The following is a 138450-nucleotide window of genomic DNA, read 5'->3' on the forward strand; positions in this document are numbered from 1 at the left end:
GAGTAGGGCGTATTCAGGCTCTGGAAGTGATTTTCTCGGTCCGCAGCCCGGGTCGCCGTTTTTGTCTTCAAAAGTCAATTTCGGCCATCGCAGCATGAGGAGGACGTTTTTGGGCTCCGGAGGTGAATTTCTGGCTCCACAGCCCGGGTCTCCGATTCCGGCTTCAAAAGTCGATTTTGGCCATCGCGGCCCGAGTAGGGCGTATTCAGGCTCTGGAAGTGATTTTCTCGGTCCGCAGCCCGGGTCGCCGTTTTCGCCTTCAAAAGTCGATTTCGGCCATCACGGCCCGAAGAGGGTGTTTTCGGGCACCGGACGTGGATTTAGGCCTACGCAGCTCGTTTCGACGTTTTCAACTACAGAAGTCAATTTTGTCCATCGCGGGTTGAGGAGGGCGTTTTCAGCCTCCGAACGTGCATTTTGGCCTCCGAAGCCCGTGTCTCCATTTTTGGCCTCAAAAGTCGATTTCGGTCATCGTGGCGCGAGGAGGACGTTTTCACGCTCTGGATGTGTATTTCTGGCTCCGCAGCCCGGGTCGCCATTTTCACCTTCAAAAGTCGATTTCGGCCATCGCGGCCCGAGAAGGGCTTTTTCGGGCTCCGGACGTGATTTTTCGCTCCGCGGCCCGGGTCGCCATTTTGACCTTCAAAAGTCAATTTTGGCCATCGCGGCCCGAATAGGGCGTTTTCGGGCTCCGCAGGTGATTTTCTCTCTCCGCCGCCCGGGGTCACCGTTTTCACCTTCAGAAGTGGATTTCGGCCATCATGGCCCGAGGAGGATGTTTTCAGGCTCCGGACATGAATTTCTGGCGCCGCGGCCCGGGTCGCCGTTTTCGGCTTCAAAACTCGATTTTGGCCATCGCGGCCCGAGTAGGGCGTATTCAGGCTCTGGAAGTGATTTTCTCGGTCCGCAGCCCAGGTCGCCGTTTTTGTCTTCAAAAGTCAATTTCGGCCATCGCAGCATGAGGAGGACGTTTTTGGGCTCCGGAGGTGAATTTCTGGCTCCACAGCCCGGGTCTCCGATTCCGGCTTCAAAAGTCGATTTTGGCCATCGCGGCCCGAGTAGGGCGTATTCAGGCTCTGGAAGTGATTTTCTCGGTCCGCAGCCCGGGTCGCCGTTTTCGGCTTCAAAAGTCGATTTCGGCCATCGCGGCCCGAGTAGGTCGTATTCAGGCTCTGGAAGTGATTTTCTCGGTCCGCAGCCCGGGTCGCCGTTTTTGTCTTCAAAGTCAATTTCGGCCATCGCAGCAAAAGGAGGACGTTTTTGGGCTCCGGAGGTGAATTTCTGGCTCCACAGCCCGGGTCTCCGAATCAGGCTTCAAAAGTCGATTTTGGCCATCGCGGCCCGAGTAGGGCGTATTCAGGCTCTGGAAGTGATTTTCTCGGTCCGCAGCCCGGGTCGCCATTTTCGGCTTCAAAAGTCGATTTCGGCCATCGCGGCCCGAATAGGGTGTTTTCGGGCTCCGCAGGTGATTTTCTCACTCCGCTGCCCGGGTCACCGTTTTCACCTTCAGAAGTGGATTTCGGCCATCATGGCCCGAGGAGGATGTTTTCAGGCTCCGGACATGAATTTCTGGCGCCGCGGCCCGGGTCGCCGTTTTCGGCTTCAAAACTCGATTTTGGCCATCGCGGCCCGAGTAGGGCGTATTCAGGCTCTGGAAGTGATTTTCTCGGTCTGCAGCCCGGGTCGCCGTTTTTGTCTTCAAAAGTCAATTTCGGCCATCGCAGCATGAGGAGGACGTTTTTGGGCTCCGGAGGTGAATTTCTGGCTCCACAGCCCGGGTCTCCGATTCCGGCTTCAAAAGTCGATTTTGGCCATCGCGGCCCGAGTAGGGCGTATTCAGGCTCTGGAAGTGATTTTCTCGGTCCGCAGCCCGGGTCGCCGTTTTCGCCTTCAAAAGTCGATTTCGGCCATCACGGCCCGAAGAGGGTGTTTTCGGGCACCGGACGTGGATTTAGGCCTACGCAGCTCGTTTCGACGTTTTCAACTACAGAAGTCAATTTTGTCCATCGCGGGTTGAGGAGGGCGTTTTCAGCCTCCGAACGTGCATTTTGGCCTCCGAAGCCCGTGTCTCCATTTTGGGCCTCAAAAGTCGATTTCGGTCATCGTGGCGCGAGGAGGACGTTTTCACGCTCTGGATGTGTATTTCTGGCTCCGCAGCCGGGTCGCCATTTTCACCTTCAAAAGTCGATTTCGGCCATCGCGGCCCGAGAAGGGCTTTTTCGGGCTCCGCACGTGATTTTTTCGCTCCGCGGCCCGGGTCGCCATTTTGACCATAAAAAGTCTATTTGGTCTAATAGGGCGTTTTCGGGCTCCGCAGGTGATTTCTCTCTCCGCCGCCCGGGGTCACCGTTTTCACCTTCAGAAGTGGATTTCGGCCATCATGGCCCGAGGAGGATGTTTTCAGGCTCCGGACATGAATTTCTGGCGCCGCGGCCCGGGTCGCCGTTTTCGGCTTCAAAACTCGATTTTGGCCATCGCGGCCCGAGTAGGGCGTATTCAGGCTCTGGAAGTGATTTTCTCGGTCCGCAGCCCGGGTCGCCATTTTCGGCTTCAAAGTCGATTTCGGCCATCGCGGCCCGAATAGGGTGTTTTCGGGCTCCGCAGGTGATTTTCTCACTCCGCTGCCCGGGTCACCGTTTTCACCTTCAGAAGTGGATTTCGGCCATCATGGCCCGAGGAGGATGTTTTCAGGCTCCGGACATGAATTTCTGGCGCCGCGGCCCGGGTCGCCGTTTTCGGCTTCAAAACTCGATTTTGGCCATCGCGGCCCGAGTAGGGCGTATTCAGGCTCTGGAAGTGATTTTCTCGGTCCGCAGCCCGGGTCGCCGTTTTTGTCTTCAAAAGTCAATTTCGGCCATCGCAGCATGAGGAGGACGTTTTTGGGCTCCGGAGGTGAATTTCTGGCTCCACAGCCCGGGTCTCCGATTCCGGCTTCAAAAGTCGATTTTGGCCATCGCGGCCCGAGTAGGGCGTATTCAGGCTCTGGAAGTGATTTTCTCGGTCCGCAGCCCGGGTCGCCGTTTTCGCCTTCAAAAGTCGATTTCGGCCATCACGGCCCGAAGAGGGTGTTTTCGGGCACCGGACGTGGATTTAGGCCTACGCAGCTCGTTTCGACGTTTTCAACTACAGAAGTCAATTTTGTCCATCGCGGGTTGAGGAGGGCGTTTTCAGCCTCCGAACGTGCATTTTGGCCTCCGAAGCCCGTGTCTCCATTTTTGGCCTCAAAAGTCGATTTCGGTCATCGTGGCGTGAGGAGGACGTTTTCACGCTCTGGATGTGTATTTCTGGCTCCGCAGCCCGGGTCGCCATTTTCACCTTCAAAAGTCGATTTCGGCCATCGCGGCCCGAGAAGGGCTTTTTCGGGCTCCGGACGTGATTTTTTCGCTCCGCGGCCCGGGTCGCCATTTTGACCTTCAAAAGTCTATTTTGGCCATCGCGGCCCGAATAGGGCGTTTTCGGGCTCCGCAGGTGATTTTCTCTCTCCGCCGCCCGGGGTCACCGTTTTCACCTTCAGAAGTGGATTTCGGCCATCATGGCCCGAGGAGGATGTTTTCAGGCTCCGGACATGAATTTCTGGCGCCGCGGCCCGGGTCGCCGTTTTCGGCTTCAAAACTCGATTTTGGCCATCGCGGCCCGAGTAGGGCGTATTCAGGCTCTGGAAGTGATTTTCTCGGTCCGCAGCCCGGGTCGCCGTTTTTGTCTTCAAAAGTCAATTTCGGCCATCGCAGCATGAGGAGGACGTTTTGGGCTCCGGAGGTGAATTTCTGGCTCCACAGCCCGGGTCTCCGATTCCGGCTTCAAAGTCGATTTTGGCCATCGCGGCCCGAGTAGGGCGTATTCAGGCTCTGGAAGTGATTTTCTCGGTCCGCAGCCCGGGTCGCCGTTTTCGCCTTCAAAAGTCGATTTCGGCCATCACGGCCCGAAGAGGGTGTTTTCGGGCACCGGACGTGGATTTAGGCCTACGCAGCTCGTTTCGACGTTTTCAACTACAGAAGTCAATTTTGTCCATCGCGGGTTGAGGAGGGCGTTTTCAGCCTCCGAACGTGCATTTTGGCCTCCGAAGCCCGTGTCTCCATTTTGGGCCTCAAAAGTCGATTTCGGTCATCGTGGCGCGAGGAGGACGTTTTCACGCTCTGGATGTGTATTTCTGGCTCCGCAGCCCGGGTCGCCATTTTCACCTTCAAAAGTCGATTTCGGCCATCGCGGCCCGAGAAGGGCTTTTTCGGGCTCCGCACGTGATTTTTTCGCTCCGCGGCCCGGGTCGCCATTTTGACCTTCAAAAGTCGATTTCGGCCATCGCGGCCCGAATAGGGCGTTTCGGGCTCCGCAGGTGATTTTCTCACTCCGCTGCCCGGGTCACCGTTTTCACCTTCAGAAGTGGATTTCGGCCATCATGGCCCGAGGAGGATGTTTTCAGGCTCCGGACATGAATTTCTGGCGCCGCGGCCCGGGTCGCCGTTTTCGGCTTCAAAACTCGATTTTGGCCATCGCGGCCCGAGTAGGGCGTATTCAGGCTCTGGAAGTGATTTTCTCGGTCCGCAGCCCGGGTCGCCGTTTTCGGCTTCAAAAGTCGATTTCGGCCATCGCGGCCCGAATAGGGCGTTTTCGGGCTGCGCAGGTGATTTTCTCACTCCGCTGCCCGGGTCACCGTTTTCACCTTCAGAAGTGGATTTCGGCCATCATGGCCCGAGGAGGATGTTTTCAGGCTCCGGACATGAATTTCTGGTGCCGCGGCCCGGGTCGCCGTTTTCGGCTTCAAAACTCGATTTTGGCCATCGCGGCCCGAGTAGGGCGTATTCAGGCTCTGGAAGTGATTTTCTCGGTCCGCAGCCCGGGTCGCCGTTTTCGGCTTCAAAAGTCGATTTCGGCCATCGCGGCCCGAATAGGGCGTTTCGGGCTCCGCAGGTGATTTTCTCACTCCGCTGCCCGGGTCACCGTTTTCACCTTCAGAAGTGGATTTCGGCCATCATGGCCCGAGGAGGATGTTTTCAGGCTCCGGACATGAATTTCTGGCGCCGCGGCCCGGGTCGCCGTTTTCGGCTTCAAAACTCGATTTTGGCCATCGCGGCCCGAGTAGGGCGTATTCAGGCTCTGGAAGTGATTTTCTCGGTCCGCAGCCCGGGTCGCCGTTTTCGCCTTCAAAAGTGATTTCGGCCATCACGGCCCGAGTAGGGCGTATTCAGGCTCTGGAAGTGATTTTCTCGGTCCGCAGCCCGAGTCGCCGTTTTTGTCTTCAAAAGTCAATTTCGGCCATCGCAGCATGAGGAGGACGTTTTTGGGCTCCGGAGGTGAATTTCTGGCTCCACAGCCCGGGTCTCCGAATCAGGCTTCAAAAGTCGATTTTGGCCATCGCGGCCCGAGTAGGGCGTATTCAGGCTCTGGAAGTGATTTTCTCGGTCCGCAGCCCGGGTCGCCGTTTTTGTCTTCAAAAGTCAATTTCGGCCATCGCAGCATGAGGAGGACGTTTTTGGGCTCCGGAGGTGAATTTCTGGCTCCACAGCCCGGGTCTCCGAATCAGGCTTCAAAAGTCGATTTTGGCCATCGCGGCCGGAAGAGGGTTATTTCGGGAACCGGACGTGGATTTAGGCCTACACAGCTCGTTTCGACGTTTTCAACTACAGAAGTCAATTTTGTCCATCGCGGGTTGAGGAGGGCGTTTTCAGCCTCCGAACGTGCATTTTGGCCTCCGAAGCCCGTGTCTCCATTTTTGGCCTCAAAAGTCGATTTCGGTCATCGTGGCGCGAGGAGGACGTTTTCACGCTCTGGATGTGTATTTCTGGCTCCGCAGCCCGGGTCGCCATTTTCACCTTGAAAAGTCGATTTCGGCCATCGCGGCCCGAGAAGGGCTTTTTCGGGCTCCGCACGTGATTTTTTTCGCTCCGCGGCCCGGGTCGCCATTTTGACCTTCAAAAGTCAATTTTGGCCATCGCGGCCCGAATAGGGCGTTTCGGGCTCCGCAGGTGATTTTCTCTCTCCGCCGCCCGGGGTCACCGTTTTCACCTTCAGAAGTGGATTTCGGCCATCATGGCCCGAGGAGGATGTTTTCAGGCTCCGGACATGAATTTCTGGCGCCGCGGCCCGGGTCGCCGTTTTCGGCTTCAAAACTCGATTTTGGCCATCGCGGCCCGAGTAGGGCGTATTCAGGCTCTGGAAGTGATTTTCTCGGTCCGCAGCCCGGGTCGCCTTTTTTGTCTTCAAAAGTCAATTTCGGCCATCGCAGCATGAGGAGGACGTTTTTGGGCTCCGGAGGTGAATTTCTGGCTCCACAGCCCGGGTCTCCGATTCCGGCTTCAAAAGTCGATTTTGGCCATCGCGGCCCGAGTAGGGCGTATTCAGGCTCTGGAAGTGATTTTCTCGGTCCGCAGCCCGGGTCGCCGTTTTCGCCTTCAAAAGTCGATTTCGGCCATCACGGCCCGAAGAGGGTGTTTTCGGGCACCGGACGTGGATTTAGGCCTACGCAGCTCGTTTCGACGTTTTCAACTACAGAAGTCAATTTTGTCCATCGCGGGTTGAGGAGGGCGTTTTCAGCCTCCGAACGTGCATTTTGGCCTCCGAAGCCCGTGTCTCCATTTTTGGCCTCAAAAGTCGATTTCGGTCATCGTGGCGCGAGGAGGACGTTTTCACGCTCTGGATGTGTATTTCTGGCTCCGCAGCCCGGGTCGCCATTTTCACCTTCAAAAGTCGATTTCGGCCATCGCGGCCCGAGAAGGGCTTTTTCGGGCTCCGCACGTGATTTTTTCGCTCCGCGGCCCGGGTCGCCATTTTGACCTTCAAAAGTCTATTTTGGCCATCGCGGCCCGAATAGGGCGTTTTCGGGCTCCGCAGGTGATTTTCTCTCTCCGCCGCCCGGGGTCACCGTTTTCACCTTCAGAAGTGGATTTCGGCCATCATGGCCCGAGGAGGATGTTTTCAGGCTCCAGACATGAATTTCTGGCGCCGCGGCCCGGGTCGCCGTTTTCGGCTTCAAAACTCGATTTTGGCCATCGCGGCCCGAGTAGGGCGTATTCAGGCTCTGGATGTGATTTTCTCGGTCCGCAGCCCGGGTCGCCGTTTTTGTCTTCAAAAGTCAATTTCGGCCATCGCAGCATGAGGAGGACGTTTTTGGGCTCCGGAGGTGAATTTCTGGCTCCACAGCCCGGGTCTCCGATTCCGGCTTCAAAGTCGATTTTGGCCATCGCGGCCCGAGTAGGGCGTATTCAGGCTCTGGAAGTGATTTTCTCGGTCCGCAGCCCGGGTCGCCGTTTTGGTCTTCAAAAGTCAATTTCGGCCATCGCAGCATGAGGAGGACGTTTTTGGGCTCCGGAGGTGAATTTCTGGCTCCACAGCCCGGGTCTCCGATTCCGGCTTCAAAAGTCGATTTTGGCCATCGCGGCCCGAGTAGGGCGTATTCAGGCTCTGGAAGTGATTTTCTCGGTCCGCAGCCCGGGTCGCCGTTTTTGTCTTCAAAAGTCAATTTCGGCCATCGCAGCATGAGGAGGACGTTTTTGGGCTCCGGAGGTGAATTTCTGGCTCCACAGCCTGGGTCTCCGATTCCGGCTTCAAAATCGATTTTGGCCATCGCGGCCCGAGTAGGGCGTATTCAGGCTCTGGAAGTGATTTTCTCGGTCCGCAGCCCGGGTCGCCGTTTTTGGCTTCAAAAGTCGATTTCGGCCATTGCTGCACGAGGATAGCATTATCGGGCTTCTGACATGGATTACTGGCTCCGCAGCCCGGGTCGCCGTTTTCGGCTTCAAAAGTCTATTTTGGCCATCACGTCCCGAAGAGGGTGTTTTCGGGCACCGGACGTGGATTTAGGCCTACGAAGCCCGTTTCGACGTTTTCAGCTACAGAAGTCAATTTTGTCCATCGCGGGTTGAGGAGGGCGTTTTCAGGCTCCGAACGTGCATTTTGGCCTCCGAAGCCCGTGTCTCCATTTTTGGCCTCAAAAGTCGATTTCGGTCATCGTGGCACGAGGAGGACGTTTTCGCGCTCTGGATGTGGATTTCTGGCTCCGCGGCCCGGGTCGCCGTTTTCGGCTTCAAAAGTCGATTTCGGCCCTCGCGGCCCGAGAAGGGATTTTTTGGGCTCCGCAGGTGATTTTCTCTCTCCGCCGCCCGGGGTCACCGTTTTCACCTTCAGAAGTGGATTTCGGCCATCATGGCCCGAGGAGGATGTTTTCAGGCTCCGGACATGAATTTCTGGCGCCGCGGCCCGGGTCGCCGTTTTCGGCTTCAAAACTCGATTTTGGCCATCGCGGCCCGAGTAGGGCGTATTCAGGCTCTGGAAGTGATTTTCTCGGTCCGCAGCCCGGGTCGCCGTTTTTGTCTTCAAAAGTCAATTTCGGCCATCGCAGCATGAGGAGGACGTTTTGGGCTCCGGAGGTGAATTTCTGGCTCCACAGCCCGGGTCTCCGATTCCGGCTTCAAAAGTCGATTTTGGCCATCGCGGCCCGAGTAGGGCGTATTCAGGCTCTGGAAGTGATTTTCTCGGTCCGCAGCCCGGGTCGCCGTTTTCGCCTTCAAAAGTCGATTTCGGCCATCACGGCCCGAAGAGGGTGTTTTCGGGCACCGGACGTGGATTTAGGCCTACGCAGCTCGTTTCGACGTTTTCAACTACAGAAGTCAATTTTGTCCATCGCGGGTTGAGGAGGGCGTTTTCAGCCTCCGAACGTGCATTTTGGCCTCCGAAGCCCGTGTCTCCATTTTGGGCCTCAAAAGTCGATTTCGGTCATCGTGGCGCGAGGAGGACGTTTTCACGCTCTGGATGTGTATTTCTGGCTCCGCAGCCCGGGTCGCCATTTTCACCTTCAAAAGTCGATTTCGGCCATCGCGGCCCGAGAAGGGCTTTTTCGGGCTCCGCACGTGATTTTTTCGCTCCGCGGCCCGGGTCGCCATTTTGACCTTCAAAAGTCTATTTTGGCCATCGCGGCCCGAATAGGGCGTTTCGGGCTCCGCAGGTGATTTTCTCTCTCCGCCGCCCGGGGTCACCGTTTTCACCTTCAGAAGTGGATTTCGGCCATCGCAGCATGAGGAGGACGTTTTTGGGCTCCGGAGGTGAATTTCTGGCGCCGCGGCCCGGGTCTCCGATTCCGGCTTCAAAAGTCGATTTTGGCCATCGCGGCCCGAGTAGGGCGTATTCAGGCTCTGGAAGTGATTTTCTCGGTCCGCAGCCCGGGTCGCCGTTTTCGGCTTCAAAAGTCGATTTCGGCCATCGCGGCCCGAGTAGGTCGTATTCAGGCTCTGGAAGTGATTTTCTCGGTCCGCAGCCCGGGTCGCCGTTTTTGTCTTCAAAAGTCAATTTCGGCCATCGCAGCAAAAGGAGGACGTTTTTGGGCTCCGGAGGTGAATTTCTGGCTCCACAGCCCGGGTCTCCGAATCAGGCTTCAAAAGTCGATTTTGGCCATCGCGGCCCGAGTAGGGCGTATTCAGGCTCTGGAAGTGATTTTCTCGGTCCGCAGCCCGGGTCGCCATTTTCGGCTTCAAAAGTCGATTTCGGCCATCGCGGCCCGAATAGGGTGTTTTCGGGCTCCGCAGGTGATTTTCTCACTCCGCTGCCCGGGTCACCGTTTTCACCTTCAGAAGTGGATTTCGGCCATCATGGCCCGAGGAGGATGTTTTCAGGCTCCGGACATGAATTTCTGGCGCCGCGGCCCGGGTCGCCGTTTTCGGCTTCAAAACTCGATTTTGGCCATCGCGGCCCGAGTAGGGCGTATTCAGGCTCTGGAAGTGATTTTCTCGGTCTGCAGCCCGGGTCGCCGTTTTTGTCTTCAAAAGTCAATTTCGGCCATCGCAGCATGAGGAGGACGTTTTTGGGCTCCGGAGGTGAATTTCTGGCTCCACAGCCCGGGTCTCCGATTCCGGCTTCAAAAGTCGATTTTGGCCATCGCGGCCCGAGTAGGGCGTATTCAGGCTCTGGAAGTGATTTTCTCGGTCCGCAGCCCGGGTCGCCGTTTCGCCTTCAAAAGTCGATTTCGGCCATCACGGCCCGAAGAGGGTGTTTTCGGGCACCGGACGTGGATTTAGGCCTACGCAGCTCGTTTCGACGTTTTCAACTACAGAAGTCAATTTTGTCCATCGCGGGTTGAGGAGGGCGTTTTCAGCCTCCGAACGTGCATTTTGGCCTCCGAAGCCCGTGTCTCCATTTTTGGCCTCAAAAGTCGATTTCGGTCATCGTGGCGCGAGGAGGACGTTTTCACGCTCTGGATGTGTATTTCTGGCTCCGCAGCCCGGGTCGCCATTTTCACCTTCAAAAGTCGATTTCGGCCATCGCGGCCCGAGAAGGGCTTTTTCGGGCTCCGCACGTGATTTTTTCGCTCCGCGGCCCGGGTCGCCATTTTGACCTTCAAAACTCTATTTTGGCCATCGCGGCCCGAATAGGGCGTTTTCGGGCTCCGCAGGTGATTTTCTCTCTCCGCCGCCCGGGGTCACCGTTTTCACCTTCAGAAGTGGATTTCGGCCATCATGGCCCGAGGAGGATGTTTTCAGGCTCCAGACATGAATTTCTGGCGCCGCGGCCCGGGTCGCCGTTTTCGGCTTCAAAACTCGATTTTGGCCATCGCGGCCCGAGTAGGGCGTATTCAGGCTCTGGATGTGATTTTCTCGGTCCGCAGCCCGGGTCGCCGTTTTTGTCTTCAAAAGTCAATTTCGGCCATCGCAGCATGAGGAGGACGTTTTTGGGCTCCGGAGGTGAATTTCTGGCTCCACAGCCCGGGTCTCCGATTCCGGCTTCAAAAGTCGATTTTGGCCATCGCGGCCCGAGTAGGGCGTATTCAGGCTCTGGAAGTGATTTTCTCGGTCCACAGCCCGGGTCGCCGTTTTTGTCTTCAAAAGTCAATTTCGGCCATCGCAGCATGAGGAGGACGTTTTGGGCTCCGGAGGTGAATTTCTGGCTCCACAGCCTGGGTCTCCGATTCCGGCTTCAAAGTCGATTTTGGCCATCGCGGCCCGAGTAGGGCGTATTCAGGCTCTGGAAGTGATTTTCTCGGTCCGCAGCCCGGGTCGCCGTTTTGTCTTCAAAAGTCAATTTCGGCCATCGCAGCATGAGGAGGACGTTTTTGGGCTCCGGAGGTGAATTTCTGGCTCCACAGCCCGGGTCTCCGATTCCGGCTTCAAAAGTCGATTTTGGCCATTGCGGCCCGAGTAGGGCGTATTCAGGCTCTGGAAGTGATTTTCTCGGTCCGCAGCCCGGGTCGCCGTTTTCGCCTTCAAAAGTCGATTTCGGCCATCACGGCCCGAAGAGGGTGTTTTCGGGCACCGGACGTGGATTTAGGCCTACGCAGCTCGTTTCGACGTTTTCAACTACAGAAGTCAATTTTGTCCATCGCGGGTTGAGGAGGGCGTTTTCAGCCTCCGAACGTGCATTTTGGCCTCCGAAGCCCGTGTCTCCATTTTTGGCCTCAAAAGTCGATTTCGGTCATCGTGGCGCGAGGAGGACGTTTTCACGCTCTGGATGTGTATTTCTGGCTCCGCAGCCGGGTCGCCATTTTCACCTTCAAAAGTCGATTTCGGCCATCGCGGCCCGAGAAGGGCTTTTTCGGGCTCCGGACGTGATTTTTTCGCTCCGCGGCCCGGGTCGCCATTTTGACCTTCAAAAGTCAATTTTGGCCATCGCGGCCCGAATAGGGCGTTTTCGGGCTCCGCAGGTGATTTTCTCTCTCCGCCGCCCGGGGTCACCGTTTTCACCTTCAGAAGTGGATTTCGGCCATCATGGCCCGAGGAGGATGTTTTCAGGCTCCGGACATGAATTTCTGGCGCCGCGGCCCGGGTCGCCGTTTTCGGCTTCAAAACTCGATTTTGGCCATCGCGGCCCGAGTAGGGCGTATTCAGGCTCTGGAAGTGATTTTCTCGGTCCGCAGCCCGGGTCGCCGTTTTTGTCTTCAAAAGTCAATTTCGGCCATCGCAGCATGAGGAGGACGTTTTTGGGCTCCGGAGGTGAATTTCTGGCTCCACAGCCCGGGTCTCCGATTCCGGCTTCAAAAGTCGATTTTGGCCATCGCGGCCCGAGTAGGGCGTATTCAGGCTCTGGAAGTGATTTTCTCGGTCCGCAGCCCGGGTCGCCGTTTTCGGCTTCAAAAGTCGATTTCGGCCATCGCGGCCCGAGTAGGTCGTCTTCAGGCTCTGGAAGTGATTTTCTCGGTCCGCAGCCCGGGTCGCCGTTTTTGTCTTCAAAAGTCAATTTCGGCCATCGCAGCAAAAGGAGGACGTTTTTGGGCTCCGGAGGTGAATTTCTGGCTCCACAGCCCGGGTCTCCGAATCAGGCTTCAAAAGTCGATTTTGGCCATCGCGGCCCGAGTAGGGCGTATTCAGGCTCTGGAAGTGATTTTCTCGGTCCGCAGCCCGGGTCGCCATTTTCGGCTTCAAAAGTCGATTTCGGCCATCGCGGCCCGAATAGGGTGTTTTCGGGCTCCGCAGGTGATTTTCTCACTCCGCTGCCCGGGTCACCGTTTTCACCTTCAGAAGTGGATTTCGGCCATCATGGCCCGAGGAGGATGTTTTCAGGCTCCGGACATGAATTTCTGGCGCCGCGGCCCGGGTCGCCGTTTTCGGCTTCAAAACTCGATTTTGGCCATCGCGGCCCGAGTAGGGCGTATTCAGGCTCTGGAAGTGATTTTCTCGGTCTGCAGCCCGGGTCGCCGTTTTTGTCTTCAAAAGTCAATTTCGGCCATCGCAGCATGAGGAGGACGTTTTTGGGCTCCGGAGGTGAATTTCTGTCTCCACAGCCCGGGTCTCCGATTCCGGCTTCAAAAGTCGATTTTGGCCATCGCGGCCCGAGTAGGGCGTATTCAGGCTCTGGAAGTGATTTTCTCGGTCCGCAGCCCGGGTCGCCGTTTTCGCCTTCAAAAGTCGATTTCGGCCATCACGGCCCGAAGAGGGTGTTTTCGGGCACCGGACGTGGATTTAGGCCTACGCAGCTCGTTTCGACGTTTTCAACTACAGAAGTCAATTTTGTCCATCGCGGGTTGAGGAGGGCGTTTTCAGCCTCCGAACGTGCATTTTGGCCTCCGAAGCCCGTGTCTCCATTTTTGGCCTCAAAAGTCGATTTCGGTCATCGTGGCGCGAGGAGGACGTTTTCACGCTCTGGATGTGTATTTCTGGCTCCGCAGCCCGGGTCGCCATTTTCACCTTGAAAAGTCGATTTCGGCCATCGCGGCCCGAGAAGGGCTTTTTCGGGCTCCGCACGTGATTTTTTCGCTCCGCGGCCCGGGTCGCCATTTTGACCTTCAAAAGTCTATTTTGGCCATCGCGGCCCGAATAGGGCGTTTCGGGCTCCGCAGGTGATTTTCTCTCTCCGCCGCCCGGGGTCACCGTTTTCACCTTCAGAAGTGGATTTCGGCCATCATGGCCCGAGGAGGATGTTTTCAGGCTCCGGACATGAATTTCTGGCGCCGCGGCCCGGGTCGCCGTTTTCGGCTTCAAAACTCGATTTTGGCCATCGCGGCCCGAGTAGGGCGTATTCAGGCTCTGGATGTGATTTTCTCGGTCCGCAGCCCGGGTCGCCGTTTTTGTCTTCAAAAGTCAATTTCGGCCATCGCAGCATGAGGAGGACGTTTTTGGGCTCCGGAGGTGAATTTCTGGCTCCACAGCCCGGGTCTCCGATTCCGGCTTCAAAAGTCGATTTTGGCCATCGCGGCCCGAGTAGGGCGTATTCAGGCTCTGGAAGTGATTTTCTCGGTCCGCAGCCCGGGTCGCCGTTTTCGGCTTCAAAAGTCGATTTCGGCCATCGCGGCCCGAGTAGGTCGTATTCAGGCTCTGGAAGTGATTTTCTCGGTCCGCAGCCCGGGTCGCCGTTTTTGTCTTCAAAAGTCAATTTCGGCCATCGCAGCAAAAGGAGGACGTTTTTGGGCTCCGGAGGTGAATTTCTGGCTCCACAGCCCGGGTCTCCGAATCAGGCTTCAAAAGTCGATTTTGGCCATCGCGGCCCGAGTAGGGCGTATTCAGGCTCTGGAAGTGATTTTCTCGGTCCGCAGCCCGGGTCGCCATTTTCGGCTTCAAAAGTCGATTTCGGCCATCGCGGCCCGAATAGGGTGTTTTCGGGCTCCGCAGGTGATTTTCTCACTCCGCTGCCCGGGTCACCGTTTTCACCTTCAGAAGTGGATTTCGGCCATCATGGCCCGAGGAGGATGTTTTCAGGCTCCGGACATGAATTTCTGGCGCCGCGGCCCGGGTCGCCGTTTTCGGCTTCAAAACTCGATTTTGGCCATCGCGGCCCGAGTAGGGCGTATTCAGGCTCTGGAAGTGATTTTCTCGGTCCGCAGCCCGGGTCGCCGTTTTGTCTTCAAAAGTCAATTTCGGCCATCGCAGCATGAGGAGGACGTTTTTAGGCTCCGGAGGTGAATTTCTGGCTCCACAGCCCGGGTCTCCGATTCCGGCTTCAAAAGTCGATTTTGGCCATCGCGGCCCGAGTAGGGCGTATTCAGGCTCTGGAAGTGATTTTCTCGGTCCGCAGCCCGGGTCGCCGTTTTCGCCTTCAAAAGTCGATTTCGGCCATCACGGCCCGAAGAGGGTGTTTTCGGGCACCGGACGTGGATTTAGGCCTACGCAGCTCGTTTCGACGTTTTCAACTACAGTAGTCAATTTTGTCCATCGCGGGTTGAGGAGGGCGTTTTCAGCCTCCGAACGTGCATTTTGGCCTCCGAAGCCCGTGTCTCCATTTTTGGCCTCAAAAGTCGATTTCGGTCATCGTGGCGCGAGGAGGACGTTTTCACGCTCTGGATGTGTATTTCTGGCTCCGCAGCCCGGGTCGCCATTTTCACCTTCAAAAGTCGATTTCGGCCATCGCGGCCCGAGAAGGGCTTTTTCGGGCTCCGCACGTGATTTTTTCGCTCCGCGGCCCGGGTCGCCATTTTGACCTTCAAAAGTCTATTTTGGCCATCGCGGCCCGAATAGGGCGTTTTCGGGCTCCGCAGGTGATTTTCTCTCTCCGCCGCCCGGGGTCACCGTTTTCACCTTCAGAAGTGGATTTCGGCCATCATGGCCCGAGGAGGATGTTTTCAGGCTCCGGACATGAATTTCTGGCGCCGCGGCCCGGGTCGCCGTTTTCGGCTTCAAAACTCGATTTTGGCCATCGCGGCCCGAGTAGGGCGTATTCAGGCTCTGGAAGTGATTTTCTCGGTCCGCAGCCCGGGTCGCCGTTTTTGTCTTCAAAAGTCAATTTCGGCCATCGCAGCATGAGGAGGACGTTTTTGGGCTCCGGAGGTGAATTTCTGGCTCCACAGCCCGGGTCTCCGATTCCGGCTTCAAAAGTCGATTTTGGCCATCGCGGCCCGAGTAGGGCGTATTCAGGCTCTGGAAGTGATTTTCTCGGTCCGCAGCCCGGGTCGCCGTTTTCGGCTTCAAAAGTCGATTTCGGCCATCGCGGCCCGAGTAGGTCGTATTCAGGCTCTGGAAGTGATTTTCTCGGTCCGCAGCCCGGGTCGCCGTTTTTGTCTTCAAAAGTCAATTTCGGCCATCGCAGCATGAGGAGGACGTTTTTAGGCTCCGGAGGTGAATTTCTGGCTCCACAGCCCGGGTCTCCGATTCCGGCTTCAAAAGTCGATTTTGGCCATCGCGGCCCGAGTAGGGCGTATTCAGGCTCTGGAAGTGATTTTCTCGGTCCGCAGCCCGGGTCGCCGTTTTTGTCTTCAAACGTCAATTTCGGCCATCGCAGCATGAGGAGGACGTTTTTAGGCTCCGGAGGTGAATTTCTGGCTCCACAGCCCGGGTCGCCGTTTTCGCCTTCAAAAGTCGATTTCGGCCATCACGGCCCGAAGAGGGTGTTTTCGGGCACCGGACGTGGATTTAGGCCTACGCAGCTCGTTTCGACGTTTTCAACTACAGAAGTCAATTTTGTCCATCGCGGGTTGAGGAGGGCGTTTTCAGCCTCCGAACGTGCATTTTGGCCTCCGAAGCCCGTGTCTCCATTTTTGGCCTCAAAAGTCGATTTCGGTCATCGTGGCGCGAGGAGGACGTTTTCACGCTCTGGATGTGTATTTCTGGCTCCGCAGCCCGGGTCGCCATTTTCACCTTCAAAAGTCGATTTCGGCCATCGCGGCCCGAGAAGGGCTTTTTCGGGCTCCGGACGTGATTTTTTCGCTCCGCGGCCCGGGTCGCCATTTTGACCTTCAAAAGTCTATTTTGGCCATCGCGGCCCGAATAGGGCGTTTTCGGGCTCCGCAGGTGATTTTCTCTCTCCGCCGCCCGGGGTCACCGTTTTCACCTTCAGAAGTGGATTTCGGCCATCATGGCCCGAGGAGGATGTTTTCAGGCTCCGGACATGAATTTCTGGCGCCGCGGCCCGGGTCGCCGTTTTCGGCTTCAAAACTCGATTTTGGCCATCGCGGCCCGAGTAGGGCGTATTCAGGCTCTGGAAGTGATTTTCTCGGTCCGCAGCCCGGGTCGCCGTTTTTGTCTTCAAAAGTCAATTTCGGCCATCGCAGCATGAGGAGGACGTTTTGGGCTCCGGAGGTGAATTTCTGGCTCCACAGCCCGGGTCTCCGATTCCGGCTTCAAAAGTCGATTTTGGCCATCGCGGCCCGAGTAGGGCGTATTCAGGCTCTGGAAGTGATTTTCTCGGTCCGCAGCCCGGGTCGCCGTTTTCGGCTTCAAAAGTCGATTTCGGCCATCGCGGCCCGAGTAGGTCGTATTCAGGCTCTGGAAGTGATTTTCTCGGTCCGCAGCCCGGGTCGCCGTTTTTGTCTTCAAAAGTCAATTTCGGCCATCGCAGCAAAAGGAGGACGTTTTTGGGCTCCGGAGGTGAATTTCTGGCTCCACAGCCCGGGTCTCCGAATCAGGCTTCAAAAGTCGATTTTGGCCATCGCGGCCCGAGTAGGGCGTATTCAGGCTCTGGAAGTGATTTTCTCGGTCCGCAGCCCGGTTCGCCGTTTTCGGCTTCAAAAGTCGATTTCGGCCATCACGGCCCGAAGAGGGTGTTTTCGGGCACCGGACGTGGATTTAGGCCTACGAAGCCCGTTTCGACGTTTTCAGCTACAGAAGTCAATTTTGTCCATCGCGGCTTGAGGAGGGCGTTTTCAGGCTCCGAACGTGCATTTTGGCCTCCGAAGCCCGTGTCTCCTTTTTTGGCCTCTAAAGTCGATTTCGGTCATCGTGGCACGAGGAGGACGTTTTCGCGCTCTGGATGTGGATTTCTGGCTCCGCAGCCCGGGTCGCCGTTTTCGGCTTCAAAAGTCGATTTCGGCCATCGCGGCCCGAGAAGTGATTTTTCGGGCTCCGCACGTGATTTTCTCGCTCCGCGGCCCGGGTCGCCGTTTTCACCTTCAAAAGTCGATTTCGGCCATCGCGGCCCAGGAAGGGGCTTTTCGGGCTCCGCACGTGATTTTCTCAGTCCTTGGCCCGGGTCACCGTTTTCGGCTTCAAAAGTCGATTTCGGCCATCGCGGCCCGAATAGGGCGTTTTCGGGCTCCGCAGGTGATTTTCTGACTCCGCTGCCCGAGTCACCGTTTTCACCTTCAGAAGCGGATTTCGGCTATCATGGCCCGAGGATGATGTTTTCAGGCTCCGGACATGAATTTCTGGCGCCGCGGCCCGGGTCGCCGTTTTCGGCTTCAAAACTCGATTTTGGCCATCGCGGCCCGAGTAGGGCGTATTAAGGCTCTGGAAGTGATTTTCTCGGTCCGCAGCCCGGGTCGCCGTTTTTGTCTTCAAAAGTCAATTTCGGCCATCGCAGCATGAGGAGGACGTTTTTGGGCTCCGGAGGTGAATTTCTGGCTCCACAGCCCGGGTCTCCGATTCAGGCTTCAAAAGTCGATTTTGGCCATCGCGGCCCGAGTAGGGCATATTCAGGCTCTGGAAGTGATTTTCTTGGTCCGCAGCCCGGGTCGCCGTTTTCGGCTTCAAAAGTCCATTTCGGCCATCGCGGCCCGAATAGGGCGTTTTCGGGCTCCGCAGGTGATTTTCTCTCTCCGCCGCCCGGGGTCACCGTTTTCACCTTCAGAAGTGGATTTCGGCCATCATGGCCCGAGGATGATGTTTTCAGGCTCCGGACATGTATTTCTGGCGCCGCCGCCCGGGTCGCCGTTTTCTGCTTCAAAACTCGATTTTGGCCATCGCAGCCCGAGTAGGGCGTATTCAGGCTCTGGAAGTGATTTTCTCGGTCCGCAGCCCGGGTCGCCGTTTTTGTCTTCAAAAGTCAATTTCGGCCATCGCAGCATGAGGAGGACGTTTTTGGGCTCCGGAGGTGAATTTCTGGCTCCACAGCCCGGGTCTCCGATTCCGGCTTCAATAGTCGATTTTGGCCATCGCGGCCTGAGTAGGGCGTATTCAGGCTCTGGAAGTGATTTTCTTGGTCCGCAGCCCGGGTCGCCGTTTTTGGATTCAAAAGTCGATTTCGGCCATCGCGGCCCGAATAGGGCGTTTTCGGGCTCCGCAGGTGATTTTCTCTCTCCGCCGCCCGGGGTCACCGTTTTCACCTTCAGAAGTGGATTTCGGCCATCACGGCCCGAGGAGGATGTTTTCGGGCACCGGACGTGGATTTAGGCCTACGCAGCTCGTTTCGACGTTTTCAACTACAGAAGTCAATTTTGTCCATCGCGGGTTGAGGAGGGCGTTTTCAGCCTCCGAACGTGCATTTTGGCCTCCGAAGCCCGTGTGTCCATTTTTGGCCTCAAAAGTCGATTTCGGTCATCGTGGCGCGAGGAGGACGTTTTCACGCTCTGGATGTGTATTTCTGGCTCCGCAGCCCGGGTCGCCATTTTCACCTTCAAAAGTCGATTTCGGCCATCGCGGCCCGAGAAGGGCTTTTTCGGGCTCCGCACGTGATTTTTTCGCTCCGCGGCCCGGGTCGCCATTTTGACCTTCAAAAGTCTATTTTGGCCATCGCGGCCCGAATAGGGCGTTTTCGGGCTCCGCAGGTGATTTTCTCTCTCCGCCGCCCGGGGTCACCGTTTTCACCTTCAGAAGTGGATTTCGGCCATCATGGCCCGAGGAGGATGTTTTCAGGCTCCAGACATGAATTTCTGGCGCCGCGGCCCGGGTCGCCGTTTTCGGCTTCAAAACTCGATTTTGGCCATCGCGGCCCGAGTAGGGTGTATTCAGGCTCTGGATGTGATTTTCTCGGTCCGCAGCCCGGGTCGCCGTTTTTGTCTTCAAAAGTCAATTTCGGCCATCGCAGCATGAGGAGGACGTTTTTGGGCTCCGGAGGTGAATTTCTGGCTCCACAGCCCGGGTCTCCGATTCCGGCTTCAAAAGTCGATTTTGGCCATCGCGGCCCGAGTAGGGCGTATTCAGGCTCTGGAAGTGATTTTCTCGGTCCGCAGCCCGGGTCGCCGTTTTGGTCTTCAAAAGTCAATTTCGGCCATCGCAGCATGAGGAGGACGTTTTTGGGCTCCGGAGGTGAATTTCTGGCTCCACAGCCCGGGTCTCTGATTCCGGCTTCAAAAGTCGATTTTGGCCATCGCGGCCCGAGTAGGGCGTATTCAGGCTCTGGAAGTGATTTTCTCGGTCCACAGCCCGGGTCGCCGTTTTTGTCTTCAAAAGTCAATTTCGGCCATCGCAGCATGAGGAGGACGTTTTTGGGCTCCGGAGGTGAATTTCTGGCTCCACAGCCTGGGTCTCCGATTCCGGCTTCAAAAGTCGATTTTGGCCATCGCGGCCCGAGTAGGGCGTATTCAGGCTCTGGAAGTGATTTTCTCGGTCCGCAGCCCGGGTCGCCGTTTTTGGCTTCAAAAGTCGATTTCGGCCATTGCTGCACGAGGATAGCATTATCGGGCTTCTGACATGGATTACTGGCTCCGCAGCCCGGGTCGCCGTTTTCGGCTTCAAAAGTCTATTTTGGCCATCACGTCCCGAAGAGGGTGTTTTCGGGCACCGGACGTGGATTTAGGCCTACGAAGCCCGTTTCGACGTTTTCAGCTACAGAAGTCAATTTTGTCCATCGCGGGTTGAGGAGGGCGTTTTCAGGCTCCGAACGTGCATTTTGGCCTCCGAAGCCCGTGTCTCCATTTTTGGCCTCAAAAGTCGATTTCGGTCATCGTGGCACGAGGAGGACGTTTTCGCGCTCTGGATGTGGATTTCTGGCTCCGCGGCCCGGGTCGCCGTTTTCGGCTTCAAAAGTCGATTTCGGCCCTCGCGGCCCGAGAAGGGATTTTTTGGGCTCCGCAGGTGATTTTCTCTCTCCGCCGCCCGGGGTCACCGTTTTCACCTTCAGAAGTGGATTTCGGCCATCATGGCCCGAGGAGGATGTTTTCAGGCTCCGGACATGAATTTCTGGCGCCGCGGCCCGGGTCGCCGTTTTCGGCTTCAAAACTCGATTTTGGCCATCGCGGCCCGAGTAGGGCGTATTCAGGCTCTGGAAGTGATTTTCTCGGTCCGCAGCCCGGGTCGCCGTTTTTGTCTTCAAAAGTCAATTTCGGCCATCGCAGCATGAGGAGGACGTTTTTGGGCTCCGGAGGTGAATTTCTGGCTCCACAGCCCGGGTCTCCGATTCCGGCTTCAAAAGTCGATTTTGTCATTGCGGCCCGAGTAGGGCGTATTCAGGCTCTGGAAGTGATTTTCTCGGTCCGCAGCCCGGGTCGCCGTTTTCGCCTTCAAAAGTCGATTTCGGCCATCACGGCCCGAAGAGGGTGTTTTCGGGCACCGGACGTGGATTTAGGCCTACGCAGCTCGTTTCGACGTTTTCAACTACAGAAGTCAATTTTGTCCATCGCGGGTTGAGGAGGGCGTTTTCAGCCTCCGAACGTGCATTTGGCCTCCGAAGCCCGTGTCTCCATTTTTGGCCTCAAAAGTCGATTTCGGTCATCGTGGCGCGAGGAGGACGTTTTCACGCTCTGGATGTGTATTTCTGGCTCCGCAGCCCGGGTCGCCATTTTCACCTTCAAAAGTCGATTTCGGCCATCGCGGCCCGAGAAGGGCTTTTTCGGGCTCCGGACGTGATTTTCGCTCCGCGGCCCGGGTCGCCATTTTGACCTTCAAAAGTCAATTTTGGCCATCGCGGCCCGAATAGGGCGTTTTCGGGCTCCGCAGGTGATTTTCTCTCTCCGCCGCCCGGGGTCACCGTTTTCACCTTCAGAAGTGGATTTCGGCCATCATGGCCCGAGGAGGATGTTTTCAGGCTCCGGACATGAATTTCTGGCGCCGCGGCCCGGGTCGCCGTTTTCGGCTTCAAAACTCGATTTTGGCCATCGCGGCCCGAGTAGGGCGTATTCAGGCTCTGGAAGTGATTTTCTCGGTCCGCAGCCCGGGTCGCCGTTTTTGTCTTCAAAAGTCAATTTCGGCCATCGCAGCATGAGGAGGACGTTTTTGGGCTCCGGAGGTGAATTTCTGGCTCCACAGCCCGGGTCTCCGATTCCGGCTTCAAAAGTCGATTTTGGCCATCGCGGCCCGAGTAGGGCGTATTCAGGCTCTGGAAGTGATTTTCTCGGTCCGCAGCCCGGGTCGCCGTTTTCGGCTTCAAAAGTCGATTTCGGCCATCGCGGCCCGAGTAGGTCGTATTCAGGCTCTGGAAGTGATTTTCTCGGTCCGCAGCCCGGGTCGCCGTTTTTGTCTTCAAAAGTCAATTTCGGCCATCGCAGCAAAAGGAGGACGTTTTTGGGCTCCGGAGGTGAATTTCTGGCTCCACAGCCCGGGTCTCCGAATCAGGCTTCAAAAGTCGATTTTGGCCATCGCGGCCCGAGTAGGGCGTATTCAGGCTCTGGAAGTGATTTTCTCGGTCCGCAGCCCGGGTCGCCATTTTCGGCTTCAAAAGTCGATTTCGGCCATCGCGGCCCGAATAGGGTGTTTTCGGGCTCCGCAGGTGATTTTCTCACTCCGCTGCCCGGGTCACCGTTTTCACCTTCAGAAGTGGATTTCGGCCATCATGGCCCGAGGAGGATGTTTTCAGGCTCCGGACATGAATTTCTGGCGCCGCGGCCCGGGTCGCCGTTTTCGGCTTCAAAACTCGATTTTGGCCATCGCGGCCCGAGTAGGGCGTATTCAGGCTCTGGAAGTGATTTTCTCGGTCTGCAGCCCGGGTCGCCGTTTTTGTCTTCAAAAGTCAATTTCGGCCATCGCAGCATGAGGAGGACGTTTTTGGGCTCCGGAGGTGAATTTCTGTCTCCACAGCCCGGGTCTCCGATTCCGGCTTCAAAAGTCGATTTTGGCCATCGCGGCCCGAGTAGGGCGTATTCAGGCTCTGGAAGTGATTTTCTCGGTCCGCAGCCCGGGTCGCCGTTTTCGCCTTCAAAAGTCGATTTCGGCCATCACGGCCCGAAGAGGGTGTTTTCGGGCACCGGACGTGGATTTAGGCCTACGCAGCTCGTTTCGACGTTTTCAACTACAGAAGTCAATTTTGTCCATCGCGGGTTGAGGAGGGCGTTTTCAGCCTCCGAACGTGCATTTTGGCCTCAGAAGCCCGTGTCTCCATTTTTGGCCTCAAAAGTCGATTTCGGTCATCGTGGCGCGAGGAGGACGTTTTCACGCTCTGGATGTGTATTTCTGGCTCCGCAGCCCGGGTCGCCATTTTCACCTTGAAAAGTCGATTTCGGCCATCGCGGCCCGAGAAGGGCTTTTTCGGGCTCCGCACGTGATTTTTTCGCTCCGCGGCCCGGGTCGCCATTTTGACCTTCAAAAGTCTATTTTGGCCATCGCGGCCCGAATAGGGCGTTTTCGGGCTCCGCAGGTGATTTTCTCTCTCCGCCGCCCGGGGTCACCGTTTTCACCTTCAGAAGTGGATTTCGGCCATCATGGCCCGAGGAGGATGTTTTCAGGCTCCGGACATGAATTTCTGGCGCCGCGGCCCGGGTCGCCGTTTTCGGCTTCAAAACTCGATTTTGGCCATCGCGGCCCGAGTAGGGCGTATTCAGGCTCTGGATGTGATTTTCTCGGTCCGCAGCCCGGGTCGCCGTTTTTGTCTTCAAAAGTCAATTTCGGCCATCGCAGCATGAGGAGGACGTTTTTGGGCTCCGGAGGTGAATTTCTGGCTCCACAGCCCGGGTCTCCGATTCCGGCTTCAAAAGTCGATTTTGGCCATCGCGGCCCGAGTAGGACGTATTCAGGCTCTGGAAGTGATTTTCTCGGTCCGCAGCCCGGGTCGCCGTTTTCGGCTTCAAAAGTCGATTTCGGCCATCGCGGCCCGAGTAGGTCGTATTCAGGCTCTGGAAGTGATTTTCTCGGTCCGCAGCCCGGGTCGCCGTTTTTGTCTTCAAAAGTCAATTTCGGCCATCGCAGCAAAAGGAGGACGTTTTTGGGCTCCGGAGGTGAATTTCTGGCTCCACAGCCCGGGTCTCCGAATCAGGCTTCAAAAGTCGATTTTGGCCATCGCGGCCCGAGTAGGGCGTATTCAGGCTCTGGAAGTGATTTTCTCGGTCCGCAGCCCGGGTCGCCATTTTCGGCTTCAAAAGTCGATTTCGGCCATCGCGGCCCGAATAGGGTGTTTTCGGGCTCCGCAGGTGATTTTCTCACTCCGCTGCCCGGGTCACCGTTTTCACCTTCAGAAGTGGATTTCGGCCATCATGGCCCGAGGAGGATGTTTTCAGGCTCCGGACATGAATTTCTGGCGCCGCGGCCCGGGTCGCCGTTTTCGGCTTCAAAACTCGATTTTGGCCATCGCGGCCCGAGTAGGGCGTATTCAGGCTCTGGAAGTGATTTTCTCGGTCCGCAGCCCGGGTCGCCGTTTTTGTCTTCAAAAGTCAATTTCGGCCATCGCAGCATGAGGAGGACGTTTTTAGGCTCCGGAGGTGAATTTCTGGCTCCACAGCCCGGGTCTCCGATTCCGGCTTCAAAAGTCGATTTTGGCCATCGCGGCCCGAGTAGGGCGTATTCAGGCTCTGGAAGTGATTTTCTCGGTCCGCAGCCCGGGTCGCCGTTTTCGCCTTCAAAAGTCGATTTCGGCCATCACGGCCCGAAGAGGGTGTTTTCGGGCACCGGACGTGGATTTAGGCCTACGCAGCTCGTTTCGACGTTTTCAACTACAGTAGTCAATTTTGTCCATCGCGGGTTGAGGAGGGCGTTTTCAGCCTCCGAACGTGCATTTTGGCCTCCGAAGCCCGTGTCTCCATTTTTGGCCTCAAAAGTCGATTTCGGTCATCGTGGCGCGAGGAGGACGTTTTCACGCTCTGGATGTGTATTTCTGGCTCCGCAGCCCGGGTCGCCATTTTCACCTTCAAAAGTCGATTTCGGCCATCGCGGCCCGAGAAGGGCTTTTTCGGGCTCCGCACGTGATTTTTTCGCTCCGCGGCCCGGGTCGCCATTTTGACCTTCAAAAGTCTATTTTGGCCATCGCGGCCCGAATAGGGCGTTTTCGGGCTCCGCAGGTGATTTTCTCTCTCCGCCGCCCGGGGTCACCGTTTTCACCTTCAGAAGTGGATTTCGGCCATCATGGCCCGAGGAGGATGTTTTCAGGCTCCGGACATGAATTTCTGGCGCCGCGGCCCGGGTCGCCGTTTTCGGCTTCAAAACTCGATTTTCGCCATCGCGGCCCGAGTAGGGCGTATTCAGGCTCTGGAAGTGATTTTCTCGGTCCGCAGCCCGGGTCGCCGTTTTTGTCTTCAAAAGTCAATTTCGGCCATCGCAGCATGAGGAGGACGTTTTTGGGCTCCGGAGGTGAATTTCTGGCTCCACAGCCCGGGTCTCCGATTCCGGCTTCAAAAGTCGATTTTGGCCATCGCGGCCCGAGTAGGGCGTATTCAGGCTCTGGAAGTGATTTTCTCGGTCCGCAGCCCGGGTCGCCGTTTTCGGCTTCAAAAGTCGATTTCGGCCATCGCGGCCCGAGTAGGTCGTATTCAGGCTCTGGAAGTGATTTTCTCGGTCCGCAGCCCGGGTCGCCGTTTTTGTCTTCAAAAGTCAATTTCGGCCATCGCAGCAAAAGGAGGACGTTTTTGGGCTCCGGAGGTGAATTTCTGGCTCCACAGCCCGGGTCTCCGAATCAGGCTTCAAAAGTCGATTTTGGCCATCGCGGCCCGAGTAGGGCGTATTCAGGCTCTGGAAGTGATTTTCTCGGTCCGCAGCCCGGGTCGCCATTTTCGGCTTCAAAAGTCGATTTCGGCCATCGCGGCCCGAATAGGGTGTTTTCGGGCTCCGCAGGTGATTTTCTCACTCCGCTGCCCGGGTCACCGTTTTCACCTTCAGAAGTGGATTTCGGCCATCATGGCCCGAGGAGGATGTTTTCAGGCTCCGGACATGAATTTCTGGCGCCGCGGCCCGGGTCGCCGTTTTCGGCTTCAAAACTCGATTTTGGCCATCGCGGCCCGAGTAGGGCGTATTCAGGCTCTGGAAGTGATTTTCTCGGTCCGCAGCCCGGGTCGCCGTTTTCGCCTTCAAAAGTCGATTTCGGCCATCACGGCCCGAAGAGGGTGTTTTCGGGCACCGGACGTGGATTTAGGCCTACGCAGCTCGTTTCGACGTTTTCAACTACAGTAGTCAATTTTGTCCATCGCGGGTTGAGGAGGGCGTTTTCAGCCTCCGAACGTGCATTTTGGCCTCCGAAGCCCGTGTCTCCATTTTTGGCCTCAAAAGTCGATTTCGGTCATCGTGGCGCGAGGAGGACGTTTTCACGCTCTGGATGTGTATTTCTGGCTCCGCAGCCCGGGTCGCCATTTTCACCTTCAAAAGTCGATTTCGGCCATCGCGGCCCGAGAAGGGCTTTTTCGGGCTCCGCACGTGATTTTTTCGCTCCGCGGCCCGGGTCGCCATTTTGACCTTCAAAAGTCTATTTTGGCCATCGCGGCCCGAATAGGGCGTTTTCGGGCTCCGCAGGTGATTTTCTCTCTCCGCCGCCCGGGGTCACCGTTTTCACCTTCAGAAGTGGATTTCGGCCATCATGGCCCGAGGAGGATGTTTTCAGGCTCCGGACATGAATTTCTGGCGCCGCGGCCCGGGTCGCCGTTTTCGGCTTCAAAACTCGATTTTGGCCATCGCGGCCCGAGTAGGGCGTATTCAGGCTCTGGAAGTGATTTTCTCGGTCCGCAGCCCGGGTCGCCGTTTTTGTCTTCAAAAGTCAATTTCGGCCATCGCAGCATGAGGAGGACGTTTTGGGCTCCGGAGGTGAATTTCTGGCTCCACAGCCCGGGTCTCCGATTCCGGCTTCAAAAGTCGATTTTGGCCATCGCGGCCCGAGTAGGGCGTATTCAGGCTCTGGAAGTGATTTTCTCGGTCCGCAGCCCGGGTCGCCGTTTTCGGCTTCAAAAGTCGATTTCGGCCATCGCGGCCCGAGTAGGTCGTATTCAGGCTCTGGAAGTGATTTTCTCGGTCCGCAGCCCGGGTCGCCGTTTTTGTCTTCAAAAGTCAATTTCGGCCATCGCAGCATGAGGAGGACGTTTTTAGGCTCCGGAGGTGAATTTCTGGCTCCACAGCCCGGGTCTCCGATTCCGGCTTCAAAAGTCGATTTTGGCCATCGCGGCCCGAGTAGGGCGTATTCAGGCTCTGGAAGTGATTTTCTCGGTCCGCAGCCCGGGTCGCCGTTTTTGTCTTCAAACGTCAATTTCGGCCATCGCGGCCCGAGTAGGGCGTATTCAGGCTCTGGAAGTGATTTTCTCGGTCCGCAGCCCGGGTCGCCGTTTCGCCTTCAAAAGTCGATTTCGGCCATCACGGCCCGAAGAGGGTGTTTTCGGGCACCGGACGTGGATTTAGGCCTACGCAGCTCGTTTCGACGTTTTCAACTACAGAAGTCAATTTTGTCCATCGCGGGTTGAGGAGGGCGTTTTCAGCCTCCGAACGTGCATTTTGGCCTCCGAAGCCCGTGTCTCCATTTTTGGCCTCAAAAGTCGATTTCGGTCATCGTGGCGCGAGGAGGACGTTTTCACGCTCTGGATGTGTATTTCTGGCTCCGCAGCCCGGGTCGCCATTTTCACCTTCAAAAGTCGATTTCGGCCATCGCGGCCCGAGAAGGGCTTTTTCGGGCTCCGCACGTGATTTTTTCGCTCCGCGGCCCGGGTCGCCATTTTGACCTTCAAAAGTCTATTTTGGCCATCGCGGCCCGAATAGGGCGTTTTCGGGCTCCGCAGGTGATTTTCTCTCTCCGCCGCCCGGGGTCACCGTTTTCACCTTCAGAAGTGGATTTCGGCCATCATGGCCCGAGGAGGATGTTTTCAGGCTCCGGACATGAATTTCTGGCGCCGCGGCCCGGGTCGCCGTTTTCGGCTTCAAAACTCGATTTTGGCCATCGCGGCCCGAGTAGGGCGTATTCAGGCTCTGGAAGTGATTTTCTCGGTCCGCAGCCCGGGTCGCCGTTTTTGTCTTCAAAAGTCAATTTCGGCCATCGCAGCATGAGGAGGACGTTTTTGGGCTCCGGAGGTGAATTTCTGGCTCCACAGCCCGGGTCTCCGATTCCGGCTTCAAAAGTCGATTTTGGCCATCGCGGCCCGAGTAGGGCGTATTCAGGCTCTGGAAGTGATTTTCTCGGTCCGCAGCCCGGGTCGCCGTTTTCGGCTTCAAAAGTCGATTTCGGCCATCGCGGCCCGAGTAGGTCGTATTCAGGCTCTGGAAGTGATTTTCTCGGTCCGCAGCCCGGGTCGCCGTTTTTGTCTTCAAAAGTCAATTTCGGCCATCGCAGCAAAAGGAGGACGTTTTTGGGCTCCGGAGGTGAATTTCTGGCTCCACAGCCCGGGTCTCCGAATCAGGCTTCAAAAGTCGATTTTGGCCATCGCGGCCCGAGTAGGGCGTATTCAGGCTCTGGAAGTGATTTTCTCGGTCCGCAGCCCGGTTCGCCGTTTTCGGCTTCAAAAGTCGATTTCGGCCATCACGGCCCGAAGAGGGTGTTTTCGGGCACCGGACGTGGATTTAGGCCTACGAAGCCCGTTTCGACGTTTTCAGCTACAGAAGTCAATTTTGTCCATCGCGGCTTGAGGAGGGCGTTTTCAGGCTCCGAACGTGCATTTTGGCCTCCGAAGCCCGTGTCTCCTTTTTTGGCCTCTAAAGTCGATTTCGGTCATCGTGGCACGAGGAGGACGTTTTCGCGCTCTGGATGTGGATTTCTGGCTCCGCAGCCCGGGTCGCCGTTTTCGGCTTCAAAAGTCGATTTCGGCCATCGCGGCCCGAGAAGTGATTTTTCGGGCTCCGCACGTGATTTTCTCGCTCCGCGGCCCGGGTCGCCGTTTTCACCTTCAAAAGTCGATTTCGGCCATCGCGGCCCAGGAAGGGCTTTTTCGGGCTCCGCACGTGATTTTCTCAGTCCTTGGCCCGGGTCACCGTTTTCGGCTTCAAAAGTCGATTTCGGCCATCGCGGCCCGAATAGGGCGTTTCGGGCTCCGCAGGTGATTTTCTGACTCCGCTGCCCGGGTCACCGTTTTCACCTTCAGAAGCGGATTTCGGCTATCATGGCCCGAGGATGATGTTTTCAGGCTCCGGACATGAATTTCTGGCGCCGCGGCCCGGGTCGCCGTTTTCGGCTTCAAAACTCGATTTTGGCCATCGCGGCCCGAGTAGGGCGTATTAAGGCTCTGGAAGTGATTTTCTCGGTCCGCAGCCCGGGTCGCCGTTTTTGTCTTCAAAAGTCAATTTCGGCCATCGCGGCCCGAGTAGGGCATATTCAGGCTCTGGAAGTGATTTTCTTGGTCCGCAGCCCGGGTCGCCGTTTTCGGCTTCAAAAGTCCATTTCGGCCATCGCGGCCCGAATAGGGCGTTTTCGGGCTCCGCAGGTGATTTTCTCTCTCCGCCGCCCGGGGTCACCGTTTTCACCTTCAGAAGTGGATTTCGGCCATCATGGCCCGAGGATGATGTTTTCAGGCTCCGGACATGAATTTCTGGCGCCGCCGCCCGGGTCGCCGTTTTCTGCTTCAAAACTCGATTTTGGCCATCGCAGCCCGAGTAGGGCGTATTCAGGCTCTGGAAGTGATTTTCTCGGTCCGCAGCCCGGGTCGCCGTTTTTGTCTTCAAAAGTCAATTTCGGCCATCGCAGCATGAGGAGGACGTTTTTGGGCTCCGGAGGTGAATTTCTGGCTCCACAGCCCGGGTCTCCGATTCCGGCTTCAATAGTCGATTTTGGCCATCGCGGCCTGAGTAGGGCGTATTCAGGCTCTGGAAGTGATTTTCTTGGTCCGCAGCCCGGGTCGCCGTTTTTGGATTCAAAAGTCGATTTCGGCCATCGCGGCCCGAATAGGGCGTTTTCGGGCTCCGCAGGTGATTTTCTCTCTCCGCCGCCCGGGGTCACCGTTTTCACCTTCAGAAGTGGATTTCGGCCATCACGGCCCGAGGAGGATGTTTTCGGGCACCGGACGTGGATTTAGGCCTACGCAGCTTGTTTCGACGTTTTCAACTACAGAAGTCAATTTTGTCCATCGCGGGTTGAGGAGGGCGTTTTCAGCCTCCGAACGTGCATTTTGGCCTCCGAAGCCCGTGTGTCCATTTTTGGCCTCAAAAGTCGATTTCGGTCATCGTGGCGCGAGGAGGACGTTTTTGCGCTCTGGATGTGGATTTCTGGCTCCGCAGCCCGGGTCGCCATTTTCACCTTCAAAAGTCGAATTCGGCCATCGCGGCACGAGGATAGCGTTTTAGGGCTCCGGACATGGATTACTGGCTCCGCAGCCCGGGTCGCCGTTTTCGGCTTCAAAAGTCGATTTCGGCCATCACGGCCCGAAGAGGGTTTTTTCGGGCACCGGATGTGGATTTAGGCCTACGCAGCCCGTTTCGACGTTTTCAACTACAGAAGTCAATTTTGTTCATCGCGGGTTGAGGAGGGCGTTTTCAGCCTCCGAACGTGCATTTAGGCCTCCGAAGCCCGTGTCTCCATTTTTGGCCTCAAAAGTCGATTTCGGTCATCGTGGCGCGCGGAGGACGTTTTCGCGCTCTGGATGTGGATTTCTGGCTCCGCAGCCCGGGTCGCCATTTTCACCTTCAAAAGTCGATTTCGGCCATCGCGGCCCAAGAAGGGCTTTTTCGGGCTCCGGACGTGATTTTTTCGCTCCGCAGCCCGGGTCAACATTTTAACCTTCAAAAGTCGATTTCGGCCATCGCGGCCCAAATAGGGCGTTTTCGGGCTCCGCAGGTGATTTTCTCACTCCGCCGACCGGGGTCACCATTTTCACCTTCAGAAGTGGATTTCGGCCATCATGGCCCGAGGAGGATGTTTTCATGCTCCGGACATGAATTTCTGGCGCCGCGGCCCGGGTCGCCGTTTTCGGCTTCAAAACTCGATTTTGGCCATCGCGGCCCGAGTAGGGCGTATTCAGGGTCTGGAAGTGATTTTCTTGGTCAGCAGCCAGGGTCGCCGTTTTTGTCTTCAAAAGTCAATTTCGGCCATCGCAGCATGAGGAGGACGTTTTTGGGCTCCGGAGGTGAATTTCTGGCTCCACAGCCCGGGTCTCCGATTCCGGCTTCAAAAGTCGATTTTGGCCATCGCGGCCCGAGTAGGGCGTATTCAGGCTCTGGAAGTGATTTTCACGGTCGGCAGCCCGGGTCGTCGTTTTCGGCTTCAAAAGTCGATTTCGGCCATCACGGCCTGAAGAGGGTGTTTTCGGGCACCGGACGTGGATTTAGGCCTACGCAGCCCGTTTCGACCTTTTCAACTACAGAAGTCAATTTTGTCCATCGTGGGTTGAGGAGGGCGTTTTCAGCCTCCGAACGTGCATTTCGGCCTCCGAAGCCCGTGTCTCCATTTTTGGCCTCAAATGTCGATTTCGGTCATCGTGGCGTGAGGAGGACGTTTTCGCGCTCTGGATGTGGATTTCTGGCTCCGCAGCCCGGGTCGCCATTTTCACCTTCAAAAGTCGATTTCAGCCATCGCGGTCCGAGAAGGGCTTTTCGGGCTCCGGACGTGATTTTCTCAGTCCTTGGCCCGGGTCGCCGTTTTCGGCTTCAAAAGTCGATTTCGGCCATCGCGGCCCGAATAGGGCGTTTTCGGGCTCCGCAGGTGATTTTCTCAATCCGGTGCCCGGGTCACCGTTTTCACCTTCAGAAGTGGATTTCGGCCATCATGGCCCGAGGATGATGTTTTCAGGCTCCGGACATGAATTTCTGGCGCCGCGGCCTGGGTCGCCGTTTTCGGCTTCAAAACTCGATTTTGGCCATCGCGGCCCAGGAAGGGCTTTTTCGGGCTCCGCACGTGATTTTTTCGGTCCGCAGCCCGGGTCGCCGTTTTTGTCTTCAAAAGTCAATTTCGGCCATCGCAGCATGAGGAGGACGTTTTTGGGCTCCGGAGGTGAATTTCTGGCTCCACAGCCCGGGTCTCCGATTCGTGCTTATAAGTCGATTTTGGCCATCGCGGCCCGAGTAGGGCGTATTCAGTGATTTTCTCGGTCCGCAACCCGGGTCGCCGTTTTCGGCTTCAAAAGTCGATTTCGGCCATCGCGGCCCGAATAGGGCGTTTTCGGGCTGCGCAGGTGATTTTCTCTCTCCGCTGCCCGGGTCACCGTTTTCACCTTCAGAAGTGGATTTCGGCCATCATGGCCCGAGGATGATGTTTTCAGGCTCCGGACATGAATTTCTGGCGCCGCGGCCCGGATCGCCGTTTTCGGCTTCAAAACTCGATTTTGGCCATCACGGCCCGAGTAGGGCGTATTCAGGCTCTGGAAGTGATTTTCTCGGTCCGCAGCCCGGGTCGCCGTTTTGTCTTCAAAAGTCAATTTCGGCCATCTCATCATGCGGAGGACGTTTTTGGGCTCCGGAGGTGAATTTCTGCCTCCACAGCCCGGGTCTCCGATTCCGGCATCAAAAGTCGATTTTGGCCATCGCGGCCCAGGAAGGGCTTTTTCGGGCTCCGCACGTGATTTTCTCGGTCCGCAGCCCGGGTCGCCGTTTTCGGCTTCAAAAGTCGATTTCGGCCATCACGGCCCGAAGAGGGTGTTTTCGGGCACCGGACGTGGATTTAGGCCTACGAATCCCGTTTCGACGTTTTCAGCTACAGAAGTCAATTTTGTCCATCGCGGCTTGAGGAGGGCGTTTTCAGGCTCCGAACGTGCATTTTGGCCTCCGAAGCCCGTGTCTCCATTTTTGGCCTCAAAAGTCGATTTCGGTAATCGTGGCACGAGGAGGACGTTTTCGCGCTCTGGATGTGGATTTCTGGCTCCGCAGCCCGGGTCTCCGATTCCTGCTTAAAAAGTCGATTTTGGCCATCGCGGCCCGAGTAGGGCGTATTCAGGCTCTGGAAGTGATTTTCTTGGTCCGCAGCCCGGGTCGCCGTTTTTGGCTTCAAAAGTCGATTTCGGCCATCGCGGCCCGAATAGGGCGTTTTCGGGCTCCGCAGGTGATTTTCTCTCTCCGCCGCTCGGGGTCACCGTTTTCACCTTCAGAAGTGGATTTCGGCCATCATGGCCCGAGGAGGATGTTTTCATGCTCCGGACATGAATTTCTGGAGCCGCGGCCCGGGTCGCCGTTTTCGGATTCAAAACTCGATTTTGGCCATCGCGGCCCGAGTAGGGCGTATTCAGGCTCTGGATGTGATTTTCTCGGTCCGCAGCCGGGGTCGCCGTTTTTTGTCTTCAAAAGTCAATTTCGGCCATCGCAGCATGAGGAGGACGTTTTTTGGGCTCCGGAGGTGAATTTCTGGCTCCACAACCCGGGTCTCCGATTCCTGCTTCAAAAGTCGATTTTGGCCATCGCGGAACGAGTAGGGCGTATTCAGGCTCTGGAAGTGATTTTCACGGTCGGCAGCCCGGGTCGCCGTTTTCGGCTTCAAAAGTCGATTTCGGCCATCACGGCCCGAAGAGGGTGTTTTATGGCACCGGACGTGGATTTAGGCCTACGCAGCCCGTTTCGACGTTTCCACTACAGAAGACAATTTTGTCCATCGTGGGTTGAGGAGGGCGTTTTCAGTCTCCGAACGTGCATTTTGGCCTCCGAAGCCCGTGTCTCCATTTTTGGCCTCAAATGTCGATTTCGGTCATCGTGGCGCGAGGAGGACGTTTTCGTGTTTTGATTGTTGATTTCTGGCTCCGCAGCCCGGGTCGCCATTTTCACCTTCAAAAGTCGATTTCAGCCATCGCGGTCCGAGAAGGGCTTTTTCGGGCTCCGGACATGATTTTCTCAGTCCTTGGCCCGGGTCGCCGTTTTCGGCTTCAAAAGTCGATTTCGGCCATCGCGGCCCGAATAGGGCGTTTTCGGGCTCCGCAGGTGATTTTCTCACTCCGCTGCCCGGGTCACCGTTTTCACCTTCAGAAGTGGATTTCGGCCATCATGACCCGAGGATGATGTTTTCAGGCTCCGGACATGAATTACTGGCGCCACGGACTAGGTCGCCGTTTTCGGCTTCAAAACTCGATTTTGGCCATCGCGGCCCGAGTAGGGCGTATTCAGGCTCTGGAAGTGATTTTCTCGGTCCGCAGCCCGGGTCGCCGTTTTTGTCTTCAAAAGTCAATTTCGGCCATCGCAGCATGAGGAGGACGTTTTTGGGCTCCGGAGGTGAATTTCTGGCTCCACAGCCCGGGTCTCTGATTCCGGCTTCAAAAGTCGATTTTGGCCATCGCGGCCCGAGTAGGGCGTATTCAGGCTCTGGAAGTGATTTTCTCGGTACTCAGCCCGGGTCGCCGTTTTTGGCTTCAAAAGTCGATTTCGGCCATCGCGGCACGAGGATGGTGATTTTGGCCTCCGGACATGGATTACTGGCTCCGCAGCCCGGGTCGCCGTTTTCGGCTTCAAAAGTCGATTTCGGCCATCACGGCCCGAAGAGGGCGTTTTCGGGCACCGGACGTGGATTTAGGCCTACGCAGCCCGTTTCGACGTTTTAAACTATAGAAGTCAATTTTGTCCATCGTGGGTTGAGGAGGGCGTTTTCAGCCTCCGAACGTGCATTTTGGCCTCCGAAGCCCGTGTCTCCATTTTTGGCCTCAAAAGTCGATTTCGGTCATCATGGCGCGAGGAGGACGTTTTCGAGCTCTGGATGTGGATTTCTGGCTCCGCAGCCCCGGTCGCCATTTTCACCTTCAAAAGTCGATTTCGGCCATCGCGGCCCGAGAAGGGCTTTTTCGGGCTCCGGACGTGATTTTTTCGCTCCGCGGCCCGGGTCGCCATTTTGACCTTCAAAAGTCAATTTCGGCCATCGCGGCCCGAATAGGGCGTTTTCGGGCTCCGCAGGTGATTTTCTCTCTCCGCCGCCCGGGGTCACCGTTTTCACCTTCAGACGTGGATTTCGGCCATCATGGCCCGAGGAGGATGTTTTCAGGCTCCGGACATGAATTTCTGGCGCCGCGGCCGGGGTCGCCGTTTTCGGCTTCAAAGTCGATTTTGGCCATCGCGGCCCGAGTAGGGCCTATTCAGGCTCTGGAAGTGATTTTCTCGGTCCGCAGCCCGGGTCGCCGTTTTTGTCTTCAAAAGTCGATTTCGGCCATCGCGGCACGAGGATAGCGTTATCGGGCTCCGGACACGGATTACTGGCTCCTCAGCCCAGGTCGCCGTTTTCGGCTTCAAAGTCTATTTTGGCCATCACGGCCCGAAGAGGGTGTTTTCGGGCACCGCACGTGGATTTAGGCCTACGAAGCCCGTTTCGACGTTTTCAGCTACAGAAGTCAATTTTGTCCATCGCGGCTTGAGGAGGGCGTTTTCAGGCTCCGAACGTGCATTTTGGCCTCCGAAGCCCGTGTCTCCATTTTTGGCCTCAAAAGTCGATTTCGGTCATCGTGACACGAGGAGAACGTTTTCGCGCTCTGGATGTGGATTTCTGGCTCCGCAGCCCGGGTCGCAGTTTTCGGCTTCAAAAGTCAATTTCGGCCATCGCGGCCCGAGAAGGACTTTTTCGGGCTCCGCACGTGATTTTCTCAGTCCTTGGCCCGGGTCGCCGTTTTCGGCTTCAAAAGTCGATTTCGGGCATCGCGGCCCGAATAGGGCGTTTTGGGCTCCGCAGGTGATTTTCTCACTCCGCTGCCCGGGTCACAGTTTTCACCTTCAGAAGTGGATTTCGGCCATCATGGCCCGAGGATGATGTTTTCAGGCTCCGGACATGAATTTCTGGCGCCGCGGCCTGGGTCGTAGTTTTCGGCGTATTGAGGCTCTGGAAGTGATTTTCTCGGTCCGCAGCCCGGGTCGCCGTTTTCGGCTTCAAAACTCGATTTTGGCCATCGCGGCCCGAGTTGGGCGTATTCAGGCTCTGGAAGTGATTTTCTCGGTCCGCAGCCCGGGTCGCCGTTTTTGTCTTCAAAAGTCAATTTTGGCCATCGCAGCATAAGGAGGACATTTTTTGGCTCTGGAGGTGAATTTCTGGCTCCACAGCCCGGGTCTTCGATTCCGGCTTCAAAAGTCGATTTTGGCCATCGCGGCCCGAATAGGGCGTTTTCGGGCTCCGCAGGTGATTTTCTCACTCCGCTGCCCGGGTCACCGTTTTCACCTTCAGAAGTGGATTTCGGCCATCATGGCCCGAGGATGATGTTTTCAGGCTCCGGACATGAATTTCTGGCGCCGCGGCCTGGGTCGTAGTTTTCGGCGTATTGAGGCTCTGGAAGTCATTTTCTCGGTCCAGAGCCCGGGTCGCCGTTTTCGGCTTCAAAACTCGATTTTGGCCATCGCGGCCCGAGTTGGGCGTATTCAGGCTCTGGAAGTGATTTTCTCGGTCCGCAGCCCGGGTCGCCGTTTTTGTCTTCAAAAGTCAATTTCGGCCATCGCAGCATGAGGAGGACGTTTTTGGGCTCCGGAGGTGAATTTCTGGCTCCACAGCCCGGGTCTCCGATTCCGGCTTCAAAAGTCGATTTTGGCCATCGCGGCTCGAAGAGGGCGTATTCAGGGTCTGGAAGTGATTTTCTCGGTCCGCAGCCCGGGTCGCCGTTTTTGGCTTCAAAAGTCGATTTCGGCCATCGCGGCACGAGGATAGCGTTATGGGGCTCCGGAGACGGATTACTGGCTCCACAGCGCGGGTCGCCGTTTTCGGCTTCAAAAATCTATTTTGTCCATCGCGGCTTGAGGAGGGCGTTTTCTGGCTCCGAACGTGCATTTTGGCCTCCGAAGCCCGTGTCTCCATTTTTGGCCTCAAAAGTCGATTTCGGTCATCGCGGCCCGAGAAGGACTTTTTCGGGCTCCGCACGTGATTTTCTCAGTCCTTGGCCCGGGTCGCCGTTTTCGGCTTCAAAAGTCGATTTCGGGCATCGCGGCCCGAATAGGGCGTTTTGGGCTCCGCAGGTGATTTTCTCACTCCGCTGCCCGGGTCACAGTTTTCACCTTCAGAAGTGGATTTCGGCCATCATGGCCCGAGGATGATGTTTTCAGGCTCTGGACATGAATTTCTGGCGCCGCGGCCTGGGTCGTAGTTTTCGGCGTATTGAGGCTCTGGAAGTGATTTTCTCGGTCCGCAGCCCGGGTCGCCGTTTTCGGCTTCAAAACTCGATTTTGGCCATCGCGGCCCGAGTTGGGCGTATTCAGGCTCTGGAAGTGATTTTCTCGGTCCGCAGCCCGGGTCGCCGTTTTTGTCTTCAAAAGTCAATTTTGGCCATCGCAGCATGAGGAGGACATTTTTTGGCTCTGGAGGTGAATTTCTGGCTCCACAGCCCGGGTCTTCGATTCCGGCTTCAAAAGTCGATTTTGGCCATCGCGGCCCGAATAGGGCGTTTTCGGGCTCCGCAGGTGATTTTCTCACTCCGCTGCCCGGGTCACCGTTTTCACCTTCAGAAGTGGATTTCGGCCATCATGGCCCGAGGATGATGTTTTCAGGCTCCGGACATGAATTTCTGGCGCCGCGGCCTGGGTCGTAGTTTTCGGCGTATTGAGGCTCTGGAAGTCATTTTCTCGGTCCAGAGCCCGGGTCGCCGTTTTCGGCTTCAAAACTCGATTTTGGCCATCGCGGCCCGAGTTGGGCGTATTCAGGCTCTGGAAGTGATTTTCTCGGTCCGCAGCCCGGGTCGCCGTTTTTGTCTTCAAAAGTCAATTTCGGCCATCGCAGCATGAGGAGGACGTTTTTGGGCTCCGGAGGTGAATTTCTGGCTCCACAGCCCGGGTCTCCGATTCCGGCTTCAAAAGTCGATTTTGGCCATCGCGGCCCGAGTAGGGCGTATTCAGGGTCTGGAAGTGATTTTCTCGGTCCGCAGCCCGGGTCTCCGTTTTTGGCTTCAAAAATCGATTTCGGCCATCGCGGCACGAGGATAGCGTTTTCGGCCTCCGGACATGGATTACTGGCTCCGCAGCCCGGGTCGCCGTTTTCGGCTTCAAAAGTCGATTTCGGCCATCACGGCCCGAAGAGGGTGTTTTCGGGCACCGGACGTGGATTTAGGCCTACGAAGCCCGTTTCGACGTTTTCAGCTACAGAAGTCAATTTTGTCCATCGCGGCTTGAGGAGGGCGTTTTCAGGCTCCGAACGTGCATTTTGGCCTCGAAGCCCGTGTCTCCATTTTTGGCCTCAAAAGTCGATTTCGGTCATCGTGGCACGAGGAGGACGTTTTCGCGCTCTGGATATGGATTTCTGGCTCCGCAGCCAGGGTCGCCGTTTTCGGCTTCAAAAGTCGATTTCGGCCATCGCGGCCCGAGAAGGGATTTTTCGGGCTCCTCACGTGATTTTCTCGCTCCGCGGCCCAGGTCGCCGTTTTCACCTTAAAAATTCGATTTCGGCCATCGCGGCCCAGGAAGGGCTTTTGCGGGCTCCGCACGTGATTTTCTCAGTCCTTGGCCCGGGTCGCCGTTTTCGGCTTCAAAAGTCGATTTCGGCCATCACGGCCCGAAGAGGGTGTTTTCGGGCACCAGACATGGATTTAGGCCTACGAAGACCGTTTCGACGTTTTCAGCTACAGAAGTCAATTTTGTCCATCGCGGCTTGAGGAGGGCGTTTTCAGGCTCCGAACGTGCATTTTGGCCTCCGAAGCCCGTGTCTCCATTTTTGGCCTCAAAAGTCGATTTTGGTCATCGTGGCACGAGGAGGACGTTTTCGCTCTCTGGATGTGGATTTCTGGCTCCGCAGCCCGGGACGCCGTTTTCGGCTTCTAAAGTCGATTTCGGCCATCGCGGCCCGAGAAGGGATTTTTCGGGCTCCGCACGTTATTTTCTCAGTCCTTGGCCCGGGTCGCCGTTTTCGGCTTCAAAAGTCGATTTCGGCCATCGCGGCCCGAGTAGGGTGTTTTCGGGCTCCGCAGGTGATTTTCTCTCTCCGCTGCCCAAGTCACCGTTTTCACCTTCAGAAGCGGATTTCGGCCATCATGGCCCGAGGATGATGTTTTCAGGCTCCGGACATGAATTTCTGGCGCCGCGGCCCGGGTCGCCGTTTTCGGCTTCAAAACTCGATTTTGGCCATCGCGGCCCGAGTAGGGCGTATTCAGGCTCTGGAAGTGATTTTCTCGGTCCGCAGCCCGTGTCGCCGTTTTTGTCTTCAAAAGTCAATTTCGGCCATCGCAGCATGAGGAGGACGATTTTGGGCTCCGGAGGTGAATTTCTGGCTCCACAGCCCGGGTCTCCAATTCTGGCTTCAAAAGTCGATTTTGGCCATCGCTGCCCGAGTAGGGCGTATTCAGGCTCTGGAAGTGATTTTCTTGGTCCGCAGCCCGGGTTGCCGTTTTTGGCCTCAAAAGTCGATTTCGGTCATCATGGCGAGAGGAGGACGTTTTCGAGCTCTGGATGTGGATTTCTGGCTCCGCAGCCCGGGTCGCCATTTTCACCTTCAAAAGTCGATTTCCGCCATCGCGGCCCGAGAAGGGCTTTTTCGGGCTCCGGACGTGATTTTTTCGCTCCGCGGCCCTGGTCGCCATTTTGACCTTCAATAGTCAATTTTGGCCATCGCGGCCCGAATAGGGCGTTTTCGGGCTCCGCAGGTGATTTTCTCTCTCCGCCGCCCGGGGTCACCGTTTTCACCTTCAGAAGTGGATTTCGGCCATCATGGCCCGAGGAGGATGTTTTCAGGCTCCGGACATGAATTTCTGGCGCCGCGGCCTGGGTCGCCGTTTTCGGCTTCAAAACTCGATTTTGGCCATCGCGGCCCGAGTAGGGCGTATTCAGGCTCTGGAAGTGATTTTCTCGGTCCGCAGCCCAGGTCGCAGTTTTTGTCTTCAAAAGTCAATTTCGGCCATCGCAGCATGAGGAGGACGTTTTTGGGCTCCGGAGGTGAATTTCTGGCTCCACAGCCCGGGTCTCCGATTCCAGCTTCAAAAGTCTATTTTGGCAATCGCGGCTCGAAGAGGGCGTATTCAGGGTCTGGAAGTGATTTTCTCGGTCCGCAGCCCGGGTCGCCGTTTTTGGCTTCAAAAGTCGATTTCGGCCATCGCGGCACGAGGATAGCGTTATGGGGCTCCGGAGACGGATTACTGGCTCCACAGCGCGGGTCGCCGTTTTCGGCTTCAAAAGTCTATTTTGTCCATCGCGGCTTGAGGAGGGCGTTTTCTGGCTCCGAACGTGCATTTTGGCCTCCGAAGCCCGTGTCTCCATTTTTGGCCTCAAAAGTCGATTTCGGTCATCGTGGCACGAGGAGGACGTTTTCGCGCTCTGTTTGTGGATTTCTGGCTCCGCAGCCCGGGTCGCCGTTTTCGGCTTCAAAGTCAATTTCGGCCATCGCGGCCCGAGAAGGACTTTTTCGGGCTCCACACGTGATTTTCTCAGTCCTTGGCCCGGGTCGCCGTTTTCGGCTTCAAAAGTCGATTTCGGCCATCGCAGCCCGAGAAGGGATTTTTCGGGCTCCGCACGTGATTTTCTCGCTCCGCGGACCGGGACGCCGTTTTCACCTTCAGAAGTGGATTTCGGCCATCATGGCCCGAGAAGGATGTTTTCAGGCTCCGGACATGAATTTCTGGCGCCGCGGCCCGGGTCGCCGTTTTCGGCTTCAAAACTCGACTTTGGCCACCGCGGCCCGAGTAGGGCGTATTCAGGCTCTGGAAGTGATTTTCTCGGTCCGCAGCCCGGGTCGCCGTTTTGGTCTTCAAAAGTCAATTTCGGCCATCGCAGCATGAGGAGGACATTTTTGGGTTCCGGAGGTGAATTTCTGGCTCCACAGCCCGGCTCTCCGATTCCGGCTTCAAAAGTCGATTTTGGCCATCGCGGCCCGAGTAGGGCGTATTCAGGGTCTGGAAGTGATTTTCTCGGTCCGCAGCCCGGGTCGCGGTTTTCGGCTTCTAAAGTCGATTTCGGCCATCGTGGCCCGAGTAGGGCGTATTCAGGCTCTGGAAGTGATTTTCTCGGTCCGCAGCCTGGGTCGCCGTTTTTGGCTTCAAAGTCGATTTCGGCCATCGCGGCACGAGGATGGCGTTTTCGGCCTCCGGACATGGATTACTGGCTCCGCAGCCCGGGTCGCCGTTTTCGGCTTCAAAAGTCGATTTCGGCCATCGCGGCACGAGGATAGCGTTTTCGGCCTCCGGACATGGATTACTGGCTCCGCAGCCCGGGTCGCCGTTTTCGGCTTCAAAGTCGATTTTGGCCATCACGGCCCGAAGAGGGTGTTTTCGGGCACCGGATAAGGATTTAGGCCTACGCAGCCCGTTTCGACGTTTTCAACTACAGAAGTCAATTTTGTCCATCGCGGGTTGAGGAGGGCGTTTTCAGCTTCCGAACAGGCGTTTTGGCCTCCGAAGCCCGTGTCTCCATTTTGGCCTCAAAAGTTGATTTCGGTCATTGTGGCGCGAGGAGGACGTTTTCGCGCTCTGGATGTGGATTTCTGGCTCCGCAGCCCGGGTCGCCATTTTCACCTTCAAAAGTCGATTTCGGCCATCGCGGCCCAGGAAGGGCTTTTTCGGGCTCCGGACGTGATTTTCTCAGTCCTTGGCCTGGGTCGCCGTTTTCGGCTTCAAAAGTCGATTTCGGCCATCGCGGCACGAGGATAGCGTTTTCGGCCTCCGGACATGGATTACTGGCTCCGCGGCCCGGGTCGCCGTTTTCACCTTGAAAAGTCGATTTCGGCCATCGCGGCCCAGGAAGGGCTTTTGCGGGTTCCGCACGTGGTTTTCTCAGTCCTTGGCCCGGGTCGCCGTTTTCGGCTTCAAAAGTCGATTTCGGCCAACGCGGCCCGAATAGGGCGTTTTCGGGCTCCGCAGGTGATTTTCTCTCTCCGCTGCCCAAGTCACCGTTTTCACCTTCAGAAGCGGATTTCGGCCATCATGGCCCGAGGATGATGTTTTCAGGCTCCGGACATGAATTTCTGGCGCCGCGGCCCGGGTCGCCGTTTTCGGCTTCAAAACTCGATTTTGGCCATCGCGGCCCGAGTAGGGCGTATTAAGGCTCTGGAAGTGATTTTCTCGGTCCGCAGCCCGGGTCGCCGTTTTTGTCTTCAAAAGTCAATTTCGGCCATCGCAGCATGAGGAGGACGATTTTGGGCTCCGGAGGTGAATTTCTGGCTCCACAGCCCGGGTCTCCGATTCTGGCTTCAAAAGTCGATTTTGGCCATCGCTGCCCGAGTAGGGCGTATTCAGGCTCTGGAAGTGATTTTCTTGGTCCGCAGCCCGGGTTGCCGTTTTTGGCCTCAAAAGTCGATTTCGGTCATCATGGCGCGAGGAGGACGTTTTCGAGCTCTGGATGTGGATTTCTGGCTCCGCAGCCCGGGTCGCCATTTTCACCTTCAAAAGTCGATTTCCGCCATCGCGGCCCGAGAAGGGCTTTTTCGGGCTCCGGACGTGATTTTTTCGCTCCGCGGCCCTGGTCGCCATTTTGACCTTCAATAGTCAATTTTGGCCATCGCGGCCCGAATAGGGCGTTTTCGGGCTCCGCAGGTGATTTTCTCTCTCCGCCGCCCGGGGTCACCGTTTTCACCTTCAGAAGTGGATTTCGGCCATCATGGCCCGAGGAGGATGTTTTCAGGCTCCGGACATGAATTTCTGGCGCCGCGGCCTGGGTCGCCGTTTTCGGCTTCAAAAGTCGATTTTGGCCATCGCGGCCCGAGTAGGGCGTATTCAGGCTCTGGAAGTGATTTTCTCGGTCCGCAGCCCAGGTCGCAGTTTTTGTCTTCAAAAGTCAATTTCGGCCATCGCAGCATGAGGAGGACGTTTTTGGGCTCCGGAGGTGAATTTCTGGCTCCACAGCCCGGGTCTCCGATTCCGGCTTCAAAGTCGATTTTGGCCATCGCGGCCCTAGTAGGGCGTATTCAGGCTCTGGAAGTGATTTTCTCGGTCCGCAGCCCGGGTCGCCGTTTTCGGCTTCAAAAGTCGATTTCGGCCATCGCGGCCCGAATAGGGCGTTTTCGGGCTCCGCAGGTGATTTTCTCACTCCGCTGCCCGGGTCACCGTTTTCACCTTCAGAAAAGGATTTCGGCCATCATGGCCCGAGGATGACGTTTTCAGGCTCCGGACATGAATTTCTGGCGCCGCGGCCCGGGTCGCCGTTTTCGGCTTCAAAACTCGATTTTGGCCATCGCGGCCCGAGTAGGGCGTATTCAGGCTCTGGAAGTGATTTTCTCGGTCCGCAGCCCGGGTCGCCGTTTTTGTCTTCAAAAGTCAATTTCGGCCATCGCAGCATGAGGAGGACGTTTTTGGGCTCCGGAGGTGAATTTCTGGCTCCAAAGCCCGGGTCTCCGATTCCTGCTCCAAAAGTCGATTTTGGCCATCGCGGCCCGAGTAGGGCGTATTCAGGCTCTGGAAGTGATTTTCTCGGTCCGCAGCCCGGGTCGCCGTTTTCGCCTTCAAAACTCGATTTCGGCCATCACGGCCCGAAGAGGGTGTTTTCGGGCACCGGACGTGGATTTAGGCCTACGCAGCCCGTTTCGACGTTTTCAACTACAGAAGTCAATTTTGTCCATCGCGGGTTGAGGAGGGCGTTTTCAGCCTCCGAACGTGCATTTTGGCCTCCGAAGCCCGTGTCTCCATTTTTGGCCTCAAATGTCGATTTCGGTCATCGTGGCGCGAGGAGGACGTTTTCGCGCTCTGGATGTGGATTTCTGGCTCCGCAGCCCGGGTCGCCATTTTCACCTTCAAAAGTCGATTTCGGCCATCGCGGCCCGAGAAGGGCTTTTTCGGGCTCCGGACGTGATTTTTTCGCTCCGCGGCCCGGGTCGCCATTTTGACCTTCAAAAGTCAATTTCGGCCATCGCGGCCCAGGAAGGGCATTTCGGGCTCCGCAGGTGATTTTCTCTCTCCGCCGCCCGGGGTCACCGTTTTCACCTTCAGAAGTGGATTTCGGCCATCGCGGCCCGAGTAGGGCGTATTCAGGCTCTGGAAGTGATTTTCTCGGTCCGCAGCCCGGGTCGCCGTTTTTGTCTTCAAAAGTCAATTTCGGCCATCGCAGCATGAGGAGGACGTTTTTGGGCTCCGGAGGTGAATTTCTGGCTCCACAGCCCGGGTCTCCGATTCCGGCTTCAAAAGTCGATTTTGGCCATCGCGGCCCGAGTAGGGCGTATTCAGGCTCTGGAAGTGATTTTCTCGGTCCGCAGCCCGGGTCGCCGTTTTCGCCTTCAAAAGTCGATTTCGGCCATCACGGCCCGAAGAGGGTGTTTTCGGGCACCGGACGTGGATTTAGGCCTACGCAGCTCGTTTCGACGTTTTCAACTACAGAAGTCAATTTTGTCCATCGCGGGTTGAGGAGGGCGTTTTCAGCCTCCGAACGTGCATTTTGGCCTCCGAAGCCCGTGTCTCCATTTTTGTCCTCAAAAGTCGATTTCGGTCATCGTGGCGCGAGGAGGATGTTTTCAGGCTCCGGACATGAATTTCTGGCGCCGCGGCCCGGGTCGCCGTTTTCGGCTTCAAAACTCGATTTTGGCCATCGCGGCCCGAGAAGGGCTTTTTCGGGCTCCGCACGTGATTTTTTCGCTCCGCGGCCCGGGTCGCCATTTTGACCTTCAAAAGTCAATTTTGGCCATCGCGGCCCGAATAGGGCGTTTTCGGGCTCCGCAGGTGATTTTCTCTCTCCGCCGCCCGGGGTCACCGTTTTCACCTTCAGAAGTGGATTTCGGCCATCATGGCCCGAGGAGGATGTTTTCAGGCTCCGGACATGAATTTCTGGCGCCGCGGCCCGGGTCGCCGTTTTCGGCTTCAAAACTCGATTTTGGCCATCGCGGCCCGAGTAGGGCGTATTCAGGCTCTGGAAGTGATTTTCTCGGTCCGCAGCCCGGGTCGCCGTTTTTGTCTTCAAAAGTCAATTTCGGCCATCGCAGCATGAGGAGGACGTTTTTGGGCTCCGGAGGTGAATTTCTGGCTCCACAGCCCGGGTCTCCGATTCCGGCTTCAAAGTCGATTTTGGCCATCGCGGCCCGAGTAGGGCGTATTCAGGCTCTGGAAGTGATTTTCTCGGTCCGCAGCCCGGGTCGCCGTTTTCGCCTTCAAAAGTCGATTTCGGCCATCACGGCCCGAAGAGCGTGTTTTCGGGCACCGGACGTGGATTTAGGCCTACGCAGCTCGTTTCGACGTTTTCAACTACAGAAGTCAATTTTGTCCATCGCGGGTTGAGGAGGGCGTTTTCAGCCTCCCAACGTGCATTTTGGCCTCCGAAGCCCGTGTCTCCATTTTTGGCCTCAAAAGTCGATTTCGGTCATCGTGGTGCGAGGAGGACGTTTTCGCGCTCTGGATGTGTATTTCTGGCTCCGCAGCCCGGGTCGCCATTTTCACCTTCAAAAGTCGATTTCGGCCATCGCGGCCCGAGAAGGGCTTTTTCGGGCTCCGCACGTGATTTTTTCGCTCCGCGGCCCGGGTCGCCATTTTGACCTTCAAAAGTCAATTTTGGCCATCGCGGCCCGAATAGGGCATTTTCAGGCTCCGCAGGTGATTTTCTCTCTCCGCCGCCCGGGGTCACCGTTTCACCTTCAGAAGTGGATTTCGGCCATCATGGCCCGAGGAGGATGTTTTCAGGCTCCGGACATGAATTTCTGGCGCCGCGGCCCGGGTCGCCGTTTTCGGCTTCAAAACTCGATTTTGGCCATCGCGGCCCGAGTAGGGCGTATTCAGGCTCTGGAAGTGATTTTCTCGGTCCGCAGCCCGGGTCGCCGTTTTTGTCTTCAAAAGTCAATTTCGGCCATCGCAGCATGAGGAGGACGTTTTTGGGCTCCGGAGGTGAATTTCTGGCTCCACAGCCCGGGTCTCCGAATCAGGCTTCAAAAGTCGATTTTGGCCATCGCGGCCCGAGTAGGGCGTATTCAGGCTCTGGAAGTGATTTTCTCGGTCCCCAGCCCGGGTCGCCGTTTTCGGCTTCAAAAGTCGATTTCGGCCATCACGGCCCGAAGAGGGTGTTTTCGGGCACCGGACGTGGATTTAGGCCTACGCAGCTCGTTTCGACGTTTTCAACTACAGAAGTCAATTTTGTCCATCGCGGGTTGAGGAGGGCGTTTTCAGCCTCCGAACGTGCATTTTGGCCTCCGAAGCCCGTGTCTCCATTTTTGGCCTCAAAAGTCGATTTCGGTCATCGTGGCGCGAGGAGGACGTTTTCACGCTCTGGATGTGTATTTCTGGCTCCGCAGCCCGGGTCGCCATTTTCACCTTCAAAAGTCGATTTCGGCCATCGCAGCCCGAGAAGGGCTTTTTCGGGCTCCGCACGTGATTTTTTCGCTCCGCGGCCCGGGTCGCCATTTTGACCTTCAAAAGTCAATTTTGGCCATCGCGGCCCGAATAGGGCGTTTTCGGGCTCCGCAGGTGATTTTCTCTCTCCGCCGCCCGGGGTCACCGTTTTCACCTTCAGAAGTGGATTTCGGCCATCATGGCCCGAGGAGGATGTTTTCAGGCTCCGGACATGAATTTCTGGCGCCGCGGCCCGGGTCGCCGTTTTTGGCTTCAAAACTCGATTTTGGCCATCGCGGCCCGAGTAGGGCGTATTCAGGCTCTGGAAGTGATTTTCTCGGTCCGCAGCCCGGGTCGCCGTTTTGTCTTCAAAAGTCAATTTCGGCCATCGCAGCATGAGGAGGACGTTTTTGGGCTCCGGAGGTGAATTTCTGGCTCCACAGCCCGGGTCTCCGATTCCGGCTTCAAAAGTCGATTTTGGCCATCGCGGCCCTAGTATGGCGTATTCAGGCTCTGGAAGTGATTTTCTCGGTCCGCAGCCCGGGTCGCCGTTTTCGGCTTCAAAAGTCGATTTCGGCCATCGCGGCCCGAATAGGGCGTTTTCGGGCTCCGCAGGTGATTTTCTCACTCTGCTGCCCGGGTCACCGTTTTCACCTTCAGAAAAGGATTTCGGCCATCATGGCCCGAGGATGACGTTTTCAGGCTCCGGACATGAATTTCTGGCGCTGCGGCCCGGGTCGCCGTTTTAGGCTTCAAAACTCGATTTTGGCCATCGCGGCCCGAGTAGGGCGTATTCAGGCTCTGGAAGTGATTTTCTCGGTCCGCAGCCCGGGTCGCCGTTTTGTTTTCAAAAGTCAATTTCGGCCATCGCAGCATGAGGAGGACGTTTTTGGGCTCCGGAGGTGAATTTCTGGCTCCACAGCCCGGGTCTCCGATTCCGGCTTCAAAAGTCGATTTTGGCCATCGCGGCCCGAGTAGGGCGTATTCAGGCTCTGGAAGTGATTTTCTCGGTCCGCAGCCCGGGTCGCCATTTTGGCTTCAAATTCGATTTCGGCCATCGCGGCCCGAGTAGGGCGTATTCAGGCTCTGGAAGCGGTTTTCTCGGTCCGCAGCCCGGGTCGCCATTTTTGTCTTCAAAAGTCAATTTTGGCCATCGCAGCATGAGGAGGACGTTTTTGCGCTCCGGAGGTGAATTTCTGGCTCGGCAGCCCGGGTCGCCGTTTTCGGCTTCAAAAGTCTATTTTGGCCATCACGGCCCGAAGAGGGTGTTTTCGGGCACCGGACGTGGATTTGGGCCTACGAAGCCCGTTTCGACGTTTTCAGCTACAGAAGTCAATTTTGTCCATCGCGGCTTGAGGAGGGCGTTTTCAGGCTCCGAACGTGCATTTTGGCCTCCGAAGCCCGTGTCTCCATTTTTGGCCTCAAAGTCGATTTCGGTCATCGTAGCACGAGGAGGACGTTTTCGCGCTCTGGATGTGGATTTCTGGCTCCGCAGCCCGGGTCGCCGTTTTCGGCTTCAAAACTCGATTTCGGCCATCGCGGCCCGAGAAGGGATTCTTCGGGCTCCGCACGTGATTTACTCGCTCCGCGGCCCGGGTCGCCGTTTTCACCTTCAAAAGTCGATTTCGGCCATCCCGGCCCAGGAAGGGCATTTCGGGCTCCGCACGTGATTTTCTCAGTCCATGGCCCGGGTCGCCGTTTTCGGCTTCAAAAGTCGATTTCGGCCATCGCGGCCCGAATAGGGCGTTTTCGGGATCCGCAGGTGATTTTCTCACTCCGCTGCCCGTGTCACCGTTTTCACCTTCAGAAGTGGATTTCGGCCATCATGGCCCGAGGATAATGTTTTCAGGCTCCGGACATGAATTTCTGGCGCCGCGGCCCGGGTCGCCGTTTTCGGCTTCAAAACTCGATTTTGGCCATCGCGGCCCGAGTAGGGCGTATTCAGGCTCTGGAAGTGATTTTCTCGGTCCGCAGCCCGGGTCGCCGTTTTTGTCTTCAAAAAGTCAATTTCGGCCATCGCAGCATGAGGAGGACGTTTTTCGGCTCCGGAGGTGAATTTCTGGCTCCACAGCCCGGGTCTCCGATTCCGGCTTCAAAACTCGATTTTGGCCATCGCGGCCCGAGCAGGGCGTATTCAGGCTCTGGAAGTGATTTTCTCGGTCCGCAGCCCGGGTCGCCGTTTTCGGCTTCAAAAGTCGATTTCGGCCATCGCGGCCCGAATAGGGCGTTTTCAGGCTCCGCAGGTGATTTTCTCACTCCGCTGCCCGGGTCACCGTTTTCACCTTCAGAAGAGGATTTCGGCCATCATGGCCCGAGGATGATGTTTTCAGGCTCCGGACATGAATTTCTGGCGCCGCGGCCCGGGTCGCCATTTTCGGCTTCAAAACTCGATTTTGGCCATCATGGCCCGAGGAGGATGCTTTCAGGCTCCGGACATGAATTTCTGGCGCCGCGGCCCGGGTCGCCGTTTTCGGCTTCAAAAGTCGATTTTGGCCATCGCGGCCCGAGTAGGGCGTATTCAGGCTCTGGAAGTGATTTTCTCGGTCCGCAGCCCGGGTCGCTGTTTTTGTCTTCAAAAGTCAATTTCGGCCATCGCAGCATGAGGCGTACGTTTTCCGGCTCCGCACGTGATTTTCTCGCTCCGTGGCCCGGGTCGCCGTTTTCACCTTCAAAAGTCGATTTTGGCCATCGCGGCCCGAGTAGGGCGTATTCAGGCTCTGGAAGTGATTTTCTCGGTCCGCAGCCCGGGTCGCCGTTTTTGTCTTCAAAAGTCAATTTCGGCCATCGCAGCATGAGGAGGACGTTTTTGGGCTCCGGAGGTGAATTTCTGGCTCCACAGTCCGGGTCTCCGATTCCGGCTTCAAAAGTCGATTTTGGCCATCGCGGTCCGAGTAGGGCGTATTCAGGCTCTGGAAGTGATTTTCTCGGTCCGCAGCCCGGGTCGCCGTTTTCGCCTTCAAAAGTCGATTTCGGCCATCACGGCCCGAAGAGGGTGTTTTCGGGCACCGGACGTGGATTTAGGCCTACGCAGCTCGTTTCGACGTTTTCAACTACAGAAGTCAATTTTGTCCATCGCGGGTTGAGGAGGGCGTTTTCAGCCTCCGAACGTGCATTTTGGCCTCCGAAGCCCGTGTCTCCATTTTTGGCCTCAAAAGTCGATTTCGGTCATCGTGGCGCGAGGAGGACGTTTTCACGCTCTGGATGTGTATTTCTGGCTCCGCAGCCCGGGTCGCCATTTTCACCTTCAAAAGTCGATTTCGGCCATCGCGGCCCGAGAAGGGCTTTTTCGGGCTCCGCACGTGATTTTTTCGCTCCGCGGCCCGGGTCGCCATTTTGACCTTCAAAAGTCAATTTTGGCCATCGCGGCCCGAATAGGGCGTTTTCGGGCTCCGCAGGTGATTTTCTCTCTCCGCCGCCCGGGGTCACCGTTTTCACCTTCAGAAGTGGATTTCGGCCATCATGGCCCGAGGAGGATGTTTTCAGCCTCCGGACATGAATTTCTGGCGCCGTGGCCCGGGTCGCCGTTTTCGGCTTCAAAACTCGATTTTGGCCATCGCGGCCCGAGTAGGGCGTATTCAGGCTCTGGAAGTGATTTTCTCGGTCCGCAGCCCGGGTCGCCGTTTTTGTCTTCAAAGTCAATTTCGGCCATCGCAGCATGAGGAGGACGTTTTTGGGCTCCGGAGGTGAATTTCTGGCTCCACAGCCCGGGTCTCCGAATCAGGCTTCAAAAGTCGATTTTGGCCATCGCGGCCCGAGTAGGGCGTATTCAGGCTCTGGAAGTGATTTTCTCGGTCCGCAGCCCGGGTCGCCGTTTTAGCCTTCAAAAGTCGATTTCGGCCATCGCGGCCCGAATAGGGCGTTTCGGGCTCCGCAGGTGATTTTCTCACTCCGCTGCCCGGGTCACCGTTTTCATCTTCAGAAGTGGATTTCGGCCATCATGGCCCGAGGAGGATGTTTTCAGGCTCCGGACATGAATTTCTGGCGCCGCTTTCGGCTTCAAAACTCGATTTTGGCCATCGCGGCCCGAGTAGGGCGTATTCAGGCTCCGGAAGTGATTTTCTCGGTCCGCAGCCCGGGTCGCCGTTTTGTCTTCAAAAGTCAATTTCGGCCATCGCAGCATGAGGAGGACGTTTTTGGGCTCCGGAGGTGAATTTCTCGCTCCACAGCCCGGGTCTCCGATTCCGGCTTCAAAAGTCGATTTTGGCCATCGTGGCCCGAGTAGGGCGTATTCAGTCTCTGGAAGTGATTTTCTCGGTCCGCAGCCCGGGTCGCCGTTTTCGCCTTCAAAAGTCGATTTCGGCCATCACGGCCCGAAGAGGGTGTTTTCGGGCACCGGACGTGGATTTAGGCCTACGCAGCTCGTTTCGACGTTTTCAACTACAGCAGTCAATTTTGTCCATCGCGGGTTGAGGAGGGCGTTTTCAGCCTCCGAACGTGCATTTTGGCCTCCGAAGCCCGTGTCTCCATTTTTGGCCTCAAAAGTCGATTTTGGTCATCGTGGCGCGAGGAGGATGTTTTCACGCTCTGGATGTGTATTTCTGGCTCCGCAGCCCGGGTCGCCATTTTCACCTTCAAAAGTCGATTTCGGCCATCGCGGCCCAGGAAGGGCTTTTTCGGGCTCCGGACGTGATTTTTTCGCTCCGCTGCCCGGGTCGCCATTTTGACCTTCAAAAGTCGATTGCGGCCATCGCGGCCCGAATAGGGCGTTTTCGGGCTCCGCAGGTGATTTTCTCACTCCGCTGCCCGGGTCACCGTTTTCACCTTCAGAAGTGGATTTCGGCCATCATGGCCCGAGGAGGATGTTTTCAGGCTCCGGACATGAATTTCTGGCGCCGCGGCCCGGGTCGCCGTTTTCGGCTTCAAAACTCGATTTTGGCCATCGCGGCCCGAGTAGGGCGTATTCAGGCTCTGGAAGTGATTTTCTCGGTCCGCAGCCCGGGTCGCCGTTTTGTCTTCAAAAGTCAATTTCGGCCATCGCAGCATGAGGAGGACGTTTTTGGGCTCCGGAGGTGAATTTCTGGCTCCACAGCCCGGGTCTCCGATTCCGGCTTCAAAAGTCGATTTTGGCCATCGCGGCCCGAGTAGGGCGTATTCAGGCTCTGGAAGTGATTTTCTCGGTCCGCAGCCCGGGTCGCCGTTTTCGCCTTCAAAAGTCGATTTCGGCCATCACGGCCCGAAGAGGGTGTTTTCGGGCACCGGACGTGGATTTAGGCCTACGCAGCTCGTTTCGACGTTTTCAACTACAGAAGTCAATTTTGTCCATCGCGGGTTGAGGAGGGCGTTTTCAGCCTCCGAACGTGCATTTTGGCCTCCGAAGCCCGTGTCTCCATTTTTGTCCTCAAAAGTCGATTTCGGTCATCGTGGCGCGAGGAGGATGTTTTCAGGCTCCGGACATGAATTTCTGGCGCCGCGGCCCGGGTCGCCGTTTTCGGCTTCAAAACTCGATTTTGGCCATCGCGGCCCGAGAAGGGCTTTTTCGGGCTCCACACGTGATTTTTTCGCTCCGCGGCCCGGGTCGCCATTTTGACCTTCAAAAGTCAATTTTGGCCATCGCGGCCCGAATAGGGCGTTTTCGGGCTCCGCAGGTGATTTTCTCTCTCCGCCGCCCGGGGTCACCGTTTCACCTTCAGAAGTGGATTTCGGCCATCATGGCCCGAGGAGGATGTTTTCAGGCTCCGGACATGAATTTCTGGCGCCGCGGCCCGGGTCGCCGTTTTCGGCTTCAAAACTCGATTTTGGCCATCGCGGCCCGAGTAGGGCGTATTCAGGCTCTGGAAGTGATTTTCTCGGTCCGCAGCCCGGGTCGCCGTTTTGTCTTCAAAAGTCAATTTCGGCCATCGCAGCATGAGGAGGACGTTTTTGGGCTCCGGAGGTGAATTTCTGGCTCCACAGCCCGGGTCTCCGAATCAGGCTTCAAAAGTCGATTTTGGCCATCGCGGCCCGAGTAGGGCGTATTCAGGCTCTGGAAGTGATTTTCTCGGTCAGTAGCCCGGGTCGCCGTTTTCGGCTTCAAAAGTCGATTTCGGCCATCGCGGCCCGAATAGGGCGTTTTCGGGCTCCGCAGGTGATTTTCTCACTCCGCTGCCCGGGTCACCGTTTTCACCTTCAGAAGTGGATTTCGGCCATCATGGCCCGAGGAGGATGTTTTCAGGCTCCGGACATGAATTTCTGGCGCCGCGGCCCGGGTCGCCGTTTTCGGCTTCAAAACTCGATTTTGGCCATCGCGGCCCGAGTAGGGCGTATTCAGGCTCTGGAAGTGATTTTCTCGGTCCGCAGCCCGGGTCGCCGTTTTTGTCTTCAAAAGTCAATTTCGGCCATCGCAGCATGAGGAGGACGTTTTTGGGCTCCGGAGGTGAATTTCTGGCTCCACAGCCCGGGTCTCCGAATCAGGCTTCAAAAGTCGATTTTGGCCATCGCGGCCCGAGTAGGGCGTATTCAGTCTCTGGAAGTGATTTTCTCGGTCCGCAGCCCTGGTCGCCGTTTTCGCCTTCAAAAGTCGATTTCGGCCATCACGGCCCGAAGAGGGTGTTTTCGGGCACCGGACGTGGATTTAGGCCTACGCAGCTCGTTTCGACGTTTTCAACTACAGAAGTCAATTTTGTCCATCGCGGGTTGAGGAGGGCGTTTTCAGCCTCCGAACGTGCATTTTGGCCTCCGAAGCCCGTTTCTCCATTTTTGGCCTCAAAAGTCGATTTCGGTCATCGTGGCGCGAGGGGGACGTTTTCACGCTCTGGATGTGTATTTCTGGCTCCGCAGCCGGGTCGCCATTTTCACCTTCAAAAGTCGATTTCGGCCATCGCGGCCCGAGAAGGGCTTTTTCGGGCTCCGCACGTGATTTTTTCGCTCCGCGGCCCGGGTCGCCATTTTGACCTTCAAAAGTCAATTTTGGCCATCGCGGCCCGAATAGGGCGTTTTCGGGCTCCGCAGGTGATTTTCTCTCTCCGCCGCCCGGGGTCACCGTTTTCACCTTCAGAAGTGGATTTCGGCCATCATGGCCCGAGGAGGATGTTTTCAGCCTCCAGACATGAATTTCTGGCGCCGCGGCCCGGGTCGCCGTTTTCGGCTTCAAAACTCGATTTTGGCCATCGCGGCCCGAGTAGGGCGTATTCAGGCTCTGGAAGTGATTTTCTCGGTCCGCAGCCCGGGTCGCCGTTTTTGTCTTCAAAAGTCAATTTCGGCCATCGCAGCATGAGGAGGACGTTTTTGGGCTCCGGAGGTGAATTTCTGGCTCCACAGCCCGGGTCTCCGAATCAGGCTTCAAAAGTCGATTTTGGCCATCGCGGCCCGAGTAGGGCGTATTCAGGCTCTGGAAGTGATTTTCTCGGTCCGCAGCCCGGGTCGCCGTTTTCGGCTTCAAAACTCGATTTTGGCCATCGCGGCCCCAGTAGGGCGTATTCAGGCTCTGGAAGTGATTTTCTCGGTCCGCAGCCCGGGTCGCCGTTTTTGTCTTCAAAAGTCAATTTCGGCCATCGCAGCATGAGGAGGACGTTTTTGGGCTCCGGAGGTGAATTTCTGGCTCCACAGCCCGGGTCTCCGATTCCGGCTTCAAAAGTCGATTTTGGCCATCGCGGCCCGAGTAGGGCGTATTCAGGCTCTGGAAGTGATTTTCTCGGTCCGCAGCCCGGGTCGCCGTTTCGCCTTCAAAAGTCGATTTCGGCCATCACGGCCCGAAGAGGGTGTTTTCGGGCACCGGACGTGGATTTAGGCCTACGCAGCTCGTTTCGGCGTTTTCAACTACAGAAGTCAATTTTGTCCATCGCGGGTTGAGGAGGGCGTTTTCAGCCTCCGAACGTGCATTTTGGCCTCCGAAGCCCGTGTCTCCATTTTTGTCCTCAAAAGTCGATTTCGGTCATCGTGGCGCGAGGAGGATGTTTTCAGGCTCCGGACATGAATTTCTGGCGCCGCGGCCCGGGTCGCCGTTTTCGGCTTCAAAACTCGATTTTGGCCATCGCGGCCCGAGAAGGGCTTTTTCGGGCTCCGCACGTGATTTTTTCGCTCTGCGGCCCGGGTCGCCATTTTGACCTTCAAAAGTCAATTTTGGCCATCGCGGCCCGAATAGGGCGTTTTCGGGCTCCGCAGGTGATTTTCTCTCTCCGCCGCCCGGGGTCACCGTTTTCACCTTCAGAAGTGGATTTCGGCCATCATGGCCCGAGGAGGATGTTTTCAGGCTCCGGACATGAATTTCTGGCGCCGCGGCCTGGGTCGCCGTTTTCGGCTTCAAAACTCGATTTTGGCCATCGCGGCCCGAGTAGGGCGTATTCAGGCTCTGGAAGTGATTTTCTCGGTCCGCAGCCCGGGTCGCCGTTTTTGTCTTCAAAAGTCAATTTCGGCCATCGCAGCATGAGGAGGACGTTTTTGGGCTCCGGAGGTGAATTTCTGGCTCCACAGCCCGGGTCTCCGAATCAGGCTTCAAAAGTCGATTTTGGCCATCGCGGCCCGAGTAGGGCGTATTCAGTCTCTGGAAGTGATTTTCTCGGTCAGCAGCCCGGGTCGCCGTTTTCGGCTTCAAAAGTCGATTTCGGCCATCGCGGCCCGAATAGGGCGTTTTCGGGCTCCGCAGGTGATTTTCTCACTCCGCTGCCCGGGTCACCGTTTTCACCTTCAGAAGTGGATTTCGGCCATCATGGCCCGAGGAGGATGTTTTCAGGCTCCGGACATGAATTTCTGGCGCCGCGGCCCGGGTCGCCGTTTTCGGCTTCAAAACTCGATTTTGGCCATCGCGGCCCGAGTAGGGCGTATTCAGGCTCTGGAAGTGATTTTCTCGGTCCGCAGCCCGGGTCGCCGTTTTTGTCTTCAAAAGTCAATTTCGGCCATCGCAGCATGAGGAGGACATTTTTGGGCTCCGGAGGTGAATTTCTGGCTCCACAGCCCGGGTCTCCGAATCAGGCTTCAAAAGTCGATTTTGGCCATCGCGGCCCGAGTAGGGCGTATTCAGGCTCTGGAAGTGATTTTCTCGGTCCGCAGCCCGGGTCGCCGTTTCGCCTTCAAAAGTCGATTTCGGCCATCACGGCCCGAAGAGGGTGTTTTCGGGCACCGGACGTGGATTTAGGCCTACGCAGCTCGTTTCGACGTTTTCAACTACAGAAGTCAATTTTGTCCATCGCGGGTTGAGGAGGGCGTTTTCAGCCTCCGAACGTGTATTTTGGCCTCCGAAGCCCGTTTCTCCATTTTTGGCCTCAAAAGTCGATTTCGGTCATCGTGGCGCGAGGAGGACGTTTTCACGCTCTGGATGTGTATTTCTGGCTCCGCAGCCCGGGTCGCCATTTTCACCTTCAAAAGTCGATTTCGGCCATCGCGGCCCGAGAAGGGCTTTTTCGGGCTCCGCACGTGATTTTTTCGCTCCGCGGCCCGGGTCGCCATTTTGACCTTCAAAAGTCAATTTTGGCCATCGCGGCCCGAATAGGGCGTTTTCGGGCTCCGCAGGTGATTTTCTCTCTCCGCCGCCCGGGGTCACCGTTTTCACCTTCAGAAGTGGATTTCGGCCATCATGGCCCGAGGAGGATGTTTTCAGCCTCCGGACATGAATTTCTGGCGCCGCGGCTCGGGTCGCCGTTTTCGGCTTCAAAACTCGATTTTGGCCATCGCGGCCCGAGTAGGGCGTATTCAGGCTCTGGAAGTGATTTTCTCGGTCCGCAGCCCGGGTCGCCGTTTTTGTCTTCAAAAGTCAATTTCGGCCATCGCAGCATGAGGAGGACGTTTTTGGGCTCCGGAGGTGAATTTCTGGCTCCACAGCCCGGGTCTCCGAATCAGGCTTCAAAAGTCGATTTTGGCCATCGCGGCCCGAGTAGGGCGTATTCAGGCTCTGGAAGTGATTTTCTCGGTCCGCAGCCCGGGTCGCCGTTTTCGGCTTCAAAACTCGATTTTGGCCATCCCGGCCCGAGTAGGGCGTATTCAGGCTCTGGAAGTGATTTTCTCGGTCCGCAGCCCGGGTCGCCGTTTTTGTCTTCAAAAGTCAATTTCGGCCATCGCAGCATGAGGAGGACGTTTTTGGGCTCCGGAGGTGAATTTCTGGCTCCACAGCCCGGGTCTCCGATTCCGGCTTCAAAAGTCGATTTTGGCCATCGCGGCCCGAGTAGGGCGTATTCAGGCTCTGGAAGTGATTTTCTCGGTCCACAGCCCGGGTCGGCGTTTTCGCCTTCAAAAGTCGATTTCGGCCATCACGGCCCGAAGAGGGTGTTTTCGGGCACCGGACGTGGATTTAGGCCTACGCAGCTCGTTTCGACGTTTTCAACTACAGAAGTCAATTTTGTCCATCGCGGGTTGAGGAGGGCGTTTTCAGCCTCCGAACGTGCATTTTGGCCTCCGAAGCCCGTGTCTCCATTTTTGGCCTCAAAAGTCGATTTCGGTCATCGTGGTGCGAGGAGGACGTTTTCGCGCTCTGGATGTGTATTTCTGGCTCCGCAGCCCGGGTCGCCATTTTCACCTTCAAAAGTCGATTTCGGCCATCGCGGCCCGAGAAGGGCTTTTTCGGGCTCCGGACGTGATTTTTTCGCTCCGCGGCCCGGGTCGCCATTTTGACCTTCAAAAGTCAATTTTGGCCATCGCGGCCCGAATAGGGCGTTTTCGGGCTCCGCAGGTGATTTTCTCTCTCCGCCGCCCGGGGTCACCGTTTCACCTTCAGAAGTGGATTTCGGCCATCATGGCCCGAGGAGGATGTTTTCAGGCTCCGGACATGAATTTCTGGCGCCGCGGTCCGGGTCGCCGTTTTCGGCTTCAAAACTCGATTTTGGCCATCGCGGCCGAGTAGGGCGTATTCAGGCTCTGGAAGTGATTTTCTCGGTCCGCAGCCCGGGTCGCCGTTTTGTCTTCAAAAGTCAATTTCGGCCATCGCAGCATGAGGAGGACGTTTTTGGGCTCCGGAGGTGAATTTCTGGCTCCACAGCCCGGGTCTCCGAATCAGGCTTCAAAAGTCGATTTTGGCCATCGCGGCCCGAGTAGGGCGTATTCAGGCTCTGGAAGTGATTTTCTCGGTCCGCAGCCCGGGTCGCCGTTTTCGGCTTCAAAGTCGATTTCGGCCATCACGGCCCGAAGAGGGTGTTTTCGGGCACCGGACGTGGATTTAGGCCTACGCAGCTCGTTTCGACGTTTTCAACTACAGAAGTCAATTTTGTCCATCGCGGGTTGAGGAGGGCGTTTTCAGCCTCCGAACGTGCATTTTGGCCTCCGAAGCCCGTGTCTCCATTTTTGGCCTCAAAAGTCGATTTCGGTCATCGTGGCGCGAGGAGGACGTTTTCACGCTCTGGATGTGTATTTCTGGCTCCGCAGCCCGGGTCGCCATTTTCACCTTCAAAAGTCGATTTCGGCCATCGCGGCCCGAGAAGGGCTTTTTCGGGCTCCGGACGTGATTTTCGCTCCGCGGCCCGGGTCGCCATTTTGACCTTCAAAAGTCAATTTTGGCCATCGCGGCCCGAGTAGGGCGTATTCAGGCTCTGGAAGTGATTTTCTCGGTCCGCAGCCCGGGTCGCCGTTTTTGTTTTCAAAAGTCAATTTCGGCCATCGCAGCATGAGGAGGACGTTTTTGGGCTCCGGAGGTGAATTTCTGGCTCCAAAGCCCGGGTCTCCGATTCCTGCTTCAAAAGTCGATTTTGGCCATCGCGGCCCGAGTAGGGCGTATTCAGGCTCTGGAAGTGATTTTCTCGGTCCGCAGCCCGGGTCGCCGTTTTCGCCTTCAAAAGTCGATTTCGGCCATCACGGCCCGAAGAGGGTGTTTTCGGGCACCGGAGGTGAATTTCTGGCTCCAAAGCCCGGGTCTCCGATTCCTGCTTCAAAAGTCGATTTTGGCCATCGCGGCCCGAGTAGGGCGTATTCAGGCTCTGGAAGTGATTTTCTCGGTCCGCAGCCCGGGTCGCCGTTTTCGCCTTCAAAAGTCGATTTCGGCCATCACGGCCCGAAGAGGGTGTTTTCGGGCACCGGAGGTGAATTTCTGGCTCCACAGCCCGGGTCTCCGAATCAGGCTTCAAAAGTCAATTTTGTCCATCGCGGGTTGAGGAGGGCGTTTCAGCCTCCGAACGTGCATTTGGCCTCCGAAGCCCGTGTCTCCATTTTTGTCCTCAAAAGTCGATTTCGGTCATCGTGGCGCGAGGAGGATGTTTTCAGGCTCCGGACATGAATTTCTGGCTCCGCGGCCCGGGTCGCCGTTTTCGGCTTCAAAACTCGATTTTGGCCATCGCGGCCCGAGAAGGGCTTTTTCGGGCTCCGCATGTGATTTTTTCGCTCCGCGGCCCGGGTCGCCATTTTGACCTTCAAAAGTCAATTTTGGCCATCGCGGCCCGAATAGGGCGTTTTCGGGCTCCGCAGGTGATTTTCTCTCTCCGCCGCCCGGGGTCACCGTTTTCACCTTCAGAAGTGGATTTCGGCCATCATGGCCCGAGGAGGATGTTTTCAGGCTCCGGACATGAATTTCTGGCGCCGCGGCCCGGGTCGCCGTTTTCGGCTTCAAAACTCGATTTTGGCCATCGCGGCCCGAGTAGGGCGTATTCAGGCTCTGGAAGTGATTTTCTCGGTCCGCAGCCCGGGTCGCCGTTTTTGTCTTCAAAAGTCAATTTCGGCCATCGCAGCATGAGGAGGACGTTTTTGGGCTCCGGAGGTGAATTTCTGGCTCCACAGCCCGGGTCTCCGAATCAGGCTTCAAAAGTCGATTTTGGCCATCGCGGCCCGAGTAGGGCGTATTCAGGCTCTGGAAGTGATTTTCTCGGTCAGCAGCCCGGGTCGCCGTTTTCGGCTTCAAAAGTCGATTTCGGCCATCGCGGCCCGAATAGGGCGTTTTCGGGCTCCGCAGGTGATTTTCTCACTCCGCTGCCCGGGTCACCGTTTCACCTTCAGAAGTGGATTTCGGCCATCATGGCCCGAGGAGGATGTTTTCAGGCTCCGGACATGAATTTCTGGCGCCGCGGCCCGGTTCGCCGTTTTCGGCTTCAAAACTCGATTTTGGCCATCGCGGCCCGAGTAGGGCGTATTCAGGCTCTGGAAGTGATTTTCTCGGTCCGCAGCCCGGGTCGCCGTTTTTGTCTTCAAAGTCAATTTCGGCCATCGCAACATGAGGAGGACGTTTTTGGGCTCGGAGGTGAATTTCTGGCTCCACAGCCCGGGTCTCCGAATCAGGCTTCAAAAGTCGATTTTGGCCATCGCGGCCCGAGTAGGGAGTATTCAGGCTCTGGAAGTGATTTTCTCGGTCCGCAGCCCGGGTCGCCGTTTCGCCTTCAAAAGTCGATTTCGGCCATCGCGGCCCGAATAGGGCGTTTTCGGGCTCCGCAGGTGATTTTCTCACTCCGCTGCCCGGGTCACCGTTTTCACCTTCAGAAGAGGATTTCGGCCATCATAGCCCGAGGAGGATGTTTTCAGGCTCCGGACATGAATTTCTGGCGCCGCGGCCCGGGTCGCCGTTTTCGGCTTCTAAAGTCAATTTCGGCCATCGCGTCCCGAGAAGGGATTTTTCGGGCTCCACACGTGATTTTCTCGCTCTGCGGCCCGGGTCTCCGTTTTCACCTTCAAAAGTCGATTTCGGCCATCGCGGCCCAGGAAGGGCTTTTTCGGGCTCCGGACGTGATTTTTTCGCTCCGCTGCCCGGGTCGCCATTTTGACCTTCAAAAGTCGATTGCGGCCATCGCGGCCCGAATAGGGCGTTTTCGGGCTCCACAGGTGATTTTCTCTCTCCGCCGACCGGGGTCACCGTTTTCACCTTCAGAAGTGGATTTCGGCCATCATGGCCCGAGGAGGATGTTTTCATGCTCCGGACATGAATTTCTGGCGCCGCGGCCCGGGTCGCCGTTTTCGGCTTCAAAACTCGATTTTGGCCATCGCGGCCCGAGTAGGGCGTATTCAGGCTCTGGAAGTGATTTTCTCGGTCCGCAGCCCGGGTCGCCGTTTTTGGCTTCAAAAGTCGATTTCGGCCATCGCTGTACGAGGATAGCGTTATCGGGCTCCAGACATGGATTACTGGCTCCGCAGCCCGGGTCGCCGTTTTTGGCTTCAAAAGTCTATTTTGGCCATCACGTCCCGAAGAGGGTGTTTTCGGGCATCGGACGTGGATTTAGGCCTACGAAGCCCGTTTCGACGTTTTCAGCTACAGAAGTAAATTGTGTCCATCGCTGCTTGAGGAGGGCGTTTTCAGGCTCCGAACATGCATTTTGGCCTCCGAAGCCCGTGTCTCCATTTTTGGCCTCAAAAGTCGATTTCGGTCATCGTGGCACGAGGAGGACGTTTCGCGCTCTGGATGTGGATTTCTGGCTCCGCAGCCCGGGTCGCTGTTTTCGGCTTCCAAAGTCGATTTCGGCCATCGCGGCCCGAGAAGGGATTTTTCGGGCTCCGCACGTGATTTTCTCGCTCCGCAGCCCGGGTCGCCGTTTTCGGCTTCAAAAGTCGATTTCGGCCATCCCGGCCCGAGTAGGGCGTTTTCGGGCTCCGCAGGTGATTTTCTCACTCCGCGGCCTGGTCACCGTTTTCACCTTCAGAAGTGGATTTCGGCCATCATGGCCCGAGGAGGATGTTTTCAGGCTCCGGACATGAATTTCTGGCGCCGCGGCCTGGGTCGCCGTTTTTGGCTTCAAAAGTCAATTTCGGCCATCGCAGCATGAGGAGGACGTTTTCACGCTCTGGATGTGTATTTCTGGCTCCGCAGCCCGGGTCGCCATTTTCACCTTCAAAAGTCGATTTCGGCCATCGCGGCCCGAGAAGGGCTTTTTCGGGCTCCGGACGTGATTTTCGCTCCGCGGCCCGGGTCGCCATTTTGACCTTCAAAAGTCAATTTTGGCCATCGCGGCCCGAATAGGGCGTTTTCGGGCTCCGCAGGTGATTTTCTCTCTCCGCCGCCCGGGGTCACCGTTTTCACCTTCAGAAGTGGATTTCGGCCATCATGGCCCGAGGAGGATGTTTTCAGCCTCCAGACATGAATTTCTGGCGCCGCGGCCCGGGTCGCCGTTTTCGGCTTCAAAACTCGATTTTGGCCATCGCGGCCCGAGTAGGGCGTATTCAGGCTCTGGAAGTGATTTTCTCGGTCCGCAGCCCGGGTCGCCGTTTTTGTCTTCAAAAGTCAATTTCGGCCATCGCAACATGAGGAGGACGTTTTTGGGCTCCGGAGGTGAATTTCTGGCTCCACAGCCCAGGTCTCCGATTCCGGCTTCAAAAGTCGATTTTGGCCATCGCGGCCCTAGTAGGGCGTATTCAGGCTCTGGAAGTGATTTTCTCGGTCCGCAGCCCGGGTCGCCGTTTTCGGCTTCAAAAGTCGATTTCGGCCATCGCGGGTTGAGGAGGGCGTTTTCAGCCTCCGAACGTGCATTTTGGCCTCCGAAGCCCGTGTCTCCATTTTTGGCCTCAAATGTCGATTTCGGTCATCGTGGCGCGAGGAGGACGTTTTCGCGCTCTGGATGTGGATTTCTGGCTCCGCAGCCCGGGTCGCCATTTTCACCTTCAAAAGTCGATTTCGGCCATCGCGGCCCGAGAAGGGCTTTTTCGGGCTCCGGACGTGATTTTTTCGCTCCGCGGCCCGGGTCGCCATTTTGACCTTCAAAAGTCAATTTCGGCCATCGCGGCCCAGGAAGGGCATTTCGGGCTCCGCAGGTGATTTTCTCTCTCCGCCGCCCGGGGTCACCGTTTTCACCTTCAGAAGTGGATTTCGGCCATCGCGGCCCGAGTAGGGCGTATTCAGGCTCTGGAAGTGATTTTCTCGGTCCGCAGCCCGGGTCGCCGTTTTTGTCTTCAAAAGTCAATTTCGGCCATCGCAGCATGAGGAGGACGTTTTTGGGCTCCGGAGGTGAATTTCTGGCTCCACAGCCCGGGTCTCCGATTCCGGCTTCAAAAGTCGATTTTGGCCATCGCGGCCCGAGTAGGGCGTATTCAGGCTCTGGAAGTGATTTTCTCGGTCCGCAGCCTGGGTCGCCGTTTTCGCCTTCAAAAGTCGATTTCGGCCATCACGGCCCGAAGAGGGTGTTTTCGGGCACCGGACGTGGATTTAGGCCTACGCAGCTCGTTTCGACGTTTTCAACTACAGAAGTCAATTTTGTCCATCGCGGGTTGAGGAGGGCGTTTTCAGCCTCCGAACGTGCATTTTGGCCTCCGAAGCCCGTGTCTCCATTTTTGTCCTCAAAAGTCGATTTCGGTCATCGTGGCGCGAGGAGGATGTTTTCAGGCTCCGGACATGAATTTCTGGCGCCGCGGCCCGGGTCGCCGTTTTCGGCTTCAAAACTCGATTTTGGCCATCGCGGCCCGAGAAGGGCTTTTTCGGGCTCCGCACGTGATTTTTTCGCTCCGCGGCCCGGGTCGCCATTTTGACCTTCAAAAGTCGATTTCGGCCATCGCGGCCCGAGAAGGGCTTTTTCGGGCTCCGCACGTGATTTTTTCGCTCCGCGGCCCGGGTCGCCATTTTGACCTTCAAAAGTCAATTTTGGCCATCGCGGCCCGAATAGGGCATTTTCGGGCTCCGCAGGTGATTTTCTCTCTCCGCCGCCCGGGGTCACCGTTTTCACCTTCAGAAGTGGATTTCGGCCATCATGGCCCGAGGAGGATGTTTTCAGGCTCCGGACATGAATTTCTGGCGCCGCGGCCCGGGTCGCCGTTTTCGGCTTCAAAACTCGATTTTGGCCATCGCGGCCCGAGTAGGGCGTATTCAGGCTCTGGAAGTGATTTTCTCGGTCCGCAGCCCGGGTCGCCGTTTTCGCCTTCAAAAGTCGATTTCGGCCATCACGGCCCGAAGAGGGTGTTTTCGGGCACCGGACGTGGATTTAGGCCTACGCAGCTCGTTCCGACGTTTTCAACTACAGAAGTCAATTTTGTCCATCGCGGGTTGAGGAGGGCGTTTTCAGCCTCCGAACGTGCATTTGGCCTCCGAAGCCCGTGTCTCCATTTTTGGCCTCAAAAGTCGATTTCGGTCATCGTGGCGCGAGGAGGACGTTTTCGCGCTCTGGATGTGTATTTCTGGCTCCGCAGCCCGGGTCGCCATTTTCACCTTCAAAAGTCGATTTCGGCCATCGCGGCCCGAGAAGGGCTTTTTCGGGCTCCGCACGTGATTTTTTCGCTCCGCGGCCCGGGTCGCCATTTTGACCTTCAAAAGTCAATTTTGGCCATCGCGGCCCGAATAGGGCATTTTCGGGCTCCGCAGGTGATTTTCTCTCTCCGCCGCCCGGGGTCACCGTTTTTCACCTTCAGAAGTGGATTTCGGCCATCATGGCCCGAGGAGGATGTTTTCAGGCTCCGGACATGAATTTCTGGCGCCGCGGCCCGGGTCGCCGTTTTCGGCTTCAAAACTCGATTTTGGCCATCGCGGCCCGAGTAGGGCGTATTCAGGCTCTGGAAGTGATTTTCTCGGTCCGCAGCCCGGGTCGCCGTTTTTGTCTTCAAAAGTCAATTTCGGCCATCGCAGCATGAGGAGGACGTTTTTGGGCTCCGGAGGTGAATTTCTGGCTCCACAGCCCGGGTCTCCGAATCAGGCTTCAAAAGTCGATTTTGGCCATCGCGGCCCGAGTAGGGCGTATTCAGGCTCTGGAAGTGATTTTCTCGGTCCCCAGCCCGGGTCGCCGTTTTCGGCTTCAAAAGTCGATTTCGGCCATCACGGCCCGAAGAGGGTGTTTTCGGGCACCGGACGTGGATTTAGGCCTACGCAGCTCGTTTCGACGTTTTCAACTACAGAAGTCAATTTTGTCCATCGCGGGTTGAGGAGGGCGTTTTCAGCCTCCGAACGTGCATTTTGGCCTCCGAAGCCCGTGTCTCCATTTTTGGCCTCAAAAGTCGATTTCGGTCATCGTGGCGCGAGGAGGACGTTTTCACGCTCTGGATGTGGATTTCTGGCTCCGCAGCCCGGGTCGCCATTTTCACCTTCAAAAGTCGATTTCGGCCATCGCAGCCCGAGAAGGGCTTTTTCGGGCTCCGCACGTGATTTTTTCGCTCCGCGGCCCGGGTCGCCATTTTGACCTTCAAAAGTCAATTTTGGCCATCGCGGCCCGAATAGGGCGTTTTCGGGCTCCGCAGGTGATTTTCTCTCTCCGCCGCCCGGGGTCACCGTTTTCACCTTCAGAAGTGGATTTCGGCCATCATGGCCCGAGGAGGATGTTTTCAGGCTCCGGACATGAATTTCTGGCGCCGCGGCCCGGGTCGCCGTTTTTGGCTTCAAAACTCGATTTGGCCATCGCGGCCCGAGTAGGGCGTATTCAGGCTCTGGAAGTGATTTTCTCGGTCCGCAGCCCGGGTCGCCGTTTTTGTCTTCAAAAGTCCATTTCGGCCATCGCAGCATGAGGAGGACGTTTTTGGGCTCCGGAGGTGAATTTCTGGCTCCACAGCCCGGGTCTCCGATTCCGGCTTCAAAAGTCGATTTTGGCCATCGCGGCCCTAGTAGGGCGTATTCAGGCTCTGGAAGTGATTTTCTCGGTCCGCAGCCCGGGTCGCCGTTTTCGGCTTCAAAAGTCGATTTCGGCCATCGCGGCCCGAATAGGGCGTTTTCGGGCTCCGCAGGTGATTTTCTCACTCTGCTGCCCGGGTCACCGTTTTCACCTTCAGAAAAGGATTTCGGCCATCATGGCCCGAGGATGACGTTTTCAGGCTCCGGACATGAATTTCTGGCGCTGCGGCCCGGGTCGCCGTTTTCGGCTTCAAAACTCGATTTTGGCCATCGCGGCCCGAGTAGGGCGTATTCAGGCTCTGGAAGTGATTTTCTCGGTCCGCAGCCCGGGTCGCCGTTTTTGTTTTCAAAAGTCAATTTCGGCCATCGCAGCATGAGGAGGACGTTTTTGGGCTCCGGAGGTGAATTTCTGGCTCCACAGCCCGGGTCTCCGATTCCGGCTTCAAAAGTCGATTTTGGCCATCGCGGCCCGAGTAGGGCGTATTCAGGCTCTGGAAGTGATTTTCTCGGTCCGCAGCCCGGGTCGCCGTTTTCGGCTTCAAAAGTCGATTTCGGCCATCGCGGCCCGAATAGGGCGTTTTCGGGCTCCGCAGGTGATTTTCTCACTCTGCTGCCCGGGTCACCGTTTTCACCTTCAGAAAAGGATTTCGAACATCATGGCCCGAGGATGACGTTTTCAGGCTCCGGACATGAATTTCTGGCGCTGCGGCCCGGGTCGCCGTTTTCGGCTTCAAAACTCGATTTTGGCCATCGCGGCCCGAGTAGGGCGTATTCAGGCTCTGGAAGTGATTTTCTCGGTCCGCAGCCCGGGTCGCCGTTTTTGTTTTCAAAAGTCAATTTCGGCCATCGCAGCATGAGGAGGCCGTTTTTGGGCTCCGGAGGTGAATTTCTGGCTCCACAGCCCGGGTCTCCGATTCCGGCTTCAAAAGTCGATTTTGGCCATCGCGGCCCGAGTAGGGCGTATTCAGGCTCTGGAAGTGATTTTCTCGGTCCGCAGCCCGGGTCGCCATTTTTGGCTTCAAATTCGATTTCGGCCATCGCGGCCCGAGTAGGGCGTATTCAGGCTCTGGAAGCGGTTTTCTCGGTCCGCAGCCCGGGTCGCCATTTTTGTCTTCAAAAGTCAATTTTGGCCATCGCAGCATGAGGAGGACGTTTTTGCGCTCCGGAGGTGAATTTCTGGCTCGGCAGCCCGGGTCGCCGTTTTCGGCTTCAAAAGTCTATTTTGGCCATCACGGCCCGAAGAGGGTGTTTTCGGGCACCGGACGTGGATTTAGGCCTACGAAGCCCGTTTCGACGTTTTCAGCTACAGAAGTCAATTTTGTCCATCGCGGCTTGAGGAGGGCGTTTTCAGGCTCCGAACGTGCATTTTGGCCTCCGAAGCCCGTGTCTCCATTTTTGGCCTCAAAGTCGATTTCGGTCATCGCAGCACGAGGAGGACGTTTTCGCGCTCTGGATGTGGATTTCTGGCTCCGCAGCCCGGGTCGCCCGTTTCGGCTTCAAAAGTCGATTTCGGCCATCGCGGCCCGAGAAGGGATTTTTCGGGCTCCGCACGTGATTTACTCGCTCCGCGGCCCGGGTCGCCGTTTTCACCTTCAAAAGTCGATTTCGGCCATCCCGGCCCAGGAAGGGCATTTCGGGCTCCGCACGTGATTTTCTCAGTCCATGGCCCGGGTCGCCGTTTTCGGCTTCAAAAGTCGATTTCGGCCATCGCGGCCCGAATAGGGCGTTTTCGGGATCCGCAGGTGATTTTCTCACTCCGCTGCCCGTGTCACCGTTTTCACCTTCAGAAGTGGATTTCGGCCATCATGGCCCGAGGATAATGTTTTCAGGCTCCGGACATGAATTTCTGGCGCCGCGGCCCGGGTCGCCGTTTTCGGCTTCAAAACTCGATTTTGGCCATCGCGGCCCGAGTAGGGCGTATTCAGGCTCTGGAAGTGATTTTCTCGGTCCGCAGCCCGGGTCGCCGTTTTTGTCTTCAAAAGTCAATTTCGGCCATCGCAGCATGAGGAGGACGTTTTTCGGCTCCGGAGGTGAATTTCTGGCTCCACAGCCCGGGTCTCCGATTCCGGCTTCAAAACTCGATTTTGGCCATCGCGGCCCGAGTAGGGCGTATTCAGGCTCTGGAAGTGATTTTCTCGGTCCGCAGCCCGGGTCGCCGTTTTCGGCTTCAAAAGTCGATTTCGGCCATCGCGGCCCGAATAGGGCGTTTTCAGGCTCCGCAGGTGATTTTCTCACTCCGCTGCCCGGGTCACCGTTTTCACCTTCAGAAGAGGATTTCGGCCATCATGGCCCGAGGATGATGTTTTCAGGCTCCGGACATGAATTTCTGGCGCCGCGGCCCGGGTCGCCGTTTTCGGCTTCAAAACTCGATTTTGGCCATCATGGCCCGAGGAGGATGCTTTCAGGCTCCGGACATGAATTTCTGGCGCCGCGGCCCGGGTCGCCGTTTTCGGCTTCAAAAGTCGATTTTGGCCATCGCGGCCCGAGTAGGGCGTATTCAGGCTCTGGAAGTGATTTTCTCGGTCCGCAGCCCGGGTCGCCGTTTTTGTTTTCAAAAGTCAATTTCGGCCATCGCAGCATGAGGAGGACGTTTTTGGGCTCCGGAGGTGAATTACTGGCTCCACAGCCCGGGTCTCCGATTCCTGCTTCAAAAGTCGATTTTGGCCATCGCGGCCTGAGTAGGGCGTATTCAGGCTCTGGAAGTGATTTTCTCGGTCCACAGCCCGGGTCGCCGTTTTTGGCTTCAAAAGTCGATTTCGGCCATTGCGGCACGAGGATAGCGTTTTCGGCCTATGGACATGGATTACTGGCTCCGCAGCCCGGGTCGCCGTTTTCGGCTTCAAAAGTCGATTTCGGCCATCACGGCCCGAAGAGGGTGTTTTCGGACACCGGACGTGGATTTAGGCCTACGCAGCCCGTTTCGACGTTTTCAACTACAGAAGTCAATTTTGTCCATCGCGGGTTGAGGAGGGCGTTTTCAGCCTCCGAACGTGCATTTTGGCCTCCGAAGCCCGTGTCTCCATTTCTGGCCTCAAAAGGCGATTTCGGTCATCGTGGCGCGAGGAGGACGTTTTCGCGCTCTGGATGTGGATTTCTGGCTCCGCAGCCCGGGTCGCCATTTTGACCTTCAAAAGTCGATTTCGGCCATCGCGGCCCGAATAGGGCGTTTTCGGGCTCCGCAGGTGATTTCCTCTCTCCGCCGCCCGGGGTCACCTTTTTCACCTTCAGAAGTGGATTTCGGCCATCATGGCCCGAGGAGGATGTTTTCAGGCTCCGGACATGAATTACTGGCGCCGCGGCCAGGGTCGCCGTTTTCGGCTTCAAAACTCGATTTTGGCCATCGCGGCCCGAGAAGGGCGTACTCAGGCTCTGGAAGTGATTTTCTCGGTCCGCAGCCCGGGTCGCCGTTTTTGTCTTCAAAAGTCAATTTCGGCCATCGCAGCATGAGGAGGACGTTTTTGAGCTCCGGAGGTGAATTTCTGGCTCCACAGCCCGGGTCTCCGATTCCGGCTTCAAAAGTCAATTTTGGCCATCGCGGCCCGAGTAGGGCGTATTCAGGCTCTGGAAGTGATTTTCTCGGTCCGCAGCCCGGGTCGCCGTTTCGGCTTCAAAAGTCGATTTCGGCCATCGTGGCACGAGGATAGCGTTTTCGGCCTCCGGACATGGATTACTGGCTCAGCAGCCCGGGTCGCCGTTTTCGGCTTCAAAAGTCGATTTCGGCCATCACGGCCCGAAGAGGGTGTTATCGGGCACCGGAATGGATTTAGGCCTACGCAGCCCGTTTCGACGTTTTCAACTACAGAAGTCAATTTTGTCCATCGCGGGTTGAGGAGGGCGTTTTCAGCCTCCGAACGTGCATTTTGGCCTCCGAAGCCCGTGTCTCCATTTTTGGCCTCAAAAGTCGATTTCGGTCATCGTGGCGCGAGGAGGACGTTTTCGCGCTCTGGATGTGGATTTCTGGCTCCGCAGCCCGGGTCGCCATTTTCACCTTCAAAAGTCGATTTCGGCCATCGCGGCCCGAGAAGGGCTTTTCGGGCTCCGCACGTGATTTTTTCGCTCCGCGGCCCGGGTCGCCATTTTGACCTTCAAAAGTCAATTTCGGCCATCGCGGCCCGAATAGGGCGTTTTCGGGCTCTGCAGGTGATTTCCTCTCTCCGCCGCCCGGGGTCACCGTTTTCACCTTCAGAAGTGGATTTCGGCCATCATGGCCCGAGGAGGATGTTTTCAGGCTCCGGACATGAATTTCTGGCTCCGCAGCACGGGTCGCCATTTTCACCTTCATAAGTCGATTTCGGCCATCGCGGCCCGAGTAGGGCGTATTCAGGCTCTGGAAGTGGTTTTCTCGGTCCGCAGCCCGGGTCGCCGTTTTCGGCTTCAAAAGTCGATTTCGGCCATCGCGGCCCGAATAGGGCGTTTTCGGGCTCCGCAGGTGATTTTCTCACTCCGCTGCCCAGGTCACCGTTTTCAACTTCAGAAGTGGATTTCGGCCATCATGGCCCGAGGATGATGTTTTCAGGCTCCGGACATGAATTTCTGGCGCCGCGGCCCGGGTCGCCGTTTTCGGCTTCAAAACTCGATTTTGGCCATCGTGGCCCGAGTAGGGCGTATTCAGGCTCTGGAAGTGATTTTCTCGGTCCGCAGCCCGGGTCGCCGTTTTTGGCTTCAAAAGTCGATTTCGGCCATCGCGGCACGAGGATAGCGTTTTCGGCCTCCGGACATGGATTACTGGCTCCGCTGCCCGGGTCGCCGTTTTCGGCTTCGAAAGTCGATTTCGGCCATCACGGCCCGAAGAGGGTGTTTTCGGGCACCGGACCTGGATTTAGGCCTACGCAGCCCGTTTCGACGTTTTCAACTACAGAAGTCAATTTTGTCCATCGCGGCTTGAGGAGGGCGTTTTCAGCCTCCGAACGTGCATTTGGCCTCCGAAGCCCGTGTCTCCATTTTTGGCCTCAAAAGTCGATTTCGGTCATCGTGGCGCGAGGAGGACGTTTTCGCGCTCTGGATGTGGATTTCTGGCTCCGCAGCCCGGGTCGCCATTTCACCTTCAAAAGTCGATTTCGGCCATCGCGGCCCGAGAAGGGCTTTTTCGGGCTCCGGACGTAATTTTTTCGCTTCGCGGCCCGGGTCGCCATTTTGACCTTCAAAAGTCAATTTCGGCCATCGCGGCCCGAATAGAGCGTTTTCAGGCTCCGCAGGTGATTTCCTCTCTCCGCCGCCCGGGGTCACCGTTTTCACCTTCAGAAGTGGATTTCGGCCATCATGGCCCGAGGATGATGTTTTCAGGCTCCGGACATGAATTTCTGGCTCCGCAGCCCGGGTCGCCGTTTTTGTTTTCAAAAGTCAATTTCGGCCATCGCAGCATGAGGAGGACGTTTTTGGGCTCCGGAGGTGAATTTCTGGCTCCAAAGCCCGGGTCTCCGATTCCTGCTTCAAAAGTCGATTTTGGCCATCGCGGCCCGAGTAGGGCGTATTCAGGCTCTGGAAGTGATTTTCTCGGTCCGCAGCCCGGGTCGCCGTTTTTGGCTTCAAAAGTCGATTTCGGCCATCATGGCCCGAAGAGGGTGTTTTCGGGCACCGGACGTGGATTTAGGCCTACGCAGCCCGTTTCGACGTTTTCAACTACAGAAGTCAATTTTGTCCATCGCGGGTTGAGGAGGGCGTTTTCAGCCTCCGAACGTGCATTTTGGCCTCCGAAGCCCGTGTCTCCATTTTTGGCCTCAAAAGTCGATTTCGGTCATCGTGGCGCGAGGAGGACGTTTTCGCGCTCTGGATGTGGATTTCTGGCTCCGCAGCCCGGGTCGCCATTTTCACCTTCAAAAGTCGATTTCGGCCATCGCGGCCCGAGAAGGGCTTTTTCGGGCTCCGGACGTGATTTTTTCGCTTCGCGGCCCGGGTCGCCATTTTGACCTTCAAAAGTCAATTTCGGCCATCGCGGCCCGAATAGAGCGTTTTCAGGCTCCGCAGGTGATTTCCTCTCTCCGCCGCCCGGGGTCACCGTTTTCACCTTCAGAAGTGGATTTCGGCCATCATGGCCCGAGGATGATGTTTTCAGGCTCCGGACATGAATTTCTGGCTCCGCAGCCCGGGTCGCCGTTTTTGTTTTCAAAAGTCAATTTCGGCCATCGCAGCATGAGGAGGACGTTTTTGGGCTCCGGAGGTGAATTTCTGGCTCCAAAGCCCGGGTCTCCGATTCCTGCTTCAAAAGTCGATTTTGGCCATCGCGGCCCGAGTAGGGCGTATTCAGGCTCTGGAAGTGATTTTCTCGGTCCGCAGCCCGGGTCGCCGTTTTTGGCTTCAAAAGTCGATTTCGGCCATCACGGCCCGAAGAGGGTGTTTTCGGGCACCGGACGTGGATTTAGGCCTACGCAGCCCGTTTCGACGTTTTCAACTACAGAAGTCAATTTTGTCCATCGCGGGTTGAGGAGGGCGTTTTCAGCCTCCGAACGTGCATTTTGGCCTCCGAAGCCCGTGTCTCCATTTTTGGCCTCAAATGTCGATTTCGGTCATCGTGGCGCGAGGAGGACGTTTTCGCGCTCTGGATGTGTATTTCTGGCTCCGCAGCCCGGGTCGCCATTTTCACCTTCAAAAGTCGATTTCGGCCATCGCGGCCCGAGAAGGGCTTTTTCGGGCTCCGGACGTGATTTTTTCGCTTCGCGGCCCGGGTCGCCATTTTGACCTTCAAAAGTCAATTTCGGCCATCGCGGCCCGAATAGAGCGTTTTCAGGCTCCGCAGGTGATTTCCTCTCTCCGCCGCCCGGGGTCACCGTTTTCACCTTCAGAAGTGGATTTCGGCCATCATGGCCCGAGGATGATGTTTTCAGGCTCCGGACATGAATTTCTGGCTCCGCAGCCCGGGTCGCCGTTTTTGTTTTCAAAAGTCAATTTCGGCCATCGCAGCATGAGGAGGACGTTTTTGGGCTCCGGAGGTGAATTTCTGGCTCCAAAGCCCGGGTCTCCGATTCCTGCTTCAAAAGTCGATTTTGGCCATCGCGGCCCGAGTAGGGCGTATTCAGGCTCTGGAAGTGATTTTCTCGGTCCGCAGCCCGGGTCGCCGTTTTTGGCTTCAAAAGTCGATTTCGGCCATCACGGCCCGAAGAGGGTGTTTTCGGGCACCGGACGTGGATTTAGGCCTACGCAGCCCGTTTCGACGTTTTCAACTACAGAAGTCAATTTTGTCCATCGCGGGTTGAGGAGGGCGTTTTCAGCCTCCGAACGTGCATTTTGGCCTCCGAAGCCCGTGTCTCCATTTTTGGCCTCAAATGTCGATTTCGGTCATCGTGGCGCGAGGAGGACGTTTTCGCGCTCTGGATGTGTATTTCTGGCTCCGCAGCCCGGGTCGCCATTTTCACCTTGAAAAGTCGATTTCGGCCATCGCGGCCCGAGAAGGGCTTTTTCGGGCTCCGGACGTGATTTTTTCGCTTCGCGGCCCGGGAAGCCATTTTGACCTTCAAAAGTCAATTTCGGCCATCGCGTCCCAGCAAGGGCATTTCGGGCTCCGCAGGTGATTTTCTCTCTCCGCCGCCCGGGGTCACCGTTTTCACCTTCAGAAGTGGATTTTGGCCATCATGGCCCGAGGAGGATGTTTTCAGGCTCCGGACATGAATTTCTGGCGCCGCGGCCCGGGTCGCCGTTTTCGGCTTCAAAACTCGATTTTGGCCATCATGGCCCGAGGAGGATGTTTTCAGGCTCCGGACATGAATTTCTGGCGCCGCGGCCCGGGTCGCCGTTTTCGGCTTCAAAACTCGATTTTGGCCATCGCGGCCCGAGTAGGGCGTATTCAGGCTCTGGAAGTGATTTTCTCGGTCCGCAGCCCGGGTCGCCGTTTTTGTCTTCAAAAGTCAATTTCGGCCATCGCAGCATGAGGAGGACGTTTTGGGCTCCGGAGGTGAATTTCTGGCTCCACAGCCCGGGTCTCCGATTCCGGCTTCAAAAGTCAATTTTGGCCATCGCGGCCCGAAGAGGGTGTTTTCGGGTACCGGATGTGGATTTAGGCCTACGCAGCCCGTTTCGACGTTTTCAACTACAGAAGTCAATTTTGTCCATCGCGGGTTGAGGAGGGCGTTTTCAGCCTCCGAACGTGCATTTTGGCCTCCGAAGCCCGTGTCTCCATTTCTGGCCTCAAAAGTCGATTTTGGTCATCGTGGCGCGAGGAGGACGTTTTCGCGCTCTGGATGTGGATTTCTGGCTCCGCAGCCCGGGTCGCCATTTTCACCTTCAAAAGTCGATTTCGGCCATCGCGGCACGAGAAGGGATTTTTCGGGCTCCGGACGTGATTTTTTCGCTCCGCTGCCCGGGTCGCCATTTTGACCTTCAAAAGTCGATTTCGGCCATCGCGGCCCGAATAGGGCGTTTTCGGGCTCCGCAGGTGAATTTCTGGCTCCACAGCCCGGGTCTCCGATTCCGGCTTCAAAAGTCGATTTTGGCCATCGCGGCCCGAGTAGGGCGTATTCAGGCTCTGGAAGTGATTTTCTCGGTCCGCAGCCCGGGTCGCCGTTTTTGGCTTCAAATTCGATTTCGGCCATCGCGGCACGAGGATAACGTTTTCGGCCTCCGGACATGGATTACTGGCTCCGCAGCCCGGGTCGCCGTTTTCGGCTTCAAAAGTCGATTTCGGCCATCACGGCCCGAAGAGGGTGTATTCGGGCACCGGATGTGGATTTAGGCCTACGCAGCCCGTTTCGACGTTTTCAACTACAGAAGTCAATTTTGTCCATCGCGGGTTGAGGAGGGCGTTTTCAGCCTCCGAACGTGCATTTTGGCCTCCGAAGCCCGTGTCTCCATTTCTGGCCTCAAAAGTCGATTTCGGTCATCGTGGCGGGAGGAGGACGTTTTCGCGCTCTGGATGTGGATTTCTGGCTCCGCAGCCCGGGTCGCCATTTTCACCTTCAAAAGTCATTTCGGCCATCGCGGCCCGAGAAGGGCTTTTTCGGGCTCTGGACGTGATTTTTTCGCTCCGCTGCCCGGGTCGCCATTTTGACCTTCAAAAGTCGATTTCGGCCATCGCGGCCCGAATAGGGCGTTTTCGGGCTCCGCAGGTGATTTTCTCTCTCCGCCGACCGGGGTCACCGTTTTCACCTTCAGAAGTGGATTTCGGCCATCATGGCCCGAGGAGGATGTTTTCAGGCTCCGGACATGAATTTCTGGCGCCGCGGCCCGTGTCGCCGTTTTCGGCTTCAAAACTCGATTTTGGCCATCGCGGCCCGAGTAGGGCGTATTCAGGCTCTGGAAGTGATTTTCTCGGTCCGCAGCCCGGGTCGCCGTTTTTGTCTTCAAAGTCAATTTCGGCCATCGCAGCATGAGGAGGACGTTTTTGGGCTCCGGAGGTGAATTTCTGGCTCCACAGCCCGGGTCTCCGATTCTGGCTTCAAAAGTCGATTTTGGCCATCGCGGCCCGAGTAGGGCGTATTCAGGCTCTGGAAGTGATTTTCTCGGTCCGCAGCCCGGGTCGCCGTTTTTGTCTTCAAAAGTCGATTTCGGCCATCGCTGCACGAGGATAGCGTTTTCGGCCTCCGGACATGGATTACTGGCTCCGCAGCCCGGGTCGCCGTTTTCGGCTTCAAAAGTCGATTTCGGTCATCGCGGCCCGAATAGGGCGTTTTCGGGCTCCGCAGGTGATTTTCTCTCTCCGCCGACCGGGGTCACCGTTTTCACCTTCAGAAGTGGATTTCGGCCATCATGGACCGAGGAGGATGTTTTCAGGCTCCGGACATGAATTTCTGGCGCCGCGGCCCGGGTCGCCGTTTTCGGCTTCAAAACTCGATTTTGGCCATCGCGGCCCGAGTAGGGCGTATTCAGGTTCTGGAAATGATTTTCTCGGTCCGCAGCCCGGGTCGCCGTTTTGGCTTCAAAATCGATTTCGGCCATCGCAGCACGAGGATAGCGTTTTCGGCCTCCGGACATGGATTACTCGCTCCGCTGCCCGGGTCGCCATTTTGACCTTCAAAAGTCGATTTCGGCCATCGCGGCCCGAATAGGGCGTTTTCGGGCTCCGCAGGTGATTTTCTCTCTCCGCCACCCGGGGTAACCGTTTTCACCTTCAGAGGTGGATTTCGGCCATCATGGCCCGAGGAGGATGTTTTCAGGCTCCGGACATGAATTTTTGGCTCCGCAGCACGGGTCGCCGTTTTCGGCTTCAAAACTCGATTTTGGCCATCGCGGCCCGAGTAGGGCGTATTCAGGCTCTGAAAGTGATTTTCTCGGTCCGCAGCCTGGGTCGCCGTTTTTGTCTTCAAAAGTCAATTTCGGCCATCGCAGCATGAGGAGGACGTTTTTGGGCTCCGGAGGTGAATTTCTGGCTCCACAGCCCGGGTCTCCGATTCCGGCTTCAAAAGTCGATTTTGGCCATCGCGGCCCGAGTAGGGCGTATTCAGGCTCTGGAAGTGATTTTCTCGGTCCGCAGCCCGGGTCGCCGTTTTCGGCTTCAAAAGTCGATTTCGGCCATCGTGGCACGAGGATAGCGTTTTCGGCCTCCGGACATGGATTACTGGCTCAGCAGCCCGGGTCGCCGTTTTCGGCTTCAAAAGTCGATTTCGGCCATCACGGCCCGAAGAGGGTGTTATCGGGCACCGGAATGGATTTAGGCCTACGCAGCCCGTTTCGACGTTTTCAACTACAGAAGTCAATTTTGTCCATCGCGGGTTGAGGAGGGCGTTTTTCAGCCTCCGAACGTGCATTTTGGCCTCCGAAGCCCGTGTCTCCATTTTTGGCCTCAAAAGTCGATTTCGGTCATCGTGGCGCGGGAGGACGTTTTCGCGCTCTGGATGTGGATTTCTGGCTCCGCAGCCGGGTCGCCATTTTCACCTTCAAAAGTCGATTTCGGCCATCGCGGCCCGAGAAGGGCTTTTCGGGCTCCGCACGTGATTTTTTCGCTCCGCGGCCCGGGTCGCCATTTTGACCTTCAAAAGTCAATTTCGGCCATCGCGGCCCGAATAGGGCGTTTTCGGGCTCTGCAGGTGATTTCCTCTCTCCGCCGCCCGGGGTCACCGTTTTCACCTTCAGAAGTGGATTTCGGCCATCATGGCCCGAGGAGGATGTTTTCAGGCTCCGGACATGAATTTCTGGCTCCGCAGCACGGGTCGCCATTTTCACCTTCATAAGTCGATTTCGGCCATCGCGGCCCGAGTAGGGCGTATTCAGGCTCTGGAAGTGGTTTTCTCGGTCCGCAGCCCGGGTCGCCGTTTTCGGCTTCAAAAGTCGATTTCGGCCATCGCGGCCCGAATAGGGCGTTTTCGGGCTCCGCAGGTGATTTTCTCACTCCGCTGCCCAGGTCACCGTTTTCAACTTCAGAAGTGGATTTCGGCCATCATGGCCCGAGGATGATGTTTTCAGGCTCCGGACATGAATTTCTGGCGCCGCGGCCCGGGTCGCCGTTTTCGGCTTCAAAACTCGATTTTGGCCATCGTGGCCCGAGTAGGGCGTATTCAGGCTCTGGAAGTGATTTTCTCGGTCCGCAGCCCGGGTCGCCGTTTTTGGCTTCAAAAGTCGATTTCGGCCATCGCGGCACGAGGATAGCGTTTTCGGCCTCCGGACATGGATTACTGGCTCCGCTGCCCGGGTCGCCGTTTTCGGCTTCGAAAGTCGATTTCGGCCATCACGGCCCGAAGAGGGTGTTTTCGGGCACCGGACCTGGATTTAGGCCTACGCAGCCCGTTTCGACGTTTTCAACTACAGAAGTCAATTTTGTCCATCGCGGCTTGAGGAGGGCGTTTTCAGCCTCCGAACGTGCATTTTGGCCTCCGAAGCCCGTGTCTCCATTTTTGGCCTCAAAAGTCGATTTCGGTCATCGTGGCGCGAGGAGGACGTTTTCGCGCTCTGGATGTGGATTTCTGGCTCCGCAGCCCGGGTCGCCATTTTCACCTTCAAAAGTCGATTTCGGCCATCGCGGCCCGAGAAGGGCTTTTTCGGGCTCCGGACGTAATTTTTTCGCTTCGCGGCCCGGGTCGCCATTTTGACCTTCAAAAGTCAATTTCGGCCATCGCGGCCCGAATAGAGCGTTTTCAGGCTCCGCAGGTGATTTCCTCTCTCCGCCGCCCGGGGTCACCGTTTTCACCTTCAGAAGTGGATTTCGGCCATCATGGCCCGGGGATGATGTTTTCAGGCTCCGGACATGAATTTCTGGCTCCGCAGCCCGGGTCGCCGTTTTTGTTTTCAAAAGTCAATTTCGGCCATCGCAGCATGAGGAGGACGTTTTTGGGCTCCGGAGGTGAATTTCTGGCTCCAAAGCCCGGGTCTCCGATTCCTGCTTCAAAAGTCGATTTTGGCCATCGCGGCCCGAGTAGGGCGTATTCAGGCTCTGGAAGTGATTTTCTCGGTCCGCAGCCCGGGTCGCCGTTTTTGGCTTCAAAAGTCGATTTCGGCCATCATGGCCCGAAGAGGGTGTTTTCGGGCACCGGACGTGGATTTAGGCCTACGCAGCCCGTTTCGACGTTTTCAACTACAGAAGTCAATTTTGTCCATCGCGGGTTGAGGAGGGCGTTTTCAGCCTCCGAACGTGCATTTTGGCCTCCGAAGCCCGTGTCTCCATTTTTGGCCTCAAAAGTCGATTTCGGTCATCGTGGCGCGAGGAGGACGTTTTCGCGCTCTGGATGTGGATTTCTGGCTCCGCAGCCCGGGTCGCCATTTTCACCTTCAAAAGTCGATTTCGGCCATCGCGGCCCGAGAAGGGCTTTTTCGGGCTCCGGACGTGATTTTTTCGCTTCGCGGCCCGGGTCGCCATTTTGACCTTCAAAAGTCAATTTCGGCCATCGCGGCCCGAATAGAGCGTTTTCAGGCTCCGCAGGTGATTTCCTCTCTCCGCCGCCCGGGGTCACCGTTTTCACCTTCAGAAGTGGATTTCGGCCATCATGGCCCGAGGATGATGTTTTCAGGCTCCGGACATGAATTTCTGGCTCCGCAGCCCGGGTCGCCGTTTTTGTTTTCAAAAGTCAATTTCGGCCATCGCAGCATGAGGAGGACGTTTTTGGGCTCCGGAGGTGAATTTCTGGCTCCAAAGCCCGGGTCTCCGATTCCTGCTTCAAAAGTCGATTTTGGCCATCGCGGCCCGAGTAGGGCGTATTCAGGCTCTGGAAGTGATTTTCTCGGTCCGCAGCCCGGGTCGCCGTTTTTGGCTTCAAAAGTCGATTTCGGCCATCACGGCCCGAAGAGGGTGTTTTCGGGCACCGGACGTGGATTTAGGCCTACGCAGCCCGTTTCGACGTTTTCAACTACAGAAGTCAATTTTGTCCATCGCGGGTTGAGGAGGGCGTTTTCAGCCTCCGAACGTGCATTTTGGCCTCCGAAGCCCGTGTCTCCATTTTTGGCCTCAAATGTCGATTTCGGTCATCGTGGCGCGAGGAGGACGTTTTCGCGCTCTGGATGTGTATTTCTGGCTCCGCAGCCCGGGTCGCCATTTTCACCTTCAAAAGTCGATTTCGGCCATCGCGGCCCGAGAAGGGCTTTTTCGGGCTCCGGACGTGATTTTTCGCTTCGCGGCCCGGGTCGCCATTTTGACCTTCAAAAGTCAATTTCGGCCATCGCGGCCCGAATAGAGCGTTTTCAGGCTCCGCAGGTGATTTCCTCTCTCCGCCGCCCGGGGTCACCGTTTTCACCTTCAGAAGTGGATTTCGGCCATCATGGCCCGAGGATGATGTTTTCAGGCTCCGGACATGAATTTCTGGCTCCGCAGCCCGGGTCGCCGTTTTTGTTTTCAAAAGTCAATTTCGGCCATCGCAGCATGAGGAGGACGTTTTTGGGCTCCGGAGGTGAATTTCTGGCTCCAAAGCCCGGGTCTCCGATTCCTGCTTCAAAAGTCGATTTTGGCCATCGCGGCCCGAGTAGGGCGTATTCAGGCTCTGGAAGTGATTTTCTCGGTCCGCAGCCCGGGTCGCCGTTTTTGGCTTCAAAAGTCGATTTCGGCCATCACGGCCCGAAGAGGGTGTTTTCGGGCACCGGACGTGGATTTAGGCCTACGCAGCCCGTTTCGACGTTTTCAACTACAGAAGTCAATTTTGTCCATCGCGGGTTGAGGAGGGCGTTTTCAGCCTCCGAACGTGCATTTTGGCCTCCGAAGCCCGTGTCTCCATTTTTGGCCTCAAATGTCGATTTCGGTCATCGTGGCGCGAGGAGGACGTTTTCGCGCTCTGGATGTGTATTTCTGGCTCCGCAGCCCGGGTCGCCATTTTCACCTTGAAAAGTCGATTTCGGCCATCGCGGCCCGAGAAGGGCTTTTTCGGGCTCCGGACGTGATTTTTTCGCTTCGCGGCCCGGGAAGCCATTTTGACCTTCAAAAGTCAATTTCGGCCATCGCGTCCCAGCAAGGGCATTTCGGGCTCCGCAGGTGATTTTCTCTCTCCGCCGCCCGGGGTCACCGTTTTCACCTTCAGAAGTGGATTTTGGCCATCATGGCCCGAGGAGGATGTTTTCAGGCTCCGGACATGAATTTCTGGCGCCGCGGCCCGGGTCGCCGTTTTCGGCTTCAAAACTCGATTTTGGCCATCATGGCCCGAGGAGGATGTTTTCAGGCTCCGGACATGAATTTCTGGCGCCGCGGCCCGGGTCGCCGTTTTCGGCTTCAAAACTCGATTTTGGCCATCGCGGCCCGAGTAGGGCGTATTCAGGCTCTGGAAGTGATTTTCTCGGTCCGCAGCCCGGGTCGCCGTTTTTGTCTTCAAAAGTCAATTTCGGCCATCGCAGCATGAGGAGGACGTTTTTGGGCTCCGGAGGTGAATTTCTGGCTCCACAGCCCGGGTCTCCGATTCCGGCTTCAAAAGTCAATTTTGGCCATCGCGGCCCGAAGAGGGTGTTTTCGGGTACCGGATGTGGATTTAGGCCTACGCAGCCCGTTTCGACGTTTTCAACTACAGAAGTCAATTTTGTCCATCGCGGGTTGAGGAGGGCGTTTTCAACCTCCGAACGTGCATTTTGGCCTCCGAAGCCCGTGTCTCCATTTCTGGCCTCAAAAGTCGATTTTGGTCATCGTGGCGCGAGGAGGACGTTTTCGCGCTCTGGATGTGGATTTCTGGCTCCGCAGCCCGGGTCGCCATTTTCACCTTCAAAAGTCGATTTCGGCCATCGCGGCACGAGAAGGGATTTTTCGGGCTCCGGACGTGATTTTTTCGCTCCGCTGCCCGGGTCGCCATTTTGACCTTCAAAAGTCGATTTCGGCCATCGCGGCCCGAATAGGGCGTTTTCGGGCTCCGCAGGTGAATTTCTGGCTCCACAGCCCGGGTCTCCGATTCCGGCTTCAAAAGTCGATTTTGGCCATCGCGGCCCGAGTAGGGCGTATTCAGGCTCTGGAAGTGATTTTCTCGGTCCGCAGCCCGGGTCGCCGTTTTGGCTTCAAATTCGATTTCGGCCATCGCGGCACGAGGATAACGTTTTCGGCCTCCGGACATGGATTACTGGCTCCGCAGCCCGGGTCGCCGTTTTCGGCTTCAAAAGTCGATTTCGGCCATCACGGCCCGAAGAGGGTGTATTCGGGCACCGGATGTGGATTTAGGCCTACGCAGCCCGTTTCGACGTTTTCAACTACAGAAGTCAATTTTGTCCATCGCGGGTTGAGGAGGGCGTTTTCAGCCTCCGAACGTGCATTTTGGCCTCCGAAGCCCGTGTCTCCATTTCTGGCCTCAAAAGTCGATTTCGGTCATCGTGGCGGGAGGAGGACGTTTTCGCGCTCTGGATGTGGATTTCTGGCTCCGCAGCCCGGGTCGCCATTTTCACCTTCAAAAGTCATTTCGGCCATCGCGGCCCGAGAAGGGCTTTTTCGGGCTCTGGACGTGATTTTTTCGCTCCGCTGCCCGGGTCGCCATTTTGACCTTCAAAAGTCGATTTCGGCCATCGCGGCCCGAATAGGGCGTTTTCGGGCTCCGCAGGTGATTTTCTCTCTCCGCCGACCGGGGTCACCGTTTTCACCTTCAGAAGTGGATTTCGGCCATCATGGCCCGAGGAGGATGTTTTCAGGCTCCGGACATGAATTTCTGGCGCCGCGGCCCGTGTCGCCGTTTTCGGCTTCAAAACTCGATTTTGGCCATCGCGGCCCGAGTAGGGCGTATTCAGGCTCTGGAAGTGATTTTCTCGGTCCGCAGCCCGGGTCGCCGTTTTGTCTTCAAAAGTCAATTTCGGCCATCGCAGCATGAGGAGGACGTTTTGGGCTCCGGAGGTGAATTTCTGGCTCCACAGCCCGGGTCTCCGATTCTGGCTTCAAAAGTCGATTTTGGCCATCGCGGCCCGAGTAGGGCGTATTCAGGCTCTGGAAGTGATTTTCTCGGTCCGCAGCCCGGGTCGCCGTTTTTGTCTTCAAAAGTCGATTTCGGCCATCGCTGCACGAGGATAGCGTTTTCGGCCTCCGGACATGGATTACTGGCTCCGCAGCCCGGGTCGCCGTTTTTCGGCTTCAAAAGTCGATTTCGGTCATCGCGGCCCGAATAGGGCGTTTTCGGGCTCCGCAGGTGATTTTCTCTCTCCGCCGACCGGGGTCACCGTTTTCACCTTCAGAAGTGGATTTCGGCCATCATGGACCGAGGAGGATGTTTTCAGGCTCCGGACATGAATTTCTGGCGCCGCGGCCCGGGTCGCCGTTTTCGGCTTCAAAACTCGATTTTGGCCATCGCGGCCCGAGTAGGGCGTATTCAGGTTCTGGAAATGATTTTCTCGGTCCGCAGCCCGGGTCGCCGTTTTGGCTTCAAAATCGATTTCGGCCATCGCAGCACGAGGATAGCGTTTTCGGCCTCCGGACATGGATTACTCGCTCCGCTGCCCGGGTCGCCATTTTGACCTTCAAAAGTCGATTTCGGCCATCGCGGCCCGAATAGGGCGTTTTCGGGCTCCGCAGGTGATTTTCTCTCTCCGCCACCCGGGGTAACCGTTTTCACCTTCAGAGGTGGATTTCGGCCATCATGGCCCGAGGAGGATGTTTTCAGGCTCCGGACATGAATTTTTGGCTCCGCAGCACGGGTCGCCGTTTTCGGCTTCAAAACTCGATTTTGGCCATCGCGGCCCGAGTAGGGCGTATTCAGGCTCTGAAAGTGATTTTCTCGGTCCGCAGCCTGGGTCGCCGTTTTTGTCTTCAAAAGTCAATTTCGGCCATCGCAGCATGAGGAGGACGTTTTTGGGCTCCGGAGGTGAATTTCTGGCTCCACAGCCCGGGTCTCCGATTCCGGCTTCAAAAGTCGATTTTGGCCATCGCGGCCCGAGTAGGGCGTATTCAGGCTCTGGAAGTGATTTTCTCGGTCCGCAGCCCGGGTCGCCGTTTTCGGCTTCAAAAGTCGATTTCGGCCATCGCGGCCCGAATAGGGCGTTTTCGGGCTCCGCAGGTGATTTTCTCACTCCGCTGCCCGGGTCACCGTTTTCACCTTCAGAAGTGGATTTCGGCCATCATGGCCCGAGGATGATGTTTTCAGGCTCCGGACATGAATTTCTGGCTCCGCAGCCCGGGTCGCCGTTTTTGTTTTCAAAAGTCAATTTCGGCCATCGCAGCATGAGGAGGACGTTTTTGGGCTCCGGAGGTGAATTTCTGGCTCCAAAGCCCGGGTCTCCAATTCCTGCTTCAAAAGTCGATTTTGGCCATCGCGGCCCGAATAGGGCGTATTCAGGCTCTGGAAGTGATTTTCTCGGTCCGCAGCCCGGGTCGCCGTTTTTGGCTTCAAATTCGATTTCGGCCATCGCGGCCCGAAGAGGGTGTTTTCGGGCACCGGATGTAGATTTAGGCCTACGCAGCCCGTTTCGACGTTTTCAACTACAGAAGTCAATTTTGTCCATCGCGGGTTGAGGAGGGCGTTTTCAGCCTCCGAACGTGCATTTTGGCCTCCGAAGCCCGTGTCTCCATTTCTGGCCTCAAAAGTCGATTTCGGTCATCGTGGCGCGAGGGGGACGTTTTCGCGCTCTGGATGTGGATTTCTGGCTCCGCAGCCCGGGTCGCCATTTTCACCTTCAAAAGTCGATTTCGGCCATCGCGGCCCGAATAGGGCGTTTTCGGGCTCCGCAGGTGATTTTCTCTTTCCGCCGCCCGGGTCACCGTTTTCACCTTCAGAAGTGGATTTCGGCCATCGTGGCCCGAGGAGGATGTTTTCAGGCTCCGGACATGAATTTCTGGCGCCGCGGCCTGGGTCGCTGTTTTCGGCTTCAAAACTCGATTTTGGCCATCGCGGCCCGAGAAGGGCGTACTCAGGCTCTGGAAGTGATTTTCTCGCTCCGCAGCCCGGGTCGCCATTTTCGGCTTCAAAAGTCGATTTCGGTCATCGCGGCCTGAATAAGGCGTTTTCGGGCTCCGCAGGTGGTTTTCTCTCTCCGCCGACCGGGGTCACCGTTTTCAACTTCAGAAGTGGATTTCGGCCATCATGGACCAAGGAGGATGTTTTCAGGCTCCGGACATGAATTTCTGGCGCCGCGGCCCGGGTCGCCGTTTTCGGCTTCATAACTCGATTTTGGCCATCGCGGCCCGAGTAGGGCGTATTCAGGCTCTGGAAGTGATTTTCTCGGTCCGCAGCCCGGGTCGCCGTTTTTGTCTTCAAAAGTCAATTTCGGCCATCGCAGCATGAGGAGGACGTTTTTGGGCTCCGGAGGTGAATTTCTGGCTCCACAGCCCGGGTCTCCGATTCCGGCTTCAAAAGTTGATTTTGGCCATCGCGGCCCGAGTAGGGCGTATTCAGGCTCTGGAAGTGATTTTCTCGGTCCGCAGCCCGGTTCGCCATTTTCAGCTTCAAAAGTCGATTTCGGCCATCGCGGCCCGAATAGGGCGTTTTCGGGCTCCACAGGTGATTTTCTTACTCCGCTGCCCGGGTCACCGTTTTCACCTTCAGAAGAGGATTTCGGCCATCATGGCCCGAGGAGGATGTTTTCAGGCTCCGGACATGAATTTCTGGCGCCGCGGCCTGGGTCGCCGTTTTCGGCTTCAAAACTCGATTTTGGCCATCGCGGCCCGAGTAGGGCGTATTCACGCTCTGGAAGTGATTTTCTCGGTCCGCAGCCTCGGTCGCCGTTTTTGTCTTCAAAAGTCAATTCGGCCATCGCAGCATGAGGAGGACGTTTTTGGGCTCCGGAGGTGAATTTCTGGCTCCACAGCCCGGGTCTCCGATTCCGGCTTCAAAAGTCGATTTTGGCCATCGCGGCCCGAGTAGGGCGTATTCAGGCTCTGGAAGTGATTTTCTCGGTCCGCAGCCCGGGTCGCCGTTTTTGGCTTCAAATTCGATTTCGGCCATCGCGGCACGAGGATAACGTTTTCGGCCTCCGGACATGGATTACTGGCTCCGCAGCCGGGTCGCCGTTTTCGGCTTCAAAAGTCGATTTCGGCCATCACGGCCCGAAGAGGGTGTATTCGGGCACCGGATGTGGATTTAGGCCTACGCAGCCCGTTTCGACGTTTTCAACTACAGAAGTCAATTTTGTCCATCGCGGGTTGAGGAGGGCGTTTTCAGCCTCCGAACGTGCATTTTGGCCTCCGAAGCCCGTGTCTCCATTTCTGGCCTCAAAAGTCGATTTCGGTCATCGTGGCGGGAGGAGGACGTTTTCGCGCTCTGGATGTGGATTTCTGGCTCCGCAGCCCGGGTCGCCATTTTCACCTTCAAAAGTCATTTCGGCCATCGCGGCCCGAGAAGGGCTTTTTCGGGCTCTGGACGTGATTTTTTCGCTCCGCTGCCCGGGTCGCCATTTTGACCTTCAAAAGTCGATTTCGGCCATCGCGGCCCGAATAGGGCGTTTTCGGGCTCCGCAGGTGATTTTCTCTCTCCGCCGACCGGGGTCACCGTTTTCACCTTCAGAAGTGGATTTCGGCCATCATGGCCCGAGGAGGATGTTTTCAGGCTCCGGACATGAATTTCTGGCGCCGCGGCCCGTGTCGCCGTTTTCGGCTTCAAAACTCGATTTTGGCCATCGCGGCCCGAGTAGGGCGTATTCAGGCTCTGGAAGTGATTTTCTCGGTCCGCAGCCCGGGTCGCCGTTTTTGTCTTCAAAAGTCAATTTCGGCCATCGCAGCATGAGGAGGACGTTTTTGGGCTCCGGAGGTGAATTTCTGGCTCCACAGCCCGGGTCTCCGATTCTGGCTTCAAAAGTCGATTTTGGCCATCGCGGCCCGAGTAGGGCGTATTCAGGCTCTGGAAGTGATTTTCTCGGTCCGCAGCCCGGGTCGCCGTTTTGGCTTCAAATTCGATTTCGGCCATCGCGGCACGAGGATAGCGTTTTCGGCCTCTGGACATGGATTACTGGCTCCGCAGCCCGGGTCGCCGTTTTCGGCTTCAAAAGTCGATTTCGGCCATCACGGCCCGAAGAGGGTGTTTTCGGGCACCGGATGTGGATTTAGGCCTACGCAGCCCATTTCGACGTTTTCAACTACAGAAGTCAATTTTGTCCATCGCGGGTTGAGGAGGGCGTTTTCAGCCTCCGAACGTGCATTTTTGCCTCCGAAGCCCGTGTCTCCATTTCTGGCCTCAAAAGTCGATTTCGGCCATCGCGGCCCGAGAAGGGCTTTTTCGGGCTCCGGACGTGATTTTTTCGCTCCGCGGCCCGGGTCGCCATTTTGACCTTCAAAAGTCAATTTCGGCCATCGCGGCCCAGGAAGGGCATTTCGGGCTCCGCAGGTGATTTTCTCTCTCCGCCGCCCGGGGTCACCGTTTTCACCTTCAGAAGTGGATTTCCGCCATCATGGCCCGAGGAGGATGTTTTCAGGCTCCGGACATGAATTTCTGGCTCCGCAGCACGGGTCACCATTTTAACCATCATAAGTCGATTTCGGCCATCGAGGCCCGAGTAGGGCGTATTCAGGCTCTGGAAGTGATTTTCTCGGTCCGCAGCCCGGGTTGCCGTTTTCGGCTTCAAAAGTCGATTTCGGCCATCGCGGCCCGAGAAGGGATATTTCGGGCTCCGCACGTGATTTTCTCGCTCCGCGGCCCGGGTCGCCGTTTTCACCTTCAAAAGTCGATTTCGGCCATCGCGGCCCAGGAAGGGCCTTTTCGGGCTCCGCACGTGATTTTCTCAGTCCTTGGCCCTGGTCGCCGTTTTCGGCTTCAAAAATCGATTTCGGCCATCGCGGCCCGAATAGGGCGTTTTCGGGCTCCGTCGGTGATTTTCTCACTCGGCAGCCCGGCTCACCGTTTTCACCTTCAGAAGTGGATTTCGGCCATCATGGCCCGAGGATGATGTTTTCAGTCTCCGGACATGAATTTCTGGCGCCGCGGCTCGGGTCGCCGTTTTCGGCTTCAAAACTCGATTTTGGCCATCGCGCCCGAGTAGGGCGTATTCAGGCTCTGAAAGTGATTTTTTCGGTCCACAGCCCGGGTCGCCGTTTTTGTCTTCAAAAGTCAATTTCGGCCATCGCAGCATGAGGAGGACGTTTTTGGGCTCCGGAGGTGAATTTCTGGCTCCACAGCCCGGGTCTCCGATTCCGGCTTCAAAAGTCGAGTTTGGCCATCGCGGCCCGAGTAGGGCGTATTCAGGCTCTGGAAGTGATTTCCTCGGTCCGCAGCCCGGGTCGCCGTTTTGGCTTCAAAAGTCGATTTCGGCCATCGCGGCCCGAATAGGGCGTTTTCGGGCTCCGCAGGTGATTTCCTCTATCCGCCGCCCGGGGTCACCGTTTTCACCTTCAGAGTGGATTTCGGCCATCATGGCCCGAGGATGATGTTTTCAGGCTCCGGACATGAATTTCTGGCGCCGCGGCTCGGGTCGCCGTTTTCGGCTTAAAAACTCGATTTTGGCCATCGCGGCCCGAGCAGGGAGTATTCAGGCTCTGGAAGCGATTTTCTCGGTCCGCAGCCCGGGTCGCCGTTTTTGTCTTCAAAAGTCAATTTCGGCCATCGCAGCATGAGGAGGACATTTTTGGGCTCCGGAGGTGAATTTCTGGCTCCGCAGCCCGGGTCGCCGTTTTCGGCTTCAAAAGTCAATTTCGGCCAACGCGGCCCTAGTAGGGCGTATTCAGGCTCTGGAAGTGATTTCCTCGGTCCGCAGCCCGGGTCGCCGTTTTTGGCTTCAAAAGTCGATTTCGGCCATCGCGGCACGAGGATAGCGTTATCGGGCTCCGGACATGGATTACTGGCTCCGCAGCCCGGGTCGCCGTTTTCGGCTTCAAAAGTCTATTTTGGCCATCACGGCCCGAAGAGGGTGTTTTCGGGCACCGGATGTGGATTTAGGCCTACGAAGCCCGTTTCGACGTTTTCAGCTACAGAAGTCAATTTTGTCCATCGCGGATTGAGGAGGGCGTTTTCAGCCTCCAAACGTGCATTTTGGCCTCCGAAGCCCGTGTCTCCATTTTGGCCTCAAAAGTCGATTTTGGCCATCGCGGCCCGAGTAGGGCGTATTCAGGCTCTGGAAGTGATTTTCTCGGTCCGCAGCCCGAGTCGCCGTTTTGGCTTCAAAAGTCGATTTCGGCCATCGCGGCACGAGGATAGCGTTATCGGGCTCCGGACATGGATTACTGGCTCCCCAGCCCGGGTCGCCGTTTTCGGCTTCAAAAGTCTATTTTGGCCATCACGGCCCGAAGAGGGTGTTTTCGGGCACCGGACGTGGATTTAGGCCTACGCAGCTCGTTTCGACGTTTTCAACTACAGAAGTCAATTTTGTCCATCGCGGGTTGAGGAGGGCGTTTTCAGCCTCCGAACGTGCATTTTGGCCTCCGAAGCCCGTGTCTCCATTTTTGGCCTCAAAAGTCGATTTCGGTCATCGTGGCGCGAGGAGGACGTTTTCACGCTCTGGATGTGTATTTCTGGCTCCGCAGCCCGGGTCGCCATTTTCACCTTCAAAAGTCGATTTCGGCCATCGCGGCCCGAGAAGGGCTTTTTCGGGCTCCAGACGTGATTTTTTCGCTCCGCGGCCCGGGTCGCCATTTTGTCCTTCAAAAGTCAATTTTGGCCATCGCGGCCCGAATAGGGCGTTTTCGGGCTCCGCAGGTGATTTTCTCTCTCCGCCGCCCGGGGTCACCGTTTTCAGCTTCAGAAGTGGATTTCGGCCATCATGGCCCGAGGAGGATGTTTTCAGGCTCCGGACATGAATTTCTGGCGCCGCGGCCCGGGTCGCCGTTTTCGGCTTCAAAACTCGATTTTGGCCATCGCGGCCCGAGTAGGGCGTATTCAGGCTCTGGAAGTGATTTTCTCGGTCCGCAGCCCGGGTCGCCGTTTTTGTCTTCAAAAGTCAATTTCGGCCATCGCAGCATGAGGAGGACGTTTTTGGGCTCCGGAGGTGAATTTCTGGCTCCACAGCCCGGGTCTCCGATTCCGGCTTCAAAAGTCGATTTTGGCCATCGCGGCCCGAGTAGGGCGTATTCAGGCTCTGGAAGTGATTTTCTCGGTCCGCAGCCCGGGTCGCCGTTTTCGCCTTCAAAAGTCGATTTCGGCCATCACGGCCCGAAGAGGGTGTTTTCGGGCACCGGACGTGGATTTAGGCCTACGCAGCTCGTTTCGACGTTTTCAACTACAGAAGTCAATTTTGTCCATCGCGGGTTGAGGAGGGCGTTTTCAGCCTCCCAACGTGCATTTTGGCCTCCGAAGCCCGTGTCTCCATTTTTGGCCTCAAAAGTCGATTTCGGTCATCGTGGCGAGAGGAGGACGTTTTCACGCTCTGGATGTGTATTTCTGGCTCCGCAGCCCGGGTCGCCATTTTCACCTTCAAAAGTCGATTTCGGCCATCGCGGCCCGAGAAGGGCTTTTTCGGGCTCCGCACGTGATTTTTTCGCTCCGCGGCCCGGGTCGCCATTTTGACCTTCAAAAGTCAATTTTGGCCATCGCGGCCCGAATAGGGCGTTTTCGGGCTCCGCAGGTGATTTTCTCTCTCCGCCGCCCGGGGTCACCGTTTTCACCTTCAGAAGTGGATTTCGGCCATCATGGCCCGAGGAGGATGTTTTCAGGCTCCGGACATGAATTTCTGGCGCCGCGGCCCGGGTCGCCGTTTTCGGCTTCACAACTCGATTTTGGCCATCGCGGCCCGAGTAGGGCGTATTCAGGCTCTGGAAGTGATTTTCTCGGTCCGCAGCCCGGGTCGCCGTTTTTGTCTTCAAAAGTCAATTTCGGCCATCGCAGCATGAGGAGGACGTTTTTGGGCTCCGGAGGTGAATTTCTGGCTCCACAGCCCGGGTCTCCGAATCAGGCTTCAAAAGTCGATTTTGGCCATCGCGGCCCGAGTAGGGCGTATTCAGGCTCTGGAAGTGATTTTCTCGGTCCGCAGCCCGGGTCGCCGTTTTCGGCTTCAAAAGTCGATTTCGGCCATCGCGGCCCGAATAGGGCGTTTTCGGGCTCCGCAGGTGATTTTCTCACTCCGCTGCCCGGGTCACCGTTTTCACCTTCAGAAGTGGATTTCGGCCATCATGGCCCGAGGAGGATGTTTTCAGGCTCCGGACATGAATTTCTGGCGCCGCTTTCGGCTTCAAAACTCGATTTTGGCCATCGCGGCCCGAGTAGGGCGTATTCAGGCTCTGGAAGTGATTTTCTCGGTCCGCAGCCCGGGTCGCCGTTTTTGTCTTCAAAAGTCAATTTCGGCCATCGCAGCATGAGGAGGACGTTTTTGGGCTCCGGAGGTGAATTTCTGGCTCCACAGCCCGGGTCTCCGATTCCGGCTTCAAAAGTCGATTTTGGCCATCGCGGCCCGAGTAGGGCGTATTCAGGCTCTGGAAGTGATTTTCTCGGTCCGCAGCCCGGGTCGCCGTTTTCACCTTCAAAAGTCGATTTCGGCCATCACGGCCCGAAGAGGGTGTTTTCGGGCACCGGACGTGGATTTAGGCCTACGCAGCTCGTTTCGACGTTTTCAACTACAGAAGTCAATTTTGTCCATCGCGGGTTGAGGAGGGCGTTTTCAGCCTCCGAACGTGCATTTTGGCCTCCGCAGCCCGGGTCGCCATTTTCACCTTCAAAAGTCGATTTCGGCCATCGCGGCCCGAGAAGGGCTTTTTCGGGCTCCGGACGTGATTTTCGCTCCGCGGCCCGGGTCGCCATTTTGACCTTCAAAAGTCAATTTTGGCCATCGCGGCGTTTTCGGGCTCCGCAGGTGATTTTCTCTCTCCGCCGCCCGGGGTCACCGTTTTCACCTTCAGAAGTGGATTTCGGCCATCATGGCCCGAGGAGGATGTTTTCAGGCTCCGGACATGAATTTCTGGCGCCGCGGCCCGGGTCGCCGTTTTCGGCTTCAAAACTCGATTTTGGCCATCGCGGCCCGAGTAGGGCGTATTCAGGCTCTGGAAGTGATTTTCTCGGTCCGCAGCCCGGGTCGCCGTTTTGTCTTCAAAAGTCAATTTCGGCCATCGCAGCATGAGGAGGACGTTTTTGGGCTCCGGAGGTGAATTTCTGGCTCCACAGCCCGGGTCTCCGAATCAGGCTTCAAAAGTCGATTTTGGCCATCGCGGCCCGAGTAGGGCGTATTCAGGCTCTGGAAGTGATTTTCTCGGTCCGCAGCCCGGGTCGCCGTTTCGGCTTCAAAAGTCGATTTCGGCCATCGCGGCCCGAATAGGGCGTTTTCGGGCTCCGCAGGTGATTTTCTCACTCCGCTGCCCGGGTCACCGTTTTCACCTTCAGAAGTGGATTTCGGCCATCATGGCCCGAGGAGGATGTTTTCAGGCTCCGGACATGAATTTCTGGCGCCGCTTTCGGCTTCAAAACTCGATTTTGGCCATCGCGGCCCGAGTAGGGCGTATTCAGGCTCCGGAAGTGATTTTCTCGGTCCGCAGCCCGGGTCGCCGTTTTTGTCTTCAAAAGTCAATTTCGGCCATCGCAGCATGAGGAGGACGTTTTTGGGCTCCGGAGGTGAACTTCTGGCTCCACAGCCCGGGTCTCCGATTCCGGCTTCAAAAGTCGATTTTGGCCATCGCGGCCCGAGTAGGGCGTATTCAGGCTCTGGAAGTGATTTTCTCGGTCCGCAGCCCGGGTCGCCGTTTTCGCCTTCAAAAGTCGATTTCGGCCATCACGGCCCGAAGAGGGTGTTTTCGGGCACCGGACGTGGATTTAGGCCTACGCAGCTCGTTTCGACGTTTTCAACTACAGAAGTCAATTTTGTCCATCGCGGGTTGAGGAGGGCGTTTTCAGCCTCCGAACGTGCATTTTGGCCTCCGAAGCCCGTGTCTCCATTTTTGGCCTCAAAAGTCGATTTCGGTCATCGTGGCGCGAGGAGGACGTTTTCACGCTCTGGATGTGTATTTCTGGCTCCGCAGCCCGGGTCGCCATTTTCACCTTCAAAAGTCGATTTCGGCCATCGCGGCCCGAGAAGGGCTTTTTCGGGCTCCGCACGTGATTTTTTCGCTCCGCGGCCCGGGTCGCCATTTTGACCTTCAAAAGTCAATTTTGGCCATCGCGGCCCGAATAGGGCATTTTCGGGCTCCGCAGGTGATTTTCTCTCTCCGCCGCCCGGGGTCACCGTTTTCACCTTCAGAAGTGGATTTCGGCCATCATGGCCCGAGGAGGATGTTTTCAGGCTCCGGACATGAATTTCTGGCGCCGCAGCCCGGGTCGCCGTTTTCGGCTTCAAAACACGATTTTGGCCATCGCGGCCCGAGTAGGGCGTATTCAGGCTCTGGAAGTGATTTTCTCGGTCCGCAGCCCGGGTCGCCGTTTTTGTCTTCAAAAGTCAATTTCGGCCATCGCAGCATGAGGAGGACGTTTTTGGGCTCCGGAGGTGAATTTCTGGCTCCACAGCCCGGGTCTCCGAATCAGGCTTCAAAGTCGATTTTGGCCATCGCGGCCCGAGTAGGGCGTATTCAGGCTCTGGAAGTGATTTTCTCGGTCCGCAGCCCGGGTCGCCGTTTTCGGCTTCAAAAGTCGATTTCGGCCATCGCGGCCCGAATAGGGCGTTTTCGGGCTCAGCAGGTGATTTTCTCACTCCGCTGCCCGGGTCACCGTTTTCACCTTCAGAAGTGGATTTCGGCCATCATGGCCCGAGGAGGATGTTTTCAGGCTCCGGACATGAATTTCTGGCGCCGCGGCCCGGGTCGCCGTTTTCGGCTTCAAAACTCGATTTTGGCCATCGCGGCCCGTGTAGGGCGTATTCAGGCTCTGGAAGTGATTTTCTCGGTCCGCAGCCCGGGTCGCCGTTTTGTCTTCAAAAGTCAATTTCGGCCATCGCAGCATGAGGAGGACGTTTTTGGGCTCCGGAGGTGAATTTCTGGCTCCACAGCCCGGGTCTCCGATTCCGGCTTCAAAAGTCGATTTTGGCCATCGCGGCCCGAGTAGGGCGTATTCAGGCTCTGGAAGTGATTTTCTCGGTCCGCAGCCCGGGTCGCCGTTTTCGCCTTCAAAAGTCGATTTCGGCCATCACGGCCCGAAGAGGGTGTTTTCGGGCACCGGACGTGGATTTAGGCCTACGCAGCTCGTTTCGACGTTTTCAACTACAGAAGTCAATTTTGTCCATCGCGGGTTGAGGAGGGCGTTTTCAGCCTCCGAACGTGCATTTTGGCCTCCGAAGCCCGTGTCTCCATTTTTGGCCTCAAAAGTCGATTTCAGTCATCGTGGCGCGAGGAGGACGTTTTCACGCTCTGGATGTGTATTTCTGGCTCCGCAGCCGGGTCGCCATTTTCACCTTCAAAAGTCGATTTCGGCCATCGCGGCCCGAGAAGGGCTTTTTCGGGCTCCGCACGTGATTTTTTCGCTCCGCGGCCCGGGTCGCCATTTTGACCTTCAAAAGTCAATTTTGGCCATCGCGGCCCGAATAGGGCATTTTCGGGCTCCGCAGGTGATTTTTTCTCTCCGCCGCCCGGGGTCACCGTTTTCACCTTCAGAAGTGGATTTCGGCCATAATGGCCCGAGGAGGATGTTTTCAGCCTCCGGACATGAATTTCTGGCGCCGCGGCCCGGGTCGCCGTTTTAGGCTTCAAAACTCGATTTTGGCCATCGCGGCCCGAGTAGGGCGTATTCAGGCTCTGGAAGTGATTTTCTCGGTCCGCAGCCCGGGTCGCCGTTTTTGTCTTCAAAAGTCAATTTCGTCCATCGCAGCATGAGGAGGACGTTTTTGGGCTCCGGAGGTGAATTTCTGGCTCCACAGCCCGGGTCGCCGTTTTTGTCTTCAAAAGTCAATTTCGGCCATCGCAGCATGAGGAGGACGTTTTTGGGCTCCGGAGGTGAATTTCTGGCTCCACAGCCCGGGTCTCCGAATCAGGCTTCAAAAGTCGATTTTGGCCATCGCGGCCCGAGTAGGGCGTATTCAGGCTCTGGAAGTGATTTTCTCGGTCCGCAGCCCGGGTCGCCGTTTTCACCTTCAAAAGTCGATTTCGGCCATCGCGGCCCGAATAGGGTGTTTTCGGGCACCGGATGTGGATTTAGGCCTACGAAGCCCGTTTCGACGTTTTCAGCTACAGAAGTCAATTTTGTCCATCGCGGCTTGAGGAGGGCGTTTTCAGGCTCCGAACGTGCATTTTGGCCTCCGAAGCCCGTGTCTCCATTTTTGGCCTCAAAAGTCGATTTCGGTCATCGTGGCACGAGGAGGACGTTTTCGCGCTCTGGATGTGGATTTCTGACTCCGCAGCCCGGGTCGCCGTTTTCGGCTTCAAAAGTCGATTTCGGCCATCGCAGCCCGAGAAGGGATTTTTCGGGCTCCGGACGTGATTTTCTCGCTCCGCGGCCCGGGTCGCCGTTTTCACCTTCAAAAGTCGATTTTGGCCATCGCGGCCCGAGTAGGGCGTATTCAGGCTCTGGAAGTGATTTTCTCGGTCCGCAGCCCGGGTCGCCGTTTTCGGCTTCAAAAGTCGATTTCGGCCATCGCGGCCCGAATAGGGCGTTTTTGGGCTCCGCAGGTGATTTTCTCACTCCGCTGCCCGGGTCACCGTTTTCACCTTCAGAAGAGGATTTCGGCCATCATGGCCCGAGGATGATGTTTTCAGGCTCTGGACATGAATTTCTGGCGCCGCGGCCCGGGTCGCCGTTTTCGGCTTCAAAACTCGATATTGGCCATCGCGGCCCGAGTAGGGCGTATTCAGGCTCTGGAAGTGATTTTCTCGGTCCGCAGCCCGGGTCGCCGTTTTTGTCTTCAAAAGTCAATTTCGGCCATCGCAGCATGAGGAGGACGTTTTTGGGCTCCGGAGGTGAATTTCTGGCTCCACAGCCCGGGTCTCCGATTCCGGCTTCAAAAGTCGATTTTGGCCATCGCGGCCCGAGTAGGGCGTATTCGGGCTCTGGAAGTGATTTTCTCGGTCCGCAGCCCGGGTCGCCGTTTTCGCCTTCAAAAGTCGATTTCGGCCATCATGGCCCGAGGATGATGTTTTCAGGCTCCGGACATGAATTTCTGGCACCACGGCCTGGGTTGCCGTTTTCGGTTTCAAAACTCGATTTTGGCCATCGCGGCCCGAGTAGGGCGTATTCAGGCTCTGGAAGTGATTTTCTTGGTCCGCAGCCCGGGTCGCTGTTTTTGTCTTCAAAAGTCAATTTCGGCCATCGCAGCATGAGGAGGACGTTTTTGGGCTCCGGAGGTGAATTTCTGGCTCCACAGCCCGGGTCTCCGAATCAGGCCTCAAAAGTCGATTTTGGCCATCGCGGCCCGAGTAGGGCGTATTCAGGCTCTGGAAGTGATTTTCTCGGTCCGCAGCCCGGGTCGCCGTTTTTGTCTTCAAAAGTCAATTTCGGCCATCGCAGCATGAGGAGGACGTTTTTGGGCTCCGGAGGTGAATTTCTGGCTCCACAGTCCGGGTCTCCGATTCCGGCTTCAAAAGTCGATTTTGGCCATCGCGGCCCGAGTAGGGCGTATCCAGGCTCTGGAAGTGATTTTCTCGGTCCGCAGCCCGGGTCGCCGTTTCGGCTTCAAAAGTCGATTTCGGCCATCACGGCCCGAAGAGGGTGTTTTCGGTCACCGGATGTGGATTTAGGCCTACGAAGCCCGTTTCGACGTTTTCAGCTACAGATGTCAATTTTGTCCATCGCGGCTTGAGGAGGGCGTTTTCAGGCTCCGAACGTGCATTTTGGCCTCCGAAGCCCGTGTCTCCATTTTTGGCCTCAAAAGTCGATTTCGGTCATCGTGGCACGAGGAGGACGTTTTCGCGCTCTGGATGTGGATTTCTGACTCCGCAGCCCGGGTCGCCGTTTTCGGCTTCAAAAGTCGATTTCGGCCATCGCGGCCCGAGAAGGGATTTTTCGGGCTCCGCACGTGATTTTCTCGCTCCGCGGCCCGGGTCGCCGTTTTCACCTTCAAAAGTCGATTTTGGCCATCGCGGCCCGAGTAGGGCGTATTCAGGCTCTGGAAGTGATTTTCTCGGTCCGCAGCCCGGGTCGCCGTTTTCGGCTTCAAAAGTCGATTTCGGCCATCGCGGCCCGAATAGGGCGTTTTTGGGCTCCGCAGGTGATTTTCTCACTCCGCTGCCCGGGTCACCGTTTTCACCTTCAGAAGAGGATTTCGGCCATCATGGCCCGAGGATGATGTTTTCAGGCTCTGGACATGAATTTCTGGCGCCGCGGCTCGGGTCGCCGTTTTCGGCTTCAAAAGTCGATTTTGGCCATCGCGGCCCGAGTAGGGCGTATTCAGGCTCTGGAAGTGATTTTCTCGGTCCGCAGCCCGGGTCGCCGTTTTTGTCTTTAAAAGTCAATTTCGGCCATCGCAGCATGAGGAGGACGTTTTTGGGCTCCGGAGGTGAATTTCTGGCTCCACAGCCCGGGTCTCCGATTCCGGCTTCAAAAGTCGATTTTGGCCATCGCGGCCCGAGTAGGGCGTATTCAGGCTCTGGAAGTGATTTTCTCGGTCCGCAGCCCGGGTCGCCGTTTTCGGCTTCAAAAGTCGATTTCGGCCATCATGGCCCGAGGATGATGTTTTCAGGCTCCGGACATGAATTTCTGGCACCACGGCCTGGGTTGCCGTTTTCGGTTTCAAAACTCGATTTTGGCCATCGCGGCCCGAGTAGGGCGTATTCAGGCTCTGGAAGTGATTTTCTCGGTCCGCAGCCCGGGTCGCTGTTTTTGTCTTCAAAAGTCAATTTCGGCCATCGCAGCATGAGGAGTACGTTTTCCGGCTCCGCACGTGATTTTCTCGCTCCGTGGCACGGGTCGCCGTTTTCACCTTCAAAAGTCGATTTTGGCCATCGCGGCCCGAGTAGGGCGTATTCAGGCTCTGGAAGTGATTTTCTCGGTCCGCAGCCCGGGTCGCCGTTTTTGTCTTCAAAAGTCAATTTCGGCCATCGCAGCATGAGGAGGACGTTTTTGGGCTCCGGAGGTGAATTTCTGGCTCCACAGCCCGGGTCTCCGATTCCGGCTTCAAAAGTCGATTTTGGCCATCGCGGCCCGAGTAGGGCGTATTCAGGCTCTGGAAGTGATTTTCTCGGTCCGCAGCCCGGGTCGCCGTTTTCGCCTTCAAAAGTCGATTTCGGCCATCACGGCCCGAAGAGGGTGTTTTCGGGCACCGGACGTGGATTTAGGCCTACGCAGCTCGTTTCGACGTTTTCAACTACAGAAGTCAATTTTGTCCATCGCGGGTTGAGGAGGGCGTTTTCAGCCTCCGAACGTGCATTTTGGCCTCCGAAGCCCGTGTCTCCATTTTTGGCCTCAAAAGTCGATTTCGGTCATCGTGGTGCGAGAAGGGCTTTTTCGGGCTCTGGACGTGATTTTTTCGCTCCGCGGCCCGGGTCGCCATTTTGACCTTCAAAAGTCAATTTTGGCCATCGCGGCCCGAATAGGGCGTTTTCGGGCTCCGCAGGTGATTTTCTCTCTCCCCCGCCCGGGGTCACCGTTTTCACCTTCAGAAGTGGATTTCGGCCATCATGGCCCGAGGAGGATGTTTTCAGGCTCTGGACATGAATTTCTGGCGCCGCAGCCCGGGTCGCCGTTTTCGGCTTCAAAACTCGATTTTGGCCATCGCGGCCCGAGTAGGGCGTATTCAGGCTCTGGAAGTGATTTTCTCGGTCCGCAGCCCGGGTCGCCGTTTTTGTCTTCAAAAGTCAATTTCGGCCATCGCAGCATGAGGAGGACGTTTTTGGGCTCCGGAGGTGAATTTCTGGCTCCACAGCCCGGGTCTCCGAATCAGGCTTCAAAAGTCGATTTTGGCCATCGCGGCCCGAGTAGGGCGTATTCAGGCTCTGGAAGTGATTTTCTCGGTCCGCAGCCCGGGTCGCCGTTTTCGGCTTCAAAAGTCGATTTCGGCCATCACGGCCCGAAGAGGGTGTTTTCGGGCTCCGCAGGTGATTTTCTCACTCCGCTGCCCGGGTCACCGTTTTCACCTTCAGAAGTGGATTTCGGCCATCATGGCCCGAGGAGGATATTTTCAGGCTCCGGACATGAATTTCTGGCGCCGCGGCCCGGGTCGCCGTTTTCGGCTTCAAAACTCGATTTTGGCCATCGCGGCCCGAGTAGGGCGTATTCAGGCTCTGGAAGTGATTTTCTCGGTCCGCAGCCTGGGTCGCCGTTTTTGTCTTCAAAAGTCAATTTCGGCCATCGCAGCATGAGGAGGACGTTTTTGGGCTCCGGAGGTGAATTTCTGGCTCCACAGCCCGGGTCTCCAATTCCGGCTTCAAAAGTCGATTTTGGCCATCGCGGCCCGAGTAGGGCGTATTCAGGCTCTGGAAGTGATTTTCTCGGTCCGCAGCCCGGGTCGCCGTTTCGCCTTCAAAAGTCGATTTCGGCCATCACGGCCCGAATAGGGCGTTTTCGGGCTCCGCAGGTGATTTTCTCACTCCGCTGCCCGGGTCACCGTTTTCACCTTCAGAAGTGGATTTCGGCCATCATGGCCCGAGGAGGATGTTTTCAGGCTCCGGACATGAATTTCTGGCGCCGCGGCCCGGGTCGCCGTTTTCGGCTTCAAAACTCGATTTTGGCCATCGCGGCCCGAGTAGGGCGTATTCAGGCTCTGGAAGTGATTTTCTCGGTCCGCAGCCCGGGTCGCCGTTTTTGTCTTCAAAAGTCAATTTCGGCCATCGCAGCATGAGGAGGACGTTTTTGGGCTCCGGAGGTGAATTTCTGGCTCCACAGCCCGGGTCTCCGATTCCGGCTTCAAAAGTCGATTTTGGCCATCGCGGCCCGAGTAGGGCGTATTCAGGCTCTGGAAGTGATTTTCTCGGTCCGCAGCCCGGGTCGCCGTTTTCGCCTTCAAAAGTCGATTTCGGCCATCACGGCCCGAAGAGGGTGTTTTCGGGCACCGGACGTGGATTTAGGCCTACGCAGCTCGTTTCGACGTTTTCAACTACAGAAGTCAATTTTGTCCATCGCGGGTTGAGGAGGGCGTTTTCAGCCTCCGAACGTGCATTTTGGCCTCCGAAGCCCGTGTCTCCATTTTTGGCCTCAAAAGTCGATTTCGGTCATCGTGGCGCGAGGAGGACGTTTTCACGCTCTGGATGTGTATTTCTGGCTCCGCAGCCCGGGTCGCCATTTTCACCTTCAAAAGTCGATTTCGGCCATCGCGGCCCGAGAAGGGCTTTTTCGGGCTCCGCACGTGATTTTTTCGCTCCGCGGCCCGGGTCGCCATTTTGACCTTCAAAAGTCAATTTTGGCCATCGCGGCCCGAATAGGGCGTTTTCGGGCTCCGCAGGTGATTTTCTCTCTCCGCCGCCCGGGGTCACCGTTTTCACCTTCAGAAGTGGATTTCGGCCATCATGGCCCGAGGAGGATGTTTTCAGGCTCCGGACATGAATTTCTGGCGCCGCGGCCCGGGTCGCCGTTTTCGGCTTCAAAACTCGATTTTGGCCATCGCGGCCCAAGTAGGGCGTATTCAGGCTCTGGAAGTGATTTTCTCGGTCCGCAGCCCGGGTCGCCGTTTTTGTCTTCAAAAGTCAATTTCGGCCATCGCAGCATGAGGAGGACGTTTTTGGGCTCCGGAGGTGAATTTCTGGCTCCACAGCCCGGGTCTCCGAATCAGGCTTCAAAAGTCGATTTTGGCCATCGCGGCCCGAGTAGGGCGTATTCAGGCTCTGGAAGTGATTTTCTCGGTCCGCAGCCCGGGTCGCCGTTTTCGGCTTCAAAAGTCGATTTCGGCCATCGCGGCCCGAATAGGGCGTTTTCGGGCTCCGCAGGTGATTTTCTCACTCCGCTGCCCGGGTCACCGTTTTCACCTTCAGAAGTGGATTTCGGCCATCATGGCCCGAGGAGGATGTTTTCAGGCTCCGGACATGAATTTCTGGCGCCGCGGCCCGGGTCGCCGTTTTCGGCTTCAAAACTCGATTTTGGCCATCGCGGCCCGAGTAGGGCGTATTCAGGCTCTGGAAGTGATTTTCTCGGTCCGCAGCCCGGGTCGCCGTTTTTGTCTTCAAAAGTCAATTTCGGCCATCGCAGCATGAGGAGGACGTTTTTGGGCTCCGGACGTGAATTTCTGGCTCCACAGCCCGGGTCTCCGATTCCGGCTTCAAAAGTCGATTTTGGCCATCGCGGCCCGAGTAGGGCGTATTCAGGCTCTGGAAGTGATTTTCTCGGTCCGCAGCCCGGGTCGCCGTTTTCGGCTTCAAAAGTCGATTTCGGCCATCATGGCCCGAGGATGATGTTTTCAGGCTCCGGACAAGAATTTCTGGCACCACGGCCTGGGTTGCCGTTTTCGGTTTCAAAACTCGATTTTGGCCATCGCGGCCCGAGTAGGGCGTATTCAGGCTCTGGAAGTGATTTTCTCGGTCCGCAGCCCGGGTCGCCGTTTTGTCTTCAAAAGTCAATTTCGGCCATCGCAGCATGAGGAGGACGTTTTTGGGCTCCGGAGGTGAATTTCTGGCTCCACAGTCCGGGTCTCCGATTCCGGCTTCAAAAGTCGATTTTGGCCATCGCGGCCCGAGTAGGGCGTATTCAGGCTCTGGAAGTGATTTTCTCGGTCCGCATCCCGGGTCGCCGTTTTCGCCTTCAAAAGTCGATTTCGGCCATCACGGCCCGAAGAGGGTGTTTTCGGGCACCGGATGTGGATTTAGGCCTACGAAGCCCGTTTCGACGTTTTCAGCTACAGAAGTCAATTTTGTCCATCGCGGCTTGAGGAGGGCGTTTTCAGCCTCCGAACGTGCATTTGGCCTCCGAAGCCCGTGTCTCCATTTTTGGCCTCAAATTCGATTTCGGTCATCGTGGCACGAGGAGGACGTTTTCGCGCTCTGGATGTGGATTTCTGACTCCGCAGCCTGGGTCGCCGTTTTCGGCTTCAAAAGTCGATTTCGGCCATCGCGGCCCGAGAAGGGATTTTTCGGGCTCCGCACGTGATTTTCTCGCTCCGCGGCCCGGGTCGCCGTTTTCACCTTCAAAAGTCGATTTTGGCCATCGCGGCCCGAGTAGGGCGTATTCAGGCTCTGGAAGTGATTTTCTCGGTCCGCAGCCCGGGTCGCCGTTTTCGGCTTCAAAAGTCGATTTCGGCCATCGCGGCCCGAATAGGGCGTTTTTGGGCTCCGCAGGTGATTTTCTCACTCCGCTGCCCGGGTCACCGTTTTCACCTTCAGAAGAGGATTTCGGCCATCATGGCCCGAGGATGATGTTTTCAGGCTCTGGACATGAATTTCTGGTGCCGCGGCCCGGGTCGCCGTTTTCGGCTTCAAAAGTCGATTTTGGCCATCGCGGCCCGAGTAGGGCGTATTCAGGCTCTGGAAGTGATTTTCTCCGTCCGCAGCCCGGGTCGCCGTTTCGGCTTCAAAAGTCGATTTCGGCCATCATGGCCCGAGGATGATGTTTTCAGGCTCCGGACATGAATTTCTGGCACCACGGCCTGGGTTGCCGTTTTCGGTTTCAAAACTCGATTTTGGCCATCGCGGCCCGAGTAGGGCGTATTCAGGCTCTGGAAGTGATTTTCTCGGTCCGCAGCCCGGGTCGCTGTTTTTGTCTTCAAAAGTCAATTTCGGCCATCGCAGCATGAGGAGTACGTTTTCCGGCTCCGCACGTGATTTTCTCGCTCCGTGGCCCGGGTCGCCGTTTTCACCTTCAAAAGTCGATTTTGGCCATCGCGGCCCGAGTGGGGCGTATTCAGGCTCTGGAAGTGATTTTCTCGGTCCGCAGCCCGGGTCGCCGTTTTTGTCTTCAAAAGTCAATTTCGGCCATCGCAGCATGAGGAGGACGTTTTTGGGCTCCGGAGGTGAATTTCTGGCTCCACAGTCCGGGTCTCCGATTCCGGCTTCAAAAGTCGATTTTGGCCATCGCGGCCCGAGTAGGGCGTATTCAGGCTCTGGAAGTGATTTTCTCGGTCCGCAGCCCGGGTCGCCGTTTTCGCCTTCAAAAGTCGATTTCGGCCATCACGGCCCGAAGAGGGTGTTTTCGGGCACCGGACGTGGATTTAGGCCTACGCAGCTCGTTTCGACGTTTTCAACTACAGAAGTCAATTTTGTCCATCGCGGGTTGAGGAGGGCGTTTTCAGCCTCCGAACGTGCATTTTGGCCTCCGAAGCCCGTGTCTCCATTTTTGGCCTCAAAAGTCGATTTCGGTCATCGTGGTGCGAGAAGGGCTTTTTCGGGCTCCGGACGTGATTTTTTCGCTCCGCGGCCCGGGTCGCCATTTTGACCTTCAAAAGTCAATTTTGGCCATCGCGGCCCGAATAGGGCGTTTTCGGGCTCCGCAGGTGATTTTCTCTCTCCACCGCCCGGGGTCACCGTTTTCACCTTCAGAAGTGGATTTCGGCCATCATGGCCCGAGGAGGATGTTTTCAGGCTCCGGACATGAATTTCTGGCGATGCAGCCCGGGTCGCCGTTTTCGGCTTCAAAACTCGATTTTGGCCATCGCGGCCCGAGTAGGGCGTATTCAGGCTCTGGAAGTGATTTTCTCGGTCCGCAGCCCGGGTCGCCGTTTTTGTCTTCAAAAGTCAATTTCGGCCATCGCAGCATGAGGAGGACGTTTTTGGGCTCCGGAGGTGAATTTCTGGCTCCACAGCCCGGGTCTCCGAATCAGGCTTCAAAAGTCGATTTTGGCCATCGCGGCCCGAGTAGGGCGTATTCAGGCTCTGGAAGTGATTTTCTCGGTCCGCAGCCCGGGTCGCCGTTTTCGGCTTCAAAAGTCGATTTCGGCCATCGCGGCCCGAATAGGGCGTTTTCGGGCTCCGCAGGTGATTTTCTCACTCCGCTGCCCGGGTCACCGTTTTCACCTTCAGAAGTGGATTTCGGCCATCATGGCCCGAGGAGGATGTTTTCAGGCTCCGGACATGAATTTCTGGCGCCGCGGCCCGGGTCGCCGTTTTCGGCTTCAAAACTCGATTTTGGCCATCGCGGCCCGAGTAGGGCGTATTCAGGCTCTGGAAGTGATTTTCTCGGTCCGCAGCCCGGGTCGCCGTTTTTGTCTTCAAAGTCAATTTCGGCCATCGCAGCATGAGGAGGGCGTTTTTGGGCTCCGGAGGTGAATTTCTGGCTCCACAGCCCGGGTCTCCAATTCCGGCTTCAAAGTCGATTTTGGCCATCGCGGCCCGAGTAGGGCGTATTCAGGCTCTGGAAGTGATTTTCTCGGTCCGCAGCCCGGGTCGCCGTTTTAGCCTTCAAAAGTCGATTTCGGCCATCATGGCCCGAAGAGGGTGTTTTCGGGCACCGGACGTGGATTTAGGCCTACGCAGCTCGTTTCGACGTTTTCAACTACTGAAGTCAATTTTGTCCATCGCGGGTTGAGGAGGGCGTTTTCAGCCTCCGAACGTGCATTTGGCCTCCGAAGCCCGTGTCTCCATTTTTGGCCTCAAAAGTCGATTTCGGTCATCGTGGCGCGAGGAGGACGTTTTCACGCTCTGGATGTGTATTTCTGGCTCCGCAGCCCGGGTCGCCATTTTCACCTTCAAAAGTCGATTTCGGCCATCGCGGCCCGAGAAGGGCTTTTTCGGGCTCCGCACGTGATTTTTTCGCTCCGCGGCCCGGGTCGCCATTTTGACCTTCAAAAGTCAATTTTGGCCATCGCGGCCCGAATAGGGCGTTTTCGGGCTCCGCAGGTGATTTCTCTCTCCGCCGCCCGGGGTCACCGTTTTCACCTTCAGAAGTGGATTTCGGCCATCATGGCCCGAGGAGGATGTTTTCAGGCTCCGGACATGAATTTCTGGCGCCGCGGCCCGGGTCGCTGTTTTCGGCTTCAAAACTCGATTTTGGCCATCGCGGCCCGAGTAGGGCGTATTCATGCTCTGGAAGTGATTTTCTCGGTCCGCAGCCCGGGTCGCCGTTTTTGTCTTCAAAAGTCAATTTCGGCCATCGCAGCATGAGGAGGACGTTTTTGGGCTCCGGAGGTGATATTCTCACTCCGCTGCCCGGGTCACCGTTTTCACCTTCAGAAGTGGATTTCGGCCATCATGGCCCGAGGAGGATGTTTTCAGGCTCCGGACATGAATTTCTGGCGCCGCGGCCCGGGTCGCCGTTTTCGGCTTCAAAACTCGATTTTGGCCATCGCGGCCCGAGTAGGGCGTATTCAGGCTCTGGAAGTGATTTTCTCGGTCCGCAGCCCGGGTCGCCGTTTTTGTCTTCAAAAGTCAATTTCGGCCATCGCAGCATGAGGAGGACGTTTTTGGGCTCCGGAGGTGAATTTCTGGCTCCACAGCCCGGGTCTCCGATTCCGGCTTCAAAAGTCGATTTTGGCCATCGCGGCCCGAGTAGGGCGTATTCAGGCTCTGGAAGTGATTTTCTCGGTCCGCAGCCCGGGTCGCCGTTTTCGCCTTCAAAAGTCGATTTCGGCCATCACGGCCCGAAGAGGGTGTTTTCGGGCACCGGACGTGGATTTAGGCCTACGCAGCTCGTTTCGACGTTTTCAACTACAGAAGTCAATTTTGTCCATCGCGGGTTGAGGAGGGCGTTTTCAGCCTCCGAACGTGCATTTTGGCCTCCGAAGCCCGTGTCTCCATTTTTGGCCTCAAAAGTCGATTTCGGTCATCGTGGCGCGAGGAGGACGTTTTCACGCTCTGGATGTGTATTTCTGGCTCCGCAGCCCGGGTCGCCATTTTCACCTTCAAAAGTCGATTTCGGCCATCGCGGCCCGAGAAGGGCTTTTTCGGGCTCCGCACGTGATTTTTTCGCTCCGCGGCCCGGGTCGCCATTTTGACCTTCAAAAGTCAATTTTGGCCATCGCGGCCCGAATAGGGCGTTTTCGGGCTCCGCAGGTGATTTTCTCTCTCCGCCGCCCGGGGTCACCGTTTTCACCTTCAGAAGTGGATTTCGGCCATCATGGCCCGAGGAGGATGTTTTCAGGCTCCGGACATGAATTTCTGGCGCCGCGGCCCGGGTCGCTGTTTTCGGCTTCAAAACTCGATTTTGGCCATCGCGGCCCGAGTAGGGCGTATTCATGCTCTGGAAGTGATTTTCTCGGTCCGCAGCCCGGGTCGCCGTTTTTGTCTTCAAAAGTCAATTTCGGCCATCGCAGCATGAGGAGGACGTTTTTGGGCTCCGGAGGTGATATTCTCACTCCGCTGCCCGGGTCACCGTTTTCACCTTCAGAAGTGGATTTCGGCCATCATGGCCCGAGGAGGATGTTTTCAGGCTCCGGACATGAATTTCTGGCGCCGCGGCCCGGGTCGCCGTTTTCGGCTTCAAAACTCGATTTTGGCCATCGCGGCCCGAGTAGGGCGTATTCAGGCTCTGGAAGTGATTTTCTCGGTCCGCAGCCCGGGTCGCCGTTTTTGTCTTCAAAAGTCAATTTCGGCCATCGCAGCATGAGGAGGACGTTTTTGGGCTCCGGAGGTGAATTTCTGGCTCCACAGCCCGGGTCTCCGATTCCGGCTTCAAAAGTCGATTTTGGCCATCGCGGCCCGAGTAGGGCGTATTCAGGCTCTGGAAGTGATTTTCTCGGTCCGCAGCCCGGGTCGCCGTTTTCGCCTTCAAAAGTCGATTTCGGCCATCACGGCCCGAAGAGGGTGTTTTCGGGCACCGGACGTGGATTTAGGCCTACGCAGCTCGTTTCGACGTTTTCAACTACAGAAGTCAATTTTGTCCATCGCGGGTTGAGGAGGGCGTTTTCAGCCTCCGAACGTGCATTTTGGCCTCCGAAGCCCGTGTCTCCATTTTTGGCCTCAAAAGTCGATTTCGGTCATCGTGGCGCGAGGAGGACGTTTTCACGCTCTGGATGTGTATTTCTGGCTCCGCAGCCCGGGTCGCCATTTTCACCTTCAAAAGTCGATTTCGGCCATCGCGGCCCGAGAAGGGCTTTTTCGGGCTCCGGACGTGATTTTTTCGCTCCGCGGCCCGGGTCGCCATTTTGACCTTCAAAAGTCAATTTTGGCCATCGCGGCCCGAATAGGGCGTTTTCGGGCTCCGCAGGTGATTTCTCTCTCCGCCGCCCGGGGTCACCGTTTTCACCTTCAGAAGTGGATTTCGGCCATCATGGCCCGAGGAGGATGTTTTCAGGCTCCGGACATGAATTTCTGGCGCCGCGGCCCGGGTCGCCGTTTTCGGCTTCAAAACTCGATTTTGGCCATCGCGGCCCGAGTAGGGCGTATTCAGGCTCCGGAAGTGATTTTCTCGGTCCGCAGCCCGGGTCGCCGTTTTTGTCTTCAAAAGTCAATTTCGGCCATCGCAGCATGAGGAGGACGTTTTTGGGCTCCGGAGGTGAACTTCTGGCTCCACAGCCCGGGTCTCCGATTCCGGCTTCAAAAGTCGATTTTGGCCATCGCGGCCCGAGTAGGGCGTATTCAGGCTCTGGAAGTGATTTTCTCGGTCCGCAGCCCGGGTCGCCGTTTTCGCCTTCAAAAGTCGATTTCGGCCATCACGGCCCGAAGAGGGTGTTTTCGGGCACCGGACGTGGATTTAGGCCTACGCAGCTCGTTTCGACGTTTTCAAGTACAGAAGTCAATTTTGTCCATCACGGGTTGAGGAGGGCGTTTTCAGCCTCCGAACGTGCATTTTGGCCTCCGAAGCCAGTGTCTCCATTTTTGGCCTCAAAAGTCGATTTCGGTCATCGTGGCGCGAGGAGGACGTTTTCACGCTCTGGATGTGTATTTCTGGCTCCGCAGCCGGGTCGCCATTTTCACCTTCAAAAGTCGATTTTGGCCATCGCGGCCCGAATAGGGCGTTTTCGGGCTCCGCAGGTGATTTTCTCTCTCCGCCGCCCGGGGTCACCGTTTTCACCTTCAGAAGTGGATTTCGGCCATCATGGCCCGAGGAGGATGTTTTCAGGCTCCGGACATGAATTTCTGGCGCCGCAGCCCGGGTCGCCGTTTTCGGCTTCAAAACTCGATTTTTGCCATCGCGGCCCGAGTAGGGCGTATTCAGGCTCTGGAAGTGATTTTCTCGGTCCGCAGCCCGGGTCGCCGTTTTTGTCTTCAAAAGTCAATTTCGGCCATCGCAGCATGAGGAGGACGTTTTTGGGCTCCGGAGGTGAATTTCTGGCTCCACAGCCCGGGTCTCCGAATCAGGCTTCAAAAGTCGATTTTGGCCATCGCGGCCCGAGTAGGGCGTATTCAGGCTCTGGAAGTGATTTTCTCGGTCCGCAGCCCGGGTCGCCGTTTTCGGCTTCAAAAGTCGATTTCGGCCATCGCGGCCCGAATAGGGCGTTTTCGGGCTCAGCAGGTGATTTTCTCACTCCGCTGCCCGGGTCACCGTTTTCACCTTCAGAAGTGGATTTCGGCCATCATGGCCCGAGGAGGATGTTTTCAGGCTCCGGACATGAATTTCTGGCGCCGCGGCCCGGGTCGCCGTTTTCGGCTTCAAAACTCGATTTTGGCCATCGCGGCCCGAGTAGGGCGTATTCAGGCTCTGGAAGTGATTTTCTCGGTCCGCAGCCCGGGTCGCCGTTTTTGTCTTCAAAAGTCAATTTCGGCCATCGCAGCATGAGGAGGACGTTTTTGGGCTCCGGACGTGAATTTCTGGCTCCACAGCCCGGGTCTCCGATTCCGGCTTCCAAAGTCGATTTTGGCCATCGCGGCCCGAGTAGGGCGTATTCAGGCTCTGGAAGTGATTTTCTCGGTCCGCAGCCCGGGTCGCCGTTTTCGGCTTCAAAAGTCGATTTCGGCCATCATGGCCCGAGGATGATGTTTTCAGGCTCCGGACAAGAATTTCTGGCACCACGGCCTGGGTTGCCGTTTTCGGTTTCAAAACTCGATTTTGGCCATCGCGGCCCGAGTAGGGCGTATTCAGGCTCTGGAAGTGATTTTCTCGGTCCGCAGCCCGGGTCGCCGTTTTCGCCTTCAAAAGTCGATTTCGGCCATCACGGCCCGAAGAGGGTGTTTTCGGGCACCGGACGTGGATTTAGGCCTACGCAGCTCGTTTCGACGTTTTCAACTACAGAAGTCAATTTTGTCCATCGCGGGTTGAGGAGGGCGTTTTCAGCCTCCGAACGTGCATTTTGGCCTCCGAAGCCCGTGTCTCCATTTTTGGCCTCAAAAGTCGATTTCGGTCATCGTGGCCCTAGTAGGGCGTATTCAGGCTCTGGAAGTGATTTTCTCGGTCCGCAGCCCGGGTCGCCGTTTTCGGCTTCAAAAGTCGATTTCGGCCATCGCGGCCCGAATAGGGCGTTTTCGGGCTCCGCAGGTGATTTTCTCACTCCGCTGCCCGGGTCACCGTTTTCACCTTCAGAAAAGGATTTCGGCCATCATGGCCCGAGGATGACGTTTTCAGGCTCCGGACATGAATTTCTGGCGCCGCGGCCCGGGTCGCCGTTTTCGGCTTCAAAACTCGATTTTGGCCATCGCGGCCCGAGTAGGGCGTATTCAGGCTCTGGAAGTGATTTTCTCGGTCCGCAGCCCGGGTCGCCGTTTTTGTCTTCAAAAGTCAATTTCGGCCATCGCAGCATGAGGAGGACGTTTTTGGGCTCCGGAGGTGAATTTCTGGCTCCAAAGCCCGGGTCTCCGATTCCTGCTCCAAAAGTCAATTTTGGCCATCGCGGCCCGAGTAGGGCGTATTCAGGCTCTGGAAGTGATTTTCTCGGTCCGCAGCCCGGGTCGCCGTTTTCGCCTTCAAAACTCGATTTCGGCCATCACGGCCCGAAGAGGGTGTTTTCGGGCACCGGACGTGGATTTAGGCCTACGCAGCCCGTTTCGACGTTTTCAACTACAGAAGTCAATTTTGTCCATCGCGGGTTGAGGAGGGCGTTTTCAGCCTCCGAACGTGCATTTTGGCCTCCGAAGCCCGTGTCTCCATTTTTGGCCTCAAATGTCGATTTCGGTCATCGTGGCGCGAGGAGGACGTTTTCGCGCTCTGGATGTGGATTTCTGGCTCCGCAGCCCGGGTCGCCATTTTCACCTTCAAAAGTCGATTTCGGCCATCGCGGCCCGAGAAGGGCTTTTTCGGGCTCCGGACGTGATTTTTTCGCTCCGCGGCCCGGGTCGCCATTTTGACCTTCAAAAGTCAATTTCGGCCATCGCGGCCCAGGAAGGGCATTTCGGGCTCCGCAGGTGATTTTCTCTCTCCGCCGCCCGGGGTCACCGTTTTCACCTTCAGAAGTGGATTTCGGCCATCGCGGCCCGAGTAGGGCGTATTCAGGCTCTGGAAGTGATTTTCTCGGTCCGCAGCCCGGGTCGCCGTTTTTGTCTTCAAAAGTCAATTTCGGCCATCGCAGCATGAGGAGGACGTTTTTGGGCTCCGGAGGTGAATTTCTGGCTCCACAGCCCGGGTCTCCGATTCCGGCTTCAAAAGTCGATTTTGGCCATCGCGGCCCGAGTAGGGCGTATTCAGGCTCTGGAAGTGATTTTCTCGGTCCGCAGCCCGGGTCGCCGTTTCGCCTTCAAAAGTCGATTTCGGCCATCACGGCCCGAAGAGGGTGTTTTCGGGCACCGGACGTGGATTTAGGCCTACGCAGCTCGTTTCGACGTTTTCAACTACAGAAGTCAATTTTGTCCATCGCGGGTTGAGGAGGGCGTTTTCAGCCTCCGAACGTGCATTTGGCCTCCGAAGCCCGTGTCTCCATTTTTGTCCTCAAAAGTCGATTTCGGTCATCGTGGCGCGAGGAGGATGTTTTCAGGCTCCGGACATGAATTTCTGGCGCCGCGGCCCGGGTCGCCGTTTTCGGCTTCAAAACTCGATTTTGGCCATCGCGGCCCGAGAAGGGCTTTTTCGGGCTCCGCACGTGATTTTTTCGCTCCGCGGCCCGGGTCGCCATTTTGACCTTCAAAAGTCGATTTCGGCCATCGCGGCCCGAGAAGGGCTTTTTCGGGCTCCGCACGTGATTTTTTCGCTCCGCGGCCCGGGTCGCCATTTTGACCTTCAAAAGTCAATTTTGGCCATCGCGGCCCGAATAGGGCGTTTTCGGGCTCCGCAGGTGATTTTCTCTCTCCGCCGCCCGGGGTCACCGTTTTCACCTTCAGAAGTGGATTTCGGCCATCATGGCCCGAGGAGGATGTTTTCAGGCTCCGGACATGAATTTCTGGCGCCGCGGCCCGGGTCGCCGTTTTCGGCTTCAAAACTCGATTTTGGCCATCGCGGCCCGAGTAGGGCGTATTCAGGCTCTGGAAGTGATTTTCTCGGTCCGCAGCCCGGGTCGCCGTTTTCGCCTTCAAAAGTCGATTTCGGCCATCACGGCCCGAAGAGGGTGTTTTCGGGCACCGGACGTGGATTTAGGCCTACGCAGCTCGTTTCGACGTTTTCAACTACAGAAGTCAATTTTGTCCATCGCGGGTTGAGGAGGGCGTTTTCAGCCTCCGAACGTGCATTTGGCCTCCGAAGCCCGTGTCTCCATTTTTGGCCTCAAAAGTCGATTTCGGTCATCGTGGTGCGAGGAGGACGTTTTCGCGCTCTGGATGTGTATTTCTGGCTCCGCAGCCCGGGTCGCCATTTTCACCTTCAAAAGTCGATTTCGGCCATCGCGGCCCGAGAAGGGCTTTTTCGGGCTCCGCACGTGATTTTTTCGCTCCGCGGCCCGGGTCGCCATTTTGACCTTCAAAAGTCAATTTTGGCCATCGCGGCCCGAATAGGGCATTTTCGGGCTCCGCAGGTGATTTTCTCTCTCCGCCGCCCGGGGTCACCGTTTTCACCTTCAGAAGTGGATTTCGGCCATCATGGCCCGAGGAGGATGTTTTCAGGCTCCGGACATGAATTTCTGGCGCCGCGGCCCGGGTCGCCGTTTTCGGCTTCAAAACTCGATTTTGGCCATCGCGGCCCGAGTAGGGCGTATTCAGGCTCTGGAAGTGATTTTCTCGGTCCGCAGCCCGGGTCGCCGTTTTTGTCTTCAAAAGTCAATTTCGGCCATCGCAGCATGAGGAGGACGTTTTTGGGCTCCGGAGGTGAATTTCTGGCTCCACAGCCCGGGTCTCCGAATCAGGCTTCAAAGTCGATTTTGGCCATCGCGGCCCGAGTAGGGCGTATTCAGGCTCTGGAAGTGATTTTCTCGGTCCCCAGCCCGGGTCGCCGTTTTCGGCTTCAAAAGTCGATTTCGGCCATCACGGCCCGAAGAGGGTGTTTTCGGGCACCGGACGTGGATTTAGGCCTACGCAGCTCGTTTCGACGTTTTCAACTACAGAAGTCAATTTTGTCCATCGCGGGTTGAGGAGGGCGTTTTCAGCCTCCGAACGTGCATTTTGGCCTCCGAAGCCCGTGTCTCCATTTTTGGCCTCAAAAGTCGATTTCGGTCATCGTGGCGCGAGGAGGACGTTTTCACGCTCTGGATGTGGATTTCTGGCTCCGCAGCCCGGGTCGCCATTTTCACCTTCAAAAGTCGATTTCGGCCATCGCGGCCCGAGAAGGGATTTTTCGGGCTCCGCACGTGATTTACTCGCTCCGCGGCCCGGGTCGCCGTTTTCACCTTCAAAAGTCGATTTCGGCCATCCCGGCCCAGGAAGGGCATTTCGGGCTCCGCACGTGATTTTCTCAGTCCATGGCCCGGGTCGCCGTTTTCGGCTTCAAAAGTCGATTTCGGCCATCGCGGCCCGAATAGGGCGTTTTCGGGATCCGCAGGTGATTTTCTCACTCCGCTGCCCGTGTCACCGTTTTCACCTTCAGAAGTGGATTTCGGCCATCATGGCCCGAGGATAATGTTTTCAGGCTCCGGACATGAATTTCTGGCGCCGCGGCCCGGGTCGCCGTTTTCGGCTTCAAAACTCGATTTTGGCCATCGCGGCCCGAGTAGGGCGTATTCAGGCTCTGGAAGTGATTTTCTCGGTCCGCAGCCCGGGTCGCCGTTTTTGTCTTCAAAAGTCAATTTCGGCCATCGCAGCATGAGGAGGACGTTTTTCGGCTCCGGAGGTGAATTTCTGGCTCCACAGCCCGGGTCTCCGATTCCGGCTTCAAAACTCGATTTTGGCCATCGCGGCCCGAGTAGGGCGTATTCAGGCTCTGGAAGTGATTTTCTCGGTCCGCAGCCCGGGTCGCCGTTTTCGGCTTCAAAAGTCGATTTCGGCCATCGCGGCCCGAATAGGGCGTTTTCAGGCTCCGCAGGTGATTTTCTCACTCCGCTGCCCGGGTCACCGTTTTCACCTTCAGAAGAGGATTTCGGCCATCATGGCCCGAGGATGATGTTTTCAGGCTCCGGACATGAATTTCTGGCGCCGCGGCCCGGGTCGCCGTTTTCGGCTTCAAAACTCGATTTTGGCCATCATGGCCCGAGGAGGATGCTTTCAGGCTCCGGACATGAATTTCTGGCGCCGCGGCCCGGGTCGCCGTTTTCGGCTTCAAAGTCGATTTTGGCCATCGCGGCCCGAGTAGGGCGTATTCAGGCTCTGGAAGTGATTTTCTCGGTCCGCAGCCCGGGTCGCCGTTTTTGTTTTCAAAAGTCAATTTCGGCCATCGCAGCATGAGGAGGACGTTTTTGGGCTCCGGAGGTGAATTACTGGCTCCACAGCCCGGGTCTCCGATTCCTGCTTCAAAAGTCGATTTTGGCCATCGCGGCCTGAGTAGGGCGTATTCAGGCTCTGGAAGTGATTTTCTCGGTCCACAGCCCGGGTCGCCGTTTTTGGCTTCAAAAGTCGATTTCGGCCATTGCGGCACGAGGATAGCGTTTTCGGCCTATGGACATGGATTACTGGCTCCGCAGCCCGGGTCGCCGTTTTCGGCTTCAAAAGTCGATTTCGGCCATCACGGCCCGAAGAGGGTGTTTTCGGACACCGGACGTGGATTTAGGCCTACGCAGCCCGTTTCGACGTTTTCAACTACAGAAGTCAATTTTGTCCATCGCGGGTTGAGGAGGGCGTTTTCAGCCTCCGAACGTGCATTTTGGCCTCCGAAGCCCGTGTCTCCATTTCTGGCCTCAAAAGGCGATTTCGGTCATCGTGGCGCGAGGAGGACGTTTTCGCGCTCTGGATGTGGATTTCTGGCTCCGCAGCCCGGGTCGCCATTTTGACCTTCAAAAGTCGATTTCGGCCATCGCGGCCCGAATAGGGCGTTTTCGGGCTCCGCAGGTGATTTCCTCTCTCCGCCGCCCGGGGTCACCTTTTTCACCTTCAGAAGTGGATTTCGGCCATCATGGCCCGAGGAGGATGTTTTCAGGCTCCGGACATGAATTACTGGCGCCGCGGCCAGGGTCGCCGTTTTCGGCTTCAAAACTCGATTTTGGCCATCGCGGCCCGAGAAGGGCGTACTCAGGCTCTGGAAGTGATTTTCTCGGTCCGCAGCCCGGGTCGCCGTTTTTGTCTTCAAAAGTCAATTTCGGCCATCGCAGCATGAGGAGGACGTTTTTGAGCTCCGGAGGTGAATTTCTGGCTCCACAGCCCGGGTCTCCGATTCCGGCTTCAAAAGGCAATTTTGGCCATCGCGGCCCGAGTAGGGCGTATTCAGGCTCTGGAAGTGATTTTCTCGGTCCGCAGCCCGGGTCGCCGTTTTCGGCTTCAAAAGTCGATTTCGGCCATCGTGGCACGAGGATAGCGTTTTCGGCCTCCGGACATGGATTACTGGCTCAGCAGCCCGGGTCGCCGTTTTCGGCTTCAAAAGTCGATTTCGGCCATCACGGCCCGAAGAGGGTGTTATCGGGCACCGGAATGGATTTAGGCCTACGCAGCCCGTTTCGACGTTTTCAACTACAGAAGTCAATTTTGTCCATCGCGGGTTGAGGAGGGCGTTTTCAGCCTCCGAACGTGCATTTTGGCCTCCGAAGCCCGTGTCTCCATTTTGGGCCTCAAAAGTCGATTTCGGTCATCGTGGCGCGAGGAGGACGTTTTCGCGCTCTGGATGTGGATTTCTGGCTCCGCAGCCGGGTCGCCATTTTCACCTTCAAAAGTCGATTTCGGCCATCGCGGCCCGAGAAGGGCTTTTCGGGCTCCGCACGTGATTTTTTCGCTCCGCGGCCCGGGTCGCCATTTTGACCTTCAAAAGTCAATTTCGGCCATCGCGGCCCGAATAGGGCGTTTTCGGGCTCTGCAGGTGATTTCCTCTCTCCGCCGCCCGGGGTCACCGTTTTCACCTTCAGAAGTGGATTTCGGCCATCATGGCCCGAGGAGGATGTTTTCAGGCTCCGGACATGAATTTCTGGCTCCGCAGCACGGGTCGCCATTTTCACCTTCATAAGTCGATTTCGGCCATCGCGGCCCGAGTAGGGCGTATTCAGGCTCTGGAAGTGGTTTTCTCGGTCCGCAGCCCGGGTCGCCGTTTTCGGCTTCAAAAGTCAATTTCGGCCATCGCGGCCTGAATAGGGCGTTTTCGGGCTCCGCAGGTGATTTTCTCACTCCGCTGCCCAGGTCACCGTTTTCACCTTCAGAAGTGGATTTCGGCCATCATGGCCCGAGGATGATGTTTTCAGGCTCCGGACATGAATTTCTGGCGCCGCGGCCAGGGTCGCCGTTTTCGGCTTCAAAACTCGATTTTGGCCATCGTGGCCCGAGTAGGGCGTATTCAGGCTCTGGAAGTGATTTTCTCGGTCCGCAGCCCGGGTCGCCGTTTTTGGCTTCAAAAGTCGATTTCGGCCATCGCGGCACGAGGATAGCGTTTTCGGCCTCCGGACATGGATTACTGGCTCCGCTGCCCGGGTCGCCGTTTTCGGCTTCGAAAGTCGATTTTGGCCATCACGGCCCGAAGAGGGTGTTTTCGGGCACCGGACCTGGATTTAGGCCTACGCAGCCCGTTTCGACGTTTTCAACTACAGAAGTCAATTTTGTCCATCGCGGCTTGAGGAGGGCGTTTTCAGCCTCCGAACGTGCATTTTGGCCTCCGAAGCCCGTGTCTCCATTTTTGGCCTCAAAAGTCGATTTCGGTCATCGTGGCGCGAGGAGGACGTTTTCGCGCTCTGGATGTGGATTTCTGGCTCCGCAGCCCGGGTCGCCATTTCACCTTCAAAAGTCGATTTCGGCCATCGCGGCCCGAGAAGGGCTTTTTCGGGCTCCGGACGTAATTTTTTCGCTTCGCGGCCCGGGTCGCCATTTTGACCTTCAAAAGTCAATTTCGGCCATCGCGGCCCGAATAGAGCGTTTTCAGGCTCCGCAGGTGATTTCCTCTCTCCGCCGCCCGGGGTCACCATTTTCACCTTCAGAAGTGGATTTCGGCCATCATGGCCCGAGGATGATGTTTTCAGGCTCCGGACATGAATTTCTGGCTCCGCAGCCCGGGTCGCCGTTTTTGTTTTCAAAAGTCAATTTCGGCCATCGCAGCATGAGAAGGACGTTTTTGGGCTCCGGAGGTGAATTTCTGGCTCCAAAGCCCGGGTCTCCGATTCCTGCTTCAAAAGTCGATTTTGGCCATCGCGGCCCGAGTAGGGCGTATTCAGGCTCTGGAAGTGATTTTCTCGGTCCGCAGCCCGGGTCGCCGTTTTTGGCTTCAAAAGTCGATTTCGGCCATCATGGCCCGAAGAGGGTGTTTTCGGGCACCGGACGTGGATTTAGGCCTACGCAGCCCGTTTCGACGTTTTCAACTACAGAAGTCAATTTTGTCCATCGCGGGTTGAGGAGGGCGTTTTCAGCCTCCGAACGTGCATTTTGGCCTCCGAAGCCCGTGTCTCCATTTTTGGCCTCAAAAGTCGATTTCGGTCATCGTGGCGCGAGGGGGACGTTTTCGCGCTCTGGATGTGGATTTCTGGCTCCGCAGCCCGGGTCGCCATTTTCACCTTCAAAAGTCGATTTCGGCCATCGCGGCCCGAGAAGGGCTTTTTCGGGCTCCGGACGTGATTTTTTCGCTTCGCGGCCCGGGTCGCCATTTTGACCTTCAAAAGTCAATTTCGGCCATCGCGGCCCGAATAGAGCGTTTTCAGGCTCCGCAGGTGATTTCCTCTCTCCGCCGCCCGGGGTCACCGTTTTCACCTTCAGAAGTGGATTTCGGCCATCATGGCCCGAGAATGATGTTTTCAGGCTCCGGACATGAATTTCTGGCTCCGCAGCCCGGGTCGCCGTTTTTGTTTTCAAAAGTCAATTTCGGCCATCGCAGCATGAGGAGGACGTTTTTGGGCTCCGGAGGTGAATTTCTGGCTCCAAAGCCCGGGTCTCCGATTCCTGCTTCAAAAGTCGATTTTGGCCATCGCGGCCCGAGTAGGGCGTATTCAGGCTCTGGAAGTGATTTTCTCGGTCCGCAGCCCGGGTCGCCGTTTTTGGCTTCAAAAGTCGATTTCGGCCATCACGGCCCGAAGAGGGTGTTTTCGGGCACCGGACGTGGATTTAGGCCTACGCAGCCCGTTTCGACGTTTTCAACTACAGAAGTCAATTTTGTCCATCGCGGGTTGAGGAGGGCGTTTTCAGCCTCCGAACGTGCATTTTGGCCTCCGAAGCCCGTGTCTCCATTTTTGGCCTCAAATGTCGATTTCGGTCATCGTGGCGCGGGGAGGACGTTTTCGCGCTCTGGATGTGTATTTCTGGCTCCGCAGCCCGGGTCGCCATTTTCACCTTGAAAAGTCGATTTCGGCCATCGCGGCCCGAGAAGGGCTTTTTCGGGCTCCGGACGTGATTTTTTCGCTTCGCGGCCCGGGAAGCCATTTTGACCTTCAAAAGTCGATTTCGGCCATCGCGGCCCGAATAGGGCATTTTCGGGCTCCGCAGGTGATTTTCTCTCTCCGCTGCCCGGGGTCACCGTTTTCACCTTCAGAAGTGGATTTCGGCCATCATGGCCCGAGAAGGATGTTTTCAGGCTCCGGACATGAATTTCTGGCGCCGCGGCCCGGGTCGCCGTTTTCGGCTTCAAAACTCGATTTTGGCCATCGCGGCCCGAGTAGGGCGTATTCAGGCTCTGGAAGTGATTTTCTCGGTCCGCAGCCCGGGTCGCCGTTTTTGTCTTCAAAAGTCAATTTTGGCCCTCGCAGCATGAGGAGGACGTTTTTGGGCTCCGGAGGTCGCCGTTTTCGGCTTCAAAACTCGATTTTGGCCATCGCGGCCCGAGTAGGGCGTATTCAGGCTCTGGAAGTGATTTTCTCGGTCCGCAGCCCGGGTCGCCGTTTTTGTCTTCAAAAGTCAATTTCGGCCATCGCAGCATGAGGAGGACGTTTTTGGGCTCCGGAGGTGAATTTCTGGCTCCACAGCCCGGGTCTCCGAATCAGGCTTCAAAAGTCGATTTTGGCCATCGCGGCCCGAGTAGGGCGTATTCAGGCTCTGGAAGTGATTTTCTCGGTCCGCAGCCCGGGTCGCCGTTTTCGGCTTCAAATGTCGATTTCGGCCATCGCGGCCCGAATAGGGCGTTTTCGGGCTCCGCAGGTGATTTTCTCACTCCGCTGCCCGGGTCACCGTTTTCACCTTCAGAAGTGGATTTCGGCCATCATGGCCCGAGGAGGATGTTTTCAGGCTCCGGACATGAATTTCTGGCGCCGCGGCCCGGGTCACCGTTTTCGGCTTCAAAACTCGATTTTGGCCATTGCGGCCCGAGTAGGCTCTGGAAGTGATTTTCTCGGTCCGCAGCCCGGGTCGCCGTTTTTGTCTTCAAAAGTCAATTTCGGCCATCGCAGCATGAGGAGGACGTTTTTGGGCTCCGGACATGAATTTCTGGCTCCACAGCCCGGGTCTCCGATTCCGGCTTCAAAAGTCGATTTTGGCCATCGCGGCCCGAGTAGGGCGTATTCAGGCTCTGGAAGTGATTTTCTCGGTCCGCAGCCCGGGTCGCCGTTTTCGCCTTCAAAAGTCGATTTCAGCCATCATGGCCCGAAGAGGGTGTTTTCGGGCACCGGACGTGGATTTAGGCCTACGCAGCTCGTTTCGACGTTTTCAACTACAGAAGTCAATTTTGTCCATCGCGGGTTGAGGAGGGCGTTTTCAGCCTCCGAACGTGCATTTTGGCCTCCGAAGCCCGTGTCTCCATTTTTGGCCTCAAAAGTCGATTTCGGTCATCGTGGCGCGAGGAGGACGTTTTCACGCTCTGGATGTGTATTTCTGGCTCCGCAGCCCGGGTCGCCATTTTCACCTTCAAAAGTCGATTTCGGCCATCGCGGCCCGAGTAGGGCGTATTCAGGCTCTGGAAGTGATTTTCTCGGTCCGCAGCCCGGGTCGCCGTTTTCGGCTTCAAAAGTCGATTTCGGCCATCACGGCCCGAATAGGGCGTTTTCGGGCTCCGAAGGTGATTTTATCACTCCGCTGCCCGGGTCACCGTTTTCACCTTCAGAAGTGGATTTCGGCCATCATGGCCCGAGGAGGATGTTTTCAGCCTCCGGACATGAATTTCTGGCGCCGCGGCCCGGGTCGCCGTTTTCGGCTTCAAAACTCGATTTTGGCCATCGCGGCCCGAGTAGGGCGTATTCAGGCTCTGGAAGTGATTTTCTCGGTCCGCATCCCGGGTCCCCGTTTTTGTCTTCAAAAGTCAATTTCGGCCATCGCAGCATGAGGAGGACGTTTTTGGGCTCCGGAGGTGAATTTCTGGCTCCACAGCCCGGGTCTCGGATTCCGGCTTCAAAAGTCGATTTTGGCCATCGCGGCCCGAGTAGGGCGTATTCAGGCTCTGGAAGTGATTTTCTCGGTCCGCAGCCCGGGTCGCCGTTTTCACCTTCAAAAGTCGATTTCGGCCATCGCGGCCCGAGTAGGGCGTATTCAGGCTCTGGAAGTGATTTTCTCGGTCCGCAGCCCGGGTCGCCGTTTTTGTCTTCAAAAGTCAATTTCGGCCATCGCAGCATGAGGAGGACGTTTTTGGGCTCCGGAGGTGAATTTCTGGCTCCACAGCCCGGGTCTCCGAATCAGGCTTCAAAAGTCGATTTTGGCCATCGCGGCCCGAGTAGGGCGTATTCAGGCTCTGGAAGTGATTTTCTCGGTCCGCAGCCCGGGTCGCCGTTTTTGTCTTCAAAAGTCGATTTCGGTCATCGTGGCGCGAGGAGGACGTTTTCACGCTCTGGATGTGTATTTCTGGCTCCGCAGCCCGGGTCGCGGATTCCGGCTTCAAAAGTCGATTTTGGCCAGCGCGGCCCGAGTAGGGCGTATTCAAGGCTCTGGAAGTGATTTTCTCGGTCCGCAGCCCGGGTCGCCGTTTTCGGCTTCAAAAGTCGATTTCGGCCATCGCGGCCCGAATAGGGCGTTTTCGGGCTCCGCAGGTGATTTTCTCACTCCGCTGCCCGGGTCACCGTTTTCACCTTCAGAAGTGGATTTCGGCCATCATGGCCCGAGGAGGATGTTTTCAGGCTCCGGACATAAATTTCTGGCGCCGCGGCCCAGGTCGCCGTTTTCGGCTTCAAAACTCGATTTTGGCCATCGCGGCCCGAGTAGGGCGTATTCAGGCTCTGGAAGTGATTTTCTCAGTCCGCAGCCCGGGTCGCCGTTTTTTTCTTAAAAAGTCAATTTCGGCCATCGCAGCATGAGGAGGACGTTTTTGGGCTCCGGATATGAATTTCTGGCTCCACAGCCCGGGTCTCCGATTCCGGCTTCAAAAGTCGATTTTGGCCATCGCGGCCCGAGTAGGGCGTATTCAGGCTCTGGAAGTGATTTTCTCGGTCCGCAGCCCAGGTCGCCGTTTTCGCCTTCAAAAGTCGATTTCGGCCATCACGGCCCGAAGAGGGTGTTTTCGGGCACCGGACGTGGATTTAGGCCTACGCAGCTCGTTTCGACGTTTTCAACTACAGAAGTCAATTTTGTCCATCGCGGGTTGAGGAGGGCGTTTTCAGCCTCCGAACGTGCATTTTGGCCTCCGAAGCCCGTGTCTCCATTTTTGGCCTCAAAAGTCGATTTCGGTCATCGTGGCGCGAGGAGGACGTTTTCGCGCTCTGGATGTGTATTTCTGGCTCCGCAGCCCGGGTCGCCATTTTCACCTTCAAAAGTCGATTTCGGCCATCGCGGCCCGAGAAGGGCGTATTCAGGCTCTGGAAGTGATTTTCTCGGTCCGCATCCCGGGTCGCCGTTTTTGTCTTCAAAAGTCAATTTCGGCCATCGCAGCATGAGGAGGACGTTTTTGGGCTCCGGAGGTGAATTTCTGGCTCCACAGCCCGGGTCTCGGATTCCGGCTTCAAAAGTCGATTTTGGCCATCGCGGCCCGAGTAGGGCGTATTCAGGCTCTGGAAGTGATTTTCTCGGTCCGCAGCCCGGGTCGCCGTTTTCACCTTCAAAAGTCGATTTCGGCCATCACGGCCCGAAGAGGGTGTTTTCGGGCACCGGACGTGGATTTAGGCCTACGCAGCTCGTTTCGACGTTTTCAACTACAGAAGTCAATTTTGTCCATCGCGGGTTGAGGAGGGCGTTTTCAGCCTCCGAACGTGCATTTTGGCCTCCGAAGCCCGTGTCTCCATTTTTGGCCTCAAAAGTCGATTTCGGTCATCGTGGCGCGAGGAGGACGTTTTCGCGCTCTGGATGTGTATTTCTGGCTCCGCAGCCCGGGTCGCCATTTTCACCTTCAAAAGTCGATTTCGGTCATCGTGGCGCGAGGAGGACGTTTTCACGCTCTGGATGTGTATTTCTGGCTCCGCAGCCCGGGTCGCCATTTTCACCTTCAAAAGTCGATTTCGGCCATCGCGGCCCGAATAGGGCGTTTTCGGGCTCCGCAGGTGATTTTCTCTCTCCGCCGCCCGGGGTCACCGTTTTCACCTTCAGAAGTGGATTTCGGCCATCATGGCCCGAGGAGGATGTTTTCAGCCTCCGGACATGAATTTCTGGCGCCGCGGCCCGGGTCGCCGTTTTCGGCTTCAAAACTCGATTTTGGCCATCGCGGACCGAGTAGGGCGTATTCAGGCTCTGGAAGTGATTTTCTCGGTCCGCAGCCCGGGTCGCCGTTTTTGTCTTCAAAAGTCAATTTCGGCCATCGCAGCATGAGGAGGACGTTTTTGGGCTCCGGAGGTGAATTTCTGGCTCCACAGCCCGGGTCTCCGAATCAGGCTTCAAAAGTCGATTTTGGCCATCGCGGCCCGAGTAGGGCGTATTCAGGCTCTGGAAGTGATTTTCTCGGTCCGCAGCCCGGGTCGCCGTTTTCGGCTTCAAAAGTCGATTTCGGCCATCGCGGCCCGAATAGGGCGTTTTCGGGCTCCGCAGGTGATTTTCTCACTCCGCTGCCCGGGTCACCGTTTTCACCTTCAGAAGTGGATTTCGGCCATCATGGCCCGAGGAGGATGTTTTCAGGCTCCGGACATGAATTTCTGGCGCCGCGGCCCGGGTCGCCGTTTTCGGCTTCAAAACTCGATTTTGGCCATCGCGGCCCGAGTAGGGCGTATTCAGGCTCTGGAAGTGATTTTCTCGGTCCGCAGCCCGGGTCGCCGTTTTTGTCTTCAAAAGTCAATTTCGGCCATCGCAGCATGAGGAGGACGTTTTTGGGCTCCGGAGGTGAATTTCTGGCTCCACAGCTCGGGTCTCCGATTCCGGCTTCAAAAGTCGATTTTGGCCATCGCGGCCCGAGTAGGGCGTATTCAGGCTCTGGAAGTGATTTTCTCGGTCCGCAGCCCGGGTCACCGTTTTTGGCTTCGAAAGTCCATTTCGGCCATCGCGGCCCGAGTAGGGCGTATTCAGGCTCTGGAAGTGATTTTCTCGGTCCGCAGCCCGGGTCGCCGTTTTTGTCTTCAAAAGTCAATTTTGGCCCTCGCAGCATGAGGAGGACGTTTTTGGGCTCCGGAGGTCGCCGTTTTCGGCTTCAAAACTCGATTTTGGCCATCGCGGCCCGAGTAGGGCGTATTCAGGCTCTGGAAGTGATTTTCTCGGTCCGCAGCCCGGGTCGCCGTTTTTGTCTTCAAAAGTCAATTTCGGCCATCGCAGCATGAGGAGGACGTTTTTGGGCTCCGGAGGTGAATTTCTGGCTCCACAGCCCGGGTCTCCGAATCAGGCTTCAAAAGTCGATTTTGGCCATCGCGGCCCGAGTAGGGCGTATTCAGGCTCTGGAAGTGATTTTCTCGGTCCGCAGCCCGGGTCGCCGTTTTCGGCTTCAAAAGTCAATTTCGGCCATCGCGGCCCCAATAGGGCGTTTTCGGGCTCCGCAGGTGATTTTCTCTCTCCGCCGCCCGGGGTCACCGTTTCACCTTCAGAAGTGGATTTCGGCCATCATGGCCCGAGGAGGATGTTTTCAGGCTCCGGACATGAATTTCTGGCGCCGCGGCCCGGGTCGCCGTTTTCGGCTTCAAAACTCGATTTTGGCCATTGCGGCCCGAGTAGGGCGTATTCAGGCTCTGGAAGGGCTTTTTCGGGCTCCGCACGTGATTTTTTCGCTCCGCGGCCCGGGTCGCCATTTTGACCTTCAAAAGTCAATATTGGCCATCGCGGCCCGAATAGGGCGTTTTCGGGCTCCGCAGGTGATTTTCTCTCTCCGCCGCCCGGGGTCCCGTTTTCACCTTCAGAAGTGGATTTCGGCCATCATGGCCCGAGGAGGATGTTTTCAGGCTCCGGACATGAATTTCTGGCGCCGCAGCCCGGGTCGCCGTTTTTGGCTTCAAAAGTCGATTTCGGCCATCGCGGCACGAGGATAGCGTTTTCGGCCTCCGGACATGGATTACTGGCTCCGCAGCCCGGGTCGCCGTTTTCGGCTTCAAAAGTCGATTTCAGCCATCACGGCCCGAAGAGGGTGTTTTCGGGCACCGGAATGGATTTAGGCCTACGCAGCCCGTTTCGACGTTTTCAACTACAGAAGTCAGTTTTCTCCATCGCGGGTTGAGGAGGGCGTTTTCAGCCTCCGAACGTGCATTTTGGCCTCCGAAGCCCGTGTCTCCATTTTTGGCCTCAAAAGTCGATTTCGGTCATCGTGGCGCGAGGAGGACGTTTTCGCGCTCTGGATGTGTATTTCTGGCTCCGCAGCCCGGGTCGCCATTTTCACCTTCAAAAGTCGATTTCGGCCATCGCGGCCCGAGAAGGGCTTTTTCGGGCTCCGGACGTGATTTTCGCTCCGCGGCCCGGGTCGCCATTTTGACCTTCAAAAGTCTATTTTGGCCATCGCGGCCCGAATAGGGCGTTTTCGGGCTCCGCAGGTGATTTTCTCTCTCCGCCGCCCGGGGTCACCGTTTTCACCTTCAGAAGTGGATTTCGGCCATCATGGCCCGAGGAGGATGTTTTCAGGCTCCGGACATGAATTTCTGGCGCCGCGGCCCGGGTCGCCGTTTTCGGCTTCAAAACTCGATTTTGGCCATCGCGGCCCGAGTAGGGCGTATTCAGGCTCTGGAAGTGATTTTCTCGGTCCGCAGCCCGGGTCGCCGTTTTTGTCTTCAAAAGTCAATTTCGGCCATCGCAGCATGAGGAGGACGTTTTTGGGCTCCGGAGGTGAATTTCTGGCTCCACAGCCCGGGTCTCCGAATCAGGCTTCAAAAGTCGATTTTGGCCATCGCGGCCCGAGTAGGGCGTATTCAGGCTCTGGAAGTGATTTTCTCGGTCCGCAGCCCGGGTCGCCGTTTTCGGCTTCAAAAGTCGATTTCGGCCATCGCGGCCCGAATAGGGCGTTTTCGGGCTCCGCAGGTGATTTTCTCACTCCGCTGCCCGGGTCACCGTTTTCACCTTCAGAAGTGGATTTCGGCCATCATGGCCCGAGGAGGATGTTTTCAGGCTCCGGACATGAATTTCTGGCGCCGCGGCCCGGGTCGCCGTTTTCGGCTTCAAAACTCGATTTTGGCCATCGCGGCCCGAGTAGGGCGTATTCAGGCTCTGGAAGTGATTTTCTCGGTCCGCAGCCCGGGTCGCCGTTTTTGTCTTCAAAAGTCAATTTCGGCCATCGCAGCAGGAGGAGGACGTTTTTGGGCTCCGGAGGTGAATTTCTGGCTCCACAGCCCGGGTCTCCGATTCCAGCTTCAAAAGTCGATTTTGGCCATCGCGGCCCGAGTAGGGCGTATTCAGGCTCTGGAAGAGATTTTCTCGATCCGCAGCCCGGGTCACCGTTTTCGGCTTCGAAAGTCGATTTCGGCCATCGCGGCCCGAGTAGGGCGTATTCAGGCTCTGGAAGTGATTTTCTCGGTCCGCAGCCCGGGTCGCCGTTTTTGTCTTCAAAAGTCAATTTCGGCCATCGCAGCATGAGGAGGACGTTTTGGGCTCCGGAGGTGAATTTCTGGCTCCACAGCCAGGGTCTCCGAATCAGGCTTCAAAAGTCGATTTTGGCCATCGCGGCCCGAGTAGGGCGTATTCAGGCTCTGGAAGTGATTTTCTCGGTCCGCAGCCCGGGTCGCCGTTTTTGTCTTCAAAAGTCAATTGCGGCCATCGCAGCATGAGGAGGACGTTTTTGGGCTCCGGAGGTGAATTTCTGGCTCCACAGCCCGGGTCTCCGATTCCGGCTTCAAAAGTCGATTTTGGCCATCGCGGCCCGAGTAGGGCGTATTCAGGCTCTGGAAGTGATTTTCTCGGTCCGCAGCCCGGGTCGCCGTTTTCGGCTTCAAAAGTCGATTTTGGCCATCGCGGCCCGAGTAGGGCGTATTCAGGCTCTGGAAGTGATTTTCTCGGTCCGCAGCCCGGGTCTCCGAATCAGGCTTCAAAAGTCGATTTCGGCCATCGCGGCCCGAATAGGGCGTTTTCGGGCTCCGCAGGTGATTTTCTCACTCCGCTGCCCGGGTCACCGTTTTCACCTTCAGAAATGGATTTCGGCCATCATGGCCCGAGGAGGATGTTTTCAGGCTCCGGACATGAATTTCTGGCACCGCGGCCCGGGTCGCCGTTTTCGGCTTCAAAACTCGATTTTGGCCATCGCGGCCCGAGTAGGGCGTATTCAGGCTCTGGAAGTGATTTTCTCGGTCCGCAGCCCGGGTCGCCGTTTTTGTCTTCAAAAGTCAATTTCGGCCATCGCAGCATGAGGAGGACGGTTTTGGGCTCCGGAGGTGAATTTCTGGCTCCACAGCCCGGGTCTCCGAATCAGGCTTCAAAAGTCGATTTTGGCCATCGCGGCCCGAGTAGGGCGTATTCAGGCTCTGGAAGTGATTTTCTCGGTCCGCAGCCCGGGTCGCCGTTTTCGCCTTCAAAAGTCGATTTCAGCCATCACGGCCCGAAGAGGGTGTTTTCGGGCACCGGACGTGGATTTAGGCCTACGCAGCTCGTTTCGACGTTTTCAACTACAGAAGTCAATTTTGTCCATCGCGGGTTGAGGAGGGCGTTTTCAGCCTCCGAACGTGCATTTTGGCCTCCGAAGCCCGTGTCTCCATTTTTGGCCTCAAAAGTCGATTTCGGTCATCGTGGCGCGAGGAGGACGTTTTCACGCTCTGGATGTGTATTTCTGGCTCCGCAGCCCGGGTCGCCATTTTCACCTTCAAAAGTCGATTTCGGCCATCGCGGCCCGAGAAGGGCTTTTTCGGGCTCCGCACGTGATTTTTTCGCTCCGCGGCCCGGGTCGCCATTTTGACCTTCAAAAGTCAATTTTGGCCATCGCGGCCCGAGTAGGGCGTATTCAGGCTCTGGAAGTGATTTTCTCGGTCCGCAGCCCGGGTCACCGTTTTCGGCTTCGAAAGTCGATTTCGGCCATCGCGGCCCGAGTAGGGCGTATTCAGGCTCTGGAAGTGATTTTCTCGGTCCGCAGCCCGGGTCGCCGTTTTTCTCTTCAAAAGTCAATTTCGGCCATCGCAGCATGAGGAGGACGTTTTTGGGCTCCGGAGGTGAATTTCTGGCTCCACAGCCAGGGTCTCCGAATCAGGCTTCAAAAGTCGATTTTGGCCATCGCGGCCTGAGTAGGGCGTATTCAGGCTCTGGAAGTGATTTTCTCGGTCCGCAGCCCGGGTCGCCGTTTTTGTCTTCAAAAGTCAATTGCGGCCATCGCAGCATGAGGAGGACGTTTTTGGGCTCCGGAGGTGAATTTCTGGCTCCACAGCCCGGGTCTCCGATTCCGGCTTCAAAAGTCGATTTTTGGCCATCGCGGCCCGAGTAGGGCGTATTCAGGCTCTGGAAGTGATTTTCTCGGTCCGCAGCCCGGGTCGCCGTTTTCGGCTTCAAAAGTCGATTTTGGCCATCGCGGCCCGAGTAGGGCGTATTCAGGCTCTGGAAGTGATTTTCTCGGTCCGCAGCCCGGGTCGCCGTTTTCGGCTTCAAAAGTCGATTTCGGCCATCGCGGCCCGAATAGGGCGTTTTCGGGCTCCGCAGGTGATTTTCTCACTCCGCTGCCCGGGTCACCGTTTTCACCTTCAGAAGTGGATTTCGGCCATCATGGCCCGAGGAGGATGTTTTCAGGCTCCGGACATGAATTTCTGGCACCGCGGCCCGGGTCGCCGTTTTCGGCTTCAAAACTCGATTTTGGCCATCGCGGCCCGAGTAGGGCGTATTCAGGCTCTGGAAGTGATTTTCTCGGTCCGCAGCCCGGGTCGCCGTTTTTGTCTTCAAAAGTCAATTTCGGCCATCGCAGCATGAGGAGGACGTTTTTGGGCTCCGGACATGAATTTCTGGCTCCACAGCCCGGGTCTCCGATTCCGGCTTCAAAAGTCGATTTTGGCCATCGCGGCCCGAGTAGGGCGTATTCAGGCTCTGGAAGTGATTTTCTCGGTCCGCAGCCCGGGTCGCCGTTTTCGCCTTCAAAAGTCGATTTCAGCCATCATGGCCCGAAGAGGGTGTTTTCGGGCACCGGACGTGGATTTAGGCCTACGCAGCTCGTTTCGACGTTTTCAACTACAGAAGTCAATTTTGTCCATCGCGGGTTGAGGAGGGCGTTTTCAGCCTCCGAACGTGCATTTTGGCCTCCGAAGCCCGTGTCTCCATTTTTGGCCTCAAAAGTCGATTTCGGTCATCGTGGCGCGAGGAGGACGTTTTCACGCTCTGGATGTGTATTTCTGGCTCCGCAGCCCGGGTCGCCATTTTGACCTTCAAAAGTCGATTTCGGCCATCGCGGCCCGAATAGGGCGTTTTCGGGCTCCGCAGGTGATTTTCTCACTCCGCTGCCCGGGTCACCGTTTTCACCTTCAGAAGTGGATTTCGGCCATCATGGCCCGAGGAGGATGTTTTCAGGCTCCGGACATGAATTTCTGGCGCCGCGGCCCGGGTCGCCGTTTTCGGCTTCAAAACTCGATTTTGGCCATCGCGGCCCGAGTAGGGCGTATTCAGGCTCTGGAAGTGATTTTCTCGGTCCGCAGCCCGGGTCGCCGTTTTTGTCTTCAAAAGTCAATTTCGGCCATCGCAGCATGAGGAGGACGTTTTTGGGCTCCGGAGGTGAATTTCTGGCTCCACAGCCCGGGTCTCCGAATCAGGCTTCAAAAGTCGATTTTGGCCATCGCGGCCCGAGTAGGGCGTATTCAGGCTCTGGAAGTGATTTTCTCGGTCCGCAGCCCGGGTCACCGTTTTCGGCTTCAAAAGTCGATTTCGGCCATCGCGGCCCGAATAGGGCGTTTTCGGGCTCCGCAGGTGATTTTCTCACTCCGCTGCCCGGGTCACCGTTTTCACCTTCAGAAGTGGATTTCGGCCATCATGGCCCGAGGAGGATGTTTTCAGGCTCCGGACATGAATTTCTGGCGCCGCGGCCCGGGTCACCGTTTTCGGCTTCAAAACTCGATTTTGGCCATGGCGGCCCGAGTAGGGCGTATTCAGGCTCTGGAAGTGATTTTCTCGGTCTGCAGCCCGGGTCGCCGTTTTTGTCTTCAAAAGTCAATTTCGGCCATCGCAGCATGAGGAGGACGTTTTTGGGCTCCGGAGGTGAATTTCTGGCTCCACAGCCCGGGTCTCCGATTCCGGCTTCAAAAGTCGATTTTGGCCATCGCGGCCCGAGTAGGGCGTATTCAGGCTCTGGAAGTGATTTTCTCGGTCCGCAGCCCGGGTCGCCGTTTTCGCCTTCAAAAGTCGATTTCAGCCATCATGGCCCGAAGAGGGTGTTTTCGGGCACCGGACGTGGATTTAGGCCTACGCAGCTCGTTTCGACGTTTTCAACTACAGAAGTCAATTTTGTCCATCGCGGGTTGAGGAGGGCGTTTTCAGCCTCCGAACGTGCATTTTGGCCTCAAAAGTCGATTTCGGTCATCGTGGCGCGAGGAGGACGTTTTCACGCTCTGGATGTGTATTTCTGGCTCCGCAGCCCGGGTCGCCATTTTCACCTTCAAAGTCGATTTCGGCCATCGCGGCCCGAGAGGGGCTTTTTCGGGCTCCGGACATGATTTTTTCGCTCCGCGGCCCGGGTCGCCATTTTGACCTTCAAAAGTCTATTTTGGCCATCGCGGCCCGAATACGGCGTTTTCGGGCTCCGCAGGTGATTTTCTCTCTCCGCCGCCCGGGGTCACCGTTTTCACCTTCAGAAGTGGATTTCGGCCATCATGGCCCGAGGAGGATGTTTTCAGGCTCCGGACATGAATTTCTGGCGCCGCGGCCCGGGTCGCCGTTTTCGGCTTCAAAACTCGATTTTGGCCATCGCGGCCCGAGTAGGGCGTATTCAGGCTCTGGAAGTGATTTTCTCGGTCCGCAGCCCGGGTCGCCGTTTTTGTCTTCAAAAGTCAATTTCGGCCATCGCAGCATGAGGAGGACGTTTTTGGGCTCCGGAGGTGAATTTCTGGCTCCACAGCCCGGGTCTCCGATTCCGGCTTCAAAAGTCGATTTTGGCCATCGCGGCCCGAGTAGGGCGTATTCAGGCTCTGGAAGTGATTTTCTCGGTCCGCAGCCCGGGTCGCCGTTTTCGGCTTCAAAAGTCGATTTCGGCCATCGCGGCCCGAATAGGGCGTTTTCGGGCTCCGCAGGTGATTTTCTCACTCCGCTGCCCGGGTCACCGTTTTCACCTTCAGAAGTGGATTTCGGCCATCATGGCCCGAGGAGGATGTTTTCAGGCTCCGGACATGAATTTTTGGCGCCGCGGCCCGGGTCGCCGTTTTCGGCTTCAAAACTCGATTTTGGCCATCGCGGCCCGAGTAGGGCGTATTCAGGCTCTGGAAGTGATTTTCTCGGTCCGCAGCCCGGGTCGCCGTTTTGTCTTCAAAAGTCAATTTCGGCCATCGCAGCATGAGGAGGACGTTTTTGGGCTCCGGACATGAATTTCTGGCTCCACAGCCCGGGTCTCCGATTCCGGCTTCAAAAGTCGATTTTGGCCATCGCGGCCCGAGTAGGGCGTATTCAGGCTCTGGAAGTGATTTTCTCGGTCCGCAGCCCAGATCGCCGTTTTCGCCTTCAAAAGTCGATTTCGCCATCACGGCCCGAAGAGGGTGTTTTCGGGCACCGGACGTGGATTTAGGCCTACGCAGCTCGTTTCGACGTTTTCAACTACAGAAGTCAATTTTGTCCATCGCGGGTTGAGGAGGGCGTTTTCAGCCTCCGAACGTGCATTTTGGCCTCCGAAGCCCGTGTCTCCATTTTTGGCCTCAAAAAGTCGATTTCGGTCATCGTGGCGCGAGGAGGACGTTTTCACGCTCTGGATGTGTATTTCTGGCTCCGCAGCCCGGGTCGCCATTTTGACCTTCAAAAGTCGATTTCGGCCATCGCGGCCCGAATAGGGCGTTTTCGGGCTCCGCAGGTGATTTTCTCACTCCGCTGCCCGGGTCACCGTTTTCACCTTCAGAAGTGGATTTCGGCCATCATGGCCCGAGGAGGATGTTTTCAGGCTCCGGACATGAATTTCTGGCGCCGCGGCCTGGGTCGCCGTTTTCGGCTTCAAAACTCGATTTTGGCCATTGCGGCCCGAAGAGGGCGTATTCAGGCTCTGGAAGTGATTTTCTCGGTCCGCAGCCCGGGTCGCCGTTTTGTCTTCAAAAGTCAATTTCGGCCATCGCAGCATGAGGAGGACGTTTTTGGGCTCCGGAGGTGAATTTTAGTCTCCACAGCCCGGGTCTCCGATTCTGGCTTCAAAAGTCGATTTTGGCCATCGCGGCCCGAGTAGGGTGTATTCAGGCTCTGGAAGTGGATTTAGGCCTACGCAGCCCGTTTCGACGTTTTCAACAACAGAAGTCAATTTTGTCCATCGCGGGTTGAGGAGGGCGTTTTCAGCCTCCGAATGTGCATTTTGGTCTCCGAAGCCCGTGTCTCCATTTTTGGCCTCAAAAGTCGATTTCGGTCATCGTGGCGCGAGGAGGACGTTTTCGCGCTCTGGATGTGGATTTCTGGCTCCGCAGCCCGGGTCGCCATTTTCACCTTCAAAGTCGATTTCGGCCATCGCGGCCCGAGAAGGGCTTTTTCGGGCTCCGGACGTGATTTTTTCGCTCCGCGGCCCGGGTCGCCGTTTTTGGCTTCAAAAGTCGATTTCGGCCATCGCGGCCCGAATAGGGCGTTTTCGGGCTCCGCAGGTGATTTTCTCACTCCGCCGCCCGGGGTCACCGTTTTCACCTTCAGAAGTGGATTTCGGCCATCATGGCCCGAGGAGGATGTTTTCAGGCTCCGGACATGAATTTCTGGCGTCGCGGCCCGGGTCGCCGTTTTCGGCTTCAAAACTCGATTTGGCCATCGCGGCCCGAGTAGGGCGTATTCAGGCTCTGGAAGTGATTTTCTCGGTCAGCAGCCCGGGTCGCCGTTTTTGTCTTCAAAAGTCAATTCGGCCATCGCAGCATGAGGAGGACGTTTTTGGGCTCCGGAGGTGAATTTCTGGCTCCCCTGCCCGGGTCTCCGATTCCGGCTTCAAAAGTCGATTTTGGCCATCGCGGCCCGAGTAGGGCGTATTCAGGCTCTGGAAGTGATTTTCTCGGTCCGCAGCCCGGGTCGCCGTTTTTGGCTTCAAAAGTCGATTTCGGGCATCGCGGCACGAGGATAGCGTTATCGGGCTCCGGACATGGATTACTGGCTCCGAAGCCCGGGTCGCCGTTTTCGGCTTCAAAAGTCTATTTTGGCCATCACGGCCCGAAGAGGGTGTTTTCGGGCACCGGACGTGGATTTAGGCCTACGAAGCCCATTTCGACGTTTTCAGCTACAGAAGTCAATTTTGTCCATCGCGGCTTGAGGAGCGCGTTTTCAGGCTCCGAACGTGCATTTTGGCCTCCGGAGCCCGTGTCTCCATTTTTGGCCTCTAAAGTCGATTTCGGTCATCGTGGCGCGAGGAGGACGTTTTCGCGCTCGGGATGTGGATTTCTGGCTCCGCAGCCCGTGTCGCCATTTTCACCTTCATAAGTCGATTTCGGCCATCGCGGCCCGAGTAGGGCGTATTCAGGCTCTGGAAGTGATTTTCTCGGTCCGCAGCCCGGGTCGACGTTTTCGGCTTCAAAAGTCGATTTCGGCCATCACGGCCCGAGGATGATGTTTTCAGGCTCCGGACATGAATTTCTGGCGCCGCGGCCTGGGTCGCCGTTTTTGGCTTCAAAACTCGATATTGGCCATCGCGGCCCGAGTAGGGCGTATTCAGGCTCTGGAAGTGATTTTCTCGGTCCGCAGCCCGGGTCGCCGTTTTTGTCTTCAAAAGTCAATTTCGGCCATCGCAGCATGAGGAGGACGTTTTTGGGCTCCGGAGGTGATTTTCTGGCTCCACAGCCCGGGTCTCCGATTCCGGCTTCAAAAGTCGATTTTGGCCATCGCGGCCCGAGTAGGGCGTATTCAGGCTCTGGAAGTGATTTTCTCGGTCCGCAGCCCGGGTCGCCGTTTTGGCTTCAAATTCGATTTCGGCCATCGCGGCACGAGGATAGCGTTTTCGGCCTCCGGACATGGATTACTGGCTCCGCAGCCCTGGTCGCCGTTTTCGGCTTCAAAAGTCGATTTCGGCCATCACAGCCCGAACAGGGGGTTTTCGGGCACCGGATGTGGATTTAGGCCTACGCAGCCCGTTTCGACGTTTTCAACTCCAGAAGTCAATTTTGTCCATCGCGGGTTGAGGAGGGCGTTTTCAGCCTCCGAACGTGCATTTTGGCCTCCGAAGCCCGTGTCTCCATTTCTGGCCTCAAAAGTCGATTTCGGTCATCGTGGCACGAGGAGGACGTTTTCGCGCTCTGGATGTGGATTTCTGGCTCCGCAGCCCGGGTCGCCATTTTCACCTTCAAAAGTCGATTTCGGCCATCGCGGCCCGAGAAAGGATTTTTCGGGCTCCGGACGTGATTTTTTCGCTCCGCTGCCCGGGTCGCCATTTTGACCTTCAAAAGTCGATTTCGGCCATCGCGGCCCGAATAGGGCGTTTTCGGGCTCCGCAGGTGATTTTCTCTCTCCGCCGCCCGGGGTCACCGTTTTCACCTTCAGAAGTGGATTTCGGCCATCATGGCCCGAGGAGGATGTCTTCAGGCTCCGGACATGAATTTCTGGCGCCGCGGCCCGGGTCGCTGTTTTCGGCTTCAAAACTCGATTTTGGCCATCGCGGCCCGAGAAGGGCGTACTCTGGCTCTGGAAGTGATTTTCTCGGTCCGCAGCCCGGGTCGCCGTTTTTGTCTTCAAAGTCAATTTCGGCCATCGCAGCATGAGGAGGACGTTTTTGGGCTCCGGAGGTGAATTTCTGGCTCCACAGCCCGGGTCTCCGATTCCGGCTTCAAAAGTCGATTTTGGCCATCGCGGCCCGAGTAGGGCGTATTCAGGCTCTGGAAGTGGATTTAGGCCTACGCAGCCCGTTTCGACGTTTTCAACAACAGAAGTCAATTTTGTCCATCGCGGGTTGAGGAGGGCGTTTTCAGCCTCCGAATGTGCATTTTGGTCTCCGGAGCCCGTGTCTCCATTTTTGGCCTCAAAAGTCGATTTCGGTCATCGTGGCGCGAGGAGGACGTTTTCGCGCTCTGGATGTGGATTTCTGGCTCCGCAGCCATTTTCACCTTCAAAACTCGATTTTGGCCATCGCGGCCCGAGTAGGGCGTATTCAGGCTCTGGAAGTGATTTTCTCGGTCCGCAGCCCGGGTCGCCGTTTTTGTCTTCAAAAGTCAATTCGGCCATCTCAGCATGAGGAGGACGTTTTTGGGCTCCGGAGGTGAATTTCTGGCTCCACAGCCCGGGTCTCCGATTCCGGCTTCAAAAGTCGATTTTGGCCATCGCGGCCCGAGTAGGGCGTATTCAGGCTCTGGAAGTGATTTTCTCGGTCCGCAGCCCGGGTCGCCGTTTTCGGCTTCAAAAGTCGATTTCGGCCATTGCGGCCCGAATAGGGCGTTTTCGGGCTCCGCAGGTGATTTTCTCACTCCGCTGCCCGGGTCACCGTTTTCACCTTCAGAAGAGGATTTCGGCCATCATGGCCCGAGGATGATGTTTTCAGGCTCCGGACATGACTTTCTGGCGCCGCGGCCCGGGTCGCCGTTTTCGGCTTCAAAACTCGATTTTGGCCATCGCGGCCCGAGTAGGGCGTATTCAGGCTCTGGAAGTGATTTTCTCGGTCTGCAGCCCGGGTCGCCTTTTTGGCTTCAAAAGTCGATTTCGGCCATCACCGCCCGAAGAGGGTGTTTTCGGGCCCCGGACGTGGATTTAGGCCTACGCAGCCCGTTTCGACGTTTTCAACTACAGAAGTCAATTTTGTCCATCGCGGATTGAGGAGGGCGTTTTCAGGCTCCGAACGTGCATTTGGCCTCCGAAGCCCGTGTCTCCATTTTTGGCCCTAAAAGTCGATTTCGATCATCGTGGCACGAGGAGGACGTTTTCGCGCTCTGGATGTGGATTTCTGGCTCCGCAGCCCGTGTCGTCGCTTTCGGCTTCAAAGGCGATTTCGGCCATCGTGGCCCGAGAAGGGATTTTTCGGGCTCCGCACGTGATTTACTCGCTCCGCGGCCCGGGTCGCCGTTTTCACCTTCCAATGTCGATTTCGGCCATCGTGGCCCGAATAGGGCGTTTTCGGGCTCCGCAGGTGATTTTCTCACTCCGCTGCCCGGGTCACCGTTTTCACCTTCAGAAGTGGATTTCGGCCATCATGGCCCGAGGAGGATGTTTTCAGGCTCCGGACATGAATTTCTGGCGCCGCGGCCCGGGTCGCCGTTTTCGGCTTCAAAACTCGATTTTGGCCATCGCGGCCCGAGTACGGCGTATTCAGGCTCTGAACGTGATTTTCTCGGTCCGCAGCCCGGGTCGCCGTTTTTGTCTTCAAAAGTCAATTTCGGCCATCGCAGCATGGTGAGGTCGTTTTTGGGCTCCGGAGGTGAATTTCTGGCTCCACAGCCCGGGTCTCCGATTCCGGCTTCAAAAGTAGATTTTGGCCATCGCGGCCCGAGTAGGGCGTATTCAGGCTCTGGAAGTGATTTTCTCGGTCCGCAACCCGGTTCGCCGTTTTCAGCTTCAAAAGTCGATTTTGGCCATCGCGGCCCGAGTAGGGCGTATTCAGGCTCTGGAAGTGGATTTAGGCCTACGCAGCCCGTTTCGACGTTTTCAACAACAGAAGTCAATTTTGTCCATCGCGGGTTGAGGAGGGCGTTTTCAGCCTCCGAATGTGCATTTTGGTCTCCGAAGCCCGTGTCTCCATTTTTGGCCTCAAAAGTCGATTTCGGTCATCGTGGCGCGAGGAGGACGTTTTCGCGCTATGGATGTGGATTTCTGGCTCCGCAGCCCGGGTCGCCATTTTCACCTTCAAAAGTCGATTTCGGCCATCGCGGCCCGAGAAGGGCTTTTTCGGGCTCCGGACGTGAATTTTTCGCTCCGCGGCCCGGGTCGCCATTTTGACCTTCAAAAGTCAATTTCGGCCATCGCGGCCCGAATAGGGCCTTTTCGGGCTCCGCAGGTGATTTCCTCTCTCCGCCGCCCGGGGTCACCGTTTTCACCTTCAGAAGTGGATTTCGGCCATCATGGCCCGAGGAGGATGTTTTCAGGCTCCGGACATGAATTTCTGGCATCGCGGCCCGGGTCGCCGTTTTCGGCTTCAAAACTCGATTTGGCCGTCGCGGCCCGAGTAGGGCGTATTCAGGCTCTGGAAGTGATTTTCTCGGTCCGCAGCCCGGGTCGCCGTTTTTGTCTTCAAAAGTCAATTCGGCCATCGCAGCATGAGGAGGACGTTTTTGGGCTCCGGAGGTGAATTTCTGGCTCCCCTGCCCGGGTCTCCGATTCCGGCTTCAAAAGTCGATTTCGGCCATCGCGGCACGAGGATAGCGTTATCGGGCTCCGGACATGGATTACTGGCTCCGCAGCCCGGGTCGCCGTTTCGGCTTCAAAAGTCTATTTTGGCCATCACGGCCCGAGGAGGGTGTTTTCGGGCACCGGACGTGGATTTAGGCCTACGAAGCCCATTTCGACGTTTTCAGCTACAGAAGTCAATTTTGTCCATCACGGCTTGAAGAGGGCGTTTTCAGGCTCTGAACGTGCATTTTGGCCTCCGGAGCCCGTGTCTCCATTTTTGGCCTCTAAAGTCGATTTCGGTCATCGTGGCGCGAGGAGGACGTTTTCGCGCTCGGGATGTGGATTTCTGGCTCCGCAGCCCGTGTCGCCATTTTCACCTTCATAAGTCGATTTCGGCCATCACGGCCCGAGTAGGGCGTATTCAGGCTCTGGAAGTGATTTTCTCGGTCCGCAGCCCGGGTCGCCGTTTTCGGCTTCAAAAGTCGATTTCGGACATCGCGGCCCAGGAAGGGCTTTTTCGGGCTCCGCACGTGATTTTCTCAGTCCTTGCCCCTGGTCGCCGTTTTCGGCTTCAAAAGTCGATTTCGGCCATCGCGGCCCGAATAGGGCGTTTTCGGGCTCCGCAGGTGATTTTCTCACTCCGCTGCCCGGGTCACCGTTTTCACCTTCAGAAATGGATTTCGGCCATCATGGCCCGAGGAGGATGTTTTCAGGCTCCGGACATGAATTTCTGGCACCGCGGCCCGGGTCGCCGTTTTCGGCTTCAAAACTCGATTTTGGCCATCGCGGCCCGAGTAGGGCGTATTCAGGCTCTGGAAGTGATTTTCTCGGTCCGCAGCCCGGGTCGCCGTTTTTGTCTTCAAAAGTCAATTTCGGCCATCGCAGCATGAGGAGGACGTTTTTGGGCTCCGGAGGTGAATTTCTGGCTCCACAGCCCGGGTCTCCGAATCAGGCTTCAAAAGTCGATTTTGGCCATCGCGGCCGAGTAGGGCGTATTCAGGCTCTGGAAGTGATTTTCTCGGTCCGCAGCCCGGGTCGCCGTTTTCGCCTTCAAAAGTCGATTTCAGCCATCACGGCCCGAAGAGGGTGTTTTCGGGCACCGGACGTGGATTTAGGCCTACGCAGCTCGTTTCGACGTTTTCAACTACAGAAGTCAATTTTGTCCATCGCGGGTTGAGGAGGGCGTTTTCAGCCTCCGAACGTGCATTTTGGCCTCCGAAGCCCGTGTCTCCATTTTTGGCCTCAAAAGTCGATTTCGGTCATCGTGGCGCGAGGAGGACGTTTTCACGCTCTGGATGTGTATTTCTGGCTCCGCAGCCCGGGTCGCCATTTTCACCTTCAAAAGTCGATTTCGGCCATCGCGGCCCGAGAAGGGCTTTTTCGGGCTCCGCACGTGATTTTTTCGCTCCGCGGCCCGGGTCGCCATTTTGACCTTCAAAAGTCAATTTTGGCCATCGCGGCCCGAGTAGGGCGTATTCAGGCTCTGGAAGTGATTTTCTCGGTCCGCAGCCCGGGTCACCGTTTTCGGCTTCGAAAGTCGATTTCGGCCATCGCGGCCCGAGTAGGGCGTATTCAGGCTCTGGAAGTGATTTTCTCGGTCCGCAGCCCGGGTCGCCGTTTTTGTCTTCAAAAGTCAATTTCGGCCATCGCAGCATGAGGAGGACGTTTTTGGGCTCCGGAGGTGAATTTCTGGCTCCACAGCCAGGGTCTCCGAATCAGGCTTCAAAAGTCGATTTTGGCCATCGCGGCCTGAGTAGGGCGTATTCAGGCTCTGGAAGTGATTTTCTCGGTCCGCAGCCCGGGTCGCCGTTTTTGTCTTCAAAAGTCAATTGCGGCCATCGCAGCATGAGGAGGACGTTTTTGGGCTCCGGAGGTGAATTTCTGGCTCCACAGCCCGGGTCTCCGATTCCGGCTTCAAAAGTCGATTTTGGCCATCGCGGCCCGAGTAGGGCGTATTCAGGCTCTGGAAGTGATTTTCTCGGTCCGCAGCCCGGGTCGCCGTTTTCGGCTTCAAAAGTCGATTTTGGCCATCGCGGCCCGAGTAGGGCGTATTCAGGCTCTGGAAGTGATTTTCTCGGTCCGCAGCCCGGGTCGCCGTTTTCGGCTTCAAAAGTCGATTTCGGCCATCGCGGCCCGAATAGGGCGTTTTCGGGCTCCGCAGGTGATTTTCTCACTCCGCTGCCCGGGTCACCGTTTTCACCTTCAGAAGTGGATTTCGGCCATCATGGCCCGAGGAGGATGTTTTCAGGCTCCGGACATGAATTTCTGGCGCCGCGGCCCGGGTCGCCGTTTTCGGCTTCAAAACTCGATTTTGGCCATCGCGGCCCGAGTAGGGCGTATTCAGGCTCTGGAAGTGATTTTCTCGGTCCGCAGCCCGGGTCGCCGTTTTTGTCTTCAAAAGTCAATTTCGGCCATCGCAGCATGAGGAGGACGTTTTTGGGCTCCGGACATGAATTTCTGGCTCCACAGCCCGGGTCTCCGATTCCGGCTTCAAAAGTCGATTTTGGCCATCGCGGCCCGAGTAGGGCGTATTCAGGCTCTGGAAGTGATTTTCTCGGTCCGCAGCCCGGGTCGCCGTTTTCGCCTTCAAAAGTCGATTTCAGCCATCATGGCCCGAAGAGGGTGTTTTCGGGCACCGGACGTGGATTTAGGCCTACGCAGCTCGTTTCGACGTTTTCAACTACAGAAGTCAATTTTGTCCATCGCGGGTTGAGGAGGGCGTTTTCAGCCTCCGAACGTGCATTTTGGCCTCCGAAGCCCGTGTCTCCATTTTTGGCCTCAAAAGTCGATTTCGGTCATCGTGGCGCGAGGAGGACGTTTTCACGCTCTGGATGTGTATTTCTGGCTCCGCAGCCCTTGTCGCCATTTTGACCTTCAAAAGTCGATTTCGGCCATCGCGGCCCGAATAGGGCGTTTCGGGGCTCCGCAGGTGATTTTCTCACTCCGCTGCCCGGGTCACCGTTTTCACCTTCAGAAGTGGATTTCGGCCATCATGGCCCGAGGAGGATGTTTTCAGGCTCCGGACATGAATTTCTGGCGCCGCGGCCCGGGTCGCCGTTTTCGGCTTCAAAACTCGATTTTGGCCATCGCGGCCCGAGTAGGGCGTATTCAGGCTCTGGAAGTGATTTTCTCGGTCCGCAGCCCGGGTCGCCGTTTTTGTCTTCAAAAGTCAATTTCGGCCATCGCAGCATGAGGAGGACGTTTTTGGGCTCCGGAGGTGAATTTCTGGCTCCACAGCCCGGGTCTCCGAATCAGGCTTCAAAAGTCGATTTTGGCCATCGCGGCCCGAGTAGGGCGTATTCAGGCTCTGGAAGTGATTTTCTCGGTCCGCAGCCCGGGTCGCCGTTTTCGGCTTCAAAAGTCGATTTCGGCCATCGCGGCCCGAATAGGGCGTTTTCGGGCTCCGCAGGTGATTTTCTCACTCCGCTGCCCGGGTCACCGTTTTCACCTTCAGAAGTGGATTTCGGCCATCATGGCCCGAGGAGGATGTTTTCAGGCTCCGGACATGAATTTCTGGCGCCGCGGCCCGGGTCACCGTTTTCGGCTTCAAAACTCGATTTTGGCCATTGCGGCCCGAGTAGGGCGTATTCAGGCTCTGGAAGTGATTTTCTCGGTCTGCAGCCCGGGTCGCCGTTTTTGTCTTCAAAAGTCAATTTCGGCCATCGCAGCATGAGGAGGACGTTTTTGGGCTCCGGAGGTGAATTTCTGGCTCCACAGCCCGGGTCTCCGATTCCGGCTTCAAAAGTCGATTTTGGCCATCGCGGCCCGAGTAGGGCGTATTCAGGCTCTGGAAGTGATTTTCTCGGTCCGCAGCCCGGGTCGCCGTTTTCGCCTTCAAAAGTCGATTTCAGCCATCATGGCCCGAAGAGGGTGTTTTCGGGCACCGGACGTGGATTTAGGCCTACGCAGCTCGTTTCGACGTTTTCAACTACAGAAGTCAATTTTGTCCATCGCGGGTTGAGGAGGGCGTTTTCAGCCTCCGAACGTGCATTTTGGCCTCCGAAGCCCGTGTCTCCATTTTTGGCCTCAAAAGTCGATTTCGGTCATCGTGGCGCGAGGAGGACGTTTTCACGCTCTGGATGTGTATTTCTGGCTCCGCAGCCCGGGTCGCCATTTTCACCTTCAAAAGTCGATTTCGGCCATCGCGGCCCGAGAAGGGCTTTTTCGGGCTCCGGACATGATTTTTTCGCTCCGCGGCCCGGGTCGCCATTTTGACCTTCAAAAGTCTATTTTGGCCATCGCGGCCCGAATACGGCGTTTTCGGGCTCCGCAGGTGATTTTCTCTCTCCGCCGCCCGGGGTCACCGTTTTCACCTTCAGAAGTGGATTTCGGCCATCATGGCCCGAGGAGGATGTTTTCAGGCTCCGGACATGAATTTCTGGCGCCGCGGCCCGGGTCGCCGTTTTCGGCTTCAAAACTCGATTTTGGCCATCGCGGCCCGAGTAGGGCGTATTCAGGCTCTGGAAGTGATTTTCTCGGTCCGCAGCCCGGGTCGCCGTTTTTGTCTTCAAAAGTCAATTTCGGCCATCGCAGCATGAGGAGGACGTTTTTGGGCTCCGGAGGTGAATTTCTGGCTCCACAGCCCGGGTCTCCGATTCCGGCTTCAAAAGTCGATTTTGGCCATCGCGGCCCGAGTAGGGCGTATTCAGGCTCTGGAAGTGATTTTCTCGGTCCGCAGCCCGGGTCGCCGTTTTCGGCTTCAAAAGTCGATTTCGGCCATCGCGGCCCGAATAGGGCGTTTTCGGGCTCCGCAGGTGATTTTCTCACTCCGCTGCCCGGGTCACCGTTTTCACCTTCAGAAGTGGATTTCGGCCATCATGGCCCGAGGACGATGTTTTCAGGCTCCGGACATGAATTTTTGGCGCCGCGGCCCGGGTCGCCGTTTTCGGCTTCAAAACTCGATTTTGGCCATCGCGGCCCGAGTAGGGCGTATTCAGGCTCTGGAAGTGATTTTCTCGGTCCGCAGCCCGGGTCGCCGTTTTTGTCTTCAAAAGTCAATTTCGGCCATCGCAGCATGAGGAGGACGTTTTTGGGCTCCGGACATGAATTTCTGGCTCCACAGCCCGGGTCTCCGATTCCGGCTTCAAAAGTCGATTTTGGCCATCGCGGCCCGAGTAGGGCGTATTCAGGCTCTGGAAGTGATTTTCTCGGTCCGCAGCCCAGATCGCCGTTTTCGCCTTCAAAAGTCGATTTCGGCCATCACGGCCCGAAGAGGGTGTTTTCGGGCACCGGACGTGGATTTAGGCCTACGCAGCTCGTTTCGACGTTTTCAACTACAGAAGTCAATTTTGTCCATCGCGGGTTGAGGAGGGCGTTTTCAGCCTCCGAACGTGCATTTTGGCCTCCGAAGCCCGTGTCTCCATTTTTGGCCTCAAAAAGTCGATTTCGGTCATCGTGGCGCGAGGAGGACGTTTTCACGCTCTGGATGTGTATTTCTGGCTCCGCAGCCCGGGTCGCCATTTTGACCTTCAAAAGTCGATTTCGGCCATCGCGGCCCGAATAGGGCGTTTTCGGGCTCCGCAGGTGATTTTCTCACTCCGCTGCCCGGGTCACCGTTTTCACCTTCAGAAGTGGATTTCGGCCATCATGGCCCGAGGAGGATGTTTTCAGGCTCCGGACATGAATTTCTGGCGCCGCGGCCTGGGTCGCCGTTTTCGGCTTCAAAACTCGATTTTGGCCATTGCGGCCCGAAGAGGGCGTATTCAGGCTCTGGAAGTGATTTTCTCGGTCCGCAGCCCGGGTCGCCGTTTTTGTCTTCAAAAGTCAATTTCGGCCATCGCAGCATGAGGAGGACGTTTTTGGGCTCCGGAGGTGAATTTTAGTCTCCACAGCCCGGGTCTCCGATTCTGGCTTCAAAAGTCGATTTTGGCCATCGCGGCCCGAGTAGGGTGTATTCAGGCTCTGGAAGTGGATTTAGGCCTACGCAGCCCGTTTCGACGTTTTCAACAACAGAAGTCAATTTTGTCCATCGCGGGTTGAGGAGGGCGTTTTCAGCCTCCGAATGTGCATTTTGGTCTCCGAAGCCCGTGTCTCCATTTTTGGCCTCAAAAGTCGATTTCGGTCATCGTGGCGCGAGGAGGACGTTTTCGCGCTCTGGATGTGGATTTCTGGCTCCGCAGCCCGGGTCGCCATTTTCACCTTCAAAAGTCGATTTCGGCCATCGCGGCCCGAGAAGGGCTTTTTCGGGCTCCGGACGTGATTTTTTCGCTCCGCGGCCCGGGTCGCCGTTTTTGGCTTCAAAAGTCGATTTCGGCCATCGCGGCCCGAATAGGGCGTTTCGGGCTCCGCAGGTGATTTTCTCACTCCGCCGCCCGGGGTCACCGTTTTCACCTTCAGAAGTGGATTTCGGCCATCATGGCCCGAGGAGGATGTTTT

Source organism: Pelodiscus sinensis, chromosome 1, assembly GCF_052426305.1.
Source record: "Pelodiscus sinensis isolate ZL-2025 chromosome 1, ASM5242630v1, whole genome shotgun sequence".
Taxonomy (NCBI): Eukaryota; Metazoa; Chordata; order Testudines; family Trionychidae; genus Pelodiscus; species Pelodiscus sinensis.